Source organism: Platalea leucorodia (assembly GCF_965183815.1).
Source record: "Platalea leucorodia genome assembly, chromosome: 8".
NCBI lineage: Eukaryota > Metazoa > Chordata > Aves > Pelecaniformes > Threskiornithidae > Platalea > Platalea leucorodia.
Genome location: NC_138830.1, coordinates 34,136,989 through 34,272,465, shown reverse-complemented (window position 1 = coordinate 34,272,465; position 135,477 = coordinate 34,136,989). Strand labels below are relative to the sequence as shown.

Genomic DNA, 135,477 nt, shown 5'->3' with positions numbered 1-135,477 from the left:
TTCTCTTTCTCTCTCTCATTTCATGCCCTTGCAGTTTAACTGGTATACTCGTCGGGCTGTGCTCACTGGCATCTACAACACCACCGAACTGGTGATGATGCAAGATTCATCCCCTGACTTTGAGGACACTTGGCGCTTCCTGGAAAGCAGAGTAGCTGATGCCATGAACATGGGCAATACAGCTAATCAGGTAATGTTACGGGCAAGGTATACACATGCAGCATCCCCCTTCTCCCCGAATACACATGCAGACAGACCTGGCTTTTTGATCATGCAGACCACACGTCTGCTGAGAGACCACCTTGTACTGGCAGGTGACTGCATAAGTGCTGTCGGTTCAACATCAATAAATGCTTACATATTTTCTAGTAAAATGACATGTGTAGGTGCCCTCTTTGTCAGACTGGCCCGATGGTTCGGAGACATACATTCCCAGGAAATCTGTTCCGTGTTTCTTATCTCTGGCTATCATTTGTCTGCAGTGCTTGGCTTCTGTCAGCACCTTTCTGTAGCAAATAAATGTTTGTTGTGCGTTATGTCTCTGTGTTTGGGTGGCCACAAGCATAACTGCAGAAGAAAGCAAAAGGTCGTGTTCTCCTTGTGTCTCCTAGGTACAGTCAACTGGAGAAGCAGTTGTCCAGGGCCTGATGGGAGCTGCAGTTACTGTAAGTAATGCTGAAACCATCAGGGCTGTAAGGGCAGAATTGTTTGTTTCCTTTCATGCTGAATGTCAGCATGTCTTTCCTCCCAAATGTAGAGGACAGACAGCATGAAAAAGAATTGTCTTTCATAACTTAACTACATGTAAGGATGATTTTCTGGGTGGTTTGTGGTTAGTTCACTGTTTTGTGGTGAAAGAACTTGTAATAGAGCATAAAAAATTAAGTCTGAAGCTGCAGGGAGGGCTTTAGGGATGAGAGACAGGTGATCAGAATAAATACAACTGTTCTCCATCACTTGTCAGAAGATCTCTTCCTCTGCCAGTCCCTGCGCGGGAGATCTTGATGGAAGGTCTGTGCCCCCCCGGACGCATGGGAGGTGGCACCTGTCCCTAAGCCACAGCAGGGCGGCTTCCTCAAGCTGTTTCAGTTAACTGCAGTGTCCTTCCAAGAATTCATTCACTTCTCGGTAGCATCGTGGACTGCTTTGTGCCCATGCAGCGGGAGCTGCAGTTCCTCTGGGATAGGAAACAATCCTTTGTGTACCAAGGAATGATTTTTGAAGGGCTTCAGGGCTTCCCTGTGATTCTATTTTTGGACAACTCCCATTGCACTTAGCAGCAAAGTGGTTTCCTTGTTACCTGAAATAAGTTTTCCTGGTGCTCACCAGTAGAAGACAAACAGGCTGGAACATAATTTAGAAATCATTTTTACTGTATGAAGCAGTTCTCGAGAATTTCTCCCACCTCCTTCCCCCTGCAGTTATGGTGGAATTGTTTCAGATCTTTAGCATTTCTCAGCTTGCCTCTGCTTTCACACCTGCGTATGCCAAAAGGATCCTCCACTAGAGCAATCCCCGCACTCTGTTTGTGCTCTTGTACGTCAACACGATGCTCTCCTGCAGATTGCATCCCTGCAGTTTGGGACTGAGATGTCTCCTATTACCGAATGTTTAGCCTGTCCGTGCAGCAGATCCCCTGCGCAGATAAACAGGAGGAACTAGGCTGCTTCTGAAGGGGGGTGGGTTGCAGCCAGCTGGTTTTAGGACAAAATCGTCCCAGTAGGTTAACTGTTAGGGGCAACCAGTCCGAAACTCCCATGTCTGAGAGTGCTGTACAGGTGTGCTGAGCTCTCCAGGTCTCTGCCAAACAGACAAGCAAGCCACATGCCTCAAAGGCTTAAGTTCACTGTCGGGGGCTGTGCGGCTGCACAAATAAAACCAAGCTGAAACCTACTGACCTAGAGAGCAGGTTCAGGTCAGAGGGATGCCTGTGGCTGGATCTGGGGGGATCTTTCTCCAACCCTTGTGCATTCATCCCCGTCCTCTGACCACAAACGGTGCCTTTCGCCCGCACCTCTCAGCTCCCAAGCGCACAGCTCCCCTTCGCCCCGGCTCCCGAGGAATTCCGGAGCCAGACCTGCTGCCCAGCAGTGCTGAAACCTCCAGGGCTGAGCGCGGCCTCTGCCCCCGGGGCACGGGTGCTTAACCCCCTTCTCCCTCTGTCCCGCAGATCAGGAATCTGGCGGGGCTGAACCAGCGCCGGTGAGGAAGGAGCCGCCGCCGACGGCGCGGGAGCGAGAAGGGGCCGCGCCCGACCCTTCCCCGGCACCAATAAAATCGCACCCCAGCCTGGCACGGACTCTTTTTGGGGGCGCACCCGTGGCGGAGTGGGGGAGCGGGGCGGGGACGGACCGGGCGGGTCCTCCGGGAGGCGGCGGCCGCCAGGGGGCGGGCGCGGGCGGCGGCGGCGGCGGCGGCGGCGGCGGCGGCGGGGGGGGAGCGGGAGCGGGAGCGGGAGCGGGGCGGCCATGCCGTACGCTAACCAGCCCACGGTGCGCATCACCGAGCTGACGGACGAGAACGTCAAGTTCATCATCGAGAACACGGACCTGGCGTGAGCACCGCCGCGGGGCCGGGCGGGCCCGGGGACCAACCAGGCCGCGGTGGCGGAGGTCGGGGGCGGCCCCCGCAGGCTCTGCCTCCCTCCCCGCGGGTGGGGGGGTGCAGCCCGCCGGGGAAAGCGGGCCGGGCCCCGGGATAGCCCCGCTCGGGCCGCAGCTTCTTGCCAGCGCGCAGCCCTGCTGCAGGCCCGGTCGGGGCCTCCGAGGCAAAGCCCGGGCTTCAGCCCCGGCCTGCGTCCCCTCACGCGTCTCCGCAGAGAGGCCGGTGCGTCATGAAGCTCCACGTTCCTTAAACACGGGTGTTTCTCTCCCTCAGGGTCGCAAATTCCATTCGAAGAGTCTTCATTGCAGAAGTCCCCATCATAGGTAACGCCTGTCGCTTATGTGGGGTCACTGTCCCTTGGGCTGCTGTCCCTGTTGCTCTCATCACTTCTTCATTTTCCCTGCCATCTCCAAGCTGCCTTCAGCTCACCTTACCCCTGTTTAGCCAGTACTATGTATTACCAGATGCTGTCTCAGCTTCACTGTAGTCTCCATAACGTTTTCCGTGTCGTCGTGAACTGCTTGGCTTTTCCCCACAGAAATATTTTCAGCTTGTGACTTTCTCCTCTCTGTAGCCATTGACTGGGTCCAGATAGACGCCAACTCCTCCGTGCTCCATGATGAATTCATTGCACACAGGCTGGGTGAGTGACGGGCATGGGGAGGAAGATGAAGACATGCAGCACAGCAGAGGTTGTGGGTGAAATCAGTTTGGAGACGCTGAAGCAGCTTTGTCAGGAGACTGCTCTCCCTCTGCCCGTCTCGGCAGGAGGATCGGTGCTCCAGTGGTCTCACTCAGGCATTCCTGCAATTTCCTTCTTTCCACAGGTCTCATCCCGCTCACCAGTGATGACATTGTGGATAAGATGCAATATTCCAGAGTGAGTCGAGCAAAATGTCGTGGGTGCTTATTTTGATAGTGGTGGGTGTCTGATCTGATGGGAAGTGCTACTAATTTCTTGCTGGCAGAGGTCTGGCATAAAGATCTTGACCCGTGTCTGTCCCAGGACTGCACGTGTGATGAGTTCTGTCCGGAGTGCTCTGTGGAGTTCACCCTTGATGTCCGGTGCAATGAAGACCAGACTCGTCATGTCACGTCCCGCGATCTCATCTCCAACAACCCCCGGGTCATACCGGTCAGTGTGATCCCTTTGCTTGTCAGTGAGTCCCCTCTCTATGTTCCTGTGGAGGCGGGGCTGGCAAACACATGGGATGTGGACAAAACAAGGCCTTCAGGCATGTTTCACATTGCCTAAAGCCCCTACTACTTAAAACATAATGGGAGGGCAAAGCAGGAATAGCTGCAGACACAGCAGTGTGTACCAATGCCCTCCTCTTCTTCGCCTTGTTGTCCTTCATTTGCTCTGTGATGGTGTGTCAAAGCAGTATGGCCTTGTTAAACCTCATCTGGCATCCCTCATCTCAAACTCTTGGAAGGCTTTAGTGTAGCCTTTCCATCTTGCATCGAACACTCGGGAGTGCATGTGCTTGTGTCGTGCTGCCATGTCACTGCCTTCTCCTGCCCGCTTGCTGGCAGGGCTTGGGCAAGGTCAGCCTCTTCGAAGGCTTGGCAGCAGCCCAGAGGTCTCTCGTTTTCTGGTTCTTGGCTCTCAACACAGCAAGGTGTGAGGAGCCCGGGCCAGGGCACTGCTGCCAAATGGCTCTTGCCCAGTCACCTTGCGAAGGGTTGGCAGAGCCAAAGCAGCAAAGGGCCTTAATGGGGAGTGTTTTAAAATGCTATTGAGGCCGCATCTGGATGTCACCACAACCTGGGGGCTGTTTCTGGTGGCTGGTGACAGTGTCTGCCTGGTTAAAGCCTAGCTGGAGCCTGCTGTTTCTTCCTTGCTTCAGCTGAGATGCTGTGAATGCTGTGTGTCACCTGCCAGCAGTTGTGGGAGTGACCTTGGGCTGTGTCACAGAACCACGCAGTGGCACTGGGCTGGGCTGGAGTGCTCTCCGTCCTGTGGGGGAGAGCAGCTCGGGAGGCTAGCAGGCTGGTGGAGTGATGTATTGTGTACCTAGCTGCAGCTGCCTGAATTGTCCCGATTTCCGTTAAATAGGGTGGGCTGGATTTGTTGCTGTAAGTCACTCTGGAGTGGCTCTCTGCAGTCTCTAATTTTTGTAGGTAACTGCTATTTGATGTGGGGAAAAAAATTGATCTTGCCCATAATTCGCTTGCTTTTGTTCTTCTGCAGGTAACATCTCGGAGCAGAGACAATGACCCCAATGACTATGTGGAGCAGGATGGTAAGTTCACTGGGAGTAAGAGCTGGAGGAGGAAACAAATTTTTCTTTCAGGCTCTTTGAACTCATTTTTCCTTTACTAGCTGTGTAACCGTAAGGCAGCTGTAAAGCTGGCAGTTGAGAGACACCAGCATCACTGCATCAGTGGCGTTAGTGTTTTATCTTAATGCCACTTGAAGGTTATCCCCAGAACTAAAGTCCTGTGTCAGAGAGTGCTTCTCTCTCCTTGTGAGAGCTTAGAGGCAGCAAAGTTGCAAAATCCTGTGCTGTCCGCTGTTGCCTGGGGGCCTGAGCTGTGCCTCTGGGCATACATGCAACTCCTTTTTACTTAGCAAGATGTTTCCCAGCTTTGCTGAGGACACAGATGAGCCCTTCTAAGAATCCAAGCAAGCCCTGGCTTCTAGTGACATCTTCCTGGGCACTAAAAATTCCTGCCTTTGCCCTAGTGTGATCTGCACACTCATTTCTCCTCTGCAGCTTTCTCAAATGGGTGTGTGCTTTTCCGCAGACATCCTCATTGTGAAGCTGCGGAAGGGCCAAGAGCTGAGACTGCGAGCCTATGCCAAGAAGGGCTTTGGCAAGGAGCACGCCAAGTGGAACCCCACGGCAGGCGTAGCCTTCGAGTATGACCCAGACAACGCGCTGAGGCACACCGTGTACCCCAAACCAGAGGAGTGGTATGTCCTGATGTCTGTCTGGAGGGACTGGAAAAGATTGTCCAGCAGGCACCTACATTTCAGCCCTGGGGATAATTTGGGTCGGTGATTGTGAGCGTGCCTGTTGCTTCCCCTTGCACAGACTCTGTTTCTGTGTTAAAGGTACCAAAGCCAGTCACTTGGTTGCAGCTGTATGCAAGGTGGACTGGTTTGTGGCCATCTCTTGTCCTCTCCTCACATGCTGTCACTGCTGTTTTACTTCGCTTGCTTTCATGTTCTTTCCCACAACTAGTTCCTGTTACTTCTTCCCTAAACAAGTGGTATGTCGATCAGGGTAAGGTCTGAGGAAGGAAGAGATTCATGCGAGGTAGAAGAGGTTGCTATGAGAGCAAAGAGCAGAAGGTGAGGTTGCAAGGCTGATTTTGCAGCCCTGTTTGTTTGAGGAAGCCCAGTGTGTGGCTCTGATTTCACCCATACATCTCCTCACTTCTGGAGCATGAGCTCCAGCACCCATACAGCTCCTTGAGTTTTCCTCGCTGGCCCTTTCCTCTGCTCTGACATATCATTCTGCACCGGTAGCATGCTGTGTCTCATCTAAAAGTGACATGATTTTGCTTTCGGAAAGCTGCGGCCCTGCTTTGGTCAGGGCGAGGACTTTACCGAGCAGCACTTTTCCATGAGTAGATACCTGAGCTGCTCCTGGCTCTGCATCCCAGTGACCACCTAGCAGACATCCTGTCATTGAGCACGCTGGAGGCAGCGGCAGAGCGAGGAACCAGGTGTTTTAGCCAAGGCAGGCTGAGAGCAGGGACTAGAGGGGGCGGTGGATATGCTGCTGTAACAGCAGGGCAGCAGCCAGAGCTGCGCTCAAGATCGGGAAGACCTTGGTACATGAGCAGGATTTGGTGCAGGGACCGCAGAAGCCAGGGCTGAGCAAGTGGGAACAAAAGCCTGAGCAGAGCTGCAGCTGGAGAGGAGGCTGAGTGGCAGAAGGGGCTCAGCGGGTTTTCCTCCTGTTGCTGCCAGGCCTTGTGCTGCCAAATTTGACTGTGCAAATGGCTGCAAGCAGTAGCAGGCAGGTAGTGGGCTGCTGTACCTCCACACTGTCCCCTTCGAGCCTGAGCACTCAGACACATCGCAGAGTGTGGCCTTACGCTGTCCCTTGCTAAGTTAGCTATCAGTAAATGAGCTCCCCGGGGGTGCAGTTAGCCTAGATTTCACACCTCAGCTGGACTGCCAGAGGCTTTCTACTCAGGAGCTGTCATGGAGATCCTGTGCGGCTAGGTTTGCACTTGGGAGACTTGAGAAGCCTTTTGTCGCTGAGGGTGGAGTTGTAAGTGAATCCGTAACATGCATGAAATGGGCTGGGATCTGCCTGCAGCCATCCCAGCCCTGTTTTACAGATGGAAGGAGCGAACCCCGTTTGGCTTTGATGGGCTCTGTAGGGCACGTTTGTGGGTCTGGTTCAGTCAGTCTGGGTGAGAACGGGACATGCCAGGCGTTCAGCTCCTTCAGCACTTTGTCAGGGTGGTGCTCTGGGATCTGCAGTAGGAACCGGGCTGGCTGGTAGTGCCAGAAATCTGGAAATGGGCATTTTCCTTAGTGTTGATCTGTACATGTGGACTGAAGCTGGACTTTGGGAACTGCCAGCTACAGACTAGGCTGTCGGGGGGGGAAAGCCTGTGAGAGGCCGGTTGTGGTGAGGTGGTGCAGAGCCGAGGAGGATGCTGCTCAGCAGTTTTGTGGTCAGAAGCATGTCACAAGAGTTCATGTGTCGGCCTGTCCTTTGTCACCAGCAGTTTTGGGGGTGGAACTGGATAGTTTTGAAGTTTCCAAATGATCTATGTCAGGTAAATTGCCCCAAAGTTTAGTTGATTGTTTGAGTGATAGATTGGATGCATGAGAAGCAAGAATGTCTCTCTGATGTGGAATTTCAAATCAGGATTTGAAATAATTTTAGGCTTTATTTTGTTGCTGTAAAAATTCTCTGGTTTAGTTTCTGTAGTGCTAGATAGTAAGTCCTTGACACTGATGAAGTGACAGATTTGGAATACTGCTTTGAGTTGGACAGACAGATGAGGCTTCATTGGGTTTGCCGCCTTTTTGGATGGGGAATGTCACAGTGTGAATTTAGGAGAGTCTGGGCTTTTGGAGACGTCAGTGTTGCAGAGAACAGCCCCAGGTGCGTGGCTGAGCACGTGTACCTTGGCAATGAGGTGCTTCCCTGGCTGGGTGGCCCAAGGTAGCTGCGAATGTGGATTCTTTCGTTCAGTGGCAGTCGACTGCGTCTTTAGAAACCTGGTGTGTTATACAACAGACTGGGTAACTGGAAACAGTTTTTGAGAAGTTCTTGACAAAATATATGTAGAAGTTGTAAAAATCACAAAGAAAGATTGCCATTGGAGCTGCCTGTTCCCTGATGATACATCTGTCTTTCCAAGTTCATCTGATTCCCCATGAAGACAATACAGAGACGAAGGCCTCTGCTATCCAAGGCTAGCTATTATTTTTGGCTTGGTTTTATGTGCGAGTTGCTTTTTTGAGGCTGTTGGCAGAGCACTGGCACGCAGCTGGACTCTCAAAGCAGCTGTTGTGATGGTGGAAACCTCTGCCCTGTTTTTGGTCATGGATGATTTTGGAAGTAACATGAAGACCCAGCTCCATTAACGCTTTATCTCTCTCAGTGGTTTGTTACAGACAGAGGATTTGTTTGGGAAGTGCAGTTTTATTTAAGGCAGCTGATGATAGGGTGCTACGATCAGCCTTTCTTGACATCACTGGGGCAGAGGAAGGCCAGCAGGAGACCTTGGTGAGCATGGGATTTTCTGTGCTGGCTTCTCAGACAGCTCAAGGCTTTGGGTTTTCGTACATGGATTAAGCGCTTCTAAACAGTCTCTCTGGTATGATGATAAGCCAAGGGATGCAATGGGTAGAAAGATGTGTTGGCCTAGCTGATGCATGGGTATTGCAGTAATTTTGGTAGTGATGTCTGTAGAGGAGTGGAGGTGCAGGACATCAGGACGGGGCTCACTGATGCAGCCGGTGTTTGAAGTACAGGAGATTGTTCCCTGCTGGGCACAAGCTGACCGGGCCTTCCCATCTCAGCTGTGCTGCACAAACTGAGTGCTGGAGTGCTCTGGTGTTTTCCTGGGCCAGTGAAAAGTAGAAAGAAAAGATAACACAAGGTCCATGGCTCCATGAACAGCATCCAGGCTCCACGAACACAGTCCCTTCAGGCATCGGCATGCCTTTGCTGTAAGCACCTGCCAGATTGTGCCAGTGTAGGTGGATGGAGCCACAGTACTCTGCACAGGGCTCGCTGAGTTTGGGCAGAGCGGGGCTGATCCTTATCCTCCAGCTCTGCTGGGTGACTGTGTGGCATTAGTGAGGAGCTAGAAAGGGCAACGTGGGACTGAGTTTTTTTTCTGTGACTTGGTGTTTGATGGCTGCTCCTTTGCCTGCTGGACGTGAGCCCCAGTGCTCACTCTCTGGGGCCAAACAGTGCCGCAGAGTGCCTGGGTGCTGTGGGACCAGGCCAGAGTGTGGGCTCCCTGCTAACCTTTCCTGCTTTTTGATTCCAGGCCCAAAAGTGAGTACTCGGAGATTGACGAGGAGGATGCTCAGGCTCCCTATGACCCCAATGGGAAGCCAGAGAGGTAGGAAGCTGAATGCGCTGCCGCAGCTAGAATATGGGGGGACCGGCTGGGTGCATCTTGTTGGCTTTTGTTAATGCAAACGTGTCTACTCTGTGCTGAAGTTTGCCAGCCCAGGAAGCTGGTGTTCTCTGAATAGCAGGGCAGAAGTTGGAGTTAACTGGTGATATGCCCAGGCCTGGCAGGTTTTCCCCTCTGGGAGATACTAGACAGCTCTCCTGAGTTCATGTTATCAAGTAGGGCAGTGCAGCACTCACTGAAGTGTGAGGCCTGTGGGGGAAAATGGTTTAGGATATTTATTCACCCGTGTGGGTCTCTTGTGCTCTGATTGCTGGTGGTACCCCCTCTTCCGGGTTATTTGCACTACAGAAGTGCCTGCAGCCAGTCTAACTCCCTGGCGTGGGGCTCTGTGCTGGCTTGCAGGTCACCGTGCTGAATGGAGAAAATCTCAGAAGCGCTCTTGCAGCCTGAGGAGTCACGAGTGTTGGTGTGATGGTTGTAAAGGGGCAGCGCTGGCTGTTGTCCGGTTGGGAGGTGAATGATGCTGATGGTTGGGATTCCCAGCAGATCTCCCTGCGGTGGGTCAGGATGGGCTGGAACTGCTCTGTGGGTGCTCTCTGGTTTTGTACCTCCTCGCAGAGCAGATGTCAACTTATCCCCCTGACTTGTAACCTCAGGTTTTATTACAACGTGGAGTCCTGTGGTTCTCTGCGCCCCGAGACCATCGTTCTCTCCGCGCTGTCTGGCCTGAAGAAGAAACTGAGCGACCTCCAGACCCAGCTGAGCCATGAGATTCAGAGCGATGTCCTCACTATAAACTGAGGTGGCCCCTTGCAAGAGAGAGCTCAGGTGTGAGTGATGCAGAAGGTTCCAGCGCTCTGGACCAAGGCTTTTGCCTCCCCATCTCCTGCTTTTCCTGACCCAGCTCTGCTGGTTGGTGACACCTCTTCTTTGGCCCCGCTTCCCAGGGAAAGCCATCGTAATGTGTAGGGTAAAGCAGGAGGGGAATCAGTGAGCATCTTTGCTAGGACAGGCTTTTTCTCTAAGTGATCCCAGAGTTTTAGGCCAGAGTTTTGGATTCTGGCCATGTGGCGTTTGGGATTGGGAAGTGTGTACCTCGGTTACACAACCCTACCTTATTTGCATGTGTGTTCCTTACTGTGCTGAATAAAGCCTTACCCACTGTGTTCTGTCATCCCTGAAAGCTCATCCATGGCTGCAGGAGGAGATGTCACATCATTTACTTCTCTCCAATAGACATTAACTTAATGAGATCTGCTTTGGAGGAAGCATTGCTCTCCACTGCTGATTGCCGCTCTTGACATTATGTCCTAAGGAGACCAGAACTCCCTCCAGCAGGTAGCCTGTCATTTACTGATCCAGCGCTACATTTAAAGCAGATGTTTGAAGCAGGGCTGGTAAGCGAGATGCTGCGGAAGGCAGTGCTGCAGGGGAGCCCAGATGGGCCAGGCAGGCTTAGCTGTATTTAAAGACTCCTTTGGAGCAGACTCTACCCACATGCTATATAATCTTCATGTTAGGAGCTGGAATGGCAGGGAGTCTGTCATTAATAACTCCTGGCTGACAGCTTCCAGTGTGCCCACAGCCCCAAAATGGGTTATGTGCTGGGCTGGAGCTTGATGCTGGTCCCAAACTGTGACCACTGTGGCAGTGGCTGAAGGGCTCCAGCAATTGCCCGGGTCACCCTTTCTCCTCCCCTCTGTTAGTGCCCAGCAGGACGTGGGATGAGCTTCTCGGTGGCACTTTCCTGGAAAGATCTGCCTCTTCCTTACTGTCGTGGCTGGGAGGGAGGGGAAGGTGTGTGTGCCACTGCACTGGTCCCAGCATGGACGTGAAGCATGGGAATGGCTCGGGGAGCAGGGATGGGTGCTCAGCCTGAACTGGAGAGAGCAGCCTGAGTCAGCGCTACTTTCTCCTCCAGGGAAGAGCTGCTGCAGCCAGGCTGCTGCTTCGGTGTCCTTGCCGTGGCACAGCCGGCTGCGCCATGGCTCCCCAAGAGCTGTCCCCATCCGTGGAGGGAATGCTGCCCTGGCTGGCGTGGCTGTCCTGCTGTGAGGCCCACGCTCTGCCAGTCAGTCATGGCATGGATAACCAAACTGGCACAATTCTGGAAGAGCTGAGAGATGGAGAAGCTTGAAACAGTTGGACTCAATGATCTCAGAGGTCTTTTCCAGCCTTAATGATTCTATGATTCTATGAAACTCCTTTGCCTGGGGATTTGGAGCCATCAGTGCCCTGGCGCATCCCTGGAGCCGCGAGCGGCTGGAGGCAAGGGGTGACAGTGGGGTGCTGGCATCCTGTTTCACTCGGGGTTGTTTGATGGAGGGTGGCAACTTGCTCCACCCTTCTTCCCTCCCCCGTGGTTTCAGGGCTTCACTTGAAATGTCCTGGCCATGGCTGGAGGCAGAACAAAGCTTTCAGCCAAGCGCGCTGCCAGGAACGTTAGGCAATCTCCCCCCATCAGCATTTTTCTCTCTGGCAGGCACTACTCCCACTTGTGCTTCCCAAGTGCCTTTGGATGGAACAGACAAACAGGAAGGGTGGATAAGGGTTGTTTATTCATTGAGCAACTCCTTAAAGAAAACTCAAACATTTTTGGTAATAAATGTTAAATCTTCCAGCTGAGATGTGTAGCCAGGAAAAGAGAGCAGGTTACACCTCTCACCCGGGGAAGGACGTGGTGCTGGGTTGCTGATGAGCCCCTCTGCACCCAGCTGTGCTGCGGAGAGCAGGGAGCAGCCCTTCTCCATCCTGCTGTCCCCGCAGCAGCTTCCCAGCCTCAGCCACAAGCTACACAAACCCAAGACACAGTATTTACAGACCACAGGTTCCCACGTCACGACACTCCCCGTCCCCAAAGCATAGACCTGGAGCTTTAAGGGCGGAAATAAAATCACCGACCACCCAACCCAGACCGAAAGAAGACTCCAAAGAAACACCAAAGTTTGCACGGCAATAAAAAGATAGCCCTTCTAAAGGAGGTCAATAAATAGGAGAACTAGAAAAAATCAATTGCTTTTGAGTTCAGCACATGAAGCCCAGCTGACCCCTCGGCGAGGGCTTTCAACCGGCCAGTGAGGAGGGAGCGAGGATGATGGGAATGGGGGTGCACGGAGAAACACGGCTCTTCCCTCATCAGCATGGGCTTCTCTGCCCAGGGACTTTTTATATCTGCAAACGTGCCCCTCGAGGGACAGATGCTACTGGCCAAAACCTGTCCCTGGGTTGCCCACCAGCAGAAAAACCAGGGGCATGGCTGGGGGGAGCAGCTGCGGGTGGATGAGCAAGGGGTGCTGTGGTGAGGGCAGCCCAGGAAAGCTGGGGGGGCTCGGCTCTGCTGGGCCGCTCACCCCAGCTGACCCCCCTGGAAGAAAAACCAGTTTCTCCTGAGACATCTCAATTCTACAGCAAGTGTTTAAATAGCTTCAAGAAGTGCAAAAATCAGCTCAGGGGCGACCCCAGGAGCACCCTACTCTTGATGAGGAGGGCGAGATGCTGGTGCCCCGTGCCTTCAGCCTGGCACACCTGCATCCTCCAGTGCTGCTCCTGCTCCATCCCCGTGGCAGGGTGATGCTCCAGCCTCCCCACCCCTCGCAGAAAACACACCAAACTTCTTGGCCCCCCTCCCCCACCTCCCAGCTGGATCCCCAAGAGTCAAAAACCTCTGAGCATCTCTGCCCGAGGGCTCTTCGGCAGTCATGAACTTTGCATCTGTGTAAAAAGGAAAAATCTCTTATCATACCGATATTCAATATATAATTCAAGCCAGTCAAGGCTGAGCCAGCTGTCACCTCCACTAATGTCAGGCCAGGGCGCGAGCCAGTGTCTGCTCCCCCAAGGTCTTGGCATGGAGGATGCCCCAGCTGGGTCTCCCTGGGGACTCGGAGGGGTGGCTGCCTGTGTCCTTGCCACCCCTCAGGGAAGAAAACGGGGACCCCTGCTGTGGTCCCCCCCGCCGGCTCATGGGGACGATGTGGGCTCCCTGCTTTCAGGCTTGTCGCTTTTGGAGGACTTTGGCTTTAGCAAGATGAACCTGTTGAGGAGGTCGGTGTCCGAGCTGGCCTGGGCGCCCACATATGCCTCCCCTGGGGATGAAGCAGAGGGTGGGCTTGCACAAAGCGGGGGGACTCCTCGAGGGCTGGAGGAGTGGTGGCTCCTCAGCGGGGGACGGGGACACTCACCGGCGTAGCTGGAGGACTCGGCCATGTTCTGGGAGCCGGTGATGTGGTGCCAGTAGGCGCTGCGGGGCAGCATGGTGGTGGGGGTGCAAGGGTAGGAGAAGTGCTCAGTGCCCTTGTTCAGCAGCTGCAGAGGACAAGAAGGGAGTGAGGGTGACACAGGGTGCCCTGAGCCCCTCCCCAGCCGTGTCCCTGGGGTGGGCTGGAGCTCACCCTGACATTCTTCTCCATCTCCAGCAAGACCCTCTTATGCTGCTCGGCAATGGCCAATGTGGCGCTGTGCACGCGCTGGTAGATCTGCTCGCCCTCCTGTGTCTGGAAGGTGTAGAGACCTTCCCCCGCGTCACACATCCTGTGGGGATGGGGTACAGGGCGTCACTGGGGTCCCCAGGCTGAGGGATGGTAAAAAATATCCCCCCCAGGTGGCAGCTGGCCCAGCTTCCCATGCTTTAAGTGCTGTCCCCATGTCCCCTCCATGGTGCTGAGCTGGGACTAGCTCCAGCACCAAACCTCCCCAGCTGTGGGGCACCCTAGGCAGGCTGTGGCCATCACCCTGGTGTCAGGCCTGCCCTGGGGTGATGGCAGCAGTGCCACCTTCTGGTGCGCCCAACAGGATGAAGGCACCCAGTGGTGGTCCCCATCCCAGCCAAGGGTGACATCTCACCGTCCAGCCTCAAAGGTGAAGCGGGTGGCATCACGCCCATAGCGGCGCAGGGAGCAGAGGGGCCAGGAGACCAGCTTCGCCCGGGGGTTGTGCGTGTCCCAGAGGTAGATGTTTTCGTGGGTGATCTGCAGCTTGCACTCGCCGTAAACGTCCAGGTTGGGGCAGGGGAGGAGGAACACGTTGAACCGGTCTGGAGAGGGGAAAAAAAATATAAAATAAATTAATTCGGGGGGGGCGTAGTGAGGCCAAGCCCTGAGCAAGCACCCCGCCGCCACGCGCTCACCCGTCTGCTCGTACTGCACGCCGGGCGCCAGCAGGTCGGGCTCCCCCAGGCTGATATCGTTCAGGCGGGCGCCCAGGCACTCCACCGACAGTGTCTTGTACCACTCCTCTGCCTCCAGCTCTGCAAGGCACCACGGCAGTCCCTGGGCGACCCCGGCCAAGCTGGGGTGGCCCACCTGGCACCCCCAGCCTGGCTCCCCTGGGCACTGCCCCGTACCCGAATCGCAGGTGAAGGTCCGGGCGGAGTCATCGGTGAAAACAATGGCCACGGCCTGTCTCTTGGTCTCCTTGGGCAGCCGGGTGATGCACTTGACATTGCTGATCTCGGTGACCTGCGGAGGGGCGTGGGGGGCACTGAGGACTGCACCCAAACCCAGCCCCACTGCACCCAGACCCCAGCTGCTGCTGCACCCAGACCTGGCTGCCGTGGCACCCAGATCCTGGCTGCTGCACCCAGAGCCCAGCCACCACTGCACCCAGAGCCCAGTGGCAGCCAGACCCCAGCCGCTGCTGCACCCAAACCTGGCCCTTGCTGCACCCAAACCTGGCCACCGTTGCACCCAGACCCTGGCCTCTGCGGCACCCAGACCCTGGCTGCACCCAGACCCAGCTGCATCCCCCACCGGAGTGCACGGGGTGACAGCCACCCAGCTCCAGCCCAGCAAGTTTAGGCAAGGAGGGACCCACTCTGGCACCCCAGCACCCCTCCACCGCACCCCCTCACCTTGGGGCACCCGCGCAGGCATGCCGACTTCTCATCCGGGTACTTCTCCAGGCGCTGGGGCCCTTTGCTGGAGGATTTCCGGAAGACCAGCCAGCACCGCCGGTAGATCTGCCAGACAGAGAATGCCAGTGGTTGCCGCGGTGCAGGTGGGGGTCCCCGTCCCCACCCTGTTCCCCATGTCCCCATCTCCTTCCCCAGGACCCCTGCCTGGTCCTGCTGACCCTGGGGACAGGAGGGGACGCTGGGGATGGGGATATCCCAGGGCTGCCATCACCGCCCCCCCCCCCCCCGTCAATGGTAATTACAGAGCTTAATTAACGAACATGGGCAAGGCTCCCAAGGGTACCCCCATCCTGGCATCTCCCTGTCCCCTATCCCGCAGCCCTGGCCTCTGGGGGTAGCGGGTCCATCGTCCCCAAGCATGCCCCCCCCCCCCCCCCCCCAGCCCGTTCTCTCTTTGTTCTCCCTAATTAGCGTGAAATTACCCAGCATGCTCATTGCCGCCGGCTCCAAGCGATGGAGGTGAGCAATCAAACCCCCTGACCCCCACCTACGGGTGCTGCACTCCAGCACCCCCCTAATTTGCACCCAGCAGCCCCCCCCCGCCCCCCGCATGGGGCATCCCCAGTGCCAAAACTGAGTGTAGAGGGAAACCGAGACACGGCAGGGGAGGGCTCAGGGACACCCCCCCAAATCCCCGTTGTGACCAGTGTCTGGTGAGTGGGTGCCACCCAGTGCAGGATCCGGCCAGTGCAGGATCCAGGCCCTTGGGGTTGCTGGATGATTTGTGTACCAACAAGTGGCCTGCCCCTGCCTCCACAGCCCCCAAAATGCTGCTTATTCAACCCAAAACCAGGGGTGCTGGTTGCTACGGGAGGCGACTGGCACCCCAAATCCATGGGTGCACCCCCACCCCCCATTCCCCAAGACCCCCACTCACGCCCAGCTTCTTGCTCTTCATCCTCACGTAGCCTTGCTTGATGATGTCGTTAAAATTCGTCGCCATGGCGATGGCCTGATGGGGTGGGGGATATTTTTGGGGGGGGGGCTGCCTTCACCTTCGCCCCCCCCTCTCCATTCTTTTCCTCCGTACCCCCCGCCTCACCGCTGACCCAGCTTGGTGCTAGCAGAGTTCCCCATCCTGGCTGGAAAAGAGAAAAGACAGATCGATGGGTGACATCTTCCTCCTCCTTCTCCTCCTCCTCCTCCTCCTCCCTTCACTGCCTGAACCATCCGAGTGGAACAGTCCAGCGTTAACCCCTGCCAGTGCGGCAGTGCCAGGCCGGCACAGGAGCGGTCCCCCCCCCAGCAGCCCCAACATGTGTCCCAGGGGACACCCATGCTGGACCTTGCCCACAGGTCTCCATCACTTCTCACACTGCCCCTCCTTCATCCCAGGCTGCTCACTTGGGCAGCAACATGACCCCGGCTACTGGGCATCAGTAGGGTTCAGTGTTAACGACCTCCTGCCTGGCCAGGCCAGCTCTGTCATGGGTTGTTTTGGCTGTGGCACTGGGTGCCAAAGGGACCCTGGCTCCCAACCTCTCACCCCCCGGCACAACACAGCCTCCCTCCAGCCCCGCTGTGAGCTCGGCCTCACTCAGCCTGGTCCCCGCCTGGTCCCACTGCCCAGGGCTGGGAGTCCCCCCCAGCCCCAGGCGGCGGGACCAGGCAGGGACCAGCTTCCTTTCCAAGCTGGAAAAATCCCCTATAGAAGGCAGTAACCTAGGAAATGCAATGGGGCCATCCCTAGGGATGCTCGGGAGCCAGACTGCTCAGTGCTGGTGACGCCCTGGTCCCCCAAGCCGCAGCATCCAGGGGGATCCAGCCCCATCCATCCTATCAAGGATGGCCCAGAGGGGCCATCCCGCAGCAACTACGCCCCAGCATCCCCCTCCAGCCACCGCAACCACTGCCACGGCCTGTCCGGGTGCCACTGGGACAGCTTGTGTGTCCCCCCGCCCCGAGAGCCAGGCTGGCCCTGCTGCCGGGGACCCTGCAGCAGCGGGGTCTGCTCTGGAGTGGCCCGTGGCCCATTGAGACCGGGGCGTGGGGGTGATGGGACCTGGGGCACCACCCTAGGGACCCTCCGCTGTCCCGAGAGGGACCGGGGCCAGCGCTCGCCTCTGAGGGGAACATCCCCCCCATCCCACCCCATCACCCATTCAGAGATGCTGGGGGGCGCCTCCTGCCCCCCCCCCCCCCCGACCCAGTCCCGCTCCGCGATCTGTCACCTCGGACACCCGCAAACCGGGGCACCTGACCCCTCCTCCATCACCCCCAGATCTCCGCCGCTCCCACAGCCATCGTCCCTCTCGGTGCTGTCACCCCCCCGGGCCGGCCCCCCCCGGCACTTGTCACCACGGACCTCGGCCAAGCCCCGTTCTGTGTCACCTCCCCGCCCCGCAGCCGGTCCCCCGCCGTGCTCCCCCCGGCCTTACCCGGTCCCCCCCGCTGCAGGCGGCGGCCCCGGCGGCTCGTGCGGCTCCGGCGCCCGGCTCCGCGTCGCTGCGAGCCCTGGAGCCGCGCGGCCCCGCCCCGCCCCCGCCCCTCCAGGCCCCTCCCCCGCTCCCGGTCCCCCCCCACCCCAAGCTGCCTCCTCCGTCCTACGGGTCCGGCCTCGCCCGGCCCAGCCTGGCCAGAGCCACAACCGGCCGCCCTGGAAGAAGCTTCCTGCCTGCACATCATTAGGCTTCAGAGTGAACGCCCTGCACGAACCGATGCGCACTGATACCCTCTCACCAAGCTGCTGTCTGGGCTGTCCCTAGGCTCAGGCAATCATCTCCTCGTCCCTGTCCCCCCTTCTGTGCCCCCCCCAAAACCCTGCTTTGTCAGGGCCCCCACCAAATCCACCTGCAGTCACCACCACCCCCGCAGTCTCGTTTGTCGGGCCATAAAAAAAAAGAATAATCGCTGCAAATATAAGGGCATTAAAAAAAAACCCGCAAGCAGCAAACAGCCATGCTTTTAGCCAATCAATTAAAAGGCAGCATGAGGGGATTAGCTCACCGAAATATTAATTTTTAATAAGGTTGTGTCTGAACTCCTCCAAAGACCCGCGAGGCCCTGCTCTGTGGGCTGGCCACAGGGGCTGGGCTGCAGGGGCCTGGACTGAGGGGTCAGCACCCACGGGTGAGCACCCCTGCACCTCCCCAGGGTGAGCACCTCTGCATCTCCCCAGGGCGAGCACTCTGCATCCACAAATGAGCACCCTGCACCCATGGGTGAGCACCCAGATGTGCGCACCTCTGCCTGCCTGGCCACAGTCCTGCAGATGCAGGCAGCGCTGCAGCCACGAGCTATTCCGCAGCTCCCGCTTCTCACTTCATAGGCACAGGGATGGGCTTTACCCATGAGACGGGCTCGTCCCCAGGCGTGGGGACAGTGATGGCAGTGGGGTGACGCCAGCAGCCACACATCCAGCCCTGTGTGTGTCTTGCAGAGAAATGCCGTGTCTGTGTGTCTTGCAGAGAAATGCCGTGTCTCCCCGATGCTGTCCCCCCTGTCCCCTCCATCCTCACTCCTGTGTGGGGACAGAGCAGCAGCCCAAGCCACCACCAGAGCCTGGGCCCCTCTGGGCTCTGTATTTATAATAAAAAAATCATATACAAATACATACATATATATAATATATATAGAAAATGTGGGCAGGAGAGCATGGCTGGCTGCAGGGCTCGGTGCTGCTCTGCCCTGCGCTTCCTCCTCTTGGGCTGCTCAGTGATGCTGGCTTTGGTGGCCACATCTGTGTCCCAGGAAATGCTGGTGGCCGAGGGGCATCAAATACTGTCCAAGAGGCAACGGGCTTGGAGCATCCCTGGGTAAATTCCTCCCTGCCATTCTGTGCCTCAGTTTCCCCATCTATACGAGGGTTACCGCATGGCCGAGCCCCGCAGCGACAGGCACTTGTGGTCAGAGAACTGCCATGGGACGTCCCTGTGGTGGTGGCACCTGGCCCTGGGCTCTAGGGCACCTGGATCTGCAGGTCCTCGTCCTCATCGGGGTCGCTGGTGCCGTCCCCAACGTCGTCTGGGCCAAAGCGGGCGCTGCGCATCTTGCCGAAAAGCGGGGTGCTCTGCTGCCGCCGCAGCCTGCCGAGGGAAAGCTGCCGGGGTGGGGGACGGCGGGGCGCAGCCCCGGGGCGATGCCAAAGCCGAGCCTGTCCCCCCACACCCTTACAGCATGGCTGCACCCTGGTGGGATCCTGTTTCTGCAGCTCCCACCAAGCTCTGGGTGCAGGATCAGCCCCCCATCCTGGGGCTGACCCTCCAGTGCAGGGCCAGGGAGCGCCGGATGATGCTCAGCACAAGCAGGGCACCGGCTAAAACCCTCCAGGGCCGGACAGCGCCACGCTGGGCATCTGGGACCCAGCTGAGAGTGCAGAGCAGGGAGGAGTCGTCCCCCTACAAGGGGGATTCCCCCACAAAAACGCAAGAGTCCCCACTCCCAGAAGCCTGTGGTGGTTTTACCTCCTCACTCGCCCTTGTGTGAAAATTATTCAACAAAAATGTATGAAGCAAATTTGAAATCAAAAGGCCCAGGACTCGGTCAGATCCGACCAGTTTGCTGCGTTTTACTGGAAAGCATGAATTATTTAAGGGCGAGTGCGCAGGGAGGCTGGGGGGGGGGGGGGAAGATGAAGCCTCCATTATTCCTCCATGATTTAATGAATATGTCCCAATAAAATAAAGGAAGATTATAAACACCCTCCCCAGCGCCTCCCAGAGACGCGGCATCGATCTCTCACGGCCATTTCAGCCCTTTACTGCTGGAGAGGCAAAGCGAGGCCAGGGCAAGTTTTTAACAGCAATAAAACCCACCTCCCGCCTCCCCAGACTGGCATGGGATGCTTGGAGCCTGCCCTGGCCCTGGGTACCAGCAGGTGAAATCCCAAGCAGCGTGAAACCGGGCTGTACTGGTCTGTGGGCAGCCTTCTGCTGGTTTAACTGGGAGGTGAATGCCATCCAGCTTGCAGCGGGTGAAGGCTGCTCCAAGGATGGGTGTGCACCCTCCAAGGATGTTGGAAGCACTTTGTCTGCATTTAGCCCGGGGTTCAACCAGGGAGATACTGGTTGAGGGATGGTGGCAAGGAGAACGTCATCCCGCCCTTGGGTCCTTGCTGGTCTCCACCATAACCCACCTCCCCAGTCCCCTGCTCACCGGGACTGCAGATGCTCCAGCTGCACCTGGAAGCTCTCACTTTGCTCCGTCTGCTCATCCAGCGACCGCTGCAGCTTCCGCGTCTGGTTGTGGGCCTCATCCAGCTGAAGGATGGGATGGGGCTGTTGGCAGCCACAGAGACAGTGGAGCTGCCCACCCCGACGCCCTCCACCAGCACAAGCTTCCCCACCTCATCCTCAGCTTGGGCCAGCTCCTTCTTCAGTTCCTCCACCCTCAGGCGCAGCTTCTTCACCTCTCCCTCGTGCTGCTCCACGCGGCGGTTGGCATGGGCCAGCTCAGCCATCTTCTCCTGGTACTGCTTCTTCAGCTTGCTGTGGATGTGCTTCAGGTCAGCCAGCTCCTGCGGTGGGCACAGGGTGGGGGGGCTGAGTGGGTGAGAGCCACCCCCACTGCTGGGTGCCCCCTAGTCCCTCCCCAGGGACCTCTCCCACCACCCCACCCCATGATGGAGGAGCTGATGGAGCAATGACAGGGTCACCACCTTCCCCTACATGAAGGGTGGTGGCAGAGTTTGGGCTTGAGGAGGTCCTGGCAGACACTGAGCCACCACTGAAGTGACAGGGTCACCCAGGCAGAGAATGGCGGGGGATGGCACCACCCTCATGGCACCTTGTTCTTCTCAAAGAGCTCAGCCTGGATGGTTTTGAGGTCGGTGTCCAGGGCACTGGCTGTCTGGCGCCGCTTGCGAGCCAGGACCTCCTCCAGGTCCTCGATCTGCGCCCGCAGCTTCTTGTTCTCCCGCTCCAGGTTGAGCTTCTCCGTCTCTAGCCGCTCCCGCCGGCCCCACTCAGCTGCGTTCTCTGCCTGCAGCCGCTCCATCTGGGAGAGGGACATGGGGTGGCTGGGGGGCAGTGGGGACCCCCCTCGCTGCTCACTTGGCCCCCCGCACTGGGGTTCGGCCTCACCTCTGCACGCAACTCGGCCAGCTTTTTGTCCATGCTGGAGCGAGCACCCAGCTCATCCTCCAGGTCCTCGGAGATGCGCCCCAGCTCGTCCTGGTGGATCTCCTTCAGTATGTTGAGCTGTGGGGGGGACACAGCACCCAAGGTGGGCAGCGAGCACCCACCTCGTGCCACCCAAGCCCTGCCTGCACCCATCCACCCAACCTCAGACGGACCAACTGGCTCAATAGCACTATTCAAGACCCTTAATGAGCACCCGGGAGTTAGGGAGGTGGCTGTGGGTCACCATGTTCAACCATCAGGACACGCCACCCACCTAGGGACAGGCCACTCCCCAGGGCACCCCTGGTCCCCAGGCACCTCACTCACCTGCTTCATCACCTCCTGCTTGTTCTTGTTGAGCTCCTCGTACTTGATCTTCCACTGGCTGAGCTCGCCCTCCAGCTTCTCGATGTTCTTGCTGAGTGCCAGCTTGTCCCTGGGGAGCGGAAACACTGGTGACAGCCGGCAGAACCCCATGGGACGTCCCATCCCAGTGGGGACACGACTGGGCTTGGCTGGGACCCCAGGAGGATGATGCCTCGAGCACTCACTCCCGCTCCTTGAGCAGCACTTTTTGGGACTCATCCAGCCTCAGCTTCAGGGCGGTGACTTTGGTGGCATCCTCCTCCATGACGCTGACATCCTCCCAGAGCAGGCGGCTCCGTTCTTGGCGGGCAAAGGAGGACCGGGGGCCCCGCTGCTCCCAGTTCTCGTCCTGCTTGCTCGTCAAGATGTTATCCATCAGCTCCAGCTCCTGCAGCACCGTGGTTGGCCCAGCACAGGGGAGTCACCCATGGGTGAGGGGGCAGCCCTGGCTTCCCACCCCCTACAACACCCAGCCTTCACCCCATAACCAAGAGCATCCCTCCAGCCAAACCCAACATCATCCCTCCCTCCGGTCCCCAGGGACCCCCTGAGGCTGATGGAGAGGGACCCATCCTCCCAGGGGAGATCCCATACACCACCATGCTCTGCTGCTGGCTCTCTGCCTTGCTGGAAATTTGGGATGAGATAATACAGATTTATTACACTGACCTCGCCACTACTGCCACACTGGCAATCTTATACCAGGCTCAGATTTGCCGCTCAGCAGCCATGCCATCAGGTGGACTGAACTAGCACGGTGCGGCACCCCGAGTGGTGACTTCTGCATCGTGACAGAGCCGGTCAATGGCAGCAGAGAGGGGACAGCTGGAAGAGCTGGGACCATCCCTGGGGTGCCTCTGGTGTCCCCTCTTTCCTCCTCTTCCTCTTCCCTTTAGCACAGACCTCTGCCAGAAGCCTGTACGGACACCCTGGCATTTGAGACATCGCTGGGAGATGCCACTGGCACTGCCAAAGCCACTGTCCCCTGTACCAGCACACCAACTTTCGCCTAATGCCTCCAAAGAGAAAGCCCCCAGAAAGGGACCAGAGCCAGAGCCAAGGTGATCTTGCTGCACAGGGCTATGGGGGTCCTGGACCCCCCCATGACACTCCTCCGAGAGAGGTCAGACCCCTCCATGCTGCTCCAAGAGGTCTGACCCCCGAGGCTGCTTCAAGAGGGGCCTGTCCCTGCCACGCTGCTCCGAGAGGGGTCTGAGCCCAAAATCCTGCTCCAAGAGGGGTCTGACCCCATGACACTACTCTGAGAAGGGTCTGACCCCCAAGGCTGCTCCAAGGGGTCTGACTCCATCATGGTGCTCCAAGGCGGGTCTAAGCCCAAAATGTTGCTCCAAGAAGGGACTGCCCCCCTTGTTGATTCAAGAGGGGTCTGATCCCGACACCGCTCCAAGAGGGGTCCAACCCCTCCATGCTCTGAGGGGGCTGACCCCCCCCATGCTAATCCAAGAGGTGTGTGACCCCCCTGTACTGCTCTGAGAGGGGTCTGAGCCCCCACCGCTGCTCCGAGAAGGGTCTGCCCTCCCACGCTGCCTGCCTTTGCGGAGCAGGGAGTGACCCCACGGGGACCCGCAGTTAGTGGTGGTTTTGGGGCGCCCATGGGCAGCTGCCAGGGGTGAGGAGCCCACCCCGGCACCCCGCCAGCCCTGCCTGCCCTGGGCAGCCACCCCACCCTCACCTTGGCTTTTTGGGGCGCCTCAGCCCCCACATCCCGCACAGGCTCATGCTCAGGGTCAGCCTCTCCCTCCGCCCCATCGGCATCCGGTGGGCTGCCAGCGCTGGGCTGGCTGTGAAGCCGTGCCAGTGGGCGAGCAGGCGGTGGGCGCTCCTCCGGCCGGTCGCGGTCGTGGCGCAGGCCGGCCAGCTCCTTGGTGAGGGCCTCCAGGCGATGCCGCAGCTGCCGCACCTCCTCGCGGGCCCGGTTGCGCTCGGCCCGGACCTTGCTCCATTTCTCCCGCCAGTTGGCTGTGCAGTCTGACCACCAACGCATCGTCTTCTCCATCTGGGCTGCGCGTGCCCGCGCCTCCTCCAGCTCCCGCAGCCGCAGCTCCTCCCGCCCTTCCCAGTCCCCTTCCAGCAACGCTGGGGGCGGGCCGGGCGAGGGCGTCCCACTGGGGGGGGACGGGGAGGGCTCAGGGGCCAGCAGGGCCAGCAGCGAGCCCCCCGGCAGTGGCGGGGAGCCGGTCAGGCGTGAGGCCCCGCTTTGGCTCATGGTGGGTCTCCCCTAGGGCATGGCCATCACCATTGGGGCAGCGCCTTCGCCCAGGGACCTGCAGGAGAGAGGAAGGGTCAGGGGGTCCCGGGGGGCTGCAGGATGTGGCTGGAGGGGCCCAGAGGAAAGGGGGGGCATGGCCCCTGGTTTTGGGGGCAGCACACTGAGCGATGGCGAGGACTCCGGTGATGTCCCCAGCTGAGTCCCTAATGATGACCCCAGCGAGGTCCCCAGCAAGAACCTTGGCAGGGTGCCCACTGAGGACCCCAGCGAGGTCCCTGTTGGTGGCCCCAGAAGGGTCCCCAGGGAAGACCCCGGCAAGGTCCCCAGTGAGGACCGCAGCCCACTGCCCAGCCACTGGCACCTTGTCCCAGCTTGGCACGGCAGCAGGCACTAGCCTGACCGGGGGCACCTCTGCCAGCACACTGGAGGCAACATCGTCTACATGTCATCTGAATGAGGTCATCCACATGAGGTCATCTGGATGACATCATCTGCAGGCCTCCAAGACCATCCCTGGTGCTGTGATGGGGGACTTGGCTGCACCCCGACAGCTCTAGCGAGGGCTAAAGCCCAGATCCAGCGCCAACGAGGCAGGAACAGCTCCGGAAGAAGAGCCGACCGGCGTGGCAGCAGGATGCGTGCCGAGCCGGCCAGATGTGCTCTCCGGTGACGCCGCAACAAAGGGCTGGCGCTGACCGCCTACATCCCGGCATGGACCTCACATCCCAGCTCGGCCAGGCGGGTAAACCACCCCAGGAAACCTTAATGGGAGGCTGCTGTGCACCCTAATGGGATAAGTACAGAGCTCAGCTGTGGACAGCCCACAGCCTCCCAGCAGGTTTTTGGAACGGCGCAGCCCGGACCCACCACCAAATTCAGCTGGGCTGTGAGAGCCAGTGCCGGAGAAGCAGGAGAATCGTCCGATGGCAATTATGTGCTTTGCACAGGGAAAAAAATAATTTCTCCAATGATATTTGCTGAAACGGTGAAGTTTCAGTAAAACTCCAAGGCGAGCCCTGGCCTGTGCTCTCCTGCTTGCCTGCATGGGCTGCTGCCCCGGGGAGGAAATCCAGGCCCCGTCAGGATCCGGCACCGGCAGACCCCTAGCTGCTGTGCAACGCCCACGGGAGCACCGGCACCCGTGCAGCGCCCACGGGAGTGTGGGTGCCCGTGCAATGCCCATGGGAGCAGGAATGGAGTGTGGGCACCCATGCAAACACCTGTGGGAGCGCAGGCACCCGTGCAGCGCCCACGGGGAGCACGCACGGAGCACCGGCACCCACGGGGAGCACGCATGGATCGCGGACACCCCTGAAACACGCACGGGGAGCACGGGCGGAACACCGGCACCCGTGCAGCGCCCCTGGGAGCGCGAGTGGATCGCGGCACCCCACGAACGCCGCGAGGCGCGCGGCCCCCCCTCGCCCCCGGCGCGCGGCCCCCGCCGGCCGTCCCGGGTTCCCGGCGGGGGCGGAACCGCCCGTCACCCGCGCCTCCCCATTGGCCGCAGGCGCTGTCACTCCGCCGCCGGCGGTGACGCACCCCGGCCCGCGGGAGCCGCCGCATTCCTCCGCGCCCGCCCGGCCCCGCCCGGCCCGGTACGGCCGGTACCGCCCAGCCCGGCTCGGCTCGGCTCGGCTCGGCTCGGCCCGTCCCCTCCCGGTACTGGCCAGTACCGCCCCGCCCGGCCCGGCCCGGCCCGGCCCGGCCGGCGCGCTGCGCGCCCCCCCGCCCCGCCAAAGTTTCCCGCAAGTTTCCCGTCGCGCCGATGCCGCCGGTGCCGCGTCTCGCGCGCCCGCCGGCCCGGCCCGCCCCGCTCCCTCACCCGTGTCGGCGCGGCGGCGGTGCGGGCAGCCCGCGCGGGCCGGGGCGCTGCCGGCCGAGTCTCCTCCTCCTCCCCCTCCTCCTCCTCCTCCCCCCGCCGCTCCCGCCCCCCGCCTGCGCCCGGGGGGGCCGGTCTCACTGCCGGAGCCGGGCCCGTGGCCGCGGGTGCGGGTCCTGCCTCCGGGGGGCTTGCGGGCTGCACGCACGGGGGGGGAGGTTTGCTCGTGTGTGCGTGCTTGCACGCGTGGGTTTCCAAGCGGTTATGCTCGTGGGGGCTTCACGCGGGTGTTCGCACGTGGGAGGCCGTGCACAGCGATGCACACGCGTGTTGCACGTGGGTGCACGCTGGCATGCCTGCCACGCATGCAGGTGGGTGTTTGTCCACAGGGGAGCTTGCTCGCGGGTGTTTCTCCAGGCGCTTTTATGTGCAGGTGGGTTGCACGCAAGTGTCTGCACCGAGGAGCGTGTGCACAGTGATGGCTGCACACAAACGTGTTGCAGGCGTTTGCACAAGGCTGTACACAGGCATGCTTACGCACAACTGTGTTGCATGCAAATGTTTGCACGTGAGAGGTTGCACGCTGCTGCTTGCACGTGGTTGCGGTTGCTCGTGGGTGCTTGCAGACATGCACAGGAGCATGCTTGATGTGGGTGTTTGCACACGAGTGTAGTGCATAGAGGGGCTTGCACAGGTGCATGCTCACATGTGGGCATGTTCACACATAAAGCATGAGGCATTTGTGCATGCTGGCGCATGTGTATTTGCACACGGGTGTGCCTGCAGACGTGTGTTGCATGCAAGGCTTGGCACATGAGAGGTTGCATGCTGCTGTTTGCACATGGTTGTCGTTGTTCATGGGTGCTTGCAGACATGCACAGGAGCATGCTAGCTTGTGGGTGTTCGCACACAAGTGTGGTGCATAGAGAGGCTCACATAGACACATGCTCACATGTGGGCACACTCACACACATTTCCATGGGTAGTTGCACACAGGCGTGCCAGCGCTCAAGTGTGATGCACATGGGGCTGCAGCTGCCAGACTTCAGCTTGGCCCCCGGCTTCTTTCCAGCCTGGGCCTCTTCAGGGTTTGAGTGCTCCAGGAGCAACTGGCGCCGTGGCTGCAGTGCTGGGGGGCCGCTGCCGGAGCAGGCCTGATCCTTCTTCCCTGTGGCTCTGGCTGCTCCTGCAGCATTGGTATCGCTCTGCTCCAAATCCATGAATCGGAGGCTGGGGCTTGGGAGGGGACCCGGGGGGGGACAGGACATGCCCACTCGAGGGTCCACACTCAAGCACTGCCCTTGCATCCCCACATATCCTCGTGCTGGCTCCGTCCTGCTCCCGACCACGCAGTAAAGCCCCAAACCACCATTTTCCCCCAATATTTTTTCCCTTTGCTGGATGCTTTTCAGCCAAAAAGTTGGGAAATACAAGCAGCCAAGAGGATTTTTTTTTTCCCACAGGACAGGGAAACAACGTCATGGGACACTGACACCCTTTTCTCCCCCACCATCAAGCAAAGCAGGGAAAAATAAATCAAATTAAAGCAAAACTGCAAATGCCCATGCATGTTCTCTCCAAGCCCGGTATTTTTCCACTGGAAACAACCCCAGAAAGCTGGGGGCAGGGGATGCTTTTCTCTCCCATGCCCCTATCCCTGTCTTTTGCACTGGGGAAGCCCAAACTGGTGGCTTTGCTTGCAGCCGGTAAAGCGATTTTGCAGGTGTTTTGGCCAGAGCTGCTGGTGCGTGCCGGCGGGTTGGGGCTTTAACCCACTCCCGGCATTAAAACCGGGCTTTGAAAGCCAGCAGTTTTTTTCAAGTGTGTCTTTACTGTTTGCTTGGACGTGAGCATCTCAGTGACACCAGGAGGCTCAAGGATGCATTGCAGCATCCTGGGATCTGTAGGTTTTGCCCTTGCAAAAATCAAACCTCCTTCGCCCAGGGCATGTCACCTAAGGATGTGGATGGTGACCTACAGTCCATGGACCATCCTCCTGGCATCCTCCTCCTCCAGCTCTGGGTTTCCAGCCTGGCCTAGGGTGCCTGGCCATGCCCAGCAGACCCTCTTAAATCCATCCCCAAAGGGCTCCCATCTTCAGAGTGGGTCAGACAGAGGCAGGTCATTGCCCTGTGCCGTGAGCTGAGACCTGGAGACTCGTTGCATGAGTGGCTGCAGGCACTGGGCAAGCACAGGGCAGCACTGCTGCCCCATGGCAGGCACCCGTGTGGCTGAGCTGTCCCCCCTCCCTGCACCTCTGCATGTGTCCACATCCCTGCAGCTTGACCCAGCAGCCCTTGGAGAACAAGGTGAAGCCTTTTGGGGCAAAACTAACCATTGGGGGGGGAAGACCTTTTTTCCTTTGGCTGGGCTGGCTGGCATCGCTGGGGAGCTGTGCCATCACGACTGGCCATGGTGCAGAGAATGCTGGCTCCATCCCGGCAGTAGCATCAAACTGTACTATCATGGAGTCACAGAATATCTTGAGTTGGAAGCCAAGGTTGACCCATAAGGATCATCAAGTCCAACTCCCCGCAACTCCCCGCTCCTCGCAGGACTACCTAAAACTAAACCGCATGACTAAGAGCATCGTCCATACGGTCCCTGAACTCTGACAGGCTTGGTGCCACGACCACTTCCCTGGGGAGCCTGTTCCAGTGACCAGCCACCCTCTCAGTGAAGAACCTTTTCCTAATGTCCAATCTGAACTTCCCCTGATGCAGCATTTCCTTGTGTCTTATTGCTAGTCACGAGAGAGACGAGATCAGCACCTCCCCCTCCACTGCCCCCCTTGAGGAAGGTGTAGACTGCAATGAGGTCACCCCTCAGCAATGGCTGGCCCTTTTGGCTGCCAGGGCACACTGTTGACTCATATTCAAATTGCCATCAACCCAAACCCCCAGATCTCTCTCCATGGGGCTGCTCTCGAGCCTCTTGTCTCCCAGTTTGTACGTATAACCAGGATTACCCCCTCCCAGGTGCAGAATCTGGCACTTGCTCTTGATAAATTTCATACAGTTGGTGATTGCTCAGCTCTCTAGTCTGCCCAAATGTCTCTGAAAGGCCTCTCTAGCTTCAAGGGACTCCACAACTCCTCCTAGTTTAGTATTGTCGGCAAACTTACTTAATGTACATTTGACTCCTGCATCCACATCATTTATAAAAACATTAAAGAGCACTGGTCCTAAAATTGAGCCCTGGGGAACCCCACTGGTTCAGGCCACCAGCCTGATGTGACCCCATTTACTGTAACTCTTTGAGCCTGACCTGTCAGCCAGTTACTCACCCAATGTATTATGGACTTGTCTAGCTGTGTGCTGGACAGTTTATCTAGAAGGATACTGTGAGAGACAGTATCAAAAGCTTTGCTGAAATCCCAAAACACCACATTACTGGCTTCCCTTGGTCAACTAGATGGGCGACCTTGTCATAAAAGGAAATTAAGTTGGTTAAGCAGGACTTTCCCCTCGTGAACCCATGCCCATGCCAGCTATGACCAATGACTGCATTGTCTCTCAAGTGCTTTTCAATAACTCCCAGAATAACCTTCTCCATAATTTTACCAGCACTGAAGTGAGACTGACAGGCCTGTAATTACCAGGGTCTTCTTTCTTACCCTTGTGAAAACAGGGACAATATTTGCCAGCTTCCAGTCAACTGGGACCTCTCTGGACTCCCAAGACCATTGAAAAATCTTCGAGAGAGGTCTCACAATGACATTGGCCAGCTCTTTCCATACCCTGAGATGAATCCCATCAGGCCCCATAGCCTTATGCGCATCCAGCTGGAGCAGCAAGTCTCAAAAACATTCAGGGTCGGCTGGGAGTTTATCATCCCCCCAGTCATGGTCTTCCAACACAGGGTTCCAGGGGTCCCAGAGCCCATCATCGGGGTTGAAGACCAAGGCGAAGAAAGCATTAAACATCTCCGCTTTGTCTGTATCCCTGTTTGTGAGGTGACCAACCCCATAAAGCAACGGACCAATGTTATCTCCAATCCTCCTGTTGCCTATTCAAAAAAGCCATTTTTGCTGTCCTTCACAGTGCTGGCCAGCTTGAATGCTAATTGAGCTTTGGCCACATGAATTTTCTCCCTACAGTGGCGAAGACACCTCCATAGTCCTCCCGCGTCATCTGTCCTTGCTCCCAATATCCATATGCTTTCCTTTTCCACCTGAGGCCTAGCAGCAGATCCCTGCTCAGCCACACTGGCCTTCTGCCCCCCTGGCTTGACTTCCCACACTTATCAAACCGTGCCATGTCAATGCTCCACTTGGAGCTCAGCTCCAGCCCTGGTGGCACTGCTGTGGTGTCAGTGTTGCCACAGCAGCCGGCTGGGCTCCTCAGCGCAGGGGTTGCTGGTGAGCTGGTGGTGGGGAGAAGCTCATTAGAGGCAGAAGGTTAATTATATCAGACAGGTGCGGGGAGCAGGTTGTCTTTGGGCCATCCTGAATCGTAGCTGTCTGCCATGTTCTTGGGGTTTGGTGGTGCCAGGGATGCTCCCCCCCGCCCCGGTCCGTTACCGGGCTGCGAAAAAGAGTAAGCAAAAGGAAATTTAAAAGCTCTCTTGATTTAATCTGTTCATCTGCATATGAACACTTCCTTTTCTGACGCCCCAACTGCTGCGCAGGCAGAGCTGGAACGGCCGACCCCACCGTGGTGGTGCTCACACTGAGGGCTGCCCTGTGCCCAAGGTAGGGGCTTTGCCAGAGTGAGGGGGGGATGCGGGGGACTGGCATGGCACTGGGGGCTCACCGGGGCACCAAGCGCTCCACATGAAGGCAAAACCCACCTGAAGTGACACCTCTGCCCTGCCATTTCTGGGGGGCGCAGTGAGAGAATGATGCCCTCTCCAGCTCGGCAGTGGCAGGAATGGCGTTTGGCATTGCCGGGCTATGCCAGGCAGCAGGGGAGGTCGGGGTAAGTGCCTGCATCAGGTGCCCTGGGGATCCGAGGTTTACAACAGTGAGAAGTGAAAGGGTTATTTATTGCAAAGCATCCTAAAGGGGACATGGTGGCTGTCCCTCCTTGGGGGTCAGAGGGCAGCCTGTGCAGGCAGCTGCCCAACACGCTGCCCACTGAGCTGCTGCTCCTGCCCTGGGGAGGCTCCGGCTGCACCAGCTGTTGCTAGCCTCAGCACCTCGAAGCATCAATCCTACCGCTGCATCCACAGTAAAAACCATTTGTGCATTGGGGTTGTACCCCAGCACCGCTGGACTTGCAGCCTCTCTCCTTGGCTGTTTTCGGTGCCAGTGGTGTTACCACAGTGGGTGATGCTGTGAGCAGCACAGGGTGTGGTGTTGCAATGGATGCAAATCTTGCTGCCGGCCACCTCCCCCCCACCCTGCACCAGGGACACTTCCTCCTCCGCAGCTCAGCACTGGGCTGCTGCCAGCAAGCCCCAGCGCTGTGGTAGAGCATGCTGGTGACCCTTCTGGCTTCCAGGCTGCTTGCCGGGGATTTGCAACCATGGGCTGGGATGGCAGCGAGGTCTGAGTCCTGGTTGTGGGGAGGGGAAAGCAGAAGCCTTGCCCATGCAGTTTTACAACCTTAATGGTAAAATAGATGCAAAGGGCATCCTGCACCCTGGTTGCTGCGTCAAACACCCTCTTCCTCACACCGCACTTGCATCTGCTGCCAGTGCAGCCACTTGGCACTTCCAGGCTGGGGCTTTGCTGCTGCAATGGCTTCAATGGGGCTTGGCTGCTGTGGGTGGGGGGAAACTGCTGGGACCCCATCCTTGTCCTGCACCTGGCGCGTGGGAAAGAGCTGAGGTCCCGGGGGACATGGGTAGGGGCTCTGGGGAGCTGCCCAGGTCCCAGGTGCCTTTTGCAGGAGAGGACCACAGTGATGTCTACCCCACTGATCGTCACCCTTGTCCTCTGCCTCACCACCTCCATCCAGCAGGCTCAAGGTAAGGAGGTCTCCCTCTTCCATCCCAGTGTTGGGCTGGGCGTTTTCGGGGCCATTCAGGCTCCCTGGCTGGGGTGGGATGAGGAGCGGGGCAGAGTGCAGTATGCTGAGGTTCAGCTCCCGAAATGGCTCCATCAGAGATGGTGAGCAATATGGATGCCCTGGACAAGGAGCTGCAGCAGGGCTGCGGCAGTGCCCTCCACGCCAGGAGGAGGTGAGTGCTGGCTCCTGCCCCGCTGTCCCCCAGACCACGCACATCCCCCAGACCCAAAGGGGCCTGATCTTGCTGCACCCTGCCCTGAACACCCTCCCCATGCAGGTCAAACCAGCTGGAAGAGATGCTCGCCCGCCCAGAGAAATACAACTTCACAGGCAGCATGATTGAGATCTACGTGTTCAAGTTCATGACTGAGCACTTCAGAGGGTTAAACCTCAGCAGCAGGATGGTTGGTCCCCAGAATGATGCTGGGGCTATTCCCAGGGATGCTGGTACCCCCTGTCCCCCTCCATCCCTCCACCCCTGGTGGAAGGTGCTGGGGGGGATGCTGAGGTGGCTGACACTTGCCCACGCTGGGTTTCCATCATCCTCTAAGGATGCTTTACGCCAGCAAAGCCTCCTGAGATGCGGCTCTACTGGGGTGCCACAGGCAGCTAAGGCTGCAGGTCCCCAGCACTGTCGTTGGGATAAATCCAGGCGCTTCTAAAGTCAGGGGGTGTTCTGCAGACGAGAGTCAGGATTTCTATCCTGAAGCTCTTCTGATGTATGAAAAAGGAAGTCCTGGCCGCCACCTCCCTGTGGTGGAAAGGGAGAGGGAAACCGCGGTGGGGAGCATGCAGGGCGACTTCCCCATCACGGCGTGAGGGGGTTGAGCAGTGGCATTTCCCCCAGCTGCAGGGCTGCCCTGCTGGGGATGTCTAACTGCTCTGGCCTGAGGCCCCTTCCTGCAGGACAAGGCAGGTTTTGCAGGCAGGGGTACCTGCCTACCAGCTGGGACCTCTGGCTTGGGACCTGGGAGCAGAGACTGTCTGGGGGAGCCCACCAAGATGTGAAATCCCACTGGGAAAGTGTCCCAGCACAATACCATCTGCCCCATGGTGGGGCTGGCGGGACAGGTGTGCCCACCCATGGGTGATGGACCCCCCCCACCCACAGCCCTCCCATGTGCTATGGGCTGGCAGGGCTCCGATATCAAGACAGGAGTGGCTGCCATATCTGCACGTCCACAGGCACCGCAGCAGAGCTGGAGCTGCTGCTGGGGCCAGGGGATGCCGCAGGGCCACGCTGGTAACTGGGGTGCCTGTGCTGGGGGGGACAGCTGGGGCAGCACCCTGACCCCCCCTGAGCCAGCCGAGCACAGAGCGGCCAAATCCATCTCTCCCCTGTCCGCTGGTGCAGGATGTGAAGCCGGGCCGTGGCAAGAGGCTCAGACATGCCATGAACTTCCCGGCAGAGCTCATGGAGGGTGTCTGGGCCCGAGGGGTGGAGCAGGAGCTCGTCTGCATCTACATCCACAGCCCCTGCTTCTTCCAGGTGAGCCACAGGTCCTCGCACGGACCCCCAAAGCACCCTCAGCCAGCAGCATGCCTGCCCCATCACCCACCCCGCACTGAGATGCTCAGGGGGCGGGTGGTGGGATGTCCTGGGGACCCAGGACTCTCCCCGCAGGAACCTGGACTCTTGCAGGATGCCCACAACAGCTCTGTGCTGAACAACAACGTGCTGGGAGCCTTCCTGCTGAGCAGACACGTGGCTGGGCTCAGCCGTCCCGTGGAGATCCAGTTCTGGCATGACACAGTGCTGGTGAGCAGGGCTCCACCGTGAGCATGAGCTGGGGCGGGTCCCCAGTGCCAGTGTTTCCCCTGGAGCTGGGGAAGGAGAAAGTGTCCCCTCTTTGCATTGGGACCAGAAGGTTTCTGGGGTCCCCGGGGAGCAGAGAGGGTCCCCAGCTCTCCCCCTCTGTCCCCTTTCCACCAGGATGCCTCCAATGCCACCTGCGTCTTCTGGCAGCCCGGAGCTGGTAAGCATGGCTGTGGCCAGGACGGGGGCAGTGCCAGCTCCATGCCACTCCAAAGGCACCGCCTGTCTGCCTCCTGGACAGCCCTGGCAGGGCTCAATGTCCCTGTCCCCTGGCCGCTGTGCCACCCTCCAACGGCGGCTCTCCGGCAGGCGCGGACAGCACCGGCAGCTGGAGCAGGGAGGGCTGCAAGACCATACACAGGGAGGGCACCGTTATCTGCCACTGCAACCACCTCACCTACTTCGCCGTCCTGCTGGTCCACAGCCCTCCTTCCTCCTTCCCTCTTCTTCCTTCCTTCTTCCTCCTTCCCTCTTTCATCTCCCCTCTTCCTTCCTTCTTCCTCCTACCCCCATGCTCCTTCCTCCTTCTCTCCTTTCTGCTTCCTCCTTCCTCCTCCTTCCTTCTTCTTTCTTTCCTCCTCCCCTCTTCCTTCTTCCCTTGTTCCCTCCTTGCCTCTTCCTCATTCCCTCTTCCTCCTTTCTCCTTCTTCCTTCCCTATTTCCCTCCTTCCCTACTTTCATCTTTCTCCATCCTCCATCCTCCATCCTCCATCCTCCTTTCTCCTTCCATCCTTCCATCTTCCTCCTCCCTGGAGGTGTGGGTGTAGGTGGGTGTAGGGGTACAGGTTGTATGTAGGGGTACGGGGCGTATGTGGGGGTACAGGGAGTATGGAGGGTGTCCTGCAGGAGAGGGTGGCCAGGGGGGTGGTTTTGCAAGGCCCCCCCCTTTCCCAGTGGGCGGGTGCTGCTATGGGACCTTCCCTGGCTCACCCCCTCCCTCCCTGCTCCTGGCAGCTCCCGGTGGGCACCCTCAGCCTGGCCCAGCTGGCATCGCTCACCCACATCAGCACCATCGGCTGCTCCCTCTCAGCTGCTGCCACCCTCTGCACCCTCCTGCTCTGCTGCTTCTCCAGGTAGAGCTGTGCCATGCCATGCCGTGCCGTGCATGCCACATTGTGCTGTGCCATGCGATGCTGTGCCCTACCATGCCGTGCCCTGCCATGCCATGCATGCCATGTTGGGCTGTGCTGTACCATGCCATGCCGTGCCATGCTGTGCATACCACCTTGGGCTGTGCCATGCCATGCCGTGTCACGCCATGCATGCCATGTTGGGCTGTGCCATGCCATGTTGTGCTGTGCCATGCCATGCCATGCTTCACCATGCCGTGCCACACTGTGCCATGCAGTGCTGTGCCATCTGGCGGGCACGCACCAGCACCCCCTGCCCTCCCCGCTCTTGCAGGCAGCGGCTGATAGACAACACGACCAGGATCCACATGCACCTCCTGGCTGCACTGCTCCTGCTCAACTGCAGCTTCCTGCTGAGTACGCTGCTGGCTGCCACTGCCAAGGGGCTCTGCCAGGTCACCGCCACCCTGCTGCATGCCAGCCTTCTCTGCACCCTGGCATGGATGGCTGCTGAGGCCTTCCACCTCCTCCTCCTCCTCGTCAAGGTCTACAATGTCTACATCCAGCACTACCTCCTCAAGCTCTGCCTCTTTGCCTGGGGTAAGTGGGCACCCGCCCAGCCCTGCCTGCCCACGTCTGCCTGCGGCACAGCTGCCCCAGCATGGCCCCACACAGCCTGTCCCTGGGCCCGCAGGTCTGCCCACGCTGGCTGTGGTGGCTGTTTTTGTCTTCAAGAGAGATACGTATGGGTACCATACCATCAGGACCTCTGAAGGCTACAGGAACGCAACTATGTGAGTGAAGGGGGCTGCCAGCTCCCCGGGTACCCTGGGCACACCAGGCACCCCATGAACCCTGGGCACCCCATAGACCCCAGCCACCCCTGGCACACCATACACCCCAGGCACACTGGGCACCCCGGCACCTCAGACTGCAGGCATGGCGTGCAGCCCAGGCACAGCATGCACCCTGAACACCCCGGGCACAGCACGAACTGCAGGCACAGCATGCACCCTGGGCATGCCAGGCACCCTGGACACACCAGGCACCCTGGGCACTCTGAGCACACCATGCACCTTGGGCACAGCAGGCACCCTGGACATGCCAGGCACCCCGGGCACATGGGGCACCCTGGGCACCCTGGGCACGCTGCAGCCTGGGCATCCTGGGCACTCCAGGAACCCTGGGCACCCTGGGCACCCCAGGCACACGGGGCTGACCCAGGGCTGGGGCCAGCAGGAGCCAGCCATAACTCTGCTGGGTGCCACTTTTTGGTGAGCCCAGCTCTGCCGGCTGCCTGACTCCATCTTGCTGTTCATGGGGGCACCCACTGCCATGCCCTTCCCGTGCCCAGCTCCTTCTCAGGGGTGCTGGCTCTTGTCCCCAAGACAGTCTCCTCCGCCAGGTGCTGGCTCACCAGCCTGCCAGCCTATTACGCCACCTTCTCCTACGCCGGCCTCATCCTGCTCTTCAACATGCTGGTGCTGGGGAGGGTGATGATGATACTGCGGAGGATACATCGGCAGAAGGGGCAGGCGAGGAAGGACTGCGTGACGGTGCTGGGGCTTACCTGCCTTCTGGGCACCACCTGGGGTCTAGTCTTCTTCAGCTTTGGTGTCTTCCTCATCCCCCAGCTCTACCTCTTCACCATCCTCAACTCCCTGCAAGGTCAGTGGGGAGCACTGGCAGGCTTTTGGGAGACGAGCACCCCATGGATTGGGAGCAGTGGGGTCCTTGTCACCTTCCTGCCCCTCGCAGGAGCTCGGTGCACCCACAGCAGTGACCATGTTGCCACCCACCCACAGGTCTCTTCGTCTGCCTCTGGTACATCACTGTGCACCGCCGGAGCAAGCCGGGCTCCGTCAGCAACACCTCCAGATAACGCGCCCCAATGCCGCGGTGAGTGGCTGCAAGGGGAGCTTGGGGGCTGCTCCCCGAGGATGTGGCATGGCAGCATCCTCTGGGCTTGACAGCTGGCGCCATGGATGCTGCAGGTTTCTTCAGGGGAAGCATTTGGGCTGCAAAGCCAGATTTCTGAGTGGCGGGAGCTGCGGGCTGCTGGAGGGGCTGTGGCTCAGGGCCCCACGGGTGCTGCGCTCCCCTGGGGACCATCGCTGCCCCCACACTGGCCCAGGGCAGCCCTGCTGGCTCACAGCCCCTCCATTAGTAACCAACACTGACTTCTGCTGAAGGCTTGCACTTCTCATTAAAAGCGCCATTTAATTGCTGATGCAGGTCTCCTCCACTGCCAGAGGAGCGGTGCAGCTCTGGCTGCGGGCCCACAGCCATCTGCTGCCACCTCGTCACCCCCGGCCCCATGGCGGGCAGAGCCGGCAGAGCCTGCAGCCACGCTCTGTCTTGTCGTTAGTGAAGGTCCCACTAGATGGCACGAGGATTTCAAAGATGGTCCCAGCTCTGGACTGTGCACATGGCAGGGCCCTGGGCCTCCAGCGGTGCTGGTTCACGGTGCCTGTTAGCAGTGCCGGTTAGTGGTGCAGAGGAGCCCCCTGACAGCTGGGAGGGAAGGTCCGAGCACACTCGGGGAGCTGCCACCGGATCATCTCACATGGGACAGGCGGAAGCGGGATCTCCCTGGCTATATCCCCCCCAACCCCTTTGGTGCCGGCACAGTTGTGGGCTGGCAAGTGTGGCCGTGGCACCCCCAAAACCCCCCTGACCCTGGGTTTTCACTGACGACAGCACCCCACCAAAAGCCCTCCTGCTCACCCCAAAGCCAGCATGGGGACGGAGGCCACCCGCAGCCCCGAGTCAGTGGGCAAACGAGTGAGCAGGGCCTCGGCTTGGCATCAGGCGGATGTCCCAAGGCAGAGGAGAGGGTGAGAAGTGAGTAAGTGAACCAGTAACTCGGCTTTCCTCCTGCTCCCACTTAGGAAGGCAGACCCTAAGCAGAGCTCTTGAATGCAACCAAATGCTTTATCAGGGTTTAAGCAGTCCAGCCTGAGGGAAATAAATACTGAGGACAAGTTGCAGGCACTAAAACCAATGGTTGGAGGTGGTGAGTCAGCCCTGATCCACCAGCGCATCCTTGTACGCTTAATCCTTCTGGCTTAACCCAGAACTGCACCCATGGTTTTGCCTTTCCTGGTGCCTGAGATTTTGGAGCTGGGCATCCCACTCTGCCTGCCGGGATGCAGAGTAGCATCACACTGCAGTGATGCTGGCATGGCCACAAATCTGCCTGTGGTGGCAGCAGGGTTCCCATCGTCCCCATGCTTGTAGCTTGTGGGGTGTACCAGTGAGGTGCCATTTGCTGGTGCTGCCCGTTTCTGGTCTGGTGGCAGGGGACCGGACATCAGCAGGCAGCCTCACAGGGTGACACACTGCCCGCCTCTGCCTTCCCATGCTGCTCTGCCGAGCAGCATTTCCCTTTCTGGCTGCTTCCCAGGGCCTGGTTCTGGGCAGTGAAGGAAGCCATTGGCTCTTGTTCTTTGTTCCGTGCACAAAGGGCAGCCAGCGCCGCTGAGTTTCCATCCCTCCTGCCGGTGGCCAGGATAAAAGCCCGTCCCAACAGGGCTGTGTGTCCCCCTGCCTTCCAGCCACCAGGCAACCATGGTGCCCCCGGCTCGCTGTGTGGCAATGAGCTGTGCATGTGTCACCGATCCAGCGACTGACTTCAGCTATAAAATAAGAAGCCTGGGGGTTTGGTGAGGTGCCAAGCACGCGGCTTGTCCCCCATGAGCCCCACCGGGGCTCCATCCCCCTGGTTGCTCTTGGGCTGCACTTTCCATGCACCTTCCTCCCCATCTTAAGATTTTGGGGCTTGCGGCATGAGTGACACTGGCTGCCGGTGCCTGCATATGCACCAACGCTGGCACATGAATAAACCTTGTCCCAGTATCCGGTAGTGCTTGGAAAACCATCGCTTGGTGGTTGCCTCCTGGCAACGGGAACACAGCACCCACAGGGCACGGTGTTTCCCAGGGAGCTGAGCCTGCTGTTGGGGACTGGTGGGACATGGTGGTCACCGGGGAGCTGAGCCCGTTGCTGGCGACTGGAGGCAGAAAAGGCACATTTCCCACCCTGCCGTGCCAGGAGCAGGGTCAAAATACTCCCCAAGGTCCCCTGGGAGCACAGGGTGGGCTCCCAACTCCCACCACCCCCAGTGCTCCCCAGCGCCCCCCAGCGCCAGGGCCGGCTCGTCCCAGCCCCGGGGCACCGCAGGTGGGAGAAGGGGGAGCTGGCCCATCTAACCTCCCCAAGGAGCAGTAATCCTGTTTACCTTCTCCTGTGCCTTATCGGGCAGGAGGCTGGTGCCGGGCAGCTGGAGGGGGTTGTTGCCAACCTTTTTTTCCCCAGGAAAGGCAGCTTGGCATCACCGTGGTGCCTTCAGGCTGTGGTGCCAGCCCTAGCCCCAGGGGGAAAGCTCTGGAAATATTGCAAATCATCCAAATTTGGGGGAAACAAGCAGCCAGGGAAGACACTAAATCCATTTGGGAATGGGAGTGGGGGAGGGGGGGCAGACCTGGGCTCTATTTTGGGATCCAACTTTGGGACTTGGCTGCCGGGTAGCAGATGAGCCCGGTTCCCTCATCCCATGGCAGCATTCACCCAGTGCTTGTGCAAATACCTCCGGGGACCAATTTTCCCCAGACTTCTCTGACATCATCATGGGTTATTTGCAAAGCTGAGCCTAAACAAGTAAGTCGGGTTTATTGCTCTCTCTACAGTTGAGTTTTACAGCCTGGCACCTGGTGAGTCACTGTTATCGTTGCTGCCCAACTGAGAAATCACAATGTGGGGTGGGGGGGACCCACCTCCCCATTTGATGTATTTTGGGGAGCAAGGCTGAGTGGGGTGGAGCAGCGGCAATTGGAGGGAGCAGGAGTACACACAGCCGCTTCCACAGAGCTTGTACCCCACAGAGCTTCCTTGGGCTGCCCTGGGGTCACCATCCTGCGAGGTTCCCAAGGCTGCCCTGGCATCGCTCACTGGATGGGGGACCTCCAGGCATCCCCCTCCCACCAGCACTGGTCAGCTTCATCATCCTCATCCTCACCCTCCTCTTCCACCCACCGGAGCTGGACTGAGCCCCACTCACGGTTGCACATCCCCTGGGAACACCATGATCTCCCGAGGGGCTTTTAGGTGTGTCTTGGCACCCTGGGCTGGGGCTGGCACTGCTTGGCAGCGGGGCTGGCACTCATCAGCTCGCCCTTGGCTTCAGGCGGCGCCAGGGCACCTCTGCCCATACCTGCCTCGCCTTGGTCACCAGCAGCCTGGTGGGATGTGCCCTTGCTTGCCGGAACCTGCCCGTCCCACCGCTGCACCGCTGTGCTCCCCCAGCATGCTCCCGCTCGCCTGCCGCCAGCACTGGGGCCTTGAGGAGCTTTTAGGATCTTTTAGGGTTTTTAGGACCTTTTAGGGCTTTTAGGAATTTTTAGGGCTTTAGGAGCTTTTAAGGTTTTTAGGATGTTTTAGGGCTTTTAGGAGCTTTTAGGGCTTTTAGGAACTTTTAGGGTTTTGAGGAATTTTTAAGGCTTTTAGGAGCTTTTAGAGTTTGGAGGAGCTTTTAGGGCTTTTAGGAATTTTTAGGGCTTTTATGAACTTTTAGGGCTTTAGGAGCTTTTAAAGTTTTTAGGATCTTTTAGGGCTTTTAGGAACTTTTAGGGCTTTTAGGAACTTATAGGGCTTTTAGGAGCTTTTAGGGTTTTGAGGAGCTTTTAGGGTTTTGAGGGTTTTGAGGAGCTTCTACAGCTTTGAGGAACTTTTAGGGTTTTCAGGAACTTTTAGGGCTTTGAGGAACTCCCCAGCTTGAGCAATAAACCCTTAAACTGGCCTGAGCCCAAGGGCAAATGTCCCTTGCAAGGGACAAGGATTTCCTCCCTCCCTCCACTCAGCCAGCGTCTTTGAAGACAGCAGCACGGCCTGCTGACTTACAGATAATCCCAATAACATCAACAAGTGCAGACGTCGACCTAAAAATAACGCCTGATAACGTCAAGTGCAGACAAAAGTCTCTTTGTTCTATAAACCGCAGCAAAAAGATGGCCTAAAATGTCCTTTCCGGACTGGGACACAGGCTCCACACCTGATCCACCCCCTCTCCTGAGGAGGGCCTGATCCTGCGGGAGCTGCCACTGGGTTTAGCAGTGTTATTCCTGGGAGGTGGATTTACAGCATTTCCTAAAGGAGCTGGTCGGGATGACCCGCAGCGGGAGGCTTGGCTCGTTGCGATGCTCCAGTGGCTCCAGCTGCTGTGAGAGTGCGTTTCAGAGCCAGCCCTGTTCCCTGCGGCGTGGGGATGGTTGGGCTTCAAAAGCATCTGCATTAGCCACGGTCTGGCCGCGTGCAGCCGCGTGCGCTGCTTCCCGTGGGAGCCCCTTCCCATGGGAGCTGGGGAAATTTGGGGCTTGGAGCTGGAAATTAAACCAAGCTGGGGAGTGATGTGAGCATGTGGGATGTCCCTCGCTATGGGAGTCCCAGCGCAGCCATGGCACCTCCAGTGCCGCAGCCGCCTTTTATCTCCATTGCCTCCCCTGCTGGAGCGAGAGGTTGTTTCCACCCTTCCCCCAGCAGAAAGAAAAGTCTCATTCAAGGCATTGAAAATATCTGCAAGAACAACTATTTACCCAGGGCACTTCCCGGAGCCCTCGCTGCCTACCCTCCTCCCTCTGGCTCCTGGCAGCCCCGGCTTTCATCCTGCTCGGCTGTTTTTCAGGGCGCACAAAGGGCTGGCATGGCTGGATGCAGGCACTGCTTGGCAGTGGCTTTGTCCGCTCCTGCAGCACCCATCGCTGCCACGACACTTCCATCCTCAGCTCCCACCACCGTCGTGGGGTCCCAAGGGTGAGGGGTGGGGTGCCCACCTCCGGCCTTGGGATGGGTGGTGGGAGCTGCATGCCCCGGCTGGGGGGTCGCATCCAGGCTCTGCACCCCACATCCCAGCCCACCTTCTCCAGGGATGTGCCATGGGGGGCACGGGGGGCCCCCTCCCCAGCTCCCCCCGGTTCGGGGCCTGGGATCCTTGCCCTGCTTCTTGCCCCCCTCGCTTCCTGCGGGGAGCGGGACAGGGTTCACAGGGACACTCTGTGCCGGCTGCTTTCCCATTAATTGTTATTTTTTAATCCTATTCGCAGCCAGGCGTGCAGCCGCTCAGCTCCTTCCGTCCTCTGGATGCACGCCAGCCTGGAGCTGAAGGGCGGCGGGACGGGGCACCCCCAGCTCCCGGCTGTCCCCAGCCGTCGTCCTCCAGCCCATCCTGGTCCCGAGCCCGGTCCTGGTCCCGCTGCCGGTGACGGTGCTGGTCCCGGTCCCGGCCGGGCGGCGGGATGCAGCCCGGTGCTCCCAGCTCGGTGCTCCCAGCTCGGTGCTCCCAGGCAGAGCCAAGCTGACCCGAGCCGAGCCGGGCTGAGCCGGGCTGGGCCGGGCAGAGCCGGGCAGGTGCCGTGACCGAGGGCTGGTGGCCCCCGCGGCCCCCGCAGCGATCCCGGAGGGTCTCGGAGGGGTCGGTGCGGCGCGACCCGTCCCGGTCCCGCCCCGCTGAGTCACCGCCTGCCCGGGGGGACGGGGCGGGGCGGGCCCGTTTGTCCCGCCGCACCGCGCCGAGCCCAGCCGAGCCCCGCCGGCTGGGCTGCAAGGTGCCGAGCCCGAGCCGAGCCAAGCGGAGCCGAGCCGAGCCGAGCCGAGCTGCAAGGTGCCGAGCCGAGCGGTGCCGAGCCGGGGCAGCGCCCCCAGCCCGACCCGGGTACAGGTACTGGGGGGCGGCGGGGAGCGGCTGAGCCGGGCGGGGGAGGGAGGAGGAGCGGGGAGGTCCAGTGTTCGCTTTCGGGGTCCCAAAGGCCACGGTAAGGGGCGCTGCCTGGCACGCCCTTACTGGGGATACTGGGAGGGGATGCTGCGGGGTCCTCGGTCCGCGCAGGGAGGCGGCAGGGGCAGGAGGCACCCACTGGGTGCGGGGGCGAGCAGTGCCCCTGGCCAGGGGACCGCCGCGGCCCTGGGCATCTGTCACCCCCTGGGGCCAGCCCAGCGGGACTGGGAGGGCACTGGGGCTCTGCGTGGCTGGGACTGGTGCCACTGGGCAGCACCCTGGGGTGCTCCATTGGCCGGCGGGGCAGGGAGCAGCCTGTCTGGATGGAGCTAAGGGGTGCTCCATGGGGGGCTTTGGGATGCACCCTGCTCTGGTAGGTACAGGGACATTTTGCCTCCCTGCATCTGAGCGGTGGGTGCGACACCTCCATCCCAGCAGGGACCGGGGGTCTCTGCTCATGGCCAAGGTGTGAGCTGTCTGGTGAAGCCTCTATGCCTACTAAATGGGGCTCGCCCTTGCCTGCCCTGCTGCCTCTTGCCCCTGCCCTGGAGCCAGGCTGAATTCCCAGGCTGCGGAGCCACGAAGCCCCCTGAGCCACCCAGGACCAGCTGCTCCTGGCTGCTGCTGGCGGCACAGCTGAGCCCCGTGAAGCTGCCAGGTTGGGCTCTGCCTGTGGTCACTGCTTGCCACCCCGAAGGAACCACCAGTGCACCCCGTTCTTCCTCCCTCCTCCTGGCGGAGGCCGCAGCAGCCCCGTGAGACCGCTGGCATGTCTTGACAGGGTGATCTCCCTCCCCTAAAATGCCTGTTGGGGGGATTCCTCCCACAACATCTCAGCTTGCTGCTGCTGGTCCTGGCACGCCGCTGCGGGATGCTCTGGGTGCTCCCTACCTGCAAACTTCCTGAACTACCCCTCCAGAGGGACCAGCAAAAGCCAGCGAGGCCAGCTGGAGAATTGAAATTAAGTCTCCTGGAATAACCTCCTGGCAGCAAGTCCGAATAGCTGTTGAGGAGGGAAGGCAGCCAAAGCTTGTTTCACGGTCTGAGGGCTGCAGTAGCCCCCTTCCAAGCTCCACTGCCAGTGGGGAGCCAGGAGTGTTTCCAAGATGGGTGGGGGGCAAATCCTTTAAGCCCAGGACTGCAGCCACGGTGGGTTTCACCATGCTCCTTGCTGGGTTGCAGCTCCCATGTGAATTAAGCCAAGGCCTAAAAATGCTGCATACTTGGTTGCAGTCCAGCACTTAATCCCATGGCCTGGGGGCTGCTATTCGCAGAACAACAGGTTTGCAAGCAACTGCATGCTGCTGGGATGGGGACTCCCAGGGCTGGCTGTCCCCGCACCTTGCAGTGGCACCCGTGGGTGTCGGAGGGATGTGGTGCTGCAGGGTTTGCAGACAGTGGGCCAAGTGGCTCCCAGCGTGCCAGCACCCACGTGGTACCAGCTGGGCGGCAGCCTGCCGACGCTTGTTTTTGGGAGGGCTCCGACCCACCAACTCCTTTCCCATCAGCTTGCTGACAGCTGGGGTTTGGCAGGGATCTGTGGCCTCTTACCTGGCTCCTTGGGTGCCGCAGCCTTCGCCCCGGCTGTGCTTGGCTTTTCTGCAGATGGGAAAGCCCACCAGGACCAGGTTCGCCCTCGCTGGGGTCCAGGTTGGCTGCTTCCCATGCCAAACCCCAAACGCCTGGGAACCTGATTTGGGGTGGTCCTGGGCTGCTCTGCACTGCCCTGTACATCCCTTCCTCAGCACCCATGGCGTGGGCAAGCGATGGGGACCTTGCTCATGCAGAGGGGGACAAGACCTGAGAGGGGTCGCGGTGTTTTGGAAGCCATTTAAAACCCAGGAAGGTGGTTTAGGTGGAGGGAAGATATAAGCCGACCCGCAGGAGGAGGCCAAGGGGTTTCTTCCGAAGAAGGCTGAGCGGTGGGAGCACACTGTAAGGACAGCTGTCTGTACCCCCTGAGGCTGGTGACGTGGAGTGGGGTGTCGGGGGAGGACAGCCTGCGCTGACTGCTTCGTTCCCATTTCACGGCAGCCCTGAATTCACCGCAGGCATACGTGGTCCTTCACAGACCATTTGCAGCCCCTGCCAAAGCTGCAGGCTTTCCACATGACTGAGCCGGGTGCTGTGTTGCTCAGGCACTGGACGAAGCGCTGATTTAGTTTGCTGTGATATTTGTCTGTGCTGTTTTTAGGAAATGGCAATTTTTTAAAATTTTGAACATTACGACCCAGCTTTAAGCAAAACCTCCATCTCGAGAGCCTCGGATACCAGCGGTCTGCCTGTGCTAGCCTCCCCTTGGCTCTCCCCACGCCTGCTCGGGAAGGGATGGTTGCCAGCAGCGGGTGAAGGACGAATCTGGCAGGGAGCTGTGCCGCTCCTGTGGGAATCTTTATCGGGTCTGGTTTTGTCCTGTTGGCAAAACTCAGCTCGCGGGTGCTGGGTGTTGTGTGCAGCCCCACGGAAAAGCCGATCCCGTGGCACAGGCTTGGTGCAGCTGGGCTGGCGGCATGGCACAGCTGCTGCTCAGCTCCTCGGGCATTAACAAATGCGCTGGGTCGGACCCTGCCACCCACCGGTGACGGGAAAGGCTCACATGCTGATGCCGTGAATAACGTGTGGGCTGACCCCGGCATGCACAGGCCACTGGCCAAGGACAAGGGCACTTTGTGAAGCAGCCGGGTGACCAACACTGGGGCATCCCCTCTGTGGGGGGTCCCTGCCGGGGTACCTGCCTCCTCAGGCCGCTCCAGCCCCAGGGCACATCTTCTGCCGTCTCTACGATGGAGGCCAGCTGTGTAAAGCTGTTCTGCATCTTGGGGAGCCTGTCATGGCTTGCCTTTCTATGCCTCAGTTTCCCCATCCAGTTCCCGAGCCCATGCCTGGGTAACAGGCTGTGCGTGATGAGGGGTGATGTGGGCTTGTTAGCGTCTCGAGGAACAGCTTATTTTTCTAACGGACCTGGAAGGAAAACAGAGATAAAAGCCCCTGGATCTTCCCATTTCCGGTGTTTGTTTGAGGCATCAGAGCATCTTCCCTTGTTCTTGGGAAAAACGTCACATCCAAAAGCCACATGCCACCTCCAAAAGCTTAAATACCTGCTGCCAAGTCACCCAGACAGCACTAAGGTGGTAGTAAACACCAGGCTTTTTTTTTTTTTTTTCCCATTTGCCTCCAGGTTTAGAGGCCACAATATTATTCCTTGGCTTTTCTTTCAGAGATTAGCATGTTCTTTTAATGGGATGATACAATGTGATGCCCGGGGCTGAGCCTCCCACCATGCCGGCGGCGAGGGAGCCTGGTCCAGACTGCATAGCCCCGGTGGTGTCCCCGCCACCTCTTTTTACATCATCTGGCTGATTTTGGGGCCAAACCAGGAGTTTTTCTATGTGTTATTGTTCTTGGAGGAGCTCAGCCCGCACGCTCTGGCTGGGGCAGCGGGTACAGCCATCCTGCCTTGAGGATAATGGAGTGGAGGTAGGGTTGGTGCCGAAGCGGGTCTCTGCTTGGTCACCACAATAACACGGGGCTTTTGAAGACGGGTGACACTGGGCAGATGCCCCAGTGGCAGTGGGGACACGTGGCATCGGTACGGGTACCCAAGGGCAGCGATGCCGCGTGTCCCCACTGCTACCCAGAGATGGGAAGATGACAGGGCAGGATCTGGCCCTGGCGTGGGCTCAGTGCATCCGGCTCCCTCCAGCACTGCTTATCTCTGGCACGGATGGGAACCGTGTTTTCCCGCTGCGAAACCATTTTCGGGGGATTTTCTCTTGCTATTGTTCAGCTCAGGAAACGGCAATCAGCGTCAGGGCGAGTGGGACCATATAGGGCTCGGAGGGGAAATACCAGCTCCCCCACCCACATCCCCGCAGGAATTTCTGGTCCCGGTTGAGTAACGGCTGAAAGAGGCTGATCCTGTCCTCCAACCACCGCAATAAAATCCCACCAGAGCCAGCGCAGTGGGATGGGCTGAAGCCTTGTTGGGATTCAGCATTCCCCATCTGGAGGGGATGCTTTCCTGGCACACCAGCTCTGTGCCATCACGCCACAGTTGGCATTCATGTGCCACTTCGTTGATTTGAATCGATCCAGGTGTTTCCCATCACCACCGGCATTTTGCCACCCCAGATCCGTGCTTTTCAGATACATGTGCATGATTACCAAGTGTGTGGCAAGGCACCAGGATGCCAGCCCCATCCACATCCAGCTATTGCTGCCGAGTCATGCCTGTGTTGTACCCTTCCAGCCCACGCCGGGGAACCTCGTTAGCGCCACACTCAATTATACCCATGGCAGCAGGTTAATTAACTACCCGAAGCCCCTGTCTTCCGGTGATAAACTGCTGCAAGAAGCAGACAGGGAGGGATGGCAAGCAGCCTGTGCCAGTGCAGGATGTGCCCTGGATCTGTGCTGGCTGGAGAAACATGTGCTGGTGGGAGAAACCTGCTAACAGGGATGCTGAGTTTTCAAGCAAGCAGTTTTCCCCCAGCTTTCCTATCTGATGACCCTTGGGTGCCTGGGAGAGCTCACGAGCTTTTGCAGGTGATGCTGGTGGGTGCCCTGGCACCTGCCTGCAGCACACAAAACAGGATTTGGCCACTCGGTGGGTTTCAAGGAGGATGCTTTGAGAGCGGCACAGGAGCGGGATGCAGCGGTGGCAAACCAGATGCCAGCTTGGCTTTGGGCATTGGCAAGTGTTTGGCTCTGCCAGCCAGTCCGGGAGCCCCTGCTGATGCTGTTGCACCATGGGGGGACTTCTGCTTGTTGCCAGACCCTGGCAGAATGGGTCCCACCAGCCTCGACCTATTGCTGGGGTGACAGCAGGGCAAGGAGCAGGCAAAGCTCGGTGCGTCCCAGCAGCACTGGAGATGCAGTTCATGGTGTGAGGAAGGCAGAAAGCGTGATGGGCAGGGCTGCAGGTGTGAAAGCTGCGGCTCGGTGGAGCGCATGGGTGTGGCAGCACCCTAGGGTGCTCTGCACTGGCCTGGGTGCAGGTTACAGGAGCCCCGGCTGCATATAAAGACAAAGAAAAGGGGGGTGGAGCAGAGTGCAGGATGAAGGGATGGGGAAAGGGGACACAGAGGATGTTGCCTGGCTGGTCTCAAGGGGCAGAAGGGGTTTTCGCAGCTGCAGTTGCTGCATCGGCATTGCTGGGGTGAGCCCTGGAGAGCCCATTTCTGCTGAGCTGAAACGATGGAGCGGTTTGCAATGTGCCTGGCTCCTCGGCTAATCTGCAGGAGCTGAAAGCACCCAAGAAAGTAATTTTAGGGCTGGCAAATTAGGAAACCACTGTTTCTTTCTATTCCTATCGCTTGTGATAAGAAGCCAAGGCCCGAACTGAGATGTGAAGCAGGGAGCGGAAGAGGGGACCCCCCCTGTGCTGAATCGTTGGCGGTTGACACCTGTACCGGCATGGTGGGGCACCTTCGGGGACCCGGCTGCCGGACTGCCCGCCCCCCCCCGCCTTCCAGCCCGCTGCCTGGCAGGATGCCCAGTGCTCGTGGCTCCTCCTGGTGGCAGAGGCACCAGGGAACCAGCCGTGACACTGGCCAGTGTCCCACCAGCACAGTCTTTGCTCTCCATCCCGTGACCCCATGGTATGGGTGACACCTAAATACTCACGTGGCCCCTTTCCTTTGTACCCTTCCAGGCTCTGCTTTCTCCTCAGAGGCCAAACCAAAGCTGCCTGGGATGAAAGTCCTCCTTCTGCTCCTTCTCTCCCCGCTCCAAGGTAGGCTGTCCCCAGCCATGTCCTGCCCTGGGCCTGTGGGCCAGGTTTGGGCTGCTGGATGTAATTGGCAGCCCGAAAAAATTGGCTGAGGGGCACCAAGGCGCGTTTGCAGCCATGGCTTCCACAGAGGTGAAATGTCTCACGGACTGACGTGCCTCTGGTGGGGTCTGCGGGGCAGGATGAGTCTTTTCCAGAGTAAGGAGATGGTCTCCATCCATCCCTTTTGGAGATGGAGAGCTTCTCTGTTAGTCTCTGCTGATGCACGTGGTGGCACCTAGGAGAGGGTGGCACCAAGACATGGGAAGTCCTACCACCCCAGGAGCCTCTGCTCCCCAGCAAACCCTCCCAGCATGGCCACGGGGATGTCAGGGAGGTGGCTGATGTCACGCAGCCCATCCAGGACGGGGTCGAGATGTCTGGGGCAGAGACCCTGGCGTGCCACATGCGATAGCTGCTGTGGGGGTGCAGTGTTTGCTGGGGGTGGCTGCCCCTCCAGCTAAACTGGCATCTCCGTGTGCTTCTGCAACGCAGGGGTGGGAGCCAGTGGCCACTGGGAAGAGGACTTCCGCTTCTGCGGTGACCGAAACCAGACCCAGAACAGCTCTGTCATCTACGAGCATGGCCCTGCCACCATCTCCATCGAGAACACTATCCAGGCACTGATAATAAAAAGGCCCTTTTTGCCAAGCAGGAGAAACTCTTACTACAAGTACAGCTTGCCCCCTGCTTTAGGCAGGTACCGCTTCTGCATCTACTTGTTCAAGGCCAACAGGACCCTGAGGCTGGCGTATGGGAAGCAGAGCTTCCTCCTGGGTGGGGACCCATCCAGCAGCATTACCCGGGGGAAGGAGAGTCAGAAGACTGAAAGAACCAGCACCTCCATCTTCAACGTGTCCTACATCTCAAGGGGCGGGAAGAACACCTCTGCTGACAGTCTGTCTGAATACTTCTTCCGTGGTAAAGGCAATTCAACGTTACTTTAATGAAAAAAAGGGTTCATTTAATCCCCAGCCCATTCTTTAGCCATCGGCAGAGCATTGGTGGTGTCCCAGTATGTGCTACAGCATGATGATGTGGAGACACAGCTGAAGGGTGATTAAAGGGGACACAGGTTTGTTTGAAGCAGCCCCAGGGCAGCCCCTGGTACCCAGGCTCCCTAAAGATGAAGATGGAGATTTTCAAGTGTTTTACCCCCTAAGATCCTGGGAAATCATGGGCTTAGTAGAGGTCTCCAAGGGTCTGGTCTGCACTGCTAGGCACCTAGCTAGCCTCAGCCAGCCTGGTCCTGATGGTCTTGGTGGGAGCCGAGCTCCAGGAGGCAGGAGAAGCCCTCTGGGTTGGGGTCTCCATCAGCTCCCCGGGCTTGAGGTCACCTTGAAGCCCTCTGCTTTCTGCTCCCACCAGAGCTGTGCCCGCTTGGTTCAGGGCATGGGGAAGCCGGCTCTGTCTGTGCACCTCACAGCGTTTCCTTTCATGTGCCTGTCAGCCTCTCCAGAGAGCATGCCCATCTGGGAGCAAGATGTGGAGGACCAGCTCACTGCCTTGGACAGCCTCATTGCCCAGCCCTCAGTGCTGGCCACAGGAGCCACGGAGCAGCAGATGCTTCGGCGGTGAGTTCCTGGCTTGTGCTGTTCCCACTGCCACTGGTGCAGTGCCCACTGCATCCTGCTCACTGCACCCCTTCCCCGACAGCAAACTTGGGGAGCTGGAGAAGATGCTGGCCAAGGTGGAGCTCGAAGGGCAGAATCAGACCTTTGGAAAGGCCACTGTGCACGCGACCGTCCTGAGGGTCCAGCCCACTCGGGCTCCTCGGCACCTGGCCTTTGCTTCCCAAAGAGAGGTGGGTCCTAGGGAGCCTGCCCTGGTGGTCTTGGTCCACCAGCACCCTTTCCCAACCTCTCTCCTGATGAGTCTGTCCTTGCAGGAGGGTGGAGAGGTCCATGGGTTCACGGTGGACCTGCCGAGCAGCCTGTTCGTGATGGTGAATGAGAGGGAGGAGGTGGTGGAGCACAGGGTGCTCCTCATGGACATCAACAGCCAGACCATGTTCCAGGTAATGCCCACACACACGGCATGGTGGGCTGTGCCTGCCATGCCAGGGGCTCTGGCGGTACAGGGCAGCAGGGATGCTTCCCAGACCAGGGTGCCGGTGCTCGCTCGGAGAAGATGCTTCAAAGATGAGCTAGAAGCTCGACAGGGAAAGAGGCATGGGACCTCCTTCTTGGGGACTCTCACCAGCTTCATGCCCAGAAGCAATCTCTTCCCATACTGCCATTGCCTCCTCTTCTCCCACAGGATGAAAACAGCAGCCACATCCTGGGTGACAAGGTGATCAGCATCTCCCTGGTGGACATGGTGGTGGCCAACCTCTCCGATCCAGTGGTCCTCACTTTCTTCCACGACCAGCTGCCGGTAGGTGGGGAAACAGCCTCATTGAACCTGGTCCCACCAGGAATGGAGGGGCAAGGAGGGCTCAGGCCCTGCCAGCTTAGATAGTGGTCACAATCCAGCAGGTCCGTGCCCTTGGCCTGCCTGTACAGGGTCTGCTACGTCTTCCAGAGCTGTATGATGATCATGGCTTCACTGTGCACTGGTGGTGGCACTGCCTGCTCCTGTCCAGGAGATGGTGCTTTGCAGATGTGTCGTCTCCAGCACGATCTCCAGGGCTGGGGGACCCTTTGAGTTAACAATCCCTTGGCTCATTCATGGCCCTGTCAGGCGCCTGCTCAAAGGCGAACTCCTTGTTTGAAAAAGGGGTCCTGGGAGCAAGTATCTGCTCCGTGAGCTGCCAAGAAAATGGTCTCTGCCTGGAGCCCGCTCCCATGATACGGGATGGTTTGTCTCCTGAGACCATCTCGCCTCCTGCCCCATGTTCTTCCCTATCAAATGTGCTGGCTGGGCAACAAATCCACAGCTGCATCCTGATCAGGGCGCGTGGTTTTGTCATTGCAGAGGAATGTGACCCCACTGTGCGTCTTCTGGCAGGAGGACACCACTGGTGAGTGCTCCTGCACTTGGGTGTGAAGCCACGTGCTGCCTTTGCTCCTTTTGCAGGGTACCACAGACATGCTGGTAGGAGTAAAAGTCGCTCTGCACCTCCCTTCCTCGCTCCAGCTCCATAAACCTTTCCCATGGGGTTGATTTCAGGTTCTCCCCTCCATAGCTCACCAAAGAGCTTTCTCCCTCCCTAGGGATGGGTCCTGGTGCTGAGGGTGCTATCTGAGTGTGTGTGCTTGGCATGGGACAAGCTGGGACCCCCACTTTTGTCCTCCCCCCTGCCGTGGACACCTTGCCTTGAAAATCCACAAACCCGAAGCAGATGTTCCTGCTGCTCACCAGACGCTCTCCCTTTCTCTTGCGCAGCCAGCTCTGGGAGCTGGGACAGCTATGGTTGTACAACGGTGACGGCGAGCAGCCAGACGGACTGCAGATGCAACCACCTCACCTACTTTGCTGTGCTAATGGTGGGTAGTGCCTTCCTGCAGCTCTCTGCATTGTTCCCACTGGCTGTTTTTCCTCACCGTCTCTTGTTCCTCCTGCTCCTCAGGTATCTTCCCCGGAGATCACCTACGTACACAGGGATTACCTGAGTATCATAACCTACATCGGCTGCCTGATCTCAGCTTTGGCATCCATTTGCACTATCTTCTTCCTCTACTTCAGGTATGGTCTGACAGGTCACCTCACGCTCCCTGTCTGTGTCCTGTCCATTGCCACTACACCCGGGTAGGTGCAAGATCTCCAAACACAGTTAGTGGCCTGGCTAGAAGCATAATGAAGGAGCCATGCTTGAAGAAAGCAGAATTCTCCTCTCCAGAAACCACCGCCTTGGTCAGGTCTCCCACAAGGCACTCGAAAACACCAGCTGTTTCCAATGATTTTGAAAAATCAGCTTGGTGGTTGTTATGGATCCGGCAAGCAGAAGCCTGCAAAGATCTTTTCAAGGGCCCAGTGGAGAACATGAGTGTCTTTTCCTGAGTCATGTCATTGATCCTACATGGATGATTCAGAGCTGAAATGATGTCGCTGCCTACCCGCCATGGCCAAGACCTGAAATGCAGGGTCAGCTGCAGGGACCTGAATTTGCACATGTAACGGGTGGTCCCACCCGTGGGGTTAGGCTCTCAGCCCCTGACACCACCAGAGGGTCTTCTGGCTCTTCTGGCAGGGGCAGGTTGCCCCATGCAGAGTTGTGGGGTGTTGTGGGACACCAAGGATGCTGGCCAGGCACGGTGGTGAGGTCTCCCCACTCCTCGCTTCTCCAGAAGCAAGCAGCGAGACCATATCATGAGCATGCACATCCACATGAACCTGCTGGGCGCCATCTTCCTCCTGGATGTCACCTTCCTCATCTCCGAGCACTTGGCTTCCAGCAGCAGCGAGGCAGTCTGCAGAGCCGGGGGGCTGTTCCTGCACTTCTCCCTCCTGAGCTGCCTCGCCTGGATGGGCATTGAGGGCTACAACCTCTACCGGCTTGTGATCGAAGTCTTCAATGCCTACCATGACCACTTCCTCCTCAAGCTCTGCCTGGTGGGCTGGGGTGAGCATGGGGGAGGCAGAGATGCCCTTGAGGACATGGGCAACGGGGGTGGAGGGGCACCCGAGTAGGCCTTTCCCACCATCTATGGTGCCTGGATGGGGATGGAGATGTAGCTGTGGGGGAGCAGATGTCTGAGAGCAGAGGGATCTCTCTTGAGAGGCTTGGTGGAGAAGGAGACTCGGTGGCTGAGAGCAGAAGCTGGTGCTAGAGCAAGGGTGGGTCACCCTGGGGGTCACCCAGTGAGGGAGGCATGTGAGAGCCACTGCTTGGAGTCTTTAAATAGTAATGGGATCCTCTCTTTCTGAAAGAAGCATCCAGGACAGCCCAGAGAGATGGGCTTGATGCAGGAAGCACCCATGCATCTCTGCCATGCTTTGGGCTGGAGGCCATGGTAGGAAGATCTCATGATCATTTGTGGCCTAAAATTCCACAGCCCTAGGAAACCCCTGGCTGGGGTTGGTGCAGCACAGCTCACTCCTGGGCTGGGGCTTTCGCCAGGTGTCTTTGTTGCATGCTCCATCCTTGGTTCCCCCCTGGGAGGGAGGATGTTGGTTTGTAAATCTATATGGGGAGAAAGGGGCAACAAATGCTTCCAGAAGGACCAAGGCACAGGGACTGGGGTGGCTGCTTCACTCTGTTCTTGCCACCCAGGACTCCCCTTCTTCTGCGTGACACTGATCTTCCTGACTAGCTTGACGAACTACGGCCCCGTCTCTATTCCTGTCTATGAATCTGTTGGTGGCAAATCCACCAACGCAACCATGTAAGTCAGTCGTGGGAAATGGGTTGGCTGGTCCCTGGTCTTAGATAAAGTCAACTGGCTAAACCTTCACTGTGTCCTACAGATTTTCCTTAGCCCACCTGTGGCTTTTCTGGGGCTTTGTGCAGGGTGGTGGTGGGGGATCCTCCCTTCCTGTTTAACTAAGCTGGGTGCTGAGTTTGCACCACACCTTTGTGCTTCCCCCAACCCCTCCAACTCATGTCCCTGTGGGATGACATAGCATAACCCTCTGCCCTTTCTCCTCCTTCCAGATGCTGGATCACAAGCCCCCTGATCCATAACATTGTGAACCTGGGTTTGTTCAGCCTGGTGTTCCTCTTTAACTTGGTCATGCTGGGGGCCATGATCCGGGAGATCCTCCGGCAGAACAAGAAAGGCCACAAGCTCAAGCATGTCCTAGCCCTCTTTGGGCTGAGCATCCTGCTGGGCATCCCCTGGGCACTGGTCTTCTTCTCCTTCACCTCCGGTGTCTTCCGCCTTGTCTCCCTCTACATCTTCACCATCATCAACTCCCTCCAAGGTGAGCCTGGGATGCCAGGCTACTCCAAAGGGCACCAGGGGTTTCATGGGGTATTGGTGGGGTATTGGTGGGGTGGTGATGGGGTGTGAGAGGAGCCGTCCCCTGGCAGGCTGGCTGGCTCGCTCTCGACTGCTGTTGGTCCTCAGAGGGGGTTCACCTGCCCTTCTTTCCCTTTGGGTGTCAGTCTCTTTTCCTGAGTGATAGGACGAGAGGAAACGGCCTCAAGTTGCGCTAGGGAGGTTTAGATTGGATATCAGGAAAAATGTCTTCACTGAAAGGGTGGTCAAGCACTGGAACAGGTTGCCCGGGGAAGTGGTTGAGTCACCATCCCTGGAGGTATTTAACAGACATGTAGACATGGTGCTTAGGGACATGGTTTAGTGGTGGACTTGGCAGTGTTAGGTTTACGGTTGGAGTGGATGATCTTAAAGGCCTTTTGCAACCTAAATGATTCTATGATTCCTCCCTCCTGTCCCAGGTTTCCTCATCTTCCTCTGGTACTGGACCATGGTGCTGCAGGCGAGAAAGTCCCCTGACTCGCAGAGCAGCTCCGACAGTGTCAAACTGCAGCCCAACAGCACCCAGTGCCACCTCGGCTGAGCCCTGCGATGGCCGTGCTGCACCGTGCCAGGGCCCCCCGTGTGGAGGATGGCCGCGGGAAGGACTGACACTGTCCGCTTTGCTACCACACCTGCCTCGTAGGGCTGCTAGGAGCCCAGGGACCCACAGTGGGGCTGGCCACCCCTCGCCCCTTGCCTCTGCCGGCCCCCTCCCGAATTTTCCCACCCACTGCATCCCGGTGGGCAGCGGTGCATCCCTTGGATTGGCATCCTTGGAGCAGGAGGGAGGGATGGTTGCCTGGGCAACGAGGGCTGCAGAAACCAGAAGGGACAGGGACAGTGTTGTCAGTGCCTCCGGATGTCCCCTCCCGTGCCCTGAGGCCAGGGATGAAGGGTAGGAAAGGCCCCATCTTCAGCCCTTGGTGGTGGTCACCAAGAGGGTCCTTCCCCAGTGAAGACAGAATAACTCTGCCCCTGCAACACCCTCTAGCAGCTGAAATAATCTATTTTTGTTATTTTGTTGAATGTATATTTTTGGATGGTGTAGAAGTTTAATGAGCGTGCCTGCACACCAGACTTGTGCCCATTAAAGTTGTTCCTGCTCGAAGCGTGCCTTCCTGGGGTCTCTCTGCTGGGTGCGTTTGTGGGCTCTCCAATGGGATCCATCCCTTGGCTTGGGTTGTCCCATCCCCAGGGCAGGATCCAGTGTTTCACCCTGTAGGATCCTTCAGAGCTGGGACAAGTAACGGCGCTCCCAGCAGAGCACTGGCAGCCCGGTGCCATAGGGGTCGGGCTGATGGAGGGGGATGCCATGGTTCGGGAAACTGCTGCAGTCTTTGGGGACCTTTACTACCCAGTGAAAAGGGAGGCTGGTGGAAGATGGGAATCTGAAGAGGGAGGCTTCGCAGGATGGGAATCGCCTCCCTCAGTGGCTGCGGGGCCATGGAGAGCGCAGCTCTCCTGGCTGTGCTGCTTGCAAACGCAGTACTGCATCTCCCAACTCACCGGTTCCCCTTCTGGATGGTGCTCCACTTGTGGCTCATCCCCCTCTGCCTGTTTCCCAGCTCCCAGCCGGGGCAGGGCAGCCTTCCTGGGAAGTGGATCTTTCATCCCCGGCAGCTTGTGGTGATGCCTGGCAGCGCAGCCAGTTTGGGAGACAGATGCCCTGACACATTGCTGGGTTGGTGAGGGGCATCGGCCAAGGATTTGGCAGGACGGGGGGAGAAGGGGAAGGAAAAAAGCCCTGAGTCAGCTGGGGGAAGCAGCCAAGGGGGAAACGATGTGGCTGTAACCGTTATCGCTGTTGCTGTGAGCTGGGGCAGGAGGTCACTTGCCAACCCACAGGAAGGTGCGAGGGTTCGCAAAAAGGAAATGAGGACATGGCTGTTGCCTCAGGAGCAGCCACAAGCCCCGGGGGAGCCCAGGGAGGAGCAGAGTTGCTGGGACGAGGGGAGCAGAGTGTCATGGGATGGCCAGGGGTGGCCAGGAAACCCCACAAAGCAGCATGAACCTGCTTCTGGGCACTGTCCTGCTGCTTCTGGTGCTGCCCGGTGAGTGGCGGGTGAGGGGGATGCGGGCACCCCTGGCTTGGGGTATGTGTGGGCTTGGGGGGTATATTTTCCCTTGGGGAAGTGTTGACCCAAAGATCATGGTGGGGTTTTGCCCTGAAATGTGGCCAGGCCAGAAGGGAGTGTCCCCCCCTAGGATGTGCAGAGAGCTGGCAGAGGCAGGCGGAGCTGGGGGCTTTGCTGCTGGGGACTGTTTTAAAACCTGGGACCAGCAGCCCAGGGTCTCTTCTGCAAGTCACCCTGGGGGGGCTGGATGCAGTGACGTGTCAATGCAGGCATGGTGGCTTTGCCTTCACCAGCCCTGATGGCTGTCCAGTTGCTTTTTGAAGCCCATGTAACTGTAGGGCTGCTCCTTTTGAACCTAGTAGCTGCCAGATTCTCCTTCCTCCCTCTTCCCCTCTGGGCAGGAGGAGGACTGACCCTAGATTTTGGGGTTTTCACCCCACTTCCCCATGTGGTCTTCTTCCAGATGCTGCTGGGGGACAAGACAGCTGTGCTGGTGAGTGGTCCCCCCCATCCCTGCCCTTGCCGTGGTGCCCGCCCAGTGCCACGGCACCCAGCAGTCACCCTGCTCCCCTCCTCCCCAGCCCTGAGGCGGGGTGACAGGCACCACCAGTGCTGTGACATGGTGGAGTCGGAGGAGCAAGGCAACAGGACCCTCAGCCCCGACTTGCCCCAGCGCTGCCCGGAGCTGGGACACTCTGGCAGCTCCGCTTGTGCCTGCCTGCGGGAGCGCTGGCTCAGGTAGTGGGCAGGGGTGGCCACGGTGGGGTTTGGGGGCTCAGCCCCCTGCGTCCACCGGTCCCACAGCCCTCCTGCCCTGCAGGCTGCTGCAGTCAGCAGGGCTGGCGCTGCACAGTGGGCTGGCCGGGCTGAAGGTGCTGCTCCTGAACGTCAGCAGGGCTGTCACCCGTGATGTCCTCATCACCTTTTCCCCCACGGAGGTGAGATGCGCCCCTCTCCCTTGCTTGGGAGGTCCTGTGCCTTGCAAGCATTCCTCAGCCCCTGCCCAGGGGTTTGGCATGCCATGGCGTGCTCTTCCTCCACCCTGCTCCACGGTTGCATCATGGACCCACGTCAGCTTAGCATCCCTTGGCAAGGAGTCACGTGAAATGGTGCTTGGGAGGGAAGAGCCCTCCCTGAGGAGCTGTCCCAGCAGTAGGCAGGTAGTCAGGGGGAGGGAGAGGAAGAAGAGGAGGAGGAATGTGTGGGACCCTGTGCCTCCTGCCCACTCCCGGGCCGTCCCACTCTCTGGATGTCTCAGGGGACCATGTCCCATGGGGTAATGGTGGGCTGGAGCTCTCCTGGGAGCTGGTCCCAGATCTGCCGCTTTGCTGCTAGGTGCTGGGGATGAGGTTCTCCCCTTCTGCTCTCGGGGCTTCTGCTGATGTTGCTGAGCAAAATCCGCTTGGGCAGGGCTGAATTTGTGCCTGGAGCAAGGTTGGTGGGTCTCGAGCACAGAGGTGATGCTGCCAGCAAGCAACCCCCCCACCGCTGTTTGCTGCTGCAGGGCCCTAGGATGCTGAACGTGACGGAGAAGGGGAAGGCAGGCAAGATCCAGCTTCCCAGGGAGATATTCCGGTCCCTGAGCAGCCGGACAGTGCGTGTGGTGGTGACAGTCCTCAACATCCAGCAGCTTGGCATGTTCAAGGTACGGGCTGGCATTGCTGGCATCCCTCTGGCTACTGGCACTTGTTACCTGCCAGCTCGGCTCAGCAGTGTTGCTCCCATGCAGGAGGTCAACCAGACAGGGCAGGTCCTGGACGACACTGTGGTGGGCATCATGGTGGGAGAGACAAGCATCTCTGGGCTGCAGGACCCTGTGCAGCTCACCTTTGCCCACAGGCAGCTGCCCCATGTAAGTCAGCTGTGCCCTCCCTCCATCTCTCCAGTGCCCCTCACTGTGACATCAGCTGATGCTGCTCTCTCTCCTTGCAGGACATCACCTCACAATGTGTCTTCTGGGATCCCAGCAAAGGTATAGTCCTCGGCAGGGCTGGGTGCAGGGCTGGGTGCGGGTGCTGTGCCCCACACTCATGGCTGTCACCCTGTGCCGGTTGCAGGGCAGGCAGGAGGCTGGAGAAGCAGTGGATGTGTCACGCAGCCCAAGGACAAGACGACAGTCTGCTCCTGCAACCATCTCACCTTCTTCACCCTCCTCCTGGTGACAATCCCACTCCCCACAGCTCCTGCTCATACTCCAGCTGTGCTGCCTGCCCCACCTTGGTGGCCCCTTGGGTGTCATGAGTAGCTGCACAGGGACAGTTACAGCTGCTCCCAGGCAAGCCCAGGTCCCAAAATCAAGCCCAGCCCCAGCTTAGGAGGGCAGCAGCAGCTCAGCAGAGTGGGTACAGGGTGGAAACAGCCCCCAGCCTAGTGCAGGCTCTGAAGCAGTGAGGCTTGGGGTCCCATCCGCTAGTGGAGGCTCCCAGAAGGGTCCTCATGGTGGTCCACTATAGCCTTCACTCGTCCCTCACCCCACCCCAGGGAGCCTCTCCTCTGAGCCACCACTGCCCCACTCCCCCCAGAGACCTTCTGGGGGGACAGACCGGGGGCTTGTGTGGGGTCCCTGCAGCAGCCCACCAGGGTTATCAGCCCCAGGGCTCTGGTAGCTGCAGTTGGGTTTTCTAGGTTGGTCCAGGGCCTGTCTAACCCAATGTGTGCATGTTTGGCAGAATCCAGCTCTGGACAGATCCACGGCACAACCCTTGATGGCTGTTGCCACTGCTGGCTGCGGGGTAGCCATGGCTTTCTCCATCTTCACCATTGCCTTCTGCATCTTCTTAAGGTAGATGTGGCAGCAGCTCACTGGGGACTCCTCAGGCTGGGAGAGATGTGGGGCAATTCGGGTGCCTCTGCATGAACCTGCTGCAATACGGCATGGGGCCCCGCTCAGCTGCGATCCCCATCTTTTCTGCTCCTTCTGGGGATGCTCAGGTGCAGGTTCAGGTCCGAGGAGACCCTCTGCATCAACCTGGGGCTGCACATGAACCTCGTGGGCAGCCTGCTCCTCCTCAACCTGGCCTTCCTGCTCAATAGCGGGCTCTCCGGTGGGACCCAGCTGGGGACCTGCAAGGTCCTGGGGGGGTTCACCCACTACTGCCTGCTCTGCTGTTTCACCTGGATGGTGCTGGAGGGCTGTCACCTCTACCTCCTCTTCGTCAAGGTCCTTGGCACCTACATCCGCCACTACCTGGCGAAGCTGTGCCTGGTTGGCTGGGGTGAGTACCACCAGCTTGGGCGAAAGCTGCGGGGAGAGGGGGGCAGTGGGTACAACTGGAGGGGGAACAGGGTGATGCAGTGATGGGCAGAGAGTGAGCGAGCCCCCGTCCTGCCCACAGCTCTTCCAAATGCCATCAGGGCTGGGAAGTACTTTATATGTGCTCAGCGCACCAAATTCAGGGCAGCACCTGCAGGCACCCTCCATCCCACTGAGGACCAACCTCCTGCTCATCAAGCAGGTGGTATCTTCGGGGGTCTTCGTTCCCCCGTTGTCAGCCCTCCATGGAACCTTGGGGGGGCACCAGAGCAGATGATCCTGCAGAGAGGTTAGGGGACACCTCGAGCCCCGCCGCCCAGCGCTGTCCTTCCCTCTCCACATCATGTCCCAGCGGCAATCTTTGTGCCCCCAGCACTTGTGCAACCTCAGCGGGCCCCTAAGCCCCATCTTCCCTGAGGCTGGCACATCCAGGGACATGCAGAGATCCCAAGCTGACCACCTTGCCCACCGCTTGCCTTTCTGGCCTCCTCCACGTGTCTCCCTTGTTCTTCCAGGCTTCCCCATTCTCGTGGTGGGGGTGGCAGGAGCCATCGACAGCTACGGAAAATACGGGATCCAGACCACGGACCAGGAGGTCATAGTCCACCTGTGCGTGCACCACCGCCCACAGGGCTTAGGTGGCCCTTTGGCATGGGGAGTGGTAACTTGGTCCTGCTGGGAGTGGGGCGGGGCGGGGAGCTTTACACTGTGCTTCTGCTTCCCTAACTGTGATTACAACACAGCAGCTACAGCCATGGTAACCACCACCATCACCACCTCTTGTGCCGAGCCTCCTCGGTCATGCTTGCAGGCCTCCAGGTCATGGAGGGACATCCAAGGTCTACCTGGAGCTTCCCCAGGCTCCCTCCCAGCTGAGCAACATGAGGGCAGCGGATCCACACCACTGTCCCCCCTGCTTCACCCTGGCCTTGGAAACCCCACCAGCACAAGGGTGTCCCTGCATCCCCAAACACATCCCCCTGGGGATGCTCCCATGGGTGCTGCTGGGGCTAGCAGAACCACTGGAGGCACCATGGTTGTCTCTTTTCAGGTGCTGGATCACTTCCAAACATCTCCTGGTCCACTACATCACCAACTGCGGTTACTTTGGCCTCATCTTCCTCTTCAACATGGCTGTCTTCGGGGTGGTGACTCGGAAGAGCTGCTGCCTGCAGCATACAGGGGCAGTGCAGGGAGACCGCAAGGCCTGGAAGGTGGCCCTGGTGGCGGTGGGACTCTTCTGCCTTCTGGGAGCCACCTGGGCCCTTGTGTTCCTCACTTACGGCACCTCCTCTGCGCCCATGCTCTACCTCTTCACCATCCTCAACTCTCTCCAAGGTCAGAGCTGGCTCCGAGCTGGGCTCCCTGGGCTCAGGTGGGGAAGATGGAGGAGGCAGGAGCCACCGTGGCAGTTGTGTTGACCAGGGGTCCCAAGGCACCAGCATCTTCCCAGCACTGTCACGCCCTTCCCTTTGGCATGGCATGTCAAGCAGCAGGTCCCAGCCACCGGCATGGAGCTGGTCATGGCTCCCGACCACGTCCACTCCACCGGGGGTGGTTTTCCTCCAAGGCAGCCATTCCTTAGCAGAGGAACAGGGACATTATCCACCCAGGGCACGTCCCAGCCAAATGGCTCACCTGAAGCCGGAGGAGACCCTCCTGCAGGAGCAGAAGCGAGCTGGGGAAACCCCCTGGAAGTGGCAGAGAAGTGCTGGCAGCATCCTGGCAGGATGCTTCCCACCATCTGCTGCTGCTGCTGAGTGTCTGCTTTCCTTTCCCTGCAGGAATCTTCATATTCATCTGGCTGGTTGTCCTCTATTACCCGAAGACAAAGGAGATGGCTGGCTCCCTCTCCCACATCATCAGACATGACAAAAACACCACAGTCTCCCAGGACTGACTAGACCTCCCTCCCTGCTTGCACGTGCACCTGCTAAGAACAAGCTTCGATCCCAACGGGTGCAGCTTCCCCACGGAGGACGAGGGCTCAGTTTACCATGCCTCGGTTTACCCTTCAGTGGGCATGATCCACCTTAGCAGGGCTCTTTGCTTCAGCCCTTTCATTCCTAGTGGCCTGCCTTGAGCAAGGAGCTCTGGAGATGTCCCTTCTGCCAAAGTGCCTCCAGGCTGCAGCTTCCCCATGGTCTTAAACTGCCCCCGATCTCATTCCCCAGGGGCTCTTGTGGGGGTGAGGAGGGAGCCCACAAACTGCCTGCCTTCAGCCAGGATGGAGCCATCCCCGTCTTTGCTAGACATGGTCTTTGGTGCTGGACCAGCCCAGCAGTGGGTTTTCCTGCTGTTGGAGATGGGAGGATTGAATCGCTCCAGCGCAGATTCAGGAGGTTCAGGTCTGAGAATTAGCAAAAAAAGAGAAATCCCACAAGCTTCTTTCTTTGCAATACGTCTTCTCCAAACGGACCAGGACTGAGCTCTTTGGGCAGGGATCTGCTGTATGTCCCTCCTGCAAAACACCCTCTGGGGCCAGCAACAATTTCTGTGAGGACACCGTGCTTCAGCCGAATGTACACACGCAGCCCTGTTGCAGGGAAAACACACATCTCCTCATCTATGTTTTAAGTATTAGATCTCTGCCAGCTGTCTGAGCGCTATGGACTTAGTCTTTGATGCTTACAATATTATTTGTTATTTGCTTTATATTAAGGATGTATTGATGGGCAAAAATCTTGCTGGGAATTTGTCATCATTCAGAAGGAAGAAATCTGTATGGATAGGTATATATATACACATGCACGTGTGCGCACGCACAGAGCAGCCCCTTCGCTGTTAATGCTGCATCTGTGTCACACAGAACCATACAAAGTCCAGCTTTGGTGGGCAAATATCTGGTGTGGGTACCTCCATCTCCCCACGCACCTGGGTGACTCTCTGGGGAGGAGGCAAGCAGGAGGAAGGAACCTCTCGTCCCTCTCCTGCACTCCAGGTTTCTGGAAATTCATTCGCTATTGATAAGACCATTTCAGAAATGCCTCGATCCCCTGCTCTGCACAGTGGGGTCTACCCCTGCCAAAATCAACCACCTGCCCAGGGTAAGGAAGACTCTGGGCAGAAAACCTAGTTACTCCTCTGCTCTCTGCAATCTCTAAGCCAAGCCCAGAGGCAGGGCTTGCTGCAGCTAGATCCTGCAGAGCACACCACCATGCCCTCACCTGCTTTTATGACAGAGCTGCTCCTGCACCACAGCTTTCTTGGGTACATGTTTCAAATCTAGAGAGTGTGGGCCAGGAGGGGATGAGAAGGTCCTAAGGATGCTACAGGGAACAGAAACACTCTGATGTGACTCATCCTTCAAGCACCATTTGCATCCAACTATCGCCTCCTTCCCAAAAAACCACTGTAAAGACACAGGCAAGAGCCTCTCTGCTACTGCCACATTTATTTGGAAACAGCCATTTTCTACACTGTTCGCCGCCTCATGCTGACAGCCACAGCAGCCACAGTGAGCACACCAAGCGCACACAGCAGGATAAGGGCCCCAGGGAGCCATAGGCTGGGTCCTGCTGAAGAGAAAGGTTGGTTACACATCTGGGTCCCCCAAGCCAATGCTGAGCCCTGGCACGGCGTCTCCTGGCCGGGGGCAGATGCGGGGGAGGTCATCTCCTGTGAAGGGTAAGAGCCGCCAGAGCTGGGGGCGCTTCAGGGCCCTGAGGGCGCTAACAGGACTTGGTCACCCCAACTGGCCTCACCTGGGGCCTCCACCCACACCTGCTGCCCAGGGGCTCCATTTAGCTCAGCATTCATGTCTGGTCTGAGCTATGCTGTAGGTGGGCCTGCCCCCAGCCCTGGTCCTGGACCAGTGCTCGGATCTCCTGGATTGACATTGGTGCTCAGAAGGAGCCTGCCTTTCCAGGTTGATATGGAGGTCCAACATTGTGAAAACCCAGCCTTCCTAACCTGAGGTGCTGCACCGACAGCCTTCTGGCTCCTGGTCCCTTCCCGCCCAGCTCCCCTGCTCAGCCTGACCTGTGCCTGGTACGGAGATGCTCACGCAGAGCTAACCTCTCTGTGCTGGTTTAGCTTCTGGAGCATGCCGTGCATGGCCATACCTGAAAGACTCCACGCTTCTGTGCAGGGCAGTGATTTTAGCAGCCCTTTTTAATAACCTGGCATTGCTAGAGAGTTGCAAGGGTCTGTGAGCTGCTTGTGCCCTCCCTGGAGGGACATACATACCCCCCAGGTCCTGTTGGTCAGTCCTGGAATGGTGGGTCTCTGCTCCCAAAGAAGGAGCAGCCAGCACGTGGATGGGCCCATAGGAGACAATCTTATTGTAGTCATCTGCCAGCGCCCGCTTGCTCCTCCAGTGCCTGGGGCATTGCTGTCAACAAAGCCAAGGGAAGGGTGATGGGACCAGAGGGCAGGGGAGAAGCCTGCTCTGGGAGACAAGAGCTGTCCTGGTGGTCTCCCCCTGGCAGAGGGACAGTTGGGGCTGCAGCCTGGGAGCAGTCAAGACCCCAGAGCATGAGAGGAGCTGGTTCCTGAAGGACCTTAGCCTGCTCCTCCCCAAGTCCTAGCATAAAGCTTCTCCTCCTGCAAATACCCAACAGACATAGGGAAGAGGGAAAGGAGCTCTGGTGGGTTCAAGCCCTCATACCTTTAGTTCAGGGCACTGGGGTGAGTTCCTGCTGCTGGGAGGTGTTTATTGTGCTGAGGCACCCGAAACCAGAGCAGAGCCCCTTCTCCAAACAGCAGGGCAAGAAAAGGGAGTTCCCCTGCCTGGACAGGGCACAGTGCAGACCACTGCGAGAGCTCACCTTGGCACAGGGCTCTGGGCTGCCGGGGAGACAGAGCCGGACATGGCAGTGCAGGAACACCTCGGGGTAACCAACAAACTGAAACATCTGGAAGCTGAACTTGGCAGTAGTGCTCTCTCCAATAGCGTTCAGGTATGTCACTGTCTCATCGTGGGGACACCTAGGACATGATGGCTGAGTCAGCAGGTGGCGAACAAGGGGGAGCATCCCAGCCTGGGACACCAGAGCACACAGGATTGGGTGCAGCTCCCAAGCTTTGCTGAACAGGACTATTTCTGTCTTAGTGCTGGTGGGGATGCCTTTCCTTGGCACCCTGCACTGTGCCCAGCTCAGGTAGGAGCTGCCACCAGCACAGGAGCTGGCTCTTGTCTTGCTCTGTGGGGCCACAGCTGCTCTGCCCAGGTGGCGTGAGCCTGGCTGTGGCTCCCACTTCCTGGATGTCCACATTACTGGCTTTAGCTTGGCTGCAGCCACCTCTAATGCAAGCTCTTCAGCAGATACCTCTATGCACATCCCAGCAAGGTCTTCCCTCTCCCCTCCTTGCCCTTTGCCTCCCAAGCTGCCAGGAGTAACGCTAGAGGGAAGGCAGCACTATTGGCAGTAGAGCAGGGTCAGGAGAGGGGGCTCAGTTCAGGGCAGTTAGGAGGCTCATCTATGGGGCTGTTCCACCTAATCAACGATGGTATCCACCATAGGTTCCACCTATGAGCAATGATGGTGTCATTGCTTAGTGCTCCCTCACAGCAACCTGCCCTTAGCATCCAGCAAAGAAATGTGACTGTGCTCATGGTGCAAGGAGACTGGATGCACTACGGGCACTCCACTCACCCCTTCTCAATGAGCTCGTGCCGCACATCCTGGTAGGGATCCACGCTTGGCGTGGCCCAGCAGTCCTCAATGCTCAGTAGGAAGTACTTGAGCTGGTGCTGTCCTTCTATCTTCAGCAGGACATAGAGCGTGTCTGTGATGGGGATGGTCACGGCTGGCAGGTGATAGGGCTGAAGGTAGGAGGGAGCCTTGTACAGTCTCATGCTGACGTTGAAGTGTCCTTCTCTGACCATGAACTGCACCAGCCTGAGAAGAGAGGTGAGGAGGAGAGCTCACGAGCAGAACGAGAAGGCAGAAAGGACATAGCACAAGTAAGGCCACTGGCACAGGTGCACTGACTCTGGATGTGCCTCTGTTCCCAGGTGAAGCCTCGTGACAGCTGGGCCCCAAGCTGCCTCCCAGCTGGTATGTCTGTGCTGTGTGTGGGCAGCGGCAAGGAGCTCCAGGGGGTCCCACTGACCTGCTGGCCAGTGAGGGCTATGAGAAAGGCAACCCAGGGGGTCCTAACCTGCACCTCCACAGGGACCTGGTGGGGGCATCTTCCAGTTCCCACCTTTTATTTTTTGGCTAGTTGGTTTCAAGCACTGTGGATAGGAGAAAAGTAGATTGTGCGTGTCCCAATTTGGCTCTGTCCCAGGCCCAAACCTTGTGTTGAAAAACTATGTTTGTAAGAGAAAGGGAGGAACCTTGATGTGGCATTGCTCTCAGAGCTCTCTAGTGGCTCCCCACAGCCTTTGCAGATCACCTCATCAAAGGCCTCTATTTTTCCATAAGCTCACAGATACCATGTCAGCAGCAAGGTGAAGAGGGACCACTCACTTGTCAACAGCAGTGAGACCGAAGGGCAGTTTCACCACCTGCTCGTAGGCGTACACGCAGGAGAAATGCACCTCCAGCTGAAAACTCCGGGAGATCACGCTCCCGCGTGCTTCCCGCTCTGACTCAATGATGTTGGAGTATGACACGTGAGATCTGTTTTGCTGGAACGACACAGAAATTAAGTCTCCAGACCATGTCTAAGTCCACAGACAGAGCTCCAAGCTCCAGTTCAGATGGTGCAACTCAGCTATAGCTGCTGGATATCTGCTGGGGTTTTTGCACAAACCCCATGTCCAGGGGCTACTGGCAACAATCACTGGAGGAGGCAGGAGTCAGCATACTGACCACAGGTAAGGACCCCCCTGTGCAATGCAGAGCTGAAGCACCAGTTCCTCTGCACCCTCCCTGACCCATGAATCCAGTGAGGGACCAAGGGGCTATAGCCAGGGCTGCAGAGCTTAGAGGACGCTGCCAGAAAGCTGAGGGCTATTACCAGCTAGTAAAGAGCACACTGAGACTTCCATGCTCTGCTGAATAAGACAAGATGTGCTGCCAGCAGGGGTTTGGTGGAGGCAGAAGAGCTTTCTGACAGCCCTCAGGAAAGCCTTCCAAGGGGAATGAGAACTTTACAGCACCTAGATATAAAAGGAAAAGCCCCTGGGGCTTCCTCTTCCTGTCTCCACTCAGCATGTCTGCTCCTTTCACGGCTTCAGAGCTATGCAGAGAGGCTCTGCTGGATCCTCACCTGAATTATTGATCCACAGGCAGTGTGGTTTTCACCTGTGAGAGTGGCTGCAAAAAACAGCTCACCCTCTTCTTCCCTTTCTGAGACCTTGCATGCCCGGTTCTTCAAGTGTACAAGCTCCTGGGGGATTTTCAAGAGTTCAAACACCTCCTTCCTCACCATCATCTTCATGTGCTCTTCTTCGCAGGCCAACTTCAGTACCACATCTGGGGGAAAAAGCCATCTGCAATAGCAATAAGGAAGAGGCCTGAAGGAGCCCTAGGTCAGCTATGGGATAGCACCGTCCCACCGAGCTCAACAGACCCTCATCCCAGCCTTGTTGGAGGCTGCTGGTAGGGCTCTCCAGAGACACTGGGCAAAAGACAAATCTTTGGGAATGCACAGAAGTTAATGATGTGGATCTGTCATTTTCTACTGGTTGCCTAAGACCTGCAGAAGTCCATGGGTGCCACTCCTCTGAACACACAGAGTCCTTAAGCTCAAGACATCAAAGGCAGATGTTGTGGGTCTGGCCCCTTTCAAGGGCTGTCTACAGAATCACTGCAGTTTGCCAAGGGCACCAGACAGCGATCCTCTCTTTCAGATGAACAAGACACAGTTTTTGGCCAGTGCCTGCAAGGAGCCTTCACTGTAACCATGCTGGAGTCCATGTGGTTGTGCCGAGACTGTGAGGCAGCTGTGATCCACAGCATGCCCTGCTGCCCTGACATAGCTACACCACAGCATGGCTTCTTGACAGCCAAGGTTTCCTTCTTAGAGGAATTAAGACTTCTGGGGAGGAAGGAAATGGCCTGTGACATGGTCTTGTACCAACGTGTAGTCAGGACATGGTGGTGGTGGTGGGGAATGCACTTGAACCAGGAGCTGGGACGTGCTCCTGGAGCCTGCAGTGGAGAGCAGTCATAACACCAGTGCACCATGCCCATCACCCTTCCCTCTGGTGCCTGTGGACAGACTGGGCAGGGCTCACCAACATTGCCAGCCCTACCTTGGCAGAATGCCCCTGTGAAGCCCGGTTTGCAGCTGCAAAGTGGTCTGTCCTCCATCACTTGGCAGTCTCCCTGGTGCTGGCACAGGTTTGACAGGCAGGGGTCCAGGCTCCTCTTGAGATGGAGGGCAACCCCCTGCCTCAGGCCACTTGGGCTCGCCAGATCACCTGCAGCAAAGGAAGGGCGAGTAAGCTGAAATGCAGCAAGAATATCTCCCCTATGAGAGACACGAGAGGGAACTTGCCCCACAGCATGAAGCCCTGCACAGCTCTCAAGGGCTGAGATCCTCACCTAGAGCCAGAGCAGGCACATGTGAGGAATAACCTACCACCTCAGCTTGCCTGGGGGGATATGACTGAGAGCCTGGGAGACCTCCTCAGCGTGGCCGTAATCTGGATTAGAGCTATGGAGCCTGCCACCAGCTAGCAAGGAGAGTGGTGGCACATCACAGCACCTCTGTCCATCTCCATGGCTTATATACTGTACATTGGCTGGGATGGAGAGCCTGAGGTTTCTGCCTATTTTGCCAGCTCTTGCACCCCAGTTCCTGCCTCCCCTGAGCCCTGCTCTGTTGTCCCCCCTTAGCAGCCTTCAGCAGTGTCCTGAATGAGGAACCTGGACATGGATCAGGTGAGGGTTTCACCTCTCCTTTCCATACTACCTGTCTGTGACCCAGCAGGGACAGTGTACAGGGAGACTCACTCTTGTTGCCTTTGCAATCAGTCAGGCAGAGGGCAGAGACCAGCAGCAAACATCTCACAGTCCTTTCCTGTAAAAACAAGCAGGCTCTGGGTAACTCAGGTTTTTAGCATGCTCACTGGAGATGTTTGCAGTCATTCAGAAAGAGCCAACCCTCAAGCATGGGTGCAATAATTTCTGTACTGTATTTCCTCCGAAAACTCTAGGTTCAATGGCACAAAGCCATTTCCTATACCAAAGAGACAGATCAACAACGCCTCCCCCCAACCCCACCAGGATAATACAAGGGTCAAATACTGTCCTGAATTTAGGTACCTATTCCAGAAAGAGTGGGTGGGAGAAACCAGACCTCGGACCTGCAGGGATGCGCTGGCAGTAATAAAGCCACATTTCAATAAGAACAGGCACTTTGAGTAAAACGGCACAGCTGAGGCATCAGTCCAGGCTCCCCAAAGAGGAAAGGAGTTTCCCTCTTCCCACTACAGCTTTTTTGAAGAGTTAGGATTTGCAAAAGGATCCTTGCTTTTCCAGTAACCCATATCCATAACAAGGAGACAACGGGATAAAAAAAAACCCAAAGCCTTGAACACAACTATAATTAATGCTACAAAGCCACAGATCAAGTTGATCTCTCCCATTGGTACAGATAATGGATTTCTTTAGGGAAATGAATGGCACAGTGCTGGATGAGCCCTGGACACTGGAGTCTCCTTATCAGAAACGCAGATAGGAATCAGCTAGAGCTGGTGGCTGGAGTGATGCTTTGCCACCCCTCTGCCCTGCAGGTGCACTGAGAGTGGGGCAAAGCCAAAAGCCCCACTCTGGTCTGGCAGCACATTGTGTACCCCCTCTGCTCGACCCTGAGCAGCTGTGACCGCTGGACTTCCAGGTGAGGAGGGTCTATTCCCTGCTCTGCTCCTTGCTCGCTGCAGCAGTCCTGAGAGGTCCCACCAGCATCAAGATCTCACCTTGTTCTCATCTCACTTACCATCACCAGGCCACTCTATGCTCCTCCACTCACCGCTGCCCTGGGTTGCTCTCACACTCCCTGCCGCGTGCCTTATATTGCTTTCAGGCAGCTCATCCTTCTCCCCCACACGAACACGAACACGTTGCCTCTGCGATTGCACAAGAGCCAGCCTAGCATCCTTCAGCTGCGGCTGGGGTGGAAAGGACTCTGTGAAAGTCCATCCTCCGGCACGGACGGACCTTCTGATTAGCCAACAGCTCATGAACGCTGACTCAATTCATGGCCCTGATGGGAACCCAAACAGGGGGGAGTGTCTGCAAAATCCCCAGGAATCTGGGGTTTTGTGCATCCAACTGGTTTTGTGGTACCTGCTTTTGACGCAGCAGTAACAACAGATACCACAGCAGCACATGCGAAGGCCAGATAACTGTGTATACTGAATACGCATGGTTTCGCAACCACAACGTACATTTGCTTCGGCTGTTTTTTTAATGACTTCTGACGTCTAAGATCTGGTGAGAAGTAGTGGTGAGAGATGGAGGGATGAGGGCTTGGTCCTAGCATGCTTTGTTTGGGAAACAGTAACCAGCTGCAAATAGCAGTAGTCACTCAAAGTGATGCTTCTTGATATATATTGACTATACTCTGTGCATTCTCAGAGCTTTAATTGCTGCAGTCACTATAACATAGCAGCAAATATGAACATCCATCCATACAGGTTTTTTCCTAACCACAATGAAAACCAGAAAACAAAAGTGTTTAGCACCTGACCCTGCTTACAGCCTAATGAACTACCAATTAAAAAAAAAAAAAAAATTAAAAAGGCCTCCTGCCACCCACTGCTGCCAGCTTTTAGGTGAGAATCTCTGCTTTCCATTATGTATTTTACAAAGCAATTACCCGTGACAGAAGCTTGCACAGACTCTTGCTTAGAGATGCAAAGGCAGTGCAGCCCGCAGGTTTGGAAAGCAATAAAGGAAAAGGATGAGGAATGGGGGGGTGGGGATTTTTTTTTAATTTTTTTTTTTAAAAAGAGAGCGACACTGGTGAGCCTTGTGATCTCCAAGGGGCTGGTGGCAAGGCCGTCTTGGTAGGCAGGGACTGGCCACTTTCCCTTCGTTTTGCAGAAAAATATTCTGGACAGAGAGGGCTGCCACCAGAAACATGCCTTCTCCCCGAACAACAGCGGGGCGGGTGTCGGGAGCTTTCAACCAGGGAGATGCTCAGGCCAGTGGTGGGGAGGGCTGGGGCAGCCGAGGGGGTGCGGGATGGGCACCTGAGGAGCCGAGGGGGTGCGGGATGGGCACCTGAGGAGCCCCGGGGGCAGCCTGGTAGTGGCCTGTCACCTGCCCGGGGTGGCGGGAGGCCGGGCGGGGCGGACGGTAGGCCTGAGGGTAGGCCCCGGGGGGGAAGCAGCGGCAGGCCCCAGGGGAGGCCCGGGAGAGGCCGCAGGCCCCCGCCGCGGCCCCACACCGCCTCTGCGGCAGGCGTTGCCATGGTGCGCCGGCCCGGCAGCAGCGGTGAGGCGGAGGCGGTGGGGCCGGGGGAAGCGGCGGGAGGGCGGGAGAGGAGTAGCTGCAGCCCGCCTGGTCTTGAGAGCCGTGGGGCTGAAGGAGCGGCAGGGGCGAGAGGCTGTCGGGGTGGTACGGAGGCCGGGGAGCAGTGCTGGGCCCCGGGACGGTCCCCCGTCCCGCCGCCCCCTGTCCCCCCCAGTGCAAGGTCTGCGCCTCCTTCTCACTGTCTGCTTCTCACGGGGTCAGCCTGACCGCAAGGAGCGGGAAACAAACAGCCCCCAACCTCTCTGAGATGTAAATGAATAATATAAACAGCCCTCCGTCCTTGGAGGCTGCTGACTGCTGCGAAACATCCCCCTCCCTTCAAGGCCCCTGAGCGGCCGGCCAGGCTCCGTGCAGCCCGCAGGCTCGGCCGTGGCCTGTGGGTAGGTGCCCAGTGGATTTCTGGAGCTGCTTTCCTGCTGGCAGCACCCCAGGCAGGATGGAGGATGCAGCATTTACACGGCCACGGGAAACAGGGGATGCACCATGACCTGAGACTGAATGTGGGGATGTACTGTGCCCTACCAAGCCCGGCTCCTCCCGTTCTTCTGTCTCCCCCATGCTTGGGGGGGGGGGGGGCAGGAACATGTAGCCACTTATTTACCAAGCTCAGCCCAAACTCAAATTCAGTGATTAGACTTTACTGTCACAGAAATGGGAATCACGCTTCTGGCTGTCTCAGCTGTGCTCACGTACTAAACCACTGCGGCCAGAGTGCGAGCACTTCTGTATTGCTGTATATCTGGGTCCTACCCCTGAATTCACCCTGGTGCATGCATTTCTGTAGTGCCCAGGAGGAGGCAGAATGGAGGCCCTGGAGGAGCAGGAGGAAGAGGAGCAGAGAGAAGAAGAGCTGAAGGCTTTGGAAATCAGTGCTAAACTTCACGACTTGGAGACGAAGGTGTCCTTGGAGCAAGTCTGTGTCCCAAGTGATGTACGGTAAGTCCCATGTGTCTCTCAGTTACTGGGATGAGCAGAGACGGTCCCTTTGGGTCCATGGGGAGATTGTACACGTGTGGTCCCCTTGCACAGGGAGGGGAGTGAGCAAGTTTCCCGTGCCTGGTGTGTTTGTCCAAGAGTGGGCACGTGTGAGTAAGACGGTAACTCACTTCATTGTACATTCATTCGCTGCTGTATCATGACACCTTATAAAGATCCCCTGAGCCTCTGGGTATATGTCAGCTTGCCATCACTCCAGAGAAGCTTGGCTATGTCAAAATCATGTCCTTAGATATGATCCATGTTTCTTCCCTGGGAAACAGGGAGCCCCTGCCATGTTTTGATAGGAGGTCATCTTGCCCAAATTGCTCCCGGCTTATTACCTGTGTCTCTCTGCCTCCTCCTGCCCTGGAAGTGATTTTGACTGGAGCTCCATTGACACGTCCCAGTTACCGTCCTCATACAAGACAAATTCCCTGAAGGAAAAGAAGCTGCTGCACATCGCTGACCATTTCCTCCAGCAGTACACTCACCTCTGCCCTGACCGCAAGCCGCTCTTCCTCCACCCGGTCAACGAGTGTGGCGTGGAGGTATGGGGTGGTGTCGGGCTGGGCCACATTCCATAGTGCCGAATGCTGGGGAAGGACAGCAGCCCTTCCTGCCCTCCCTCCTGGCCAAAGCGAATGGGAACCTGCTTGCTGTGCCCACAGCACTCTGAGCAGGCACACAGCACCCGGGAAACACCCTGGCTGTCCAAATCCACAAGTGCGTTGTACCATGCACATGGTGGTGGTGCCATGTAGGCTGCAGGCAGCTCACAGCCCTGCAGCGTGACGCTTAGGAAAGACCACAGAAACATAAAGGAAAGTAAAAGAAACACATGAAATAGATAAGGCTCAGGCTTAGTCATAGATATGGAGTCTGGATCCAGAGTTAGGTCTTATTCTGAACTTTGCAGAAGTTATAGGGAAGGAAGAAAATGCGGATGTTTGTGGTTTGGTTTTGTTTAGGACTGGGCCTAAACTGCACAACTGTTGTCTAGTTCTGGACCTGATGCTCCCCCAGGCATCTGGAATTGCTACTTTGGACCAGCTTTCCCCAACATTTATTATATCATTAACATAAAAGGCAAAAAGTGCTGGAGGATGTAAAAGCTGGAAAGGGCAGTAGTTATTTATCTTGCTTGAAAACTAAGAGAAGAATTGGCTCGCATCTGTAATGTGTTTGAGATGAGCTTGAAGTTTTAGCCACAGGCAAGCAGATGGCCTCTCAACCCCATGCAATTTCCGTCTCAGAACAGGTGAGGAGGGTTACGGATGCTGTTGATGTGCTCTAGGCAGGTCCTGAATGTGAGCTGCAACAACCAGGGGTGGTCTGAGGATGGCTTTGGACAGGAGGCTCTACTAGGCATCTGTTGGCTAACCAAAGTCCTCTTGTTGCCCTACAGAAGTTTGTGAGCACAACAGTGAGGCCAACCCTGCTGCCTTATACAGAGCTGTACCACTGGGATGGCTGTGCCAGCTTCGTCTCTGATTACCTCACCATGGAGCCCCTCAGGTCCCCTATCACACCGGTAAGAAAGGGCCTGCAGTCCCATCAGAAACAACCCCATAACGGAGGTGACAGAAGGGCCTCTCAGCAGGACACAATGTGGAAACCCCAGTGGCTGGGATTACAAAGGTCTTTGACCCCTCCATCATCCCCTCATTACTTAGGCAACCTCCCGATTTTCCCAGGCCCTGTGCTCTCTGTTTGGATCCGTAATCCCAGTACATGTACAGTGTTTTACCTGTCAAGCAATTAAGCACCATTTCTACAAGACTGGGCCTGACCCTGCTCTCAGTCACCCCGGATGACCAGCTGGTCTGCTGTCGGTTGCAATGGCTGACAGGCTTCCCCTCCAAAGACTAAGATGCCTTGGAACAAAGGAGTGTATAAAGCCTAGGGGATGATGCTTGACCTCAGTGGCCTGTTCTTAGGGGCTTTACACATTTCTGTCCCAATTTTAGGGATATTTTGGGGTGGGTGAAGGGAAATTTCTAGACTGGCAAGAAGGGATGATGCCAGAGTTGGGGCAAGTTCTTGGCTGGTGTGAATCAGCTAAGGCAAAGGAAGCACACTCTTTGCTAGGAAGGACTGCTGATGCCCTGCAGAGTGCCCCAAACAGCCTCCACCAGCTCCATGCTGGCCAAGTGTGTCCCAGGAGTCCCAGGATCTCAAGAGGAACTCTGGCACTTTGTGACCACAGAGAATGTATCTCCATTTAGCAGATGGAGACTGCCTTGATCACCTAAGGTGATGTCTGAGATCTGGGAGTAGACTATGTAGAACCTCTCTATATGTGTGTATTCATCCCTTTGCTTGCTCAACAGTGAGGGCCAGAAGGGAATACGTTCCCTCTTTTGAACTATAATTTAGCTTATGGGTCTTTTGCTTTGAAATGCTGCAGACAGACCAGCTAGAGATGGAGGTAAGCCCTACTCCAGAGTTGTGGTTAGCATTAGGTTTTCAGCAGTTTGATGAGCTTGTCCTGGTAAATTTGTCACCAGATTTGGGGTCAGAATTTCCCCAGACCACTTTGGAGGGGACTTCTGGGGTCTGTGCCTTATATAGGAATTTTATATAACAGATTCCCTGTGGGTGCAGAGCCCAGGGATATGGGCAATGCCCTCTCTCTCTCCTGCTTTCTGCCTGGTGTGTGTTTCAGCTTCACAAGACAAGCACTGCTAACACGCATCTTTCTCTTTCAAGCCCAGTTCACTCTATTCCCCAACCACCATCCTGAAATACCAGCAAGGGAACTGCTTTGACTTCAGTGTGCTGCTGTGCTCCATGCTGATTGGGGCTGGGTATGATGCCTACTGCGTGCATGGGTATGCCACCCGCGAGATATGCACCCTGGATGAGACTCTGGAGCTGTGCCCACTGCTCAGGAAACCACAGGAGGTGAGACCTGCAGTGAGCGGGCAGGGAGGAGCCCAGCATGCATGCTCAGCCTGTTCATTTCCAGTGAGCTCCAGAGTTGAGCTAGGGGGAGCAGCTTCAGATCCACACTGGGTTTCAGTCTGTACCAAGGAGGAACCTCACCAAAGGGATCTTCTGAGTGATTTTCCACAGTTCCTTAAGAGGCCTCTTTGGCTTCGCTGCGTTCCCGCTCACCGGGTCCAATACTGCAAAGTGCCAAGGGTTGGGAACTGGGAGGTACTTGTAAGCCATACGTTTTCTCCTTTCTCTTGATCTCTGCTGGGTTTCACAGCAATACCCTGCTTTTGCGGAGACAGGTACCAAAAGAGGAGGTGAAGAAGTCCAACAAGTATAGAGTTAAGCCCCCACCGGATCTGCAGAGCAAGTTTGAGCTTCAGCAGGAGGCCAAGAAGAAGGCAGAAACTGAAGCTGCTCAAAAGAACAATGAAAGAGAAGAGGAGAAGGTCACGGTGAGTTAGCGAGGTCCACCTCACTGTAAACTCCAGGAGCAAGAGCTGAGACACAGGTAATGGCTGACCAAAGAAAGGAGCTCACCACCCTCCACTGTGAAGTATGACACAACCCTGATCATGGCCATGAGCACTCGGCCTCTGGGAACACAGTGTGTGCTGGCACAGGAATATGTACTGGGTATGTACTACCTTACTCTTCTGAAGAGTGTTAAGGGCCTGGAGATCTTCAGCAGTGGGCAGAGGAGAGAATAAGATTGCCATTGGGTTAGACTAAAGTGACAATAAAATGGCAGTAATTACTGCTCTGTCCTCTGTGCTACAGGAAGTGGAAGAGCCTAAGTGTGACCCTTTGTATGGCCTACGGGTGCACGCATGGGTTTTGGTTCTGTCTGGGAAGAGGGAGGTTCCCGAGACCTTCTTCATCAACCCCTTCACGGGAAACAGCCACAGCACCATGGATGAACACTTCCTTGGGATTGAGAGCGTCTGGAACCACAGGAACTACTGGGTGAACATGCAGGACTGCTGGAATGGCTGCAAGGTAACGAGCCCTTAAGCACCCTGTGTGTGGGAGGGACAGTTGGGCCCAACTCCTGGGGAAGTCCAAGATCAGTGGTGATCCCAGTTTCCACTTAACTATTCCCTGTGTTGGCTCTGGTTGTGTTGCTCTGATTACATAGACTCTGGAACTACTCCAGGACACCCCAGACCCTGAGCTAGCAAATGCGGATCACACCTATTAAAACCCTACAGTGCTGGAATACCAGCTTTTAAGGCCGGCTGGACACTCATTCTGTCAAACAACAGCTTTTAAGGCAGAGGACATTTTGAGCCTGTCAGGAATGGCTCAAGGCAGGAAAGATCTTGATTGATTAGGCTCTTCCCACACCTCAGCTACTCCCCAGCTGATATAAAGTCTGGGAGGCAAGGGTCTGAGTTAGAGCAACTTTAAGCCCGAGACCTTGGGGCTATGCAAGCCCTGAGGAAGGAGGCAGAAACGTTTCCAGCAGCTTCCTCTCATCTGTGGCAGAGGCACCATGAGGTAAGGGGTCTGCAGCCCTCTAGGCACAGGGGCAGTCTTTGGGGTCCCACCAGCCAGCCAAGGGTCTCATGAGCCCGCCTCACTGAGATCCAGCGTCTGTCTAGAATCCTTTAACTCTCTGATGCCCGGCCAGGTCCAGAGCACCACAGACGTGCAGGAGCAGTGTCCAGTTTAGTGTCAGGCCCTCAAGACTGCCCTGTAGTTAAGTGGGTTTCTTCTGTATGGCCTAGGATCTCATCTTTGACTTGGGTGACGCTGTCCGCTGGGAAACTCTGTTTTCGGGGAGCAACAAGCCTCTTCAGCTGCTCCCAGATGCTGAGGAGGAAAAGGAATTACCTGACAGGGACATGGATGATATGGTGAGTGACCCAAATGATGGTTCTCGTGCAGTGGGGATGCTGTATCAAACTGATGTGTTCGTAGGCCCACACATGTCTGCCTGCCTGCTGCCCTCTCCAGGTCAGATCATTATTGCTGTAGCTAGGTTTTGATTGGCACTTTAGATTTTTTCTCAGTCTTGAATAGTTCTGATGCTTTTTGAAGCAGGACCCCAAGTGGTACTTCTGGTGTCCTAAGTGGCTAGGGATCTCTGTAGGCCTCCAGTGCATTTACCTTTGGGATGAAATAATTTAAAAAAATAAAATACAAACTGAAATTTTTCTGGACACTCCTCTGCTGGTCAGCACCCTGCTCTCCTGGCTGCTAGGTGGAGTTGCCAACCAGATGTAGAAATAATGTATATACTCTTAATATACCAAAAAATGCTGTGTACTGGAAGCAAAAAATGGTTTGTTGTCCTGGTGGGAGAACACAGCATGATAAAGCAGGCATTGCACCAGCACAGCAGGATGGAGGAACGCCAATAACAGTACGTTCCCTCCTGTTATCTACTCTCCTCAACCTGTGCCCATAACTGGAGAGCAAAGTGCCCTCCATAGTCTGCATAAAACAAGCTGGTCATTAGTTTGAATGACAATTGTCACATTCGTCCCCTATCCAGCATGAGTGTTAGCCAGAAGATCATTTCATTAGGCTTGAGTAGGGGTGTACTAGTGAGAGTGTGGGGATGCAATAAAGCTCTCCTTCCACGTAAACTGCAGTGTGCTGCTTGCCTTTGTCCTCAGGATGTGTGTGACCAACACAGCCCTCATAGCTGTGCCACCACGTTCCCCAGAACCAGTGCAGACTCGCATGAGCTGAGTTCTGATTGCTGCACTGCATTCTTTAGAATCAAAATGCTTCCTGGCACAGTAAGAGAAGCTGCCAAAAATGCAAATCTCTGCTTCTGTTTCAGCAGGAAAAGGAGGAAGAAGACATGAGTTTTGACATGCCTCCATCGTGGGTAGCCCCAATTCAGATCTCTCCCAGAGGTATGTATTCTTCCTTTGCCTTTTGCTTGCCCCCCAGCTAACCTTTTACTGGATTTGGGACATTCGTTTATCTCACTCAAGAGTTCTCCCTTCAGGGTGGACAAGGTACAGCAGTGAAGTGCGGTGGATGAAGGCAGCAACAGCTAGTGGTTTGAATGTCTGCACACAGTGCACTGTCTCATCCTGGGTGGGACCCCACCCACAGACAGACAGACAGACAGACTCACACTCACACTTCCACTGACACTCACTGTGTTTTCCTGCTAGCTGAATGATTTTGTGTGGGTTGGACTTCCTGTTACTGCTATGCACAAGGTACTGCCCCTGCATTTGTCAAATACCTGCTTTGGGAGAGAAAAGAGTTATTATACTATTATAACATTAAAGCACAACAGGCAGGGTGTGAACAGCTTTAACTGGCAGCTGAACGCAATCAATAAATGTACGGTTTCCCTTAGACCATGGTTTTCTCCCTCTTGAATTCTTTTCCCTTGGGCTGAGTACAAGGGAGTCCATTTTTCTGACACCTCTCTTGCCCACTGCAGAGTTTGAGACCCGCTGTTCCCAGGGGAGGAAGGTGATCCTGTACAAGAAAGCAAAACTGGAGAAATGGGCACCGTACCTGAATGGCAATGGGCTGGTGAAACGCCTCACCATCTACGCAGACTTAGACTGTAAGAGGGATGAGTGAACACACTGAATGCACTGAGCAAACACACCCTGGGGTGTGCTGATGGGAAGGGGGAGGCGGTCCCCTTTCTGGCAGAGTCTCTCTTGTGCTTTCTCATCCTTCTTTCACATTTGTGGGGGACTTACCTACCACATCTTCAAACACTTCATCATGCTCGCTGTCTGTCAAGCACCAGAGCTTTCCAGCATTGCTAGGGGGTTCCTGTGAGAGTTTTAATCTGGTTACACCCAATGGTGAGGCTGTTCAGTGTCGCAGGTCAGCTGCTTGGTCAGCTGCTTCTCTGCTCAGTCTTCAGAGAAATGGAAGGCTGGTTTGATTTGATCCAAAAGTATCACTATTCCCATTGGTGTCAACAGGAGCCGTAGAAAGGGGCAGCTATGAACAGTGGATATTTCTAGACTCCAAAGCATTATTCTTCAACAGCTGGCCCAAGAAACTGTGCAGATTCCTAACTGGACATACAGTACTGAGCCCTCTCAGATAGTGTAATGCCCCTATCTCATTTCTCTTCGCTCCTGACACTATCATTAAGTATTTGGGATGGAATTTCTCTTGCCATCCGCCGTGCCACCTTCTCCTGCTGAGCTGATTACTTTAGTTCTTGTGATGGAGAGGAATAAACCCTCTTAAGGTGTAATTCATCTACTCAAACGTAGATAAGGATTCATCTACAAAATGCCCCTGTGCACAGGGCCAATTCCAGTGACTATACGATGTCTGCTTTGGCTGTATCAGGAGCACAGGGTGCTTGCCCAGACACAGAGCTCATCAGATGAATCTTACCACCTCCAACAGAATGACGTAAGGTTGTGAAGTGGTTTGTCTCCTGCCAGGTACTGAAGTAGTGGAGGTGAGGGAGTGGTTCAAAAACCGAGAAGACATGTTGGATATGAGAGAAGTGAATAAACAAAGACAGCTGACCACAGAGTACTTCAGCCCAGGACACCTCCTCGGCCTTAAAGGTATTCCAGCTCATCTGGGCAGCCACTGCAGCTGATGGGACGTCACGTGGATCCCTTCTAACAGTGGCAAAAGCCCAAAGTTTGGGGGGCAGCAAACTTGTGGGGTGAATCGCCGAGATAAATAACACCGTCTCCAGTGGAGAGTAGAGAATTGGGTTGTTGGCTTCCAGTCCTGGACAGTGCTGCCCCCCAGCATAACAGAAGAAAAATACATATCTATCACATATATAGGGTGATATAGTTTACTTCTACCAGAAGAGGTGATAGAAGTAGAAACTTTCTCCTTAGGATTATGTTTGGTCTCTCAGTGTTGTGCAGCTTGGGGAGAGAAAGTCCTGCATCAGATCTGTTGCTAAAGCAGCATTTTGCCCAAAGAGGCTGTTCCCATTCCTGGTTTGGGATGAGCAGGGTCCAGGCTCCACTCACTACTGCCTTACTGTGTAAGGAAGGCAGTGACCCTGCAAAGGTGTCCTGCCATCCTTATGCTGTGGCATATTGGTACACAGCAGTGAGGAGATAACATTCCCTTCTTACACTCTTATGTGCATTTGATTTATTGGCTGCTGAAGAAAATGAGACTTCCTCTGGACACACTTGTGTTCACTGTATTATGGTTGCTAACTCTGAAAACATATGCAAACTCTCTTATGTCCTTAGCTCACACCTATACATCGCTGGAACCAGAGACTGAACATACAATGGAGTTTTACAATGAGGCGCGAGTTGATGGCCTCCAGAAACGTGTTGAAAATGCTAACAAGATGACAGAGTACTTCGTGGGGCGGGATGACTTCCTGCACATCCGGCACATGGAGTTTGGCAAAAGAGGAAAGAAAATACACTTGGCTGGTACCAGAACTGACATTAACTCCCGGCCTATAGTGGTACGGCCAAGGCAGGAACAGAAAAATATCTGTCACTGTGATATTTATACTATGCAAAACATACTGCCTAGGGCTTTAGGTTCATTTTCATGGGCACAGCCAAGGCAAAACTGCAGATGAGACATCCAAGCCTTGTTCAGCTGCTGTGTCTCACAGTTGCTTGCCTGACAGAGAGCTACAGTGTGACCAGTTGTCACAAACTGCATTGAGCAGCTAGAATGAAACTAAGAAACTAAGACTTGGAAAATGCATGTCGGAGGAAAGAAAAAAAGCTTGACTGATTTTGGAATGCAGTCTTCACAAGACTCAAAACTAGTCAAATGATTTCACGTTCTGACCCCAAACTAATAACATTTTAGGTTCCTGATGAAGTATCACATCACTCTGATTTGTTACAAGCAGGTTATCTACCTCTTCCTCTAGTCAGGTCTGATTTGGAGAACAGAAGAGGGAGGAAATCTGACATCTGGCAGTATGGCTCAGACACTTCACCTGCCAAGACAGAGCCATACAGTGGCCTGCCTTTGGACCAGCACCCAACACGCTCCTTTTTCCTTGCCTGTGTTGGGGAATGTAGGAAACTTTGTTGTTCTCCAAAATACCTTGCTTCCTGCAGTTCCCTCAGGCAGGGGTGCATCCCAATCTAATTTTGAGCTTGGAGAGCATACTCAGCTGCACAAGTAGGAGACTTCTGTATTGCTTTAAGTAGCTTTGTGGTTTTTTTCTCAGGCACAGGAAAGAACAGTAGGACCATGGGCCAAGAGATGCCATCGTAGTCCAGACAGAAAAGCCCAATTTTTACCTTGGGTTTTTACCCAACTCTGCAAATCTTGCCAGTTTTCTGTGTTGTCTAACCTGCTTCCATCTCTTTCTTTTCACTCTTCCTTAGCAAATCAAGGAGTGTTTCCACAGAAACCTAGAAAAGCCTGCTGATGAAGATGTAGCAGAACGTATCTTTCTGATCACAGAGGAGATGATCCACCTGACATATCACCTCAAGGATAAATACATTACTGCCTCAAAGAAGGATTTCTTCAAAGCAGCAGAGAGGGATAGGAAAGGAAATGAAATCGTCATGACGCCAGAAATGTGCATCACATACCAGGTATGGACAAAAACTACTCATATCTTGAAGTTTTTCTAGATTACAAGACACAAAGGGGAAGGTGAAATGTCAGTGGAAGAACTCCAAGCATGACATATTCCATGCTACCCCTCTGCTCCATCTGCACACCTCCCTCACAGACAGCCTCCAGGCTGACAACACGAATGCCTCTGGAGATGCACTACCATGCTGGAAGGGACTGGGCACGCAGGGCATAGTGTAGCATGAAAGGCTTGCTCTAGCCATGCCTGAGGTCATCTTCCCAGACTTGGTCATCAGACAGTGTAGACACAGCCACTGGGATCTTGTGAGATGCTTGTTCAGAAACTGTTGGGCTCAGTCCTGTGGATTCATGGCAGGGAAGCTGAAATTTCTTCCTCTGCCATTCTCTCTTGAGGAAGAGACTATACCAGAGAAGCAGGCATCCTGGCTTCTAGCTCCAATTCTGCCATGGACTTCTTAGGTCACATCATTGCTTAAATCTCCCAGAGTTCACCCTGCAGATGCAGAGCAAGATGCTGAGGCTTAATGCATTGCCGATAGATAGATAGCCTTAAATAAAAATATATTCCCAAAAAAGTGGAGTGCTGTCATAAAGCCGAATTCTCTCAATCAAGGCGGGGGGGGGTGTGTGTCACTCCACTAACATCATTAATGTGAGTCTGTAACCAGGGGCAGAAGTCTGCCAGTAAATTCTGCAGTCATGCTGCACAATTACACTTAGGAAAATCAGAGATTGCAAATACAGGATTTTTTAATGTCATGCACATTTTTTTAAAGTTTCTATTTCCTCTTGGGGAGAATACACAGAATGCAATTGCTGGAGTGCCATCCTTTCATCTCTAACCCTGCAAAACCCATTCCAACCAAATAACAGCAGCATCAGCAAAGTGCAAGATGTGCCATCTGGCTCACATTGCTGATGGATTCAAAATCGAAATGAAGTCTAATAAACTGGTGACCATGGGTTAGATCTTCCAATGGTGGGAATCAGTGTCACTATATCAACTGAAGCAGAATTGTGCCAACTTCTGTTAGCAGAGTACCTGGTCCCATGCACCCAGAGAGCACTACTGCCTTTCACTAGCTTATCTGCTTCCAGGCGGGGTCCTCTGAGAAAGACAAGAAGCTGCTCCATCTGTACAAATTGTTGCAGGAGCTAACAGAGGAAGAGAAGCAGCTGAAGCAACAAGTCCGGCAATCTGAATCAGAGGTAACAGGGAGGTGTCCACACTGTTGTCAAAGTTGGTCAGGCATGGAAATGGTTTCAGCTGACTGGTTGCCAAAGCATCCTCAGCATAAACTGTGATAAAAATAAAACTCTGGTGTCACAAAGCTGGTCTCCATGCTGAATTACCAAGCTTGCAACCCAGTCATTGTTCAGTAAAGATGTAGCTTTAATATATTTATGGAGAGTCACACACTTTCCAGCTCCTGCTCTTACCCTTCATTCTCTGGGAGGAAGACAGTTTCAGAGAGCAAATGACAGCATATGAATTGGGGAATCTAGAAACATATCTGCCTTTTGCCTGGGAATGAGACCAAAAAGAAAGGATATTGTATGTAATGTTGTATCTAGTTGCTAGGCATTTCCAGGAGGTCCTATCCGAAATATCGAAGTGAGTTTTTGTGGAAGAAACTGTAGAGAAACACTTCATAAAATACATTGCTTGTACTGCTAATCACACTGTCACCCGTGTAACAAATCCATGTTCTTAGAAGTCTTTGTAATTACTTCATGATAAATACAACCATTCTAGCAGATGGAGGCAAAGCTATTGGATTTTTTTTTTTAAATGTTTTTGTCAGGAAGAGGAACCCCTGAAGGAGCTGGAGAGGGAATGCTCAACGGTATTAGCACAGAATACTAGGAATAATTAAGAACAAGATTGCAAAAGTCCATTTTTCATTTAAAGAAATTTGAGGCTAGTTCACTGTGACCTCATGAACTACCTTGCCAAATTTCTTAGTCTTGATGTATTAGCAGACAAAATATTCAGATTGCTTGTGCTGTATATCCTGTTAAGACAAAGAAATAAACCAAAGCTATGAGTGCAATTTCAAAAGTAGTGGCAAGACTCTGACTCCAGATGACCTTTCTTAACAGAAGATATCAACAATTGTGTTCAAGAATTTCACACAGAGCAGCAATCTAAAAATAAGACCACTATTAGCTTGATCTATCAGCAGGATATTAACATATTTGTATAGATCTTCTATATTTAACCTTATGCTACAGTTTTTGTATGCAGCATCTGCTCTGTTAGCAGGTCAAGCATGTAAAAGTACTGTCATTTTGTGGGAAAGCTGAGGGGTCTTTCTTCTGATTTTTTGGAAGATGTTAAATATTTTGAAGATCTGTGAGAATGAAGAAACCACTGTTAAATTGTCAGTTTCAATTTATGACACAGAAAGGAATGAAAAAAGAAGACAACAGTATGAAGCCATGGTAGGTAGACTTCATTAATCCCAGTATTTATTATATGTACACAAAGAAATCCAGAGTAAGCTTTTTCTGCCTGAGGAATTATCTCTAAAGAGCTTTTAGTAGCATTAAAATGTACTGGGCCAAATCCCTAGCAGGTGTAAGTCAGCACAGCTTCAATTGACTTCCCATGAAAATATAATGTTATCATGCTATGACCTTCTGACTTTCTGACCTTCTGACTTTCTGGAAAAACTCACATCACCGAGAAAGATCATTGTTTTATTTTGTTTAGTTAATAAATAAAATAATTAACAAGGATTAGTTGATAATAGGGATTATGGGGGGAGTATGATAATGGATTCCAAGCTGCGTCTTTCTAGCCAAGGCTTATTTTGTTAGGCAAATATGCACTTCTTTGTGTGATATGCATCAGTTGTTTTCTTAGTTTTCATTATTACTTGCAAAGCCAATTTTGTTCCAGGATCTCTGTTGAGGAATTAATACCTTATGAATGTTCTGGACAAATACAAAAAGGTACAAGAATAGTTACTTGCAATTTTTCAAGACCTCCAAGATGCTTCTTGTGAATGGTTTTTAGACTGAGATTTCCTGAATAGAGAGGTTATAAAAGGTGATAATAGGTTTTACATGCCAAACTAACGGCGTGAAACACAAGCAGGGTCAAAGATGCAAGAACCAGCTATTTGCCAGCCTACAAGCTGCTATCACTCAAAACAGCCTGTCCTAATCTCTTTCTGTCCAAATAAAAATGCATTTTGTAGAGGCCTTCTTGCACCTCAGTGGGTAACACGTTTTGTGTAAGAGATGTCTCTACAATCAAGGAAATTGGGAGAAATGTTAAAAAGGACGATAGAAAACAAACTACAGAAGAACAACTGCATTGGGAAAGGGTTGGTGTGCAAAGCTAATGCATAGCAGTAGTTTTGAACAAACTATAGGAAAAAAACCCAAACATTATTTCCTCCCGGGGGGGGGGGGAGGAGTTTTGGCCTTTGCTTTATCACAGGGTGTTTGAGGAAACAGGTAAATGGGACCATGACTTTTTCTGTCCTTTCCCCTCCAGAAGAACACAATGGAGGATGAGCTCCTGGGACAAGAGGAACAGGATCTGGATTACCTGGCACCTTTTCTCATTCAAATTGGCCACAGAGAGAAAATGACCAAGAAGCAGGCCCTGCGAGTCAGAGATGACTGCCTGACTGATTTTAAGCATCGTCTCATTAATAAAGCTAACATCATCCAGGCTCGCTTTGAAAAGGTATTCCCAGCCTTGATCCAGGATGTGTTGTTACTGGAGTCTCTTCTGTACTGGCAGAAGGGTACCACACATCTCATTGTGACGGCAGGCAAGAAACAAACCTCCTTTGATTACTTTGAGAGCCATAAACATGCCTGTATATATATTTTTTTTATTGTTAGCATGTGAGATCAAAGAACAAAATAGCTCCAGGGTGAAATTTAGTCCCCATCTCAATCAGAGCTGATTTGGTTCTCCAGTGCTTCTTGACTCTAGTGAGGCAACACATTCAGGTTTTGCTGCCTCTCGCTGTTCCACATGTTTTGATTCCCCTTGTTTTCTTGTTCTGTGAGACCTCATCTCAAACTTATTGCCTCCTATGAAAATAATCCAGCTCGGATTTGTGGCTTCCTTCATCTCAGCTCCCTGAACTTTGAGTTGCACTTTTGTGTGCCTTTGCTCCTTGCTCTCTTCTCTATTACTTTGACTTCTGGTTGCTTGCTCCCCCAACAGGCGGTGGAAGAGCTGCAGAAGAAGGACCAGTGGTTTCAGGAAAACCAGAATCGGCTCAGCGCAGAGGAGGAGGAGGACTTCCTCGCCCGTTACTCTGAAACCACGTTCCATATCCACATTCTAGCGCTGAGGCTCAACAGGTATTGGGAGTGACTGCTTGAGTACAGTGCCCAGGGGATGTCTGCAAGTTAGCCCCCAGGAACTCAGCACTGAAGCTATTCTGTAAAATATTCTACTTGATGTCCTGCTGCAGTTTTTCTCTGATATCCCCCTTCTTGTTCTAGAGAAAAGCAGACGGCACCACAGAAATACCTTGCTCTTGAAGAGAAGCTGCGCAAGGATCCTCGCCTAGCTGAGCACCTCAGTCATGCCTGATTGCTTTATTCCTTCACACCAGACACTGGAAGGCTGAAGCCTGTTAGAAGCAGTCTGAAAAAAGCGTGGAAAGGTTTTCCTACTTGCCTGCAGTAAATCTTTCATTATCATCAGATTAATGGAGATTTTAATGAACTTGTAGCATTACGCTCTTTTTCTTTTCCCTCTTTTGTTTTAAGGCCCATCTACAATTACATCAATTGTCTTCTCATGCAATTCCATCATATTTGAGACTGAAGTCTGAATGAGACTTTAGCTTTAAGGTCTGCTTCAGAAGTTGCTACAAATTACGCATGCTGGATTGCAGGGCTTTTCTTCCGCAAACCTGCTCCCAAGCTGCTGACATCAGGAGCAGGGTTATGTGGGAATACTGGTTCTTTTCCAACATAATAATATTTTAACAAATTTATAATTTGGTTTTATAAGTAGCCCAAGCAAAGATTTTGAACTTGTGAGTTCACAACAAATATAAAAATTCTTTGACCTCATTTAGAGCTACCTATTAACTACAAAACCCAGGAAAGACTAAGATGCAAATTGATAAACTTTGGATTTTAACATCTTTATTTTTCTCTTTGAATGTCTCCATTCACAAATATCGGCAGACAGGGTAAAAAGTCAAGAGAAATCCAAAAAGCATTCCAAATCCAAGAAATTTTAGGTAATCAAGTATTTTGGTTAATAATCTTTCCCTGAGATCCACAAATGGAAGTCAGTATGTGTGTGCCATGTATTGGTATTTATAGAAGTCCCTGAACCTGCTAGGAAACAATTTCTGTCATCACCTATAGTACATTAGGCACCATGGACACCTATGGTGGTTCTACCTACGGTTCCCAACAGCTACAGTCTTCAAGGAGCAACCTCTAATGATCACCTTCAATGAAGGCTATACTGATTGCAGCTGGGGGAAGGCAGGAACTTATTTTGCTGTGATACAGCAGAATAAGGGACATTACACCTGAAATACAGCATGAACCAGAGCAGATTAAACTTATTGGTTTATGGTAGCTGTACATTTTAAGTGTAACAGGTACACTAAAGGGCTTTTACAGAGAAACACCCCCCACTCCCAACTGCCTATTTTATTTCAACAGTCATTTTCTCTTGCTTTGTTTCTGTTACATTTTAAGAGGTGAACACAATGTTAAAACCAAAAGCCACCATTAGCTCATTATGCCTAATCTGAATATCCTAGGTCATTAAAGTATACCAAATTACCCTTATAGAGAGCCCATTAATTTAGGTGTTGCTTGAAGGATGCACTCCATTTTAGGCTCAGAAATGGAGAGCAGAGAATTCAGCATCTCCTGTGGGAGACAGTTGCAGCGTTTGATACCCACCACAGAAAATCCCTGGGTCTGCCCGGGCCTCTCAGCTCCCCATTTTGGAGCTCTGAGATGTTTCACGACAGTATGTTGTGTTCCAAGCCATTCAACAACAGCAGCAGCCCTTTTCACACCAACACACTGTCTGACAGCTCTGCCTCCCTCTGTCAATGCTTGGCTAACTTGGCGACCTAGCACAGATAGAAACAGGCCAGGAAAGGAGTAACCTCCCAACAGCTCACTCTTTGAGATAGAGAGGTATTCCAATAAGAGCACACTACTGAAAAGGAACATCAGGAATTTCAGGAACTAGCCAAAACAATTTCCAAATCACAAGGACCGTGAACTGCTGAAGGACTGAGGGACCTCAGGGAACTGGGGAGAAAGGAAACCCTAAGATCTCTAAACAGAAAGAAAGAAAAAAGGGAGCAAGCAAGCCTGTGGTTATGAACTCATCAGTGTTAGTTCAATACTAGAAAAGACACCAGAACAAATTAATTTAAAAATCCTTTTACAGGCACTAGGGATGTAGCAGTTGCCAAAAAGATCAGCTAATGCATCTTATCGAGGACTAGCATCAAATGCATTTTATTTCCTTTTTTGATGGAGTAATTGGCTGCAGAGATAGGGAGGAAAGAGTAGAGCGGTGTGACTCCACCTCAGCCAGGCTGTGAGAGCACCCAGCAAGGCTCCACCGGGAGGAAAATCGACCCGAGGCCCCGGCGGGCCTGACTCGCCAGGGCAGCAAGAGCAAGAGGAGCTGATACTAGCGTTGCCAGGCAAAAAGACACAGAAAGGGGGAACCGCGGGAGCCCGGCTCCTGCCAGGGCTGCGCCCGTGACACCCGGCGAGGGGAATCGGCTCCTGCCAGGGCTGCGCCCGTGACACCCGGCGAGGGGAATCGCCTCCTGGAGATACACCGGCCACAGCCCAGGGGCGCAAGCGCCTCGGCCGCCGGCGAGCCCCGAGGTAGAAGGCCGGGGAAGGACCTCTCAGCCGCCCCCACGGAAGCTCCAGGCGACGGGCCGCTATCAGCCACCCCGCCGGCCGAGGAAAAGCAGCAGGGCCCGGCCCCGCTCCCCGACACCGCCCCTCAGGGAGGCCGAGCTCCGCCCCGCAAAATGGTGGCCCGGCAGCTCCAGCGCGCCGCCCTCCCTATTGGCCGTGCTTGAAAGGCTCCGCCAAGAAGCTGCGTTGCGAATGGCCGGCCGCTCTGCGGTCGCTATGGCAACCGCCCCTCCCTCAGCCCCTATTGGCCGAGCGGCGTGCGGAAACCGGGCAACCACCCGGCACGGCGCGGCGGGGCTCAGCGACGCCGGGGATTGGCCGGGGAGAGGCGGCTCTGATTGGCAGAGGCCGGGCGGAGGCGGGGCGCGGCCCAGGTTTGTTGTGGGGGTCCGGTTGTCAGGTGGTGGCGGCGCCGCCGGGGGGAGGGGGGGCCGAGGGCCGCCGCCGCCGCCGCCGGTAGAGCCGGGGCGGCCGGGGGAGCCCCGACGCCAGCCAACGTTCAAGCGTCCCCCCGGCAGCTCTGGGCGCCGCCCACAGCTCCTCATCGTCCGGTGAGGCTGCGGCGGCCCGGTGAGGCTGCGGCGAGCCCGAGGAGGGCTTCCCGCCCGCCCCCCGGCACCGCCCGAGCGGCTCCCCGCTGGCCCGTCGCTACCGTGATGGTCCTCAGCGGTGAGGCCTCACCCCGTGCCGCTGCCGGCCGGGCCGGGGCGGGCGGCGGGCTGGGCCCCCGCCCCCTGCCCGCCGTCTCGGCGCGGCCTTCCCGCTCCCCGGCCCAGCGTGGCGGGGGTGGGGGCGTCGCCGTAACTCCGGCCGGTGTTTTTTTGCCTGCAGGGCGGTGCCGCGGGTGAGGAGTAGGTCCCGGGGAAGCTCGGGTGGATGGCTCGGCGCCGGTAGGACGCGCCGGCGGAGCGGCGGCCCAGGCAGGGCCGGTGCGGCGGAGCCTCGCTGGGAGGAAGAAGGCGCTTCTGGCCCGCCCGTGGGAGAGGCGCCGAGCTGAGAAATGGCCGGGGCCGTCACCACTAAGACGGCGTGGAAGCTGCGTGAGTGTCGCTGGGCTGCCCTCCCGAGGGAGGGCAGAGGAGTTTCCCCAGCTGGAAGGGGTTGGAAGAGGCGGTTTGTGATAGGAACCAGCTAATCCCTGCCTTGGGTGTGGGTGCCCCGGCCCTCTTTCCAGGTTGCTGACTGGAATTTTTAACACCTAGAAATCCTTTTTGAAAGCATAGCAGCATAGTGGAATAGTGTAGGGCAGGGCCTTGCTATTGTTCTTTTAAAAGGGTCACAGCCTGGATTTTTTTCTGATTAGTTGCTGTAATGCTATACTAAATTTCTAGCTAACTCCACATGACTCTCATGTAGTACAAGAACAACCAAGATGGAGACCCCCTTCAGAGCCCAGGCTGCAGCTGAAGTTCCCTCGGTGTCAGATTAGCCTGTTTGGGGTTGCCCTTCATTGCTGCTCACCGGTTACAGAAGGTGCATTGAGCTCTTTGCCGCAGGAGGGATGAGGTGATCTTTGCAGGGCCTGTATGTCTCATTCTCTTGAAATTGCTTTGCAAGAGACAGTAAGAATCTGTTGCTTTTACATCCATTATTTTTCCTCAGAAGGAGCAGTAAACAGTTGCTGACTATCTATTTCTAGCTGCTTTGCTGGTCACGGATGAGTAGTTTGATAGGGGCTGTTGAGGAATGCTTAGAAGCAATGGGAAGTGATCAGTTGTTCACAAGTGCAAGCTTTAGACCAGTGACTTGAGGTCTAGAAATTGGCTAGCAGAAATACAGTATCCTTGACTGGTAACACATTGAGGGAGGTGAGATAATCGACTTAGAAATTTCTTATCTTTTTGAGCAGAAAGCTATGTTATCTTCCCATCCTTGAAACTCCAGTTATAGGAAAAGCTGGAAGTCAATCGATCTCTGTTCTTTTTTAAGTGAGCAGAAGTTCTTGATCTTCATTTTTGCTAGGCTCTGCCCCATCTTAGCATCCTCTTTAGAGCAAGAAGCGTTCTGAATGTTAGAAATGTTTTGGCGATGCTAATTAGGAGCTTAGTATTACTGAGCTGGTGGGTGATATCTGGTGATGAATACTGCATTAAAAAAAAAAATGTGGGTTTAAGGAAACTGGCACTTCACCGAGGGAGAGGGTGATGCTATCTGGCCAAGGCTGGCATCAGGGTATAACCTGGCTTTTAGGAACAGAGGGTTGAATGCTTCAGCAATGACTTTTAAACTTACAATATATTATTAAGAACGAAATCAAGAGGAGGGAAAAAGTGGAGCTGCTGACGTGCTCATTTCAACAGCAATGCTCAGCATCTATCCTTTCAATTTTAACTAGTGATTTGGTCTATTAATACTAATTGTACTGTTTGTTACCTTCAAGTCTGTGTATACATACGTACTTTACTTCAGCATTGTCATACGGAAGACTGGTCTTTCAACACAATACAAGCATATTTTCAGATTTGCCCTTCTCATTTAATTTACAGTCCAGTTACCTTTGTAATTTGAAAGGTGTTTCTCCAGCTAAAGTGAAAGTTGCGCAGTTCTGCTTTCAAAAAAGCACTCTGAGAGCTTGAGATCAAAGTACCTGTAATTATTATTGCAGCCATCTAATATCCTTTTGGGTTAGTGTTGCGTGTAAAGTGATCAAATTGCTTCTCCCACCGAAACAATCCGAACGAAAGCTGAATTGATTGCTACCTAGCCTTTTTACAAACAAGTTTCATAACTATTAGGCAGGCAAATCCCATGAACTTTCAAAGAGGAGAACTGTAAGAGGAAGAAATTGGTAAATACATCTGCCAAAAATTTGAGTGGATTTAAAAATCCACTGTGAAAATTAGATGTCGAAGCAAAGATGCTCATTTGGCTTCTCTTTTGCCCCAAACTTGTTTCTTTATGATGAGCCTTCCTTGGAGTTCTGTCATTGCAAAGCCCTCTCAGCGTCAGAGCTTCCCCTCAGCCCCCAGTTTTTTAAGTCTTTTAGTATTGATCGCATTTGTTCTTTTGTGCACTTTTGGATATATAGTCATCCTTCCTTTGTCACAGTTTCACGCTTTGCATTGCTAAGTTTCACCTGTGTTACATAGTGGGGACATAGCAAAGCCTCTGCCAAAGCTCAGAGAAGGGAGCTCCACCTATCCCTGCTGCTGAGTCTGACTTTTTTTCTGTGTGAGGTAACAAACTGTACTGCTGCTAATCTGCCAGTGCCAGTTCCTCTCAGGCTGGACAGTCTGCTGCTGCTTTCTAGAATATAGAAGCTGCATATTATTGCAGCTTCTCAGACAGCTCGGCTTACTGAGACCCACCCGGGTACAGAAGGTAAAGCAGCTTCTGTGAGCAGGTTGCCACAGTTGAGCAAATCTTTAAAAGCTACTGAGTTGCTGCTAGTGATAGAATATGCTTTTTGTAAGCCACATGAGCACTGGAGTTGTGAAGCTTGGTCAGCAAATGTCTTAAGTACAACAGGCAGAGCCAAGAAGGACTGTTTCAAGCAAGATAATAGTGTGACTTCTTATCTGAACTGTTGGCTGCTGCAGCTTGTCCAGTGGAAACTGGAAAGTTTTTCTGGACGAAGAATATTGTTTTAGTCCTTTGGGAGGGATGGCATGGAAAATTGTTATACTAGTCTGTAATAACCATTTGCTTTGTTTTGCGCAGAAGAGATCACGGCTCACAGCAGCAATGTATCCTCACTAGTCCTGGGGAAAAGTTCAGGCCGGCTGCTGGCAACTGGAGGAGATGACTGTCGGGTCAACATATGGTCAGTTAACAAGCCTAACTGCATCATGGTAAGAAGAGGCCTCTTTTCAACTTTTGGGGGATGGGAACATTAATTCTGAGATATGGAGGGTAGGGAATGAGGGGAATGATTGTTGAGTTGTAGCCTGTGGGACTTGTGAAAAGAGTTTACCAACACAAAGCTGGGTGACTGGATTCTAGCTAAAGATAGGGACAGAATTTGGTAACTGGTGAGACCACTGCTCCAGAGGGAAACTGGGGTGGATGGCTGCTTCAGCTGGGCCAGTGCTTGCTCAGATAATGAGTATTGTGCCTTCCGTTACCAGGCTACAGATAATTAAATGCAGAGTTTTGTATGAGATTAGGTAGTTCTGTAGTGCAAGCTACAGGGGCCAGTTTTATACCCTGGAGTTTGCCCTCATAGCAGGAAACATCCCCAGCAGGATGCATTCCCACCTGTCCCACAGTCACTAACTGTCAGCACAAAGTTTGTCAGAGTAGTTTGCTAACTTGCCTGTAGGCTGGGGAAGAGTAATGCTGGGCGCAGCATGTTAGAAGGAGGTTTATGACAGTATGATTGCTAAAGCCCACCGTAAATATATTTAACAGATGTCTGTCCTGCATTGCTTTTGCTTTAAGTGGGTGTTGTCTTTAGCAAGTGTCCCTTATCACTTGTTTAATTAACAGCACAATAATGTGTTGTGGAAGGCATTTCTCTAGCCAGTGTGAACCTTGTGAGGAAGAAATTGGGAAAGTAGGGTCAAAAAGGCTAAAAGGAGAATATGTCTGCTTTATTTTTCTATTAATTTACTGAGGTCAAGTATAAAGAGGTTGAAATGGGTGCAAAAGGCGTTGCTCACCTTTAGCAGTGCTGTGCTTCTTGCATAGCATAGTTAAGCTGTGACTTTCCAGTCTCTTGGTGGTGCCATAGCAGTAGTTTGAAAACAGAGTATTGCCTTCCACAAGAAGGTTGAAGGACTAAATATCTTTGTACCTTTTATGTGGGTGCAGAGAGCTGTAGCTCTCCTGTGCTTCCTGGGAACCACAGATGTTAGAAGCTGGTGTTTCTGAGGGGCAGGGACTGACTGGAGCTGCTGAGGACTTGTGCCGTTCTTGTATGTCAAAAGAATCTTGATTTTTGGGGTTGTGCTGTATATTTTGTCCTCTGAAATTCATCTTTAGTGTTTATATTTTTAGGATTCCAGATGTTTACGTGTTGGGGAAGAGGGGAAAAGAGGAACTTCTCAAGGAGCATTGTGACTTGGTTCAAGTTTGAGCTCTGTTTCTCACTAAGCAGTGACAGTTGCAGCTGTAGAGTATGTAGAGGATTTCAGTTGCATGTGAAATCCTAAGAAAAGCCCCATCAGAACAGGCAGCTTTCAAGTGACGTTCCCAGCCTCTGTACGTGTGTGGGAGGCACAGAGCTAGCTTAGCTATTTAAAAAGACCTGTTTGAGGATGGAGTAAAGCATAGACTATTGCTTAATTGACAAGCAAAAAGTCTGCAATAGTGGTATTGTTTTTCTAGAGCTACTTTTAAATATTGTTGTGTTTTAATTAAATACTGGCCTTTTCAAAATACTTACGTAATTTGTAAGCTTTTAGGTGCTCAAGGATGAAAGGGCACTGTGTATCTGTGAATTACTACCTTATGCCTCAAGTTAATATTTCAGTAATAGCACCATGTTATCACTGTGACACCCATTGCTGGCAGCAACATATGGCTCCTTGTTTATGTGAAGGTTTCGAAGTAGCCTTACTTTTGCTCTTGCTTTGATTTTTGTAACCGGTTCATGACAGTTACATGACCCATTTAGAGCAAACACAGTTCCATTGCACTTGCACAGCATAATTTTATAATGTAAGCATGTGTCAACCTTGTCTGGGCATCCGCACCTAATGTTTAAGTACCCATGTTGATGCATCCTTTAAAAATTAGTCAGCATGCCCCAGAAAGTGGGATAACGTGGAAGATACGTGCACGGTGCTATATGCAGTGATGGTCTTTAGGATGCTCTACCATACTGGTAGATGATGAGGGAAAAGGATCAGTGGCACAACCGGGTAGCCCCAGCTCATGGCTAAATACTTTACTTGCGAATTGAGTATGAACAATGGCACTGAGGACAGGGCTGTGTCAGTAGCTGTTGATTGTGACTTGTGGTTTTTCTTTGCAGAGCTTGACAGGCCATACAACGCCCATTGAGAGCCTACAGATCAATACAAATGAGGAACTCATTGTTGCAGGGTCCCAGTCAGGGTCCATTCGAGTTTGGGACCTGGAAGCTGCCAAAAGTATGTTTCCATGAGTTTTCACTTCTGTTAATGTACACTTTTTGGAGTATCCTTATGCTTAATACCTATGCTGACCCAGAAGGTTCTCAACTTAAGAAGGAACGGGAGCCTGGCATCGTTTTCATCTTAATTTCCATCCCTCTTAGAGGGCTTTTATGCACTTCCTGCTGAGACTGTAGAGCTGTGTATGCACGCTTGAGCAAAAATTTGTATATGTATTGTGGAGACTGATTTGAGGAACTAGTTTCTAGGTTTTGACCCACGTGTGTTGCAATCTGTATTCCAATCAGGTTCCATGCATGTATAGAGTAACTAGATGTATAGCATTTGTATTCAGAGTCTCAGCTTAAAATTGTCAACCTTAAAAAAAGGATCTAAAATCAGATTGGAAGTTCTAAGTATATATTAGGTTCTGCACAAGTCCAGGAATCCCCCGCTTGCTGACCTCTTGTTCTCGTTCTTGGGTTCTAACTTTTCTTTTTTTGCTCAAGTGATTTTTCTCCTCTTCTGCTCTTGCATAGCCATATAAATAGACAAAGACCTAATTTTTAATAAATAGTTAAAGCTATGAACTCATCGAGCTCTGATCCTTTAAAGGCCAACTGTTGAGTCATGCTTTATTTATTGCACTTGTCTCAAATCCTAGAACAAGTTTGCAAAGGTATCATGAATCACTTGAGTGCATTCCATCAGGAATACCATAAAATGACTGAATATTTCTTATAGTTGCTACCTATAGAAAGGTTCATAGAAAGAATGTGTAATGCAAATAGACTTGTGCTGTCTGAGCTAAGAAGGCAAACAGCAGGTGGCAAAAATAATAAAAAGCACTTTTGTCATTCAGACAGTTAGAATCAGTTAAGTTATAAAATAGTTTGGCTCTACCAGTGGAGTGTAACTGATCTGAAACTGAATTTATTAGGAGACCTATGAGCCAGTGTCTGTCCAAGTGACCACTCCAGGTCTGGCACAAGAGCCATTTTCTGCCAGGGGAATCATCGCTGTTCCAGATGACAGATGATGGAGAGAGGTTGCCCTTGTTATCTGAGCAATTTTTCATCCTCGAAGTTGAGGTCTGCATTCGTCTCTGCTTTCAGAGATAGGGTGTACCAGTTCCACTGGTTCTTTCTGGTTTCCAGAATTACAGGGAATGTTACTTGGTTGATGACTTGCTGAAACACTGTGATCATTTCTTTGTCTCATGCTTCCTAAGTGTCCTTCCCTGGTCTTTGGTATACCTCTTGCAAGGGGCAATTGAAGGAGTCCAGGGCAAATATTTGAACCTAAGAGGTAGAAGTCAGGCTTGTGCCTGGATGGGAGTGCAGAGTCCCGGGAAAGGGTCTGTCTAACAGCTGCAAGGTGAATGATGCAGGCGATCAAATGTCCCTTTCACTTCCTGGCTAAAACTGGCCCCCTGCCCCCCCCCCATTTTGCTCTCTTTGTAACAAGTGGAAAGATAAACTGCCTGACAGCTGCCTCAAGGCGTGGCTTTTTAGTTTTATTTTCAGAATGGAGACCTTTGGAGTTTTATTCATAGTTTCCACACCTAAGGACAGGACTTTCATTAAGATCATTGAAGATGGGCCCTCTATTGCTGTTTCTTTGCATTGCAAGGGTAAAGTCAGAACCATTTCCATAAAATAATGTGTACAGATGAATAACCGATATATAGCATGTCTAATGTATGTTGTATTACCATGTGCTCTGCTGCTCCTTTTCCCAGTTCTTCGTACCTTACTCGGTCACAAAGCGAATATCTGCAGCCTTGATTTCCATCCTTTCGGAAGCTTTGTGGCATCTGGCTCTTTGGACACAAACATTAAGGTAAGACCCAGCTTCTCTTAGAGATTGCCCTCTTTACTTGCAGTATCTTTGTTTTGAAGAATGCCAGAACATGTTCTGTGCCAAGCTGTTGGTAGATGCTGTATATCATCATTTCCATGTGTGTGGGCAGGTGTATTTGTGAGTGCTTGTGAAATTTGTCCATGTGGTAGCTCATGAGTGTGATTTCTCTGTTGTGGAATGTGGCTCCGAGTAAGGTGCCAGCTGAGACCTGATGTCAGCAAGCGCAGATGTCCTGATTGCTGTGGATTGCATCTGCTTCATCAGACTGGTATTTGACTGTAGGAACTGAGCTTCTGTAGTAAGAAATACCTTACAGAAGTGATTCTCACTTGGGGAATTAGGTTAGGAAATACCCCTGAAGCAAACAGGGGTTCAGCAGCCCCTTCAGTGTTTTCATTCTGCAGTGTCTATCTGCTTGGTGACAGGGAGAGCTCTTTTTCTGAAGGGACCCTTGGGCTCCCCACATACTGCTCTAAGCATATCTTCTGTTTGCTTTTCTTCCCTGTAGCTCTGGGATGTGAGAAGAAAAGGCTGTGTCTTCAGGTACAAGGTAAAATGCTTCATTAGTTTTCAGGCGAAGATGGGAGAAAGATTTCTGTTGAGAACTTATGAGCAAACCTTGAAGTGATTATGTACAATTAACTTCCTAGTTTTCCAGTATGAAAATAGGATCTGTACAATTTGTGAAGTGGCCTGGCAAATGTCCGCAGGCCTCTGTGAACTGTATGGGAATATGAAATGGATATCATAGGAGTTCATGTACTGTAGTCTGGTTGGCTTCAGTGGGGGATGGAGAGCATCCATGAGTTTCTTATACTGTGACTGATATTACCATGCAAGTCCCCACTGTAATAAGATGGTTCTATTCTTGGGGCCTCTTTCTACCCAAAGAACTTGCTGTATATTAATTTCATTTAGAAACCAACTTAATGGCACAGCACTTCTATCTGACCACCTGTAAATCTGTGTAATTTAAATTTGATTCTTATTAATTAAGCCAGATCTGTATTTACATACTAAACTGATGCCAGAAGTGTCTAGACAAGAGATTACATGCCTTTAGTGTGGATGGGTGTAGCTCTTGAGTGTGTTTAGTGTTTTGTGAGCTGTGGACTCTGTGAAACAGTTACTGATTTTATTTTTTTATATTTTATAGGATTGAAAGACAAAATCCAGAATTCCCTCTAAAGGAAGGGGAAAAAAAAAAAAAGAGAGAAAATACTATTTGTTTTTCTCATTTCAGGGTCACACAGAAGCAGTTCGATGTCTCCGCTTTAGTCCTGATGGGAAATGGTTAGCCTCTGCTGCTGATGATCACAGTGTAAAGGTAATTTATTGTGACACTCTCCTTATGTGCTCGTGACACATAGGAATGCTGGGATCGTCTTTTTCCCAGGCATTAACAGCACTTGCTCATAAACACCTTTAGTTCATTAGGCAGCTGGCTGAGCCCTGTGGCTTTGCAGGGACCAGTTTGTTTATAAGGATCATGTCCAGTGGCCCACAACATCCAGAAAAGAGCTGCATGTGTTGAAATGCACTTATCCAACAGACATGTTGGCGCTATGAACATGAAAGCTCAAGTTTTGATGGTGGTAGAGTTGTGATACCTGAACGCTGGCCTCGGTCATCTCAGTAAATGTTACAGAATGAGTTGTCCACAGCATGTTGCTTCACCATACCAGTTTCTGGTTCTGCTCAGTTAATTCACTAGGAGTGTGTTATTATGCACATTGCACATGATTATCAGTCTGAAAATTGCTGTCAGGACTGAGCAGAGCAAAGAAGGAATTTGGAAAAGTATTGACTGAAGCAGTGACTTCAGTTGTTTCAGATGTGGTATGGAGGAATGCGGGCAAAGGACTGATTTTTGTTTTCAGCTTCACATGAAATAAACTGACCAGTCATTTCACTCTGGATTTTTCAGTGGAGACTAGAGCACAGGAAGAATGAATTGCTAAGGGATTCAGAGCTTTTGGATTTTTGTTTGTTTGCTTTTAAGATATAATCTGTGGGGACAGGTGGAACTGGTGTATTTTATCCTAGTCTCTAAATATAAACCAGAAACTTATAGGGGACAAATTAAATGGAAAATTTAAAAGAAAATGCGGAGAGAAAAAAAAAAAACAAAAAAAAAAAAAAAAACAAAAAACCAAACAAACGTTCAGCCTTAAATGACTGAGATGGTACTCCTTCCCTGATCATTGCTTTCTTTGAGAAACTTGAGTCTGTTCTTGGAGGGGGAGAAGCATTAGAAGGTTGCCAGTACAAGGAAATCTGAAGTGTATTGGGATTCTCTAACACTAAATCTTTTCAAGAGTCTTTGTTCTTCTTCCAGCTGTGGGATCTGGCTGCTGGGAAGATAATGTTTGAGTTTACTGGACATACGGGCCCAGTAAACGTTGTTGAATTCCATCCCAACGAATACCTTTTGGCTTCCGGCAGCTCTGACAGGTACATAAGGGGAGGGAGAAAGAAGGGAATTGTACGTGCCGGTTCCCTTTCCCGATGCCTTTCCTTTTAGGAATGTGGAAAATAGGAATGTCGCACAACTCAAACCTGCCATTGCCTGACATCTAGCCAGCAGATGTGATGTGCAGAACATGGAGATCTTGCCTTCTCATCCAAAATTTATGGCACCTTCTACTACGCTAGAAAACAATGCGATAGCCTCAAGCATCTAACTGACATCCTATCTGAACTGCAAGCAGTCCTGCTCAGCTAGCGGGGTGTCCTCTTAGCTCTGGGTCAGCTCTAAATACTTATCTGTATTTAGAGCCTCAGCATCTGTGGCTGGATTCACAGATCTTAGCTAGACTGGCCTTCTATGTAGGTTCATCATAGGTGCACAACAGCGAAAGTCATTCCAGCTATTACCATATTATTTCAATACTGGATCCTACAGCAGATTTCTAGAGGGATGAGTGATGATTCTTGTTCTGTTGTGTGTACAGGACTGTTCGGTTCTGGGACTTGGAGAAGTTTCAAGTTGTGAGCTGTATTGAAGAGGAGGCTACCCCTGTCAGGTATATTAAATGCCTACTGCAGTGTACTAGGCAGAGACTAAAGTGGGGGTGAAGGGAGGATTTCCTGAAAGAGACTTTACTGGGGAGAAGTTTGAGCTGCTGGAGATGTTGCACAAGCCCACCAGGTTGCACAGGTGAACACCAGATTGGTAGGTTCATTGTTAGAAATGGGGCTGGAGGTGTTCAGTGAAGTCAGGGATATACAGCCCTGGGGTCCTTGTGGGATGGAGCAAGGTTGGGAAGCTGTGCCTAATTCTCCACCTGCCTTCCTCCCAGATGTGTGCTCTTCAACCCAGATGGCTGCTGCTTGTATAGTGGCTTCCAGGATTCACTGCGTGTGTACGGCTGGGAGCCTGAGCGCTGTTTTGATGTGGTCTTGGTGAACTGGGGAAAAGTAGCTGACTTATCTATCTGCAACAACCAGCTGGTAAGCCACTGGTCCTGAGGAGTGGGGGAGGCAGCTGTGAAACATGAGATAAAATCCCCCTGCCTCCTTGCAGGCCTTCTGACCTTTAAGCTTATGTCTGACTATAAGTGGCCAGGGCTTGCAATGCACCTGGTACTTAGACAGAGCTTGTGTGCTTTTGCTTTCAGCAGCGTCCTGCTCCACTTTGTCTCTCTTTGGCTTCTGGAGGAAAGAACTGGGGCTTGGTTTGCCCAGTATTTAGAAACTATGCTTGGCAAAAGTTTTATCATAGCCTTTCATAAAACCTTGGGATCTCCAAATTAAAAAAGCTAAAGCACTGAACTGAGAAATTCTCAAGAACGGTCGCTCAGGGTCACTCTATCATGCCTGTTCTCAAAAAGCTGGCGTGCATCCTGCTCCCTGGTGAATGACCTTGATCTTTTGCCTCTGCAGATAGGAGTTTCCTTTGCGCAAAGCACAGTCTCTTCCTTCGTTGTGGATCTCAGCAGAGTCACAAAGTCGGGTTCCATTCCTCATGGGCTGATCAGGGACGACGAGCCTCTTGTGCCACCTACCCCCACAGGGTCCTCCCTTCGCCGCATCTATGACAGGCCCTCAACTAGCTGCAGCAAACCTCAAAGGTAAGGGAATCTGCTGGCTTGTTGAATTTCAAGATTTTAAGGAAATGTACAAGGAGATTAGTGCTCTTGCTCTCTCTGACGCAGTCCATATGACTTGTCCTTGACAGCATCTCTTTTTCCACAGCAGAGTGAAGCACAACTCAGAGAGCGAGAGGCGCAGTCCCAGCAGTGAAGATGACCGGGATGAGAAGGAATCAAAGGCTGAGATCCAGAACCCGGAGGATTACAAAGAGATCTTCCAGCCCAAGAACGCTATCTGTCAGTACCAGGGTTTATTGTGCTTTTGAGTGTTGTTTGGATTAGAGCTGTAGGCGCTAAACTGGTTCAGCAGAGGTGAGCTTTGGCTTACTATAATAGAGGCTTCGCCTGTGACTGGGAGAGTTTAGAAAACTTCAATATTCTGTGTTTGGACTCTGAACCACAGATCATGTTGGTGAACTGCTGGAAGGTGGCGCCTTTACTAGGGTGCAGTGATGTCTGGTCAAAGCCTGGCTCAGAATCCAGAGCTCCACTCTAAGCATGCTGCCTTCCTGTCCTGATTAGAAAGGACTACTGTGTTATGGGATCTTTATTAACTTAGAATTTTGATATGTATAAAATTAGCAGTCTCCGTTAAAGAAGGAAAGGCAAAATGTTTTTTTTAAAGCAGAGATTGTTGTTTAGGAGGCATAGTGCAATGCCTGTATCTCATTTTTATGTAAATGAGAAAAATGAGATACTCTTTCTAAGGAATTAATGGTCATTATTTCGATTTACTTCTGTAAATCAATTTAGCAGGAGGTGAATTTTTTTCTAATATAATATGTTGTGACAGTGCCTTTTCTTGTGCTTCACACCTCTACAGCAGCAACGAACTACACGGGTCAGTTTTGTCCCTCCCATCCATGAAGGCTGAAAGCCTTTGGCTAAACTCAACAATAGCATCAAGGCCTGAAGGAGATAACTCTGCTTGCTGTATCACTGATTGCCCTAATCTGTGGAGTTGTTGGAGATCTCCCAGCTCCAAGGTTGACCTATCACTAATCTGTAGCCTTGAATGCTCCTTTGTTTGTTTTTTTTCTCTCTTTCTGTAGGTCGAACTCCTCCTCGAAACAACGAGCCCTTTCCAGCCCCTCCTGAGGATGGTGAGTATGAAAATGATCCCTTGGTGGGAATGGGGTTAATGGCCTTCAAAAGAGGGAGAGCTGCATGCCTGCAGAAAAGACTACTTGTAGTCTAGCTATACAGAACCTTTGCTCACAGCTTCCCTTGAAAGGAATAATTGGTTTCTGTGTTCCCACTTCTTTCCACTTGGTAGAGCCCGTAACTGCAAAGGAAGCATTGAAATCCAGCCAAGCTGTGGATGTCCAGACCCCGTTGCCAAAGCAAGAACTTGTATGTACTGTATGATCTGTTAATAGCTGTGAAAGATATGTGAGTGCTGGAGACATTACGATTTCTAACGAAGCTGATTGCTTTACTGAAGAGCCGTAAAAGCTTCAGTCTTTGCCCTGCCATGTGTCTTGCCTGAGCAGTAGAATGAAGGCCAAGCCTCCAACAGGCAATGGCTCTATTGCTTTTGTTCACTTCTTACACTTACAGTGAAACACCACTGTAAGTGGTCCTTGGACCTCAAAATTAGGGCACTCTGAAGAGAATCAATTGCCAGATTTCTGCAAGTGCTTGACCTGAGGCTATTTTGTAGCCAAAATCACAAGCAGCTGATGGGCCAGGATACATTATACTGGCTGCTTAAGAATTCTCTCTTCGTCTTCAGGCTGGCCATGGGCCCATTGCCCTAATTTTAGATGCTGATAATGACAGCACTTGACAGTTCTGTTGGGGCATCTCTGTTTTCTTTGCAAACCTTAATTGCATCTTGGCGTCTACCTGAGAGATACTTTATTGCCTCTTAAACCATGCTAGCAAATTGGAGACTGCTTCTGCATTAGGACCCTGCTGTGAGAGGAAAGTGGGTCAGGAAAAAAGCACATCAGACTAGGGCCAGATTGTTGCTGCTAGAGCTGTTATCCCAATTTCTCCTGCAGCCTGATCCTGTTCAGAGGCCACCTATTGCCTCCTCAACTCCTTTGACAAGAACAGAGCCGTCAGTGATTCCTGCAGCCAGGAATGAGCCCATTGGCTTGAAGGCATCTGACTTTCTACCAGTAAGTGTGTCTGGACAAAAGTTTACAGACACTGTCTGTGTTGGGTGGCATCAGAAAGGGGATTCTCTGAGGTGCAGAAGACTGTCATATGTGGTTTCTGCAACCTGCAGTCCTCAGTACTGAATGAGAACATGTTACCTCCTGCTCTCCCTCTGCTCACTTGGTGCTTCCCATCTGCTTTGACTGTGGAATTAGCACCTGGACCCAGCCCCCATTGCAGATGACAGCAGGCTGATGTGAACACAGCAGCGTTGATCCATGCTCACGAAGAATGTATTATCAAAGCAGAGAGTAAGGGATGAGACAAAGACACTGAACAATTCCACATGCTAGACAGTGATTCATTTAGAAAATTGGTGTCTGCCATTACACATACATAATTATTTCCAGATTCTTTCCCTGTTGTGTCTTGGAGGCCTCTTGGCCTTGCTCAGGAGGGTATTCCTTGTCCCAAAAAGGGAAAAGGACCAGAGCATCCTCATGAGCCCAAACTCTAAATGTGAGCAGAGGAAGAGAGATTCCAGCATGGTGTGGGTGGGAATCAATTTGAGAGTCTAATAAATTGTGCAAGATTTATGTTTTGTAATAAAATTTGTTGATTTCAGATGAACATTTCATGTAAAAAAACAGGGTTTGCATGAAAACATTTCTTCATCAAAACATACTGGTTTTGAAACCTCACTTTTAATTCACTTTTTTCAATTTTGAGAGTTTTTCCAAAGCTTCAAACATGTTTGTGATTGACACAGTAGGAGATGCAAAAGGGAAGTAGCTGAAATTGGAACAAATTGAATGCTTCCATTTCAAAATGTTTATAAAACAATCTGCAAGGAAGTCAGTGTTTCCTGTCCCTTTGTACACCAAAATTGGCTCTCACCTAGGCCAGAGAAAGCTCCTACCCTTCTGTGCCATCCTGCTCTGTTATCGCTCCTCCATTGGTGTCTGTACTTTCAGGCTGTGAAAAACCAAAGCCAGACTGAGCTCGTGGATGAGGAAGCCATGTCCCAGATAAGGAAAGGCCATGAGACCATGTGTGTGGTACTCACTAGCCGCCACAAGAATCTGGATACTGTGCGGGCTGCATGGAGCACCGGTGACATCAAGGCAAGGATGTGGAGATACCTAAGGCTTATGAGGGGAGCAAGTGAACAGCTCTTTTGGCTTGTCTGGGGCTGATTCTGCCTCTTACACAAAATGCAGGGTCTCACAGCTTTTGTGCCCAGGGGTGCACCACAGAGTGCTGCTATGTCCCACCTACGCTTGAATGGTCACAAAGAAACAAGGAGAAAACTTTCTCGTGCAAGACTTATCTTTTCTTCCCTAGCCAACTCCACGTTTCCTCTACCTTGTTTTTGAAAAGTGGCACTTGATATTAATTGCTTTAGTCTAGCCAGTTTGAGCTTTACAATAGACTACTTCTTCCCCTTCTCTCTCAGAACTCTGTGGACTCTGCAGTGGCAATCAACGATCTGTCTGTTGTCGTGGACCTCTTGAATATTGTCAACCAGAAAGCGTGAGTCCTGGGTGGGGGCAGCCCCTGGGATACCTGAGAGCCACCTGGCTGAGCGTTGAGAGTGCTGCATTCTACCTGCCTCGTGTCCAGTGGGCCATGGCAGCATGAAATGCATGTCCTTGTAGTCAGATCTTCAAGTCTGCAGTGCCAGGAACTGCTGGAGTTGTATGGGGCCTTTTCTGTAGGCAAATGATGTCTCACAAGGCAAATCAAAGTCTTAGGGCTTCATAAAGTGATTCTGCTGTCAGAACTTGCCACTTTCTATCACAAGGGGGAGTCGGTGAACTTGCTCAGTAAACTTGAGTGCTGCTGCCTGGGCTTTTTTGCCAGAAAGCATGTGTCGACTCAGCCTTGTAAAGCCTCAGTCTCTGCTCTCAGAATGTGTCCTTTTCTTTTCAGGTCTCTCTGGAAGCTGGATTTGTGTACTATAGTCCTGCCACAGATAGAGAAGCTACTCCAAAGTAAATACGAAAGGTGAGGCCCCAAGAACATGGTGTGCTTGGGGGACAAGATGTGGGTATTCATAGGAGAGCTCCACTGGGTATTTTGTAGCTGAAAGAAAGTTCTGAAAAATCACAGCAGATACAGTATAATGCTGATACGATGCCTGGAAAAGAGCAATGGGATTGCCAAGCGTGTGTAGGAAAAGATATGGAAAGTATGCATGGGCAAGAAGAGCAGGATATTGAGATTTAGCGTAGGTGTGTTGGACTGAAGGCAGCTCTGGCAGCCAGGAGGGGTCAAATCAATGTAGAACAAGTGGGCTCTGCGGACTGATGGGAATGAAACTGTTGATTTGGGACAAGGAGAATGAAGTCCTGCAACAGCCTTGGGGTCACTTGGAAGATTGCTTTGAACCTCATCATTAGGTGGCAAAAAAATGCAGCCTCTCTCTTAAGATGGAGTTTCTGCCCTTCCTTCCTACTGGAAGAGAGGCTCCTTCCAAGTCCCCTCAGCAAGACATCTCTGCTCTTGAGCAGAAAGGTCCCCCTTAGCAGGGTATATGCCAGGACCTTTTGAAAGGGCACACTTTGTCAGTCTTGACTTGAACCAAGACCATGTTGGTACTTGGCTGTTGCTCTCCTTATCAGATTACAGGTGGTAGAGGGGGGTCATTTGAGTAGATTATCCCCAGTGACTGGTTGTGAGTGAGGGCTTTGTACTGGGAGGAAAGGAATGAAATTCAAGTGGGACGTGATTCTGTTTGTCTTTCAGTTATGTGCAGACTGGTTGCACCTCCCTGAAACTCATTCTCCAGAGATTCCTGCCACTGATCACAGACATCCTTGCTGCACCACCTTCTGTTGGAGTGGACATCACTAGAGAGGAAAGGTGAGGCACTTACCTCCACTTGCTCCCTTTTGGAATCAGCCTTTCTCTTGGGTGAGCTTTGCTCCTCGCCATTGAGGCTTTGGTACTAGACTGGGCTTGCCTTCCCTTTTGTCTGCAAACATCAAACCCTCTTGCTCTGAGAAAAAGACCAAGGACTGCTTTTCCTTCTGTCACTGTGACTCAGTAATCATACCTAAACAAAGTTTGTCAGGAGTAAAACCACCCTGTGGCTACACCCTCTACCTCACAAGACACACTTGAGTTGTCAGCTGGGCCCTGGATTTCCAGTTCATTCACAGGATATCTCTGCTCTGAGAATTGGCACTCCAAAAACCAGCACCTCCTTTCTGCCTGGACTTTACTGCCAAAGGAGAAAAGAGGAGTGAAAGAGCCCTTATGTGGATGCCATTCTCCTGTGTCATCAGGATGCTGGCTGTATAGGTGGTGTTTCTGCTGAGCCATGCTCACATTTCAGCCCCTTCCAGGGCATTTGCAGGGCTTGTGTTTTCTCTCGTGCTTGAGTTGCATCTTTGGCACTACAGGAACAAACAGATCTCTTAAGCAGCTGAGGATTCATGCTGTGTCTACTGTCTATTTTTTGCAGGCTCCATAAGTGCAAGCTGTGCTACAAGCAGCTGAAAAACATTAGCAACATTGTCAAGAACAAGTCTGGGCTCAGTGGCCGTCATGGTAGTGCCTTTCGAGAACTGCATCTCCTCATGGCTGTCCTGGAGTGACAGCCGCCACCTCCTCATGTGCAAACACAGGTGGCCAAGCTCCTCTGTGCTGTTTAATCCATCTGGCTGGATTTCACCTCTCTCCGTGTGTCCATCTTCCCCCCACAGCACAGTAGGGAAGTGGAATCTCGCTGGCTGGTTGCCTGCCCAGCCCCAGTGCCTTATGGGCTGGATGGAGGACCTGAGTGGAGAGATGCCTGTGCTGTGTGAGAGGACCTGGCTGGTGGAGGGTCCCACAAAGCCCGTGTAGGGAAGCAGCTTCATTTCAGCTCTTCATCTCGGTATCAAGCTTTCAGCTGCTCTGTGTGCTGGCCTTTCGCTGATGGGAGGGCTCTGAACCTGCTGTCACCCCTCCTTCACCTGTGTATGCTGTTGGTTCTTGTTGCTTGGCTCTGTGGGCTGGGGCCAGCTGGCCCCGCTCTCTCTGTGCAGCATGCTGAGGACTGCACTGTCCGCCCCACAAAGATCCTGCAGAAGGGACTTCAACTGCCATGTGGGACTGGCCCCTTTGGCTTGCTTCATCAAACATGAGCCAGGACACTGTGCCACCGTGCCCAGTGTAGTCTCAAGGACCTGTATTGAGAGGAGGCTGTCTCTTGGCTTCTCAAAAATCCCTGCTGGCACCCTGGGCCACAGAAGATTAATGTCTTCAGACTTGCTGGGAACTGACGTCTGCCTGGATCTGTTAAAATATGTGACTTAAACAGGACTTGTTGTATGTGTTTGCCTTTGGGGATAAGGATGTGGGAGGGTGGAGGAACAGAGGGACATGGACTAATGTCTTTCTACATCACTGGTCTACTCTTAGAGGGTTATGGTTCCCCCCCCAATAAATGTTTGTCAGAACCTTTCTGTCCCTCCTTCTTCTTTCCTGTGGGGAAAGATGTTCCTGTTGGTGCTTCCCCTGCTCCTCCCAGCCTGTCTCCCATTTTATACACTGGAGCCTGTTCTCTGGGAAACTGTAACTTATAATGAATTTTATTAAAAGATTTGTAACTTTTTAAAAAAAAAAAAAAGTTGTGTTAAATGCCTGAGTATCTTGAAGTACTGTTCACCTTGGCACAGCTCCTGGCTGGGAGCATCCAGGGAAAGCAGGGCTTTGTTCCCTGCATGGGCTGTGGGGAAGCCGGCTGTTCTCACCCTTCCTGCTGGGAGGCTGCTGTGAGTAAGTGAATGTGGTGAGCAAGTTGGAGAGACAGCACGAGCCAGGTGGCTTGCTGAAACCCTGGGGGAGGTTTCACTCTGCTTGGTTGTTCCTAGCCCAAAGAGCAACGTCATCGTTTGTGGCTTGTCCTTTCCTTGGCCCGATGCAGTTCTCTCTTCCCCACCTGATCTCTAGCAGGTCTTGACGTAGTGGCACACAGATGTGCAGTGGTTTTCTGTGAGCTCTTGAGCTAGGCACTGGTGTTTGGAGATGTAGGAGACTTTCTGGTGCGGCCAGCAGGAAAGCTAAAGCTAATCCCTATCTTGCTGATACTTCATCCAAATACAGTCAAGTTTTAGGAAGAAAGGGGAGAGCTCTGCTCTGCTCTATGGCTCTGGAGGAGGTGGCTCGTACAGCAACGTGCCATTGCAGGATGGCATGACCGGGGCTGAAGATGCTGCCTGATTTGAGCACCAGGGAACTCATGGTGTGTGTCCTGCCTGCACTGCAGCCAGCTGCTCCTCACCTGGGGCCTCTCTGCAGATAATCCCATGCCTGGACCTGACCAAAGTGTGAAAGGGCTCTGCCAGCCTCCAGCCCTGAACAACCCACAGAGTTGGGAGAAGCATGAGATGGACCAGCTCTGGGGCTTACTTATGGTTTAACAACTCAATCTCCTGCTAATTAAGGGAGCCTGATAGCTGCTGTCTGGGGGGCTGCCCTGCCAGGCTGGCCCAGAGACAGCTGCAAGAGGAGGGATTTAAGGGGCTTTTCCAGCCGTGGGGGAGATGCTGTACAAGTGGTGCGGGAAGGAGCACCTGCCCTGAGCAGGGCTCAAACCTGCGGCAAAGAAATAACAGCATTGCAGAAGGACTGGCTTTAACAGTTTATTTAAAATAAGTTTTGTTACAAAACAGGATTTTTTTTTGATTATTAAAATACATAGAAACATCTAATCTTACAAAAGGCTAAATTTATTCTTCCCTTTTTTTTTTTTTCCAAACAGAATAACGCTGTGGAAGCGTGAGAGGAGAGGGTTGCAGTGGGAAGGAGCCATCAGTGCATTCAGTGGGTTATTTGCAGCAGGAGGAAGCGTACCCACGGCTGGGTGCTCAGAGGTGCAGGGGGTAGTGCTGTCTTCTCTGACCCCCCCTGCCAGCTGCTGTCCTGATACATAAGCCAACAGGCTTTTGGGCTCGAGGTTTGGGGTTTTTTTGTTTGTTTTCTACTTGTTTTCCAGTCCCAGACCATGTAAACAGGCTATAAATATTTCAAACACTTTCATCTCGACCACACTGTGATCTCTCTTGACAAGATAACTGGTAAATAACTTTACAGTAGCTTCATCTGAGACCGCTAAATCCACCTTGGTGCTGCATAACACAGGCAGCCCCGCAACCGCGTGGGTCCCTGGCAGCACCGGCAGCTTGGCTCATGCGTGGCACTGGGGTGCCTTCATGCAACAACAGGGCTTGAGAAACCTACGGGGAAAGGAGCAGCTGGGATTTTTTCTGGCTTAAAATAGAGGAAGCACTGCTTCAAAAGACATCGGGCAGCTGCCTGGGCGCAGTCTTGGGGGAGCTGCGGCCAGGCTGGTCCTGTGGGGGCAGCGGAGACATGTCTGGGGGCTTGCCTGGCTCCGAGCCCCGCCTCCAGCCAGATACCAAAGCCAAATACGAAGCTGGAGAGACAGAGGGAGCACCCAGCAGCTCCCCACTCTGGCTAAAAACATCCATCCAGCAAAAATAAAAAGTCACAGAGCTGAGCATCTGAGGGGGCAGATCCTTGCCCAGAACTGCTGTCCCCAACCCTGGGATGTGGGTCCAGCTGCTTGGGAGACCCTGGCCTCATGCTGCTCATGGTGAGAGAGACCGTCACCCTCTGGTCACAGGTCCTGGTGGGTGAGGGAATGGCACTGAAGCCTTTGTGTCTTCCAGCAGCCGACTCTCCGTAGCACCATGAGGGGTAGGGTCCTGCAGCAGGTTTGGTGCCGGGGCTGGCACTCGTCACACAGGGACCGGCCTCAGCTTCCCTGGGGGGAGACGTGTGGGTCACACAGGGCAGGGGGCACGGCCATCACTGCCCCAGGCCCGTTGGCATTTCCGCAGGTGCTGCATTGGGCTGGCACTGCAAGCATCCCCATGAGCATCCCTGTGAGTGGCACAGCCCAGCATCCCTGCCTGGGAAGGGGGGCCAAAGCAGAGCCCTCCACCGGCTCCCAGCCACAGGCACTCACCTGGCAGCCATGGCTGCCCCTAATTCAGGCTGAAATTGAAAGGGAGAGAGGTTCAGCCCAGGGGCACTGCCACTGCCCTGCAGCATTGCTCCCCCTGTACACCCTGAGCTGCTGGCAGTGGCTTTGCACCAGGGTGCTCTTGGGGAAGTGCTAACCAGGCTCCCGATGGCTAATTAGCCATTTGTTAATGAGCTGATTACAAATGAGCTAGCTCGCCGCCCCCCCCCCAGCTTTGCTTGCCAGTGTCTGGCTGTGACAAGGCTGGCAGCAGAAGCTTCCTCTGACAGAGAGACCCCCCACCACCCACCTGAGGTCTGGAGCTTCCTGCGGATGGAGGCGGCACGGCCAGAGAGCTGCCCTGGGCTGGGGGACGTGTGGCCCCGACCAGAGGGTGCTGCGGTCCCCGGCGAGTCACCCTGGGGGGAGATGGGGCACAGCCCCAGGGTCAGCCCACACCAGTTCTCAGAGGGAAGGGATGGAGATGGGCTCGTGGGCAGATTGTGCCTGCCTGGGTAGCAGTGTCCAAATGTGCTCTGGGGATACCATTGGGCTGCTGCAAAACAAGGCTTGGAAGAGCCAAGGTGCCAGCATCGGCTGGATGCCCTGCTTGGGGACAGCCTGCGTCCCACTCGGTGATGCTCCCCAATGAAGGCAGCTCCAGGGGGACACCCAACAGCAAACAGCCCTGGGGACCACACGTGGGGGCAAAACAGGGGGACCCCCTGGGGTGAAGGGGAAGAGGAAAGGCACCGGTGGCCCCTCGGTTACCTCCAGCTGCTCCTGGCTGGGCCAGGAGGCCAGCTCAGCCTTGCGGGAGACAGGACCCAGCTCCACGGAGCGAACCCTCTCAGCAAACTTCAGGGAGCACAGCGTCTCACTGGTGTTTTTCTCGGCAGGGGAGACCTGTGGTCAGGCAGGAGCAGAAAGTCACCCTGCCAGCTGCCTGCACGCCCCCAGGGCTCCCTGCCCCAGCAAACATGCTAGTGCCAGGTCACGAGATGCTATTATTAACACGCTGCTCCCAGGATAGCTCCATCCATCTGTGCCCTGGCCAGTGTCTGAGCCAGCTGGATCCCCTGTCACCAGCCACCCCAGCACGAGGGACAGCCGGGAAAAGCTGCAGCAGGTGGCAGGGGCTTGGGCACCCCCCGAGGGGGCTTGGTGTGGGCACAGGCAGCCAGGGGGATAGGTCACAGGGCAGGGATGGAGCAGCTGCCAGAGCACAAAAATCCTCCCAGAATGAGAGGGGACAGGGAGACGCCAACATGCAAGGAAACCGTGCCCATAGGGACAACATCCGTGTGCAAGTAGGGAGGGCAGGATCATGGACCTTCAAGTTCATCCCCCCACCCCTTGTCCTCATCTGGGGCACAGAGATGGGGGCACAGCTACCCTAGCACCGCGGTTGGAGACTGGAGGATGTCCCCATGTGCAAGCCCAGCCCCCTGGTCCCAGCCTCCAGCATCCCTCCTCCCTGCCCCAGCACCAGGGCGAACAGGGACCAAACCCATCCCAAAAACTGCACCAACTGGCCGTGGAGATGCCAACAGGCACCGAATGCCCAGCCCCTACCTGCACCATCATGAGTGTCTTGCTGTCGCCGCTAAGCGAGTCCTGCAGGAGGTAGGTCAGCTTGGAGTTGCGGAAGGGCACGTGGCCCTGCCGGGAGCGCAGGGCATAAATGACGTCGCCCAGTGCCGAGAGGGACTTGTTGATGTGCTGTGCCTCGCGGAGCCGGCTGCCTTCCGCACCGGACCGCCCGACCCGCTCTGATCCCGCCAGGTCCACCAGGTTCAGCTTCCCTGGGGACACACAGCCAAGCCCCGCCCCCCAGCTGGTGTCAGTGCCTGGCCCTGCGCACCCTGGGGATGCCATGGCCCAGGCGCCCTGGTGAGGGGCTTGCCACATGGCACACACCTGTGGTGCGGAGCCCTGTGCTGCGGTCGAGTCCACGGACGGTGACGATGAGGAGGGCGTGGGAGCGGGAGCTGTGCTCATTCAGGTTGGTGCACTCTGTTGCCCGGTTGATGTGGCCGAACTCGAAGACCTGGGGGAGCCCAGGGAAGTGGAGGGTGAGGCCACCATGCCCCAAAGCCACCACAACCCCTACCGTGACCCGGGAACCCCTGGGGATGTAACCCAAGCGACAGCCCCCCAGCGAGGTGCCTGGTCCATCAGGGTGATGATAGCTGTCAGGTCTCAGCCTGGGTGACGCACTGAAGGCAGAGGGTGACAGGCAGGGCACTGTGGTGACAGACGACATCCTGCCAATCCCCTGGGAGCTGCCTGGGCCCCACGCTTTTATTTTTACCCCCCTGCGGGTCACCCCATGGGACAGCAACCATCACATCACACCCGGGGACCTATTTTGGTCTCTGTCACTCCCTGATGCTTCAGAAATACTCCTGAATGCGGGGATCATGCACCAGAGACACTCCCTCCTCCCCCAATTCATCACACCCCTGATGCTACCCTCTTTCTCCCACCGCCCCCCATCTCCCTGCACCTTGTTGATGTCCTCCACGCTCTGCACCCTGAACTCGGTCAGCCCAGGTACATAGAGCTGTCCGCTGCCGTCGGGGCACAGCTTGATCTCCAGCTTCTCCTGTGGCTCCTTCCCCAGCAAATCCCTGGGCAAAGGGGTACCGGTCACCATCCCCACCCCAGGGCAGGGGGATGATGGGTGCCAGCTCCCCTCCAGGACAGCATCCCTGCTGCGGCTCAGGGCTGCGTGCCAAGGCTGCCAGAACAGCCCTCTCCTCCCGGGGATGCTGCACATCCTATGTATAAACCTCAGCTCTCCGGCTCCCGGCGGGTTCCTGTGTGCCTGCTCTCGCCCAACCTGGACCACACTCCCATCCTTGCTCTTTACTGCCATTCCAGGTCCCCATTATCCACACTGATGCACTCCCCGCCTTCTCCCGACCCCTCCTCCCTGTGGCTGGGCAGTGTTGGGGGGGGGAGGAATATTTCTCATGCTCCCAGCTTCCAGTTAGTAATTTCTAAATATAACGTCCAGGGAGGCAGGGGCAGGGAGGAGAGGAGGATGCCCTGGCCGCTGCATCAGGGCCAGGGGAGTGGGGGCAATGGCAAGGCTGGGAGCCTGTATAAGTAACGGAGCTCAAGGGAGAGTGCTTTGAAAGGGTGGCATGCACCAAAAAAAAATTTAAAAATAAATCCTTGCATGGCCAAATCCAGTGCCCAAGGCCCTGGGAACAAGCTGTGCAGCCAAGGCAGGGCTGGTGGGACAGGGAGGAGAGCAGTGTGGGGTGATGCCCACCGATGCCGGCTCCCCAGCAGCTCTGCTTGCCCCACCAGAAAGCTTTTCCCTCCTCCCCATACCTGAGTGCCTCGTTGTAAATCTCGGCAGCGCTGACACTGATGGCGTAGTCCCAGTCAGCCTCCTTGCTCCGCACCTCAGAGAAGAGGAGTTGCAGGGCCCGCTGGTTGATGCCCGGGTTTGCTGCTGTTCCCTGATGGATTGGGGTGAGAAATGGGGGAGGGGGGAAACACTCTCTTGCATTTTATTCTGCTTTCTTTTCTGAGCAGGAGCAAAACCCGGGGGGTGTTGTGGAGGGCTGCACAATCCCCTTGGCAGCAGCAGTGACCACCACTGGAGCACGCTGGGTCCAAGCTGGCCACCAGCCTGGTTTAGGGAGGGTGCTGAGATTGGGCACCATGGGATGGGAAGCCGAGGAAGAAGAGGAAAGCAAAGCCAGGCAAATTCACCTCCATCGTGTAGGTTTTTCCTGCCCCCGTCTGCCCATAGGCAAAGATGCAGACGTTGTAGCCGTCGATGCAGGAGGTGACCAGGGCTTGAACCTCCTGAAACACCTGGGGGGGACCAAACAGCATCAGGAGAAGGTGGCTGTGACCCCACCTCACGCCAGCAGTGTTTCCATCCCCATGGGACAGCAGCACCCACCTCCTCCTGGGATGCTTGTGGGGGGAAGACCTTATCCAGCTCAAAGGACACCTGCTTCCCCTTGTGCAGGAGGTGCAGGACGGCATCATCATCAGCGTCGAAGGTCACTGCATTAGCTGCCTCCGGGCCCTCACCATCCTCCTTCATAATGGGGCGGACTCGCCCGAAAACACGAATGTTTCCTTGGGCGGGGGGGGATGCAGAGATGGTGTCAGCCCCAGCGCATCCCGCTACCACCCCCGGTCACCGTCAAACACAAGGTGGGCTGAACACTGTACCCTGCTGCTGACCGAAGCATCCCATCGCCAACCCAAGCATCTTATCAGGATGCGGAGCACCCAAGCCATGGTACTTAGGTGCAGCACGGTGATGCTCCCCTGTCTGTCCTACCCCCCCAGGGACATACTCTCCCATGATGGGACCTGCCATCCCCCCACACACCTTTCAGCCGCACCAGCTCATTGTGACACTTCTTGCGGAGCTGCAGCTCCCGCCGGTACTTGCGCAGCAGCTCCCGGTTGGTGCTGTGCACATCCTCGATGGCCTGGCCAATCTGGGGGGGATGGAGAGCAGCAGCTCAGCAACACCCCCAGCATCCCCACCCTGCATGGGGAAGAGCCGCGGTGGTGGTCCCAGGGGGCTCACCTCAGCCCTGGCGCTCCGCAGGGTCTCCTGGAGGAGCAGGGGGAAGTCACGGACCTGACGCTTCAGGCTGTTGTAGTCGTGGGTGAGGGTGCGCAGTGCTGGCTGCAGCGTCAGCAGGTTGGTTCGGACGCCTGCAAGCAGGAGGCAGGGTAAGGGGCAGGTGGCACAACACCCCCAACACCAGCCAGGCAATCCTGTGAGCCCCCCCGCCCCCTCCTCACCTGCCAGGTTTTCGTGCACCGCCTTCATCTCCATTTGGGCACGGGAAAATGCCTCTTCGATGGCACGGTTCTTCTCCTCCTCCATGGCCTGCATCTCCTCCAGCATCTGCCCATGGGCTCGCTCCAGCTCAGCCTCATACATCATGATCTGGGAGAGGAGCAGGGGGGGTAACGCTGAGCCGGTGACCACCTGCTGCTGCACCGCATCACCTGGCAAGCACCAGGCAGGAACTGTGGTGGAGCCAGGTGGGGTGATTTCTAGTTCACACCCATTGTGCTCAGACCTGAGCTCGGAGCTGAGCCGCTGTCTTTTGGGAGCTCTGCAGCTGCTGCTCCATCTCCTTCAGCACCTGCCTCTGCATCCCCACCTGCTCCTGCAGGTACTGGTTTCGGGACTGGCTCTCGCACAGGGCTTGCTTCGCCTTGGCTGACTCCACCTCCACTGTCTTGATGACGTACTGGGGGGAAAAGCACCTAGAGATGGGGTGTACTGGGGAAGCAGCACCCGAGAGGCCTGGGATGGAGCCAGCATTGGCCCAGGGGTCTAATTTACAAAGTCATGGTGCTGTGCTGATGTGCTCAGGGCAGAGGGATGGGTGGCACTTGAAGGGCACCCACTGGGCACCGCTAGGCACCCAGCCCAGCTCCCCTTGTCTGGCCAGGAGACATGGAGAGCCCTGTGGCGCTCACCTTTATCTGCTGGGGCTGGGACTTGAGGCTGGCGATGGTCTCCTGGCTGTCCCGCAGCCGCCGGCTGAGCCGCTCCTCCTCCTCGGCTCTCTCGGCCAGGGAGTCTTTGAGCCGCAGCTCCACCTCGGCCAAGCGGTTTGTCTTCTGCTGCACCTCCAGGTCCAGCTCTGCCAGCTTGGCTCGCGTCTCCTCCGCTTCCCGCTGCAGCTGGGACAGCCGTTCCTGCAGTCTCGCATTCTCCTGGCCCCGAAACAGCACAGCTGATGCCATGTCACCCATGGGTGCTGGTCACCCTGCCGCCACTGACAACGACTCACCTGGAGGTGGGCACAGTCCTGGCATGGTGCCTGCTGCTGCCGCCGCAGCTCCCGCAGCTCCCCCTCACATGCCTTCATCTCCTGCTGCAACCGCTCGTTCTCAGCCACCAGTAGGTCCCGGTGCTTCTCCGCGTCTGTGCCGCCCTGCCGACAGGAGGAGATGGAAGCCTGATGCACCCCAGGGAGCCCCAGCCTGACGTCCCCAGGGGAGACCCTGCCTGCTGCTCTCAGGGGAGTCCCCAGCCTGTTATGTTGGGGACCCCCAGCCTGCTGCACCCCAGGGAGCCCCCAGCCCACTGCTCCCAGGGGAGCTCCAGTCCCCAGAGGGGCTTTCGCTTCCCCCCCACAGAGCAACAGCGCTGGGGAGCCTTCGCCTGCTGCGCCCCAGGACCACTGATCATGACATTGCGTTGGACAGAAAATCCCACAAACTTTCATCCCTCGATGTCTCTCCCTCAGCTCGCAGGGTCCAAACTGCAGCCCTGGGGAGGTTTTAATCCTTCTACACCCTTCCCATGGAGGAGCTGTCTCCTCCTCAGGGACCCACAGCTCTGGTGCCCCTTGGGGCAAGGGTGGCTCAGCCCAACCCCGGCAGCAGCTCACCAGCTCTGAGCGCAGCCGGCCGATCTCCTGCGCCTGCTCCAGGAGCTTTGCCTTCAGAGTTTCAACCTGTCAACACAGGCAAGGTTAACCAGGAGGCATCTCAGCAGCTTTTGGAGGAGACCCTGCGGTGCCACCCCAGCCACTGACGTCCAGTCTGGCTCGCACCTTCATTACGCCTTAATTTTCTACCTTGCTCTGAGCGCCTGATTCACATGAGCTGATTAAAATGAGCATTAATGAAAGGCCTGCTTCGACCATGGGTATAATTTGTCCATGTTGAGCATTAGCAGAAACCATTATTAAAAAAAAAAAAAGCATCATCTTTGGAGAAGGAAAACAACAAACCTATCCACAATTGTGTTTAAAGAGCCAGAAGTGCTTCGTCCTGCCCTTGCAACACAGCTTCACTTTGCCTTCTCTATTTTTCTTTCTAGGAAAGTTATCTTGGGAGAAAGAGAGAGCAGGAGCTCTTTGAGACATCCGTGTGTCCGAGTCTGATGGGAGGATGCTCCCCAGCCACCCCTGTCTGGGCATCTGCCCATCTCATGGGGACCAGGCTGCCCTCCTCCTGAACCAGGCAGATTTCAGAAATCCTTGATTTTTTTGGGCAGGGACCACCGGTTCCCATCTCTCCTTTCCTCCACACTGCAGGAGCCAGCGAGGCTCCCAAAAAAATATGTCTGCATTTATTCAAGTTAACGTTGGCAATGTCAGTTGCATTTTTATGGGGGTTGCCTGTCTGCTCTGTGCCTTGCCCCCGTGCCCAAAAAACTGATGGCTGCTGGGCAAGCATCACTGTCTCCCCAAAACTTACCCAGGAGAGAGCCAGACCTGGCCATCCACTTCACCGCTGTCCCCCAGATCCCAGCCTAGCTCCTGGTTTCCCCGCGCTGGGAAGCCACTGCACTGCCAAACCCCTTGCCTGGACGCGGCAGGCTATTGCCCCATCTCAATAACCAGCTTTTTCTAAGCAACCAGGCCTCTGTGGACCATAATTTAGGAACTGCTGATTAATAAAAAATGCAGATGTGCTGACATGGTGCTGTAATTAATTACAGTAAGTTATTAAGCCACACCCTCGCAGAGATGGCAGTGCAGTGGGCAGCACCTCCTGTGCAGCCCCACACACTCAGCAGGGAATGGCTGGGGATTCTACCAGCAAGCTCCATGCACTTACGGCCACGAGCTGGGGAAGGCGGCTGCTCCCTGCCTGAGTCGGGAACCCCCCTCCCTCCACAGTGGGGCTCCTCTGCTCCAGATGGGAGGCTGAGCGTGTGCCAAGTGTGCGCCGAGTGCACCAGCCTCATGCTTGAGTGGGAAAATCCCATTTCCGTATTCAGTAAGGTAGATTATTAAGAGATGTTTCAAAGTATTTTTAAAAGAGGGGAGGGACCAAGAAGACAGAGTCACGGGTTGTTACAGGGAAGTCGCCACCCCAGCTGGCCAACACACACACTGGAGCATGCCCATCACTCCCTGTGCCAGCAGTGCCCAGAAATGCCGAAGCACCTCCATCCCCTACCTGCTCAGGCATCTCCAGCTGCATCCTGCTCTCTGGAGATGATAGAGACTCCTTGGCAGCTGGATCCGGCTCGAGCCGTGGCCCAGCCATCCCCGAGCTTTGGAAGTTTGGGTCAGCGCTTCACTCTGGCCGGCGTTGGCTGTGCTTGCTGCCGAACTGGCCAGCACAGGGCCGGATCCTGCCAGTGCTCACGCTTGTGTCATGCAGAGTATGCCAACCAAATGCAGGACAATTACCTCCGCCTTTTTGACACCCGTGGAACAAGCAGAACCCGACTGTAACAGTTTCCACAACAGCCACATGCAAATCCCTTTACGAGCAGCTGGAATTTCAATCTCCCTGGGACGACCCTGGTCCTCGCACCGAGGACGTGGCCGCACCAGCACAGGAGATGGTTTTTGAGGGGGTTCTGGTCACGACGGCCAAAACACTCTCCCCTTCAGCAGACAACTCTGTGCCTTCACGTTCACTTTCCACCTCCTGACTCTCAAAAGTCACTAAAATTAATCTGCTGGGTGAGTCTAACAAGCTTATCCTGTGGTGGTGTTCCTGTGCTGGGAGGATGGACAATTGCTGCAGGGCTTCGACTTGATGCCCAAAGCCCTCCTGGCTGCGTCATGTCCAAGGAGCCACGCACCCTTGCCAGCGTTATTGCGGTGTCACCGTAACATCAGTTGGGGGGGCTGCAAATGTCCCGAGGGAGGCACAGCCGAAGCTGGTGAGATGGCCACAGTGCTCAGCAGCACCTAGCTCCCAGATCATCCCTACACACCTGAGTGGAGAAGATGCTCCATGATCAAGGTCCTATGCTCCTTCCAAGCATGCCCCTCACTAACTGCAAGCCACGGTGCTCCAGTCAAGCCACAGCCTGAAGCTGGAGATCTCGATGGACCCCCTCGTGTCCCCCTGTCCCCACCATACCTGGCCTTGCAGCTGGAGAGAGCGGGAGAGCTCATCGTTCTCCCGGGCAGCGAGCTTCTCCTGCAGCCCCAACAGCTCCTCCTGCAGCCGCAGCTTCTCCTCCTGCAGATGTGCCATGGAGGCCATCACCTTCTGGATCACCGGGAAGGGACGGGCTGCTGGCAGGCTGGCACGTTTCCCACTGCAGAGCCTCCCTCCTACAGTGGGAGCAAAGATGAAGGCAGTCAAGATCTGGGCACCTCACTGGGGAACAGGATGCCAGCTATGGGAAGAATCCCCATGGGCTGCAGTGGAGACGGGACAGCGGTAAGTGAGACTTGCAGTAGTCCTATGGAGAACAGTGATAAGCCCGGAGGTGCATCCCGAGCATCATGGTGCTGATCACGGCTGGCCAGGCTAACGGTGGGGTTCTGGCCAGGTGAGCCCCTGCTGGGGGGTGGGAGCTGAAAGGATCTGCCAATGCCAGCAGAGCATCCCAGGCTGTAACACCGAGTGCCTGCCCGCGCCACCGCGCCGCAACCCAGGCCCATCACACACTGAGATGCTGCAGCCTCACTCAGATAACAACCACCTTCACCATGGCGCTCTGATTCATCCCAGTATCCTTTTTTCTGAATGAGTAGGTGCCGGTGGAAAACCAGTATGTGATCATGTTATTAAAGACTGCATCATTACACACAAATATAATGGAAGCCAAATTAAAATTATATGGGTACCCTGAATGGGCCGTATTGCCTAATCCTTGTGCGTATGGCTTTCTAACCTTCCTAGTATTATTTTAAACATCGTTTTCTGTGTGTTAATAGAGCCAGTGGTGCCGACAGAAGCCAATCTGGCCATACATCAGAGCCTACCAAATGAATCCCTAACCGACTTCGTAGTTCCAAAGAAGAAATGAGCTGGCCTGACTCATTTCCAATGTGGGGATGAGGCACAGTGGCGGGCAAACCAGCAGCCAGGATCCCGGCTGCCCGGCGCCCTTCCCTGCCTGCCATGGATTTTGTCTGCTGCCACCAGAAACCTGAGGTTTTAAAGGCAGGAGGTGATGCTGGGAATTGCTTCGCTGCCTGTGGGCAGATGCTGCCTGCTTTATGGGAAACGTCCTGAATACAAGAAGCAAGACTTTTTTTGTCTGTGAATCAGACTTTCTACCTTTAAAGGGAGTTAAAGAGCCAGCAGAGTGGGCAAAAAAAGGAAATGCTAGGACCAAATGACAGCTCTGCTGTCGACTGTGTGCCAAGAGACTTATCTGGCAATGTCTGCAGAAGTGGTCACCGGATTTTGTCTTCCTGCCTTGGGCTGGATATCCTGAAACAGCGCCGATGGGCGCTGGCTTTTCTTTCTTTCCGTGCTGAAAGCTCAGCCCAGCTCAAGCAGGGGACTGTGATGTTCCCTTTAAACCCAACACACACAAAACCCACCCCAAAACTCCTGAAGTTAACAGGAACATCAGCTCTTGCCCCTTGGGGAGTGTGCAGGGATAAGACAAGATTACAGGAAGCACCAGGGCTCCTGTGGAAACACCGCGTGTCTGCGCACATCATCCACACTAATCCTGGGCTGGGACCAAAGGCAGAGCCAGGTTCAAAGCCACGACACCCGGCTGCAAGTCAAACTGCCAGGCAGGGGTGATCCCACACGGATAACGTGCTCCTTCTTGCTCCAACACCTTCTTCCTGCAAGAGCATCCTTGGGAGAGGAGATGCCAGCTGGACCTATGTTACATCTACCACTGGGCAAACGCACTAGTGGCAACATGGGGTCTGAGCATGGCAGGCATGACGTGCTGACCCTCTTGTTTTCCAAAATGCTTTGAAACCCAGTTGGAAAGGTGGCCATTTCCATGGCTCTGCCCCATTACCATTGCCATGCAGACTCCCTTCCTTCTGCATCCCTGCCCCTTCGCACCACCCAGCTGGGGACCATGCCAGGAGCAGCTCCTGGAATGCACCCTGACAAGCCCGGACAATTTACTCCTGACAGAGAAAGAGGGGAAACCACAGGGATTCACGTGCCCCAGCACAGCCACACACACTGCAAGCATTTCCAGAAATGTTACATTTTCCTTAGGAGAGAGAAAAGAGTGGTGGGTTTGCTGGTGCTCACCTGCTCAAATAATTCATCAGTCGCCTGGCGTCACACGACAGCTGTCTGGTTGATCTCTGCCAAGACCCAATCCCCCACAGTGAGCGCAGTCGCATGTCTATGTGCACCCCAAAAGAGGAGAGGTCCTCCCAGTACCCACCAGCAGGTACCGGGTGCTCATCCCATCACATCTCTCCTCCCAAGTGCCTGCTGCTGCATCCCGGTTTTCCCCTTACCTGCTTTCTCCAGGTTCATGGTGGAGGCTGCCTGCACCGGCGTGGCAGCTGTCGGCTCAAGGGGGGATGCCGGCGGCTCCTCCGTGGCCAGTGTCAGGGTGCGGTGCCAGCTCTCCTCCTGCTGCTCGCCCGCTGTCTCTTGCAGGGCCTGTGTCTGCAAGAAGAAACACGACGGAGATCTGAGATGCAGCAACCATGCACATTGTGGTGGACATGGTGCCAGCAGCCAGCATTTCACTGGGCTGGCCAGGAGGAGTGAGCAGGGAGGAGGCTGCAGAGGACAGAACAGCGGGACCTGGGGAAACCCTCCCTCTGAGGGATTTTGGTGTTGGGAAACTGCCATGATGAATTTATCGTGTTGCTTTTAGTTCTCCCCATAAACAACAACTTCCCTTAGCTTGGTCATGCAGTTATACTGAATACTACCTATTTTTCTCTTTCTGGTCTTAAAAAAAAAGACCCTGGCTTTCAGGCAGGGTTGAATGTGAAGATGCTCACTGGTGAGCTGTGGCTCAGGTAATGCCATGCCCCGTGGGATGGAACACAGCTCTGAAAATAACAGAGAAGAAATCTGGAAGGAGGGAAAGGAATATAGAGAAGGTCCCAAATGTCTCTATCTATCATATTTATCACTGGCTTGCAGAGAAAAAAAATAAATCTGTTTTTTTTATCACCATTTAAAAAAGCGCTACAGCATGGACGCTTTTGGAAATCTGAGCTGCTGATTGGCCAAGCTCACATAATCGCTCCCTGCCACACTCAGAAGTGCCTTTTCTTACTTATATCTCATCTCAGAGCCCATGGCATCGCCCCACAGGCCAGCGATGCTGGGGATACCCATCTTACCCCAGGAGAGGGGCGAATATTCAGTACATGCTAAATATTTCTGAGAGTAATCTGGAAGGAGGCAGCAGCAGCATCCTCCTGGAGAAGCCACGTGTCTGCAGTGCCTCTACATTTGAGACTCTGGGAGGGTTTTGCCGGAGGGAATTCATCAAGGGTAGTGTGAGATAAGAAGGTGTTTTCCTTCTTTTCAAAGAAGGGGAATTTAAATTATTTGCCCGAAGCCCAGAATGAACTGGTGGCAGCAACACCAGTACATGGTATCCTGACACTGTACCTGGCCACGGTAGCCGCCTTCTCCTCCTGCTCCCGCTGGCAAACACCATCTCACAGCACTGCATTTTCTTATCACCCTTCTGCCCTGAGCTCTCCTGCCTACGTGACCCAGAAGTCACCCAGAAAATGTTATTCCCGGCTGTTCCCTGGCATTTTTTGATGCCTTCTGACTTTCTGGAGATGCTCTTCCCTCCTCAGCCAGGCAGCAGCTCTGCTCGAGGCACACAGCACCAGGGCTGAGGAGAAAACCTGCTGTGGTGATGGGGGGGGGACCAGCCAGCTCCCACTGAAGGATGGCCCAGCAGGGTGCAGGGCATCCTCCCCACCACCCCAAAAACACCCTCCCCACCCGAGCCGTGACCGGCTCAGCGTGCTCACCTGGAGAGCCAGGCAGAGTCTGTGGGGGTTTGCAGCGTCCGGCCAGCTCACGCTCAGGATTTTATGGTGAACCAGTGCAGGCAGCAGAGGAATCTGGGGAGAGGTACCCGCTCTGCTCCTGGTGACAAGCGTGTCCTGCCCACAGCCTGAGATGGAGTGAAAAGCATCACTGGATCAACCTGAGAGCCCGGGATGGACACAGCCTTCAGCCTCACTCAGCAAACCCATCTCCTCCTCCTCCTCACTGCTACCACCGCACCGGAGCAGTGGAGATGGTGCATGACTTTTATTAAAAATGTTAATTAGAAAAATTAGCCCTTCAGGGGGCGGAGACTGGTCACCAACAGCTAGTAATGAGAATTCAGGGTGTAGCATCTGTCTGTCCTCTGCAGGACCAGATCCGTCCCCCCACCGGGGACATCCTACCCCTGCCCCTCACCAAGCCTCTCTGCTTCCCGCGATGTTATCTTGGAAAAGCTGCCAAAGCCAGCTTGCATCACCGAAACCAGACGGACAGACCCTGCCAGAGTCACCTCCCTCCACTGCCCCCAAATATTTCCTTTTATTTGTCATGCAGCCAAACCCAAAAGCAGACAGGGCAGCAGTTCCCTGCCCTTCTGAGCCGCACAGAAGGAAAACAGCATCTCGAGGAGCTTTTTCCCATGGCTGTGTCCTGCTCTGCGATGGGAAAAGCGGCTGGTGAGGGCTACGTCCCAACAGGACCTGCTTGGGGACCTTGTGCTCCCTTCCCATCCGCCTGCCACAAGCACTGCCACCACCCCGGGCAGCCGAATGGCTTCTCTCACAGGCAGGAAAAAAAATCAACAACCCACAAATAAAACCCCACTAATGCCATTTTTTCCTTAAAATCATCTGGATGCGCTTAGGCCAGAGACAGAAGCAGCATCTGGAGGCAGATGTGCCCCAACAAAGTCGGTCCATAGCTCTGGACTTCTTCCCAGCCTGTAATTAGCCATAACATTTTGCACACGATGTGAAAATTAAGCGTTTCCAAAGCACTAGCAAATGCCCGGATAAAAGGTAATGAGTTCCACATGGGCAGCGGCAGCCGCCGGGCAGAGGAAGTGCTGAAAAACCCCGTTTCGGAGGCTTTGATGCCAACCAGCGTTCAGCTGGGCTGCCCCAAATGCCAGGGAAGAAGCAGTGCCTGGATAAGCAGCTGCCAGCAAATACGGATGGCAAACGCTGAAGCCAACAGCTAAAAAGCCCAAACAGGGGGGTTCAGCCTCCCCCTTTGCCGAAACCCATCCAGCACCACTGGTGAGGGAGGCGGGAAGGACTGTTTCCCGACAAGCAGCTGCAGGTTGGGGCAGGCAGCTGCCCGCCCGCCTGCAAAACAGCTCAGCTGCTGCGGAGAAAAGCCCTCGACTAAACTCACCTATGGGGTCTGTGCGCTGGGGAGAGATAAGCAGCCCTTCCAAGGAGCTGAGGCCAGGGAGAAGCAAGGACCAAGCATCTTCCCTGCCATGCGTATCGCTCCGTTTTCTTTCTATATGTTGAATTTTAACCTTTCTCCCTAAGCTTCCCGCTAGGAAGGACCAGGAGGGAGATGAGGCAGCCGTCTCTGCTCACCCCGCCAGCTGCCTACCGCTTCGCACACACTTCCAAGTCTCTGTTTCTCAAATCCTGAGCTTCATCCAGAAACAAATGTGAAAAATGCAGGCTGGCCTGTTCCCGGCCTCTCCTTCCCCAAGCACGAGCAAGGGCGTGAGCGTGGCAGGCTGAGCCCCAACGGAAAAGGACGCGCCACCGCGCCGTACTCACCCTCTGGGGCAAGGTCCTTCGTCTTCCAGGCGGCTCTTGTGGAGGGCACAGATCCTAGATCCCAGGTTTTGCGGGATGTGATCATGGCACGGGGGTCCCAAGCACAGTGACACCTCTGCAGGTAAGCGCAAGGGAAGACACCTCAGCCTGCCTCGGTTTCCAGCCGTGAAAGCCCAGGAGACCGTGCTGGAGCAAACCACGACGGCGATACCGTCCCCGACTCCCGAATCCCACGGAAAGTTGCATCAACCCCGATTTCACTCCCGGGGCCGGGGCGCCGAAAGCCCCGGGGTTCCCTCCGTGCTGCCGGCGGATGTGACATAAACCGTGTCTGTAATTAATTTACTCATTGCTGAAGCCTTTCCAGGCTCCTCCTAACCGTGAGTTGGGGGTTATTTACTTATTAACTCCAGGACCGCGGGCAGCCCAGGGCAGCCCCGTCCCCGGGCCGGGCAGCCCCCGCAGCCCACCGCCCGCAGCCGGGACCGGGGGTGCCTCGGCGGGGGAAGGGGTCGCGGAGCCCCGGCTGCCGCCCCGCCCGCCGCGGGGGTCCCTTGTTCTCCCAACCGGCGGCCGCGGTGGCGCTGGCGGCCCCGAGGAGGGCGGTCCCGGTCCCGGTTCCATGTCCCAGTCCCGGTCCCGGCGCGCAGGAGGCGCAACCTCGCCCCGCCCCGCCCCGCGCCCCCCCCGCCCCCGGTGCCGGTGCGCAGAGGCCCGGCAACGCCCCGCCCCGCTCCGCTCCGCGCCCCGCCGGTCCCGGGTGCCGGTGCCGATCCCGATCCCGGTTCCGGCGGCGGCGGCGCCGCCCGCTGCATGCTAACGGGGAGCCGTGCTCTCGCCGCCGCCCCGGGTGCTCCGTGCCGGGCGCCCCCAGCCCCCTCAGACAAAGGGAGCCCCGGTCCGCTCCGGTCCGCTCCGGTCCAGCCGGCCTCGCCCCCGCCCCCCGGCGGTGCCCGTGCCGCGCCCGCGGGGTCACTCACCGGGCGCGGAGCGGAGGCAGCGGCGGAGCAGCCCGCACCAGCCCCGTCCCCGTCCCCGCCTTCCCGGGCACTTCGCTAACGGAAACGCCGAGCTCCGCCCCGCTCTCGTTGCCATGGAAACCTTTGGAACCCCCCGACGGGCGGCGGAGGCGGGGCTCCCCTCCTCCCCGCACCGGGCGGCGGCGGCCCCGGCGGGCGCGGGGCTCCGGGGCAGCTCCCGGGGCGTCCCGGCTGCACCCCCAGCCCCTCTTGCCGGAGCTTTGGGGAGCTCAGGGGAGCCCCGGTGTCCCCCCGACCCTTCTCAGGGCGTCCCGGTCCCCCCGTGCTCCCCTGACCCCCCCTTGTCAGAGCCCTGGGGGGCTCCCGCTGTGTCCCTGGTACCCCTGCTCTGTCCCTGGCCCTTCCCACCCCCATCCCAGTGCTCTTCGGGGAGCCCTGGTGTACCCCCATCCTCCCCCTGCACCCCAGCACGGCATAGCTCATTGGGGTGCTCCTGCCCCTCCTCCTCCAGCACCAAACCCCGGCACGGCTGTGGCTGTGGCACTCCTCTGGGGGACGATGGGGACAGAGCCACCAGCACCACCAAGAAGGTGACTGTGGTGCTGGTGACCCACATGCCAAGGACCAGAGGTGACAAACTGTGCCCCCACCCTCCCCTACATCCCCACCACTCCCAAATGCCAGTGCATCTGCTGGCACTGACGCCAACCGGCACCCCAGGCTTGCAGGGGCCCAGGGACCCAGATTTCACCAGGAAAACGACTTGTTTCTAACCTGCAGGCGTGAAGAAAACAGCACAATGTGCCCCGAGACCTCTCCAAAGGCCCTAGTGTCAGAAAGGCAATAAGAAGTTCTGCTTTAAATACAATTTATACGCATTTTTAGGGTGTGATTTGTATCTACCTGTCTGTATTGCACATACAATCATTATGTTAATGGCTGGTTTGGGTGACACAAGTTACTCATGACTTGTTCATGGTAATTAACTGGCAGTACCGGATATTTCCCACACCAAAACTTAACTTGGCATCCGTGGCGGCAGCAGCGGGTGCCCTGTGCTGATGGCTCACATCCGCACACCTGATGTCAGGCCGACCCGTGGGGTGCATGGGTCCTGCGCGGGTTCGGGGATGCAGGGGTGGCGGTCCTTTGGGAGATGCAGGCTTGGTGGCGGCCCTAAGGGGCTGGGAAGGAGAAGGCTCTGTCCGCCAGTGGGATGTGCTCCCCTCGGGTCAGGGGGTCCTCTGCCTCCCGCCCGGCCACGCTCAGTCACAGCCCTTTGCTCATTCCTGGCTGGGTTTGGAGCAGGATTTAGCCTTGTCCTTTCACCCCAGCATTTCCCTCTTGGGCATCCTCAGAGACTCCCTCAGGACATGCCACCCCATCCCCTGCCAAGAGCCAGCCCCACGGATGGGGGGTGATGGGGAGTCACTGGGAGGGGGGACAAGCTGCTGCAGCCACTCACCCCAGGGAAAGGGGGCTGGGAAGGGTCACCTCCATGTCCCCATGCCATTCACCCGTGGCACAGCACCTCGTCCCTGAGAAGCAAATGCCATCCTGGCCCAGCAGCTGCCTCCACCTCTGTGCTGCAGCTGCCTCCCCGCCGCAGCCAGCACAGCAGAAAAAAAACCAGCAAAAACCTCCCAGCCTCTGCAAAGCAGCGCCTCCCCTTCACTTCAGCTGAGGTTTGTTGGCATTCCCAGCGCAGAGCCCTCCGCGTGGATGGATATGTGTGTGTGCCTATACACACACACACATATATGTACCCGTAGAGGCCCTAAGCAGTTGTGCTGATTTACATAAATGTCCTATTATCTGTGCAGCTCCTTTGGCTGGTTTGGTGATAATATTGACACACATAAAGTTACTTTCTACTTTCCAATAGCAACTGTAATGCCATATCATCACTGACTTCATTTACGAGCTGTAAGGGTAAAATAAACGTTTATGTAAATGACTTTAACTGGTAAGTAATTTCCTGGCTTTTGAATGATTCAGGTTTTTAATGGTGTTGCAATTATGCAATGCACATAAGTTATATCAGTCACATCAAATAAACCTAAATTAACCAGGCATATGTGTGAATTCCCCAGTTTACAAAAATAATTTAATGAATAAGCATAGAGCAAAGTTTGAGATGTGGAAGGGGTTTTGTGCCAACAGCCATATTCAAATAGTCACCTGTGAACATTAAAAAACCCACCCCTCCGAGCTGTGAGGCTGATTTTCAGCAAGGACGTGTGGCTTTCTGGCAGCGCCAGTACACCAGGGACAGGATCCCCAGGGATCCAGAGGTGGGGTTATTTAGGGTTGGATGCACGCTTGCGGCCAGGTCCCAGCTCTGTTTCCCTTGGCCGCAATGCTATTTAGCTCAAGGGAGCGCTGTAAATCCCAGGGGACGCCCACTTGCCGCTGGATGAGCTGAGGGGGCTGCAGGTAGTGGGGCAGCATGGGAGCCTGTGCAGGAAGCTTGTGCCCTGCTTGTAGCCCCCTCTCTGCAGGGATTCACCTCTGCTGGCTGGGATAATCTCAGCCTGGTCCCCCAGTGATACTCCAGTCATCCTTTTCTTGGATGTCACATCTCCATGACCTAAGCAAGCACTGGCTGACGACATCACTGAAGGTATTTTTAGAAATACCATTTTGCAGGCAAGCAGAGAAAAGGCAGCAACCGGCAGGGCTAAACGCCAGTGGCACCCTCCTGTGAGCTCCCAGCAGGTAGTGGGAAGGCTCGCTCTATCGATGACCACCAGCACTGAAACACAGCTGCCCTCCCTGGACAGCCCTGGCAGCACCGGCCTGCCATGGGGCACACTGCCGGGGGATGGTGACCCCAGTGCGGGTTTAGCTCTTTGCTTTTAGTCCAGCCTTTTCCATAGCTGAAAAGCATCACTGTTGTGACGCTATTAAGTCCGTCAGGTTAATTAGCCTTTTACTTGGGTGAAGGGAAGCTCCAGCAATCGAAACGCATCACTGAGCAGGGCCTTTTGCATTAGGTATTTGTTCTGCCCCAAGCAAATATTTAACCTACATCTGTGAGACGGCTAAAAAATCCCCCAAATACCAGCAAAAATTTAGTTCCCTCTCTCCTCCCTTCAAGCAACCTGATAACCTGGTCCAGGAATGCAGGCAGGAACATACTGAAACCTCTTGTATATTGGGATGCTCACTGTAGAAAATTCCCACCAGAAGCACCAGATGTCATGAGAATGTGTCCTCAGAGCACAATTAATTATAACCCAGCTCATTATTCTAATTTTGCTCCTCCTTGAGGAGGTGAGGGGATTTCTTAGCATTGCTGAGGCACAGTTTGCCAATCTGACATGAAACACTTACCAAAGCAGGAACGAACCCCCTGCATTCCTACATTGCTGTTTTGTGCAAAGATAGGAGTTTTAATTAAGTCTTAGCATGCTCCTGGGAAATTTAATACTCATTTTAAAGTTCACCAGCCGAATTAATTCAACCCAGAGGCTCCGATCCTTGAGATAGGGTTGTGTTGAGCTGTGTGGAGAGCGGGAACTGGGGAGGGGTGCTGCAAGGATCGCTGCCTAAATCCGACACATTGGGATGCTGCTGGCCTCAGCAGCTGCTTCGGATGGTAGTGGGGGCTCCGCAGCTGCTCGGCTCAGCCCACCTGGGCAAACACGGTTAGGCCAGGTTTGGGCTGCCAGGGTGGTAGGGAGCAGCCCAGGGCAGCATGGAGCCAGTCCAGAGCCGAGGAGCTGGCTGGTCCGGCTGGGAGCTGCTGCACGCCACAGCTCGGCTCTGCTGGTGTCCCCCCATGCAAATCTTTATATCAAGCGAATGACAAAAGCACCATCTTTTTCAACCTGCTGTATTCAGCTAGAGAAAAACTCTACGCTGCACGCAGTCAGGGGAGTGCAGTGCAACATGTAGCAAACATCAGATGGGTGGCTCTTCCACCCCTCCGAATTTCATACCTTGGAGTGCATTGCAGAGCCATCTAACCAAAACCTCAGCCTCCGTGTCTCCCTTTTACCTACCTTTTATCTTTGTCATATTTTTCAGCTGGCTTCAGGTATGACTAGGGTTTGGCTTTAATGCTTGTGCCTCTCCTAAGCAAAGTACCACGAGGCTCATCCTGTGCCACGCCAGCTGCCGGGGAGCTGTGAGCTGCTCTGCAGGAAGACTACAGCTCACCTGCTAAGTCGTTAATGTTTCATGGCATTAACCAATACGGGCTCCTGCGTATAAAGCACTTCTTAGAAACAAGGCTAGAAATAAGCACTAGGTGTTCTGGCTGAGGCTAAAACTGCCTCATTGGCTGGGGGATGCCCATGCTGGTTTGAGCAGACCCAGGAAGGGGGCAGCTCGATACCAAGTAAATTCCATCTGGGACATTTTATCCAGCAAATAAAAATTAAGGCTGTACTGGAAAGATCACTGCATCCCAAGCAAGAGGTTCTGGAGCTCCTGGTCTGGCAGGAGCCCACCGGCGGTCCCCTGGCCAGTGCTTACAGGGCATCCTTGGGACCCTCCGCTCGGGATCTTGGGTGCTTTCCGCAACTCTTATTAAATAAAAAAAAAAAAGTATGAAGATAGAAGCTGCAGGTGGGCAATTGGGATTTTTTTCAAAGTTTTGCTATGTCTGCCACTCATTTTCCCCTTGAAGCCAAGCCCCTGTGGTGCCACTGAGCCCCTTACCCTGGCTGGGTGACACCAGTAACAGGGTGTGCAAAGACAGTTAGGCTTTCCTCTGCACAGACAAAAGTGATGGGAGCCATCTCCTTTAAAACATACATTCGGTTCTCAGCAAAACCATTTATTTTTAGTGCCCTCTGAAGTGCGCTTGACTTTGGAGAAGAAATGAAGCAAAAGCAGTAATTCTGAATAATCTAGGGAATAGAGTTTTGGGGGTGATGTAAGTGGCCGTGTCATGCCAGGGGGGGCTGGAGGAATGCAGGGCTCACTAATAATATCCAGCTAGTTTAGGCATGGGCACAGGTAAATCGGTAAGAGCCTCTACAGGGAAGAGGGAAATACCCCTATGATCATAAAGTAAATGCACCCATGTAAAGGAAACATTGTGGCGGCGGGTAATCCACGAGATGGGCTCAGCTGCGTCCCAGCTGCAACAGGAAAGCTGCACCCGACACAGAGATGAATGTGCAAACGAGGTGGGATTTTCTCCGATGGAATTAAATAGCCTTCCCGCTAACCAGCTTTGACTACTTGATATCAAGCTGTCTGCAAAATCCCACTGTGAGTCCACACCGGCATGGGTACAGCCATGCCAGTCGATCAGGTCCTCGGTGCACTCTGTGTCACCTACAGATTTTAATGTGCCTTAGGGATAGTCAGTGGGCACGGGCCAGCTGCTCCACTTGTCCCACCATGTCTCAGCGCTAGCGTGTGTGGGATGCTGTACCACCACTGCTCTGCAGCTTTGACACCAGGAGTCCTCTTGCAGGACGGAAACATTATCCTCCCATGCATTATTGACACCTGTTATATATAATGGATGTCCCTATGTTTGCACCGGCAACGCAGCTCGGAGCCCTGCAGCAGCAGTGCCTGTGCCAGCTCCTGGGTGGGCATCCTCAGAGCCCCTTGGCCACAGCCCAGGGACACACCAGCTCAGCCATGCCCAGGTGTCCATTTGCATCCAAGCCCCCTGTTTCCCTGACGCTGTGGGGATGGGGGTGCTCCCACTGCCTCCATGTGCTGCCGGGTGACATCTTCCCTGCTGTCATCTTCCCTGAGCCAGAGCATGCCAGCCTGCCCTGTACTATCGCAGCTTCCCACTTAATGGGGAAAAAGGCTGGGGTCTTTCAAGTTGAACTTACTGAAATGTATTTCATGGTGATTTAGTTATTGTGGACCCTACTGGGACCATATTCTCATTTTTTTTCTTCTAAGGTATAATTGAGATGGTGAAGAAAACTGCGTTAAGTTAATAGGAAGAGTCACCAAAGAGATACATGAATCCACCTGCCAAAATTTTACAGGGAAAACTATTTTTTCCCTCTTAAAACTTAACACACAGATAGATGCACAACTACCACAGAAACTCATCCTGTTTCAAAACAGAAGCAAAATTGTTTTTCCCATGTTGGTGCCTCAAAGATAATCATTCTGTTGCAGCAGACTACAGAACTGAAAACTGCAAATGAAGTGCCAGGATCTGTCCTCAAAGCAGGTTTTACACCCAATGAGGGTCTTTTGCTTCTTGGCTGAGCCAGTGGAAGCTGGGGAGACAATCAAAGGAAATGTTAAATTCCAGCCTCCTGCTAAGGTTTAGGGAAAACAGAGCAGCATGGCGCTGTGCAAGGCTATTTCAGAAAAGAAAACTTTTATGTCTACGCCCAATGAATATTAAACAGCCACATGCTTCGGCTCTGCCGCCTGCACCCAGTGCTGCGTGAGCAGATTTCATTTGTCTTTATGAAGAGGAGCAGACCCACATCCATATTTTTATGCATATGCCTTAGAGATGAGCGGGATGTGAAGGGTGAACCTGAGTCCACTCTGCCAGGAGATCCCTTGAGCAATCACTCACAACTGGAAAAACAAGGAGACATTAAGGAAAATCTGGCAGCACAGGCAGGAGTAGCAGGCAGGAGGGTTTATGCAGACTGATATGGAATAACTGCCAGCTCTCTGCTTTTTCATGCAAACCTTCCTGGGCTTTCAGGTCTATTTGGGGATCCTAGGGAGGTGTTGGGTGAAAAAATAAGGATGAGATGCAGAAAGAAATGGTACATGAGGTGGGATGGAGGCATGCCTGGGGCACTCAGCATCCCAGGCGAGGTGGGACCGGGGCTCTCATTCAGCTGTCTTCATCTTCAGTCCACCAGGCAAAAAAGTGCTGCTTCATTAACCCCCTGGGAAACAGCGGCAGAAGAACTACAGAGCCTGTGTGCAAACATCTGGGCACATTTCATGAAAACAACTCCAATCCAGAGGCATTTTGCTGGTTTTCATCCCCAGCCTTTGCTTTCGATACAGACTCTGCTCCGCTTGCCCCCCAGCCCCACCCCACCAGTCTCACCTGCAGGTCCATCCAGGCCAACCCTGGTCCTGGGCACATTTTTCGGAAGCATCCTCCTCCACGGGTCAGTCTCCACACGGCGCCCATGGGTTGGCAGAAATACCCCCTGAGGCTGCAGTGCTCACCCTCCTCGCCACAGGCAGGAGTGCTCTCTGCAGCCTGCATCCCACTCCTCTTGCTGCTCCCCTTGCTGCTCCCCTTGCTCCAGCCCTGCACCAACAGTCCTGCCAGTGCACACAGTGCGTGCATGGCTCCACACAGCCCGGGAAGGGGTGCCGAACTCCAGATACGCCCATGTGGATCCCCACCACAAGCCTTCTTGGGACCCTGGAAGCCAGCCGGGCTGGTGCGGCTGTACCGGCGTGGCCAATGCTGGCAGCAGCTCTCTGGGGTGGGATGCTTCACCATGCTTTTCCACACATAATGCCACATGGCTGGCGCTGAAAAATTGTTGCCTTTTCGCCAGGGGCTTTGTCAACTCCGTCCCAATCTCAGGGGTTGCTGGGTGAAGCCTCCCGACAGATCTTCTCTTCCCTTGTTAAGGACCAGTGCTCTGCTCTCTGCCAGCCTCCCCAGTGAGTGAAGGCAGAGGATGGTTTCCCACACCCAGCATCACCTTTGCCACCAAATTTCTCAGCCCATGGAAACCTCTGGCAGCTCTGCCCCATCCGTGATCAGAGACGGAGAAAGCAACATCCCCTCCACTCCCATCTGCCAGTACATTAAGAAAATGAGAGCCGATTAAAGTCTGTCCCCTCCTGAGCACCATTGGTCCCAGGCAAATTGCTGACACAACCTATTTAGTAGCATTGGCAGACAGGTGGACTTTCCTCCCTCTTCAGACGTCCAGATTTAGATGGGTTTGAGGTCCCTTGGGTCTGCTGCTCTGAGCTATAGTCAAAAGAAGTGGTTTAATTGCACAGAATGATTGTGTTAATTGTATTTTTTTTTTCCCATCATCTGTTATAAGGTTGGCTCAGGCAGTGCCATTCCTTGCAGACCTGATCCTCCACCGCACACCGTGTGAGGATGCCAGGATGGGATGGGAAGGAGCTCAGAGGAAAGTGCTCCTGTGTGCCCATACCACCCCATCGACCCACATCAGCCAGAAGGCCCCCGTAGCACCAAAACCTCTCCTGTTTCTCGAGGCAGACAAGCTGGAAAGCCCCATTTCCTTCCCATCAACCTCCACCTGCAAGCACTTTCTAGAAGATGGCCACGAACAGTAAAACTGGGGAGATTTGCAAAATAAACAGCAATCAAACGCAAAGACCTCAGTTCCTGCTCCAGAGGGCGTCTGCCAAGACACACAGATCATATCAGGCTAATTTACAAAAGGAAAACCGCCCTAATTAGTGTTCAGGAAAGCACTTTAATGAGAAGCACATTAGTGTAAAAAGCGAGAGCGCCAAGAGGTCAAGTCGTTCCTAAATGCCAGAAAAACAGGAAATGGGGCAGAGCCAATCTCTGCCCGCCCAGGCTGCAGCACCATTTTCTCACTTTTTTAATAGTATTTCAGGTTATTAGTGAGGAATTGATAATACTCAGAGCCTAATGCCCAGTGACAGGGCAGTGACACTGTACTCAACAAACTCTGAGCATCATAATGCTAGATGCGGCCAACCTGAGGAGGGTTAGGCAGCCCTCGCAGATATCTCCTCTCCTTTTTGGGGCATAGCATAGGTTTTATGGCTGGAGTTTCCCCTTGTGAAGGGAAGACCAGAAGCCCTGTCAATGTTACGAGTCCCGTCTTGCTGGTGGCTGTGACAGCAGCTAGTAACCATGGCAGCGGAGAGACTTTCACGTGATATTGGTATTTCTGCAGCACAAAAGAGCCTCTTATCTAAAATGAGTAATTAGTCTGGCTGGTCTTCATTCCTCCAGTTATTGCTAAGACAGAGTGGCACAGCACGGCCCACATGATGCTCACCCTGGGGCAAATTTAGACCATCCATGGGGAGACCCACAGGCTGGGACATATGGGAGGTTTCAGAATGCAAAAAGATGCTCACATGGGCGCTGCGGCAACAGTCCTGCCGCATGGAGGCAGACCCAGCCCACCACTTCTGAACAGTTAAATCTGGAAAGGCAGCAGTAGCCATCCCAGTGAGCTCAAGCTTGCAAAGTGAACATTTGCAAAAGGTGTGAAACACATTGGGCCATGCTGTCCCCTAGATGTCACAGCCCAGAGCTGGCGGGGCTGTCCCCCAGCTGCCACGTAGCATCCCCACATCCTGATTTATCTCACTTCTCCAGTTGTTTACATTTCCCCCAAAATTCCTTCCAATTTATCCAAGAAAACAGTTTTTAGACTTCAACTGTTTGACTTCCAGCTCTTCTCACATATCAAGTGACTTCTAAAAGCAGAAAAAAATGCATGAAATAACATATGTATCTAGGCTTTACTTCTTCAGATGACTCAAACCCAACTCACTGGCTATTGCTCAGATCTCCCTAAGACATTCACCCTAGGGCATGAACCAAAGTTGGAAAGTTTCATCCCAAAATAAGAATGGGTAAATGAGGAAAGAATGATGAAAGGAAAAATGTCATCCAGACCAAGCTAAGCCTAAGCTGCTGTTAATACACACTGGCGTGGGCACCTGTCGGCTTGTGTACCTCTGTGTGACCCCTTCCCAAATGGTGGTCTGGCTTTTTTTCCAGGGTGTTAACTCCAGTGGGACCATTACTGCACTTAAAATGTGCTGTGTGCTCACGGCAGAGAAAATCAGACTTGTATTAGCTCCATTTTAGAGGACGGTAAAAGGGATTCAGGGGGATTTAGTTGCAGCTATGACTCAAAGCAGATCTACACAACAGAAAAAATATATATAGGCAGAAAAAGTGGTTTACAGACTGTTCCCAGAATTAGGAGCACGTCCTGCTGGTTAAGGTCTCCAGGTTTCAAGGTTGAAGTGCTTAATTTTATTTCAAGCTTTCTAATTTTACACCATTTAACTGAGCTTTCCATTTATCCTGCAATTTCTTTCTAGACCCGAGTCTAATCCCCAAACCTGCTTATTTGTTTTTACTTTCGTTATAACCTTATCAGTGATTAACCTGCAATTGCACTTAATCTTTTTAAAAGATTACTTCAACTATAAATACAGAGAAGCTACCTACCCTGTTTCTATCCAGTGAAAAACAACTTCCTTCACAGTCAGATGTCTATGGTGGGTTATATTATTTCTTTTGTAAGTTGATTTTTTTATTGGAGACATTTGTCTTCTCTAATTTCATACAGAACATTAAATCCATATCACTTTTCTGAAAAACGTAACAACAGAGGCCACAAGGAATATGAATACCCATCCAGTATAAAAAGTATGTATATTTTTAAAAGTATCTCTCTATAAAAGTATATATATATTAAAACAGTATATATAAAGCCTCCAGTAGAGATGCTACTTGTGATAGTGAGGCAAAACCTAACACATTCATACAGATCCAACAACAACAAGCTCTGCTTCTTCCCTCAGCAGTTACCTATTCCACTTACTTCACTCAAAAACAGCAACAGCTACAATATTGTTGCAAGAAAACCTGGTTTCTATGGCTATGAACATCTGAGAAATATGTTAATCAGAAATGCAAGTCAGGAGGAAGACTCCAGTGCAGAATTTCTAGGGTGCTGGACTGGCAATAAGCAACTGCCCGGCACGATCCCCCAAATACTGCATTAATATTATTAGAGGATCTCATATCGGATCAATCCAACACTTAAGGACATCAAAGCGGAATGAGCAAAAGCTAATAAATGCAGTAAAGGTACATGGAGCATTTCCAAATCTATCAGGAACATTACAAGGGCAGTGGAAGGAACAGACTTGTGATAAGTGTACACTGCAAGATATTTAATAGGAATCAATGCAAAGGGAGCCCATTGCAAATACAGCAAAACTGGTAAATGAATGGAATTACAAAATTCAGCAGAAAGCCAATTTATGGCAACCCCTGAAACAAGAGGCACTAAACGAGCTGCCCACCTCCTTAGCCTGCCTGTCATTTCTAAATAGTCCTGCATAGCAAATAGATTTGAGTTCAACTCTCCAATCCAGCCTGTAAGCCCAACCCTACCTTGACCTTAATTATTACCTGGAGAATAATCTCTCTAAAGAACTAA

General features: G+C 54.5%; 11 protein-coding genes across 17 annotated transcripts in view; 7 read left to right on the top strand and 4 right to left on the bottom strand.

Annotated features, from left to right (window-relative positions):
- COQ9 (coenzyme Q9) overlaps positions 1 to 2,292 on the top strand; it is a gene marked incomplete at its 5' end in the record, with an annotated part of 8,395 nt that extends 6,103 nt beyond the window's left edge. The window contains 3 exons of the mRNA XM_082320683.1: positions 35 to 190; positions 612 to 665; positions 2,171 to 2,292. Coding sequence (XP_082176809.1) covers positions 35 to 190; positions 612 to 665; positions 2,171 to 2,206 — 246 coding nt within the window. The 3' untranslated portion in view covers positions 2,207 to 2,292. The remainder of the gene's footprint in view (positions 1 to 34; positions 191 to 611; positions 666 to 2,170) is intronic.
- A 149-nt stretch (positions 2,293 to 2,441) lies between these two features.
- Positions 2,442 to 10,375, top strand: POLR2C (RNA polymerase II subunit C). Its single transcript, XM_082319964.1, has 9 exons — positions 2,442 to 2,554; positions 2,878 to 2,927; positions 3,179 to 3,247; positions 3,432 to 3,484; positions 3,611 to 3,739; positions 4,799 to 4,850; positions 5,356 to 5,524; positions 9,085 to 9,159; positions 9,834 to 10,375. The coding sequence occupies exons 1-9, from the start codon at positions 2,469 to 2,471 to the stop codon at positions 9,976 to 9,978; spliced, it is 828 nt and encodes a 275-aa protein (XP_082176090.1). The 5' UTR covers positions 2,442 to 2,468; the 3' UTR covers positions 9,979 to 10,375.
- A 2,681-nt stretch (positions 10,376 to 13,056) lies between these two features.
- Positions 13,057 to 16,031, bottom strand: DOK4 (docking protein 4; the record flags this gene model as incomplete). Its single annotated transcript, XM_082320500.1, has 8 exons — positions 13,057 to 13,262; positions 13,359 to 13,482; positions 13,569 to 13,707; positions 14,020 to 14,209; positions 14,303 to 14,422; positions 14,519 to 14,633; positions 15,026 to 15,133; positions 15,966 to 16,031. 8 exons carry the CDS (start codon positions 16,029 to 16,031, stop codon positions 13,138 to 13,140), a joined length of 987 nt encoding a protein of 328 aa, XP_082176626.1. The 3' UTR covers positions 13,057 to 13,137.
- A 2,568-nt stretch (positions 16,032 to 18,599) lies between these two features.
- CCDC102A (coiled-coil domain containing 102A) lies at positions 18,600 to 25,617 on the bottom strand. Of its 2 annotated transcripts, XM_082321004.1 has the most exons (9): positions 25,569 to 25,617; positions 23,207 to 23,798; positions 21,699 to 21,901; positions 21,475 to 21,583; positions 21,109 to 21,225; positions 20,813 to 21,022; positions 20,373 to 20,543; positions 20,183 to 20,286; positions 18,600 to 19,113 (listed from the first exon to the last, which is right to left on the bottom strand). In XM_082321004.1, exons 2-9 carry the CDS (start codon positions 23,738 to 23,740, stop codon positions 18,987 to 18,989), a joined length of 1,575 nt encoding a protein of 524 aa, XP_082177130.1. In that variant the 5' UTR covers positions 23,741 to 23,798; positions 25,569 to 25,617; the 3' UTR covers positions 18,600 to 18,986. The 2 variants fall into 2 exon arrangements, with proteins under 2 accessions (XP_082177130.1, XP_082177131.1); XM_082321005.1 differs by lacking the exon at positions 20,813 to 21,022.
- Positions 25,618 to 30,195: 4,578 nt separating this feature from the next.
- On the top strand, positions 30,196 to 36,287 carry ADGRG5 (adhesion G protein-coupled receptor G5; the record flags this gene model as incomplete). The annotated part of the gene is made up of 13 exons (XM_082319237.1): positions 30,196 to 30,258; positions 31,400 to 31,478; positions 31,616 to 31,691; positions 31,797 to 31,923; positions 32,874 to 33,008; positions 33,162 to 33,278; positions 33,453 to 33,495; positions 33,645 to 33,751; positions 34,290 to 34,408; positions 34,740 to 35,005; positions 35,100 to 35,199; positions 35,811 to 36,073; positions 36,211 to 36,287. The coding sequence occupies exons 2-13, from the start codon at positions 31,415 to 31,417 to the stop codon at positions 36,285 to 36,287; spliced, it is 1,494 nt and encodes a 497-aa protein (XP_082175363.1). The 5' UTR covers positions 30,196 to 30,258; positions 31,400 to 31,414.
- Positions 36,288 to 41,613: 5,326 nt separating this feature from the next.
- Positions 41,614 to 54,909, top strand: ADGRG1 (adhesion G protein-coupled receptor G1). 2 transcript variants are annotated; one of them, XM_082320697.1, is made up of 14 exons: positions 41,614 to 42,110; positions 47,827 to 47,907; positions 48,439 to 48,864; positions 49,394 to 49,517; positions 49,600 to 49,747; positions 49,832 to 49,960; positions 50,203 to 50,319; positions 50,860 to 50,905; positions 51,271 to 51,371; positions 51,455 to 51,570; positions 52,173 to 52,447; positions 53,099 to 53,210; positions 53,480 to 53,748; positions 54,227 to 54,909. In XM_082320697.1, the coding sequence occupies exons 2-14, from the start codon at positions 47,868 to 47,870 to the stop codon at positions 54,346 to 54,348; spliced, it is 2,025 nt and encodes a 674-aa protein (XP_082176823.1). In that variant the 5' UTR covers positions 41,614 to 42,110; positions 47,827 to 47,867; the 3' UTR covers positions 54,349 to 54,909. The 2 variants fall into 2 exon arrangements, with proteins under 2 accessions (XP_082176823.1, XP_082176822.1); XM_082320696.1 differs by having other exon boundaries at positions 41,614 to 42,116.
- Positions 54,910 to 55,697: 788 nt separating this feature from the next.
- ADGRG3 (adhesion G protein-coupled receptor G3) lies at positions 55,698 to 61,792 on the top strand. The gene is made up of 13 exons (XM_082319155.1): positions 55,698 to 55,858; positions 56,346 to 56,375; positions 56,464 to 56,620; positions 56,703 to 56,820; positions 57,387 to 57,527; positions 57,612 to 57,734; positions 57,815 to 57,854; positions 57,940 to 58,040; positions 58,552 to 58,664; positions 58,814 to 59,097; positions 59,651 to 59,744; positions 60,187 to 60,473; positions 60,920 to 61,792. Exons 1-13 carry the CDS (start codon positions 55,777 to 55,779, stop codon positions 61,033 to 61,035), a joined length of 1,686 nt encoding a protein of 561 aa, XP_082175281.1. The 5' UTR covers positions 55,698 to 55,776; the 3' UTR covers positions 61,036 to 61,792.
- A 757-nt stretch (positions 61,793 to 62,549) lies between these two features.
- Positions 62,550 to 71,071, bottom strand: LOC309593913 (uromodulin-like; the record flags this gene model as incomplete). Its single annotated transcript, XM_082319064.1, has 9 exons — positions 62,550 to 62,650; positions 63,324 to 63,468; positions 63,905 to 64,064; positions 64,733 to 64,978; positions 65,552 to 65,712; positions 66,297 to 66,502; positions 67,285 to 67,452; positions 67,988 to 68,054; positions 71,036 to 71,071. 9 exons carry the CDS (start codon positions 71,069 to 71,071, stop codon positions 62,550 to 62,552), a joined length of 1,290 nt encoding a protein of 429 aa, XP_082175190.1.
- Positions 70,149 to 85,514, top strand: DRC7 (dynein regulatory complex subunit 7; the record flags this gene model as incomplete). The annotated part of the gene is made up of 18 exons (XM_082319626.1): positions 70,149 to 70,188; positions 71,305 to 71,449; positions 71,856 to 72,039; positions 72,897 to 73,022; positions 74,201 to 74,395; positions 74,731 to 74,883; positions 75,209 to 75,427; positions 76,159 to 76,287; positions 77,223 to 77,298; positions 77,844 to 77,972; positions 78,823 to 78,951; positions 79,609 to 79,835; positions 80,725 to 80,940; positions 82,043 to 82,153; positions 83,279 to 83,389; positions 84,453 to 84,647; positions 85,140 to 85,279; positions 85,424 to 85,514. Exons 2-18 carry the CDS (start codon positions 71,316 to 71,318, stop codon positions 85,512 to 85,514), a joined length of 2,565 nt encoding a protein of 854 aa, XP_082175752.1. The 5' UTR covers positions 70,149 to 70,188; positions 71,305 to 71,315.
- Positions 85,515 to 88,158: 2,644 nt separating this feature from the next.
- Positions 88,159 to 106,483, top strand: KATNB1 (katanin regulatory subunit B1). Of its 5 annotated transcripts, none has more exons than XM_082319725.1 (20): positions 88,159 to 88,224; positions 88,682 to 88,890; positions 91,511 to 91,641; positions 93,768 to 93,885; positions 95,609 to 95,709; positions 96,239 to 96,280; positions 96,974 to 97,057; positions 98,069 to 98,184; positions 98,685 to 98,756; positions 99,033 to 99,183; positions 99,616 to 99,803; positions 99,928 to 100,061; positions 100,877 to 100,927; positions 101,101 to 101,177; positions 101,831 to 101,950; positions 102,905 to 103,054; positions 103,387 to 103,463; positions 103,863 to 103,937; positions 104,679 to 104,795; positions 105,400 to 106,483. In XM_082319725.1, exons 2-20 carry the CDS (start codon positions 88,851 to 88,853, stop codon positions 105,530 to 105,532), a joined length of 1,977 nt encoding a protein of 658 aa, XP_082175851.1. In that variant the 5' UTR covers positions 88,159 to 88,224; positions 88,682 to 88,850; the 3' UTR covers positions 105,533 to 106,483. The 5 variants fall into 5 exon arrangements, with proteins under 5 accessions (XP_082175851.1, XP_082175852.1, XP_082175850.1 ...); XM_082319726.1 differs by lacking the exon at positions 88,159 to 88,224 and adding an exon at positions 88,255 to 88,519 and having other exon boundaries at positions 99,931 to 100,061; XM_082319724.1 differs by lacking the exon at positions 88,159 to 88,224 and adding an exon at positions 88,255 to 88,519.
- A 991-nt stretch (positions 106,484 to 107,474) lies between these two features.
- KIFC3 (kinesin family member C3) lies at positions 107,475 to 124,385 on the bottom strand. The gene is made up of 21 exons (XM_082319201.1): positions 124,340 to 124,385; positions 123,360 to 123,474; positions 121,575 to 121,720; positions 120,078 to 120,231; positions 117,757 to 117,953; positions 115,314 to 115,379; positions 114,711 to 114,854; positions 114,394 to 114,633; positions 113,988 to 114,161; positions 113,704 to 113,851; positions 113,483 to 113,613; positions 113,279 to 113,390; positions 112,838 to 113,019; positions 112,642 to 112,746; positions 112,255 to 112,385; positions 111,419 to 111,542; positions 110,830 to 110,959; positions 110,485 to 110,714; positions 109,681 to 109,815; positions 109,220 to 109,328; positions 107,475 to 108,708 (listed from the first exon to the last, which is right to left on the bottom strand). Exons 2-21 carry the CDS (start codon positions 123,442 to 123,444, stop codon positions 108,683 to 108,685), a joined length of 2,769 nt encoding a protein of 922 aa, XP_082175327.1. The 5' UTR covers positions 123,445 to 123,474; positions 124,340 to 124,385; the 3' UTR covers positions 107,475 to 108,682.
- Positions 124,386 to 135,477: the final 11,092 nt, after the last annotated feature.

Coding starts and splice junctions, on each gene's coding strand:
- POLR2C (XM_082319964.1), top strand. CDS start 2,469: ATGCCGTACGCTAACCAGCCCACGGTGCGCATCACCGAGCTGACGGAC. Junction 4,851..5,355: donor TGACTATGTGGAGCAGGATG/GTAAGTTCACTG, acceptor GCTTTTCCGCAG/ACATCCTCATTGTGAAGCTG. Junction 5,525..9,084: donor TACCCCAAACCAGAGGAGTG/GTATGTCCTGAT, acceptor TTTTGATTCCAG/GCCCAAAAGTGAGTACTCGG.
- CCDC102A (XM_082321004.1), bottom strand. CDS start 23,740: ATGAGCCAAAGCGGGGCCTCACGCCTGACCGGCTCCCCGCCACTGCCG. Junction 20,544..20,812: donor AGCTCTTTGAGAAGAACAAG/GTGCCATGAGGG, acceptor TGCCCACCGCAG/GAGCTGGCTGACCTGAAGCA. Junction 20,287..20,372: donor TGGCCCAAGCTGAGGATGAG/GTGGGGAAGCTT, acceptor CCCATCCTTCAG/CTGGATGAGGCCCACAACCA.
- ADGRG1 (XM_082320697.1), top strand. CDS start 47,868: ATGAAAGTCCTCCTTCTGCTCCTTCTCTCCCCGCTCCAAG. Junction 47,908..48,438: donor CCTTCTCTCCCCGCTCCAAG/GTAGGCTGTCCC, acceptor TCTGCAACGCAG/GGGTGGGAGCCAGTGGCCAC. Junction 51,571..52,172: donor ATCTTCTTCCTCTACTTCAG/GTATGGTCTGAC, acceptor TCGCTTCTCCAG/AAGCAAGCAGCGAGACCATA.
- ADGRG3 (XM_082319155.1), top strand. CDS start 55,777: ATGGCCAGGGGTGGCCAGGAAACCCCACAAAGCAGCATGAACCTGCTT. Junction 56,621..56,702: donor CTGCGGGAGCGCTGGCTCAG/GTAGTGGGCAGG, acceptor CCTGCCCTGCAG/GCTGCTGCAGTCAGCAGGGC. Junction 59,745..60,186: donor CAGGAGGTCATAGTCCACCT/GTGCGTGCACCA, acceptor GTCTCTTTTCAG/GTGCTGGATCACTTCCAAAC.
- KATNB1 (XM_082319725.1), top strand. CDS start 88,851: ATGGCCGGGGCCGTCACCACTAAGACGGCGTGGAAGCTGC. Junction 101,178..101,830: donor CGTTGCCAAAGCAAGAACTT/GTATGTACTGTA, acceptor TTTCTCCTGCAG/CCTGATCCTGTTCAGAGGCC. Junction 103,938..104,678: donor CTCCAAAGTAAATACGAAAG/GTGAGGCCCCAA, acceptor TTTGTCTTTCAG/TTATGTGCAGACTGGTTGCA.
- KIFC3 (XM_082319201.1), bottom strand. CDS start 123,444: ATGATCACATCCCGCAAAACCTGGGATCTAGGATCTGTGCCCTCCACA. Junction 114,634..114,710: donor AGGACTGTGCCCACCTCCAG/GTGAGTCGTTGT, acceptor TTTCGGGGCCAG/GAGAATGCGAGACTGCAGGA. Junction 113,391..113,482: donor TGCGGAGCGCCAGGGCTGAG/GTGAGCCCCCTG, acceptor CATCCCCCCCAG/ATTGGCCAGGCCATCGAGGA.